This window comes from Genypterus blacodes, unplaced genomic scaffold (assembly GCF_046128005.1).
Source record: "Genypterus blacodes isolate CSIRO-AG114 ecotype Tasmania unplaced genomic scaffold, CSIRO-AGI_Gbla_v1 ptg000058l_1, whole genome shotgun sequence".
Lineage (NCBI taxonomy): Eukaryota > Metazoa > Chordata > Actinopteri > Ophidiiformes > Ophidiidae > Genypterus > Genypterus blacodes.
This window is the reverse complement of record NW_027466870.1, coordinates 3,615,710-3,747,500: the sequence shown is the minus strand read 5'-3', so window position 1 is coordinate 3,747,500 and position 131,791 is coordinate 3,615,710. Positions and strand designations below refer to the sequence as shown.

Sequence of the window (131,791 nt, the reverse complement as noted above, 5' to 3'; positions counted from 1 at the left end):
GAAGTGACAGAGGAACCAAAACAAAGCGTTCAGCAGCTGAACTGATTCAAATGTTTACTCTTCCTAAGCATGACTCTCTGTAACAGTTATTACTTTGGAGTGAAAAGGAGTTTAAAGGGAGGAATGAGCCAGAATGCAATGGCTTCTGTCTGTAACAGCTGGATCTGCAGGCAGCAGAGCGGAGTGCAGGCTGGATCTGGCAGAGATCCGCTCGACTGTCCACCGCTCCAGCTCCTGCCATGCAAACAACTCCACACAGACAAAGGTACACAGAGTTCACAAAGCAGAGCTACGGACATGAGAGAAAACCACACAAGTTCCAAGGGAGCTGATCAGAGTTTGAAATCCAATTGGGGAAAGAAAAGCGCAATGGGATCAAGAAGACAAAGCTGACTTACTTCTCAGATGTTTCTCCTTTCAAACCATTTGTTCAGGGATCGTCAGGGATTATTCCAGATTCAGATGGCTGGATGTTACAATCCGAGCCCTTCTCTCTCTCTTTCTCTCTCTCTCTCTCTCTTCCTCGCTTGCTGTCTGTCCGTCAGTCGCTTTCGGCAGGTCTCACTAGGCTGATGTAAGACACTCCTGCAAATAGGAAAGGAGGGGATGGAGGAGCGGGGAAGAGAGGAGAGAGAGAGCGAGCGAGTGAGCGAGTGAGTGAGCGAGAGAGGCAGAAAAAAAAACCTTTAACATTCTGTGGATTCTTGGGAGCGTGCCAAAGTCCCAGAATTCCACATGCCACACATAAGGTTTCAATTAAGGCAGAACCCAATGCCCAATCAGAAAGCTTTATTCCTCCTGAAAAGAGCCTTTCTTTTGACAGCTCCGGCCTAAAGCGACTATAACTCAAGGGAATGTTTGTGCTGCTGTCTGCTGGGTTTGTAGGCTGTCATTTCTGTCATTTTGAAACAAAGTTATCAAATTCAAACTGTTTGTCGTTGTCACATCAAGCATGAACGAGTATTAAACGCACTTAGGAGAATATGCAAATCTGCAAATACATGATGAACAAACCAAGAGACTGACAGACAAAAGGCCAGAAAGCATCTTTTTTATTCTATGGGGTAATTCTTGCCCTGACTGACTGGAATTTAGGGGCATTTTAAACACACATATTGGGGCAATTTGTGAAATATTAAACTGAAGAAACCTCCACCTGTGATTCTTACAGTCGCTCCTTTGCGTTGCACCCGACTGGAAACTTCTACAGAGAATCAAAGAAACTGAAATCATATAGAAACTATTATTATTGTTATTTTGGCAAAATATTCACAAATAAATCTTCAAATTAATCATTTTAGTAATTTAATGAAGTCTTGGTTGTACGATCAAATTCGGTTTATTATTTTTATTATTCAGTTTGTGTTTGACACTTCTGAAGTCTTCCAGAGGGGGCGCTGTTCAGCACGTGTGAACAATTATTTTAATTTAGCGGCTCTTACAATATCTCAAGTGTTGCGTCTTTGGGTGTCTTTGACAGCAAATGATTGTGCTCGACTACAAATTTGAAAACTTAAGTCTCTCCTTGACCTTAAAGAGTTCAGCATGAAGTCGTGGCTTAAGTTTTCAAGCGAAAATAGCCTCGGTCACAGACGTATGAATTTGCACATTTCTCTTTAAAGCAATAAAATACTTAGAAGTTCTTTTCACATGCAAGACCAATAAACAGAATTGTGCTGGAGTTCCTGTGTGCTGGAGATTTCTGCGGTTGAAAGCGGCCGAAAACGACGTAGAATAGATGTAAAATATCTCTCTCAATATCAGCCAAGCTCACACACGCACGCCTGAGGGTTTGGGTGAACTCTGGTGGTTTGCTGATGAGGTGTTGCTTAGATGTTCTGGTACTAAAATGTAGACAACCACTGTGCTAATGAGTGTTTCTCTGTCTGATCTGCTGCCTGTTTTGTGTTTAACCAGACAAAAGAAATCCAATGAATGTTTGGAGATGTGGATTGAATTGCAGAAGACCAGTGTGATCTCTGGGTTGAGTTTCTTCCTCTTGTGATGTGGAAAAGCAACTTGATGAGGAAGCCATGAGACCGCTGCAGCTCAGAGTGATGGACGGGTTCCTGCAGTCAAACGCATCAACCAATTTTATCCCAATTTAATGGAGAATTTGATCGATTTCCTCATCTACTCGCGTGGAAACATCATCCTCAGAGATGTGGAGGATCTGGGTAGAAAACTCAAAATTGTTTTAACGATATCACACATCTTTTCCAGAGAATATAAAATCTGCATGGAGGATTATGTGTGTGTGTGTGTGTGTGTACTAAATGAACCACAGACACGTCTTTCATTCACGCCGTAATGTAGTTATGGAGTCGGAGAGTGAGACAGAGAAGGAAAGTGAGTCAGAGGAAGACTGAGCGGAGCCACAGAGCGTACTGCAGCGGTGTAGGATGCTCTGGCCCATCTTAAACATAAACCATGTGCTGGAAACTCTGATTCACACCAGGAGCTATAATGCAAAAAACACACTCTGCACACACACACACACACACAGACCAGGGGGAGAGAGAAAGTCACACATTCAAATGCTCAACGCAGATTTGAACGCATTTGTAACATTTCTATTCATTCTATCCAGCTGATCACACACACACACACACACACACACACACTCACACTCACACACACACACACACACGACTCGTACAGAAGCGTTTTTTTTTCCCCCAAGTAGGAAATTAGTTTAATAATAAAAGAGGATAAAAATCACTGTTTCATTAAAGCTGATCAATATCTCATTTTCAAGCAGAAGCAGATATCATAAATACCCCCACAGCCCAGATCCTGTACCTCAATCACACCTCACACACATCCTTCTTCATCATTTCACCTCAGTCCTTTGTTGATACATTGTAGTGTCCATGTTTTAAAAAAAGAAAAGAAAAAGGAAAACGATCACACAGTAAAATGAGTGGATGTTGATTCTCCCCAGTACAGAATCATTCAGGACATATCAAAGTCTCAGCTAAATAAATAGAGCCTGCAGACCGCTTCAGTCAGTCGACCCAGCAGGGATTCCATCCTTCATCTCATGCTGTGTTCAAGTGCTCTTGGAAAACAAACGACGAAGCTGCTGCTGCTGCTACTTTGACGCGGACATAGAAAGCAAAAAGCAAAAAGCAAACACTACAGGACACACACACACAAACACACACTTCAGTTCGCTCGTCCCGTCCGCTCGGAGGAGGAAGACGCGGACACATTGTTATTGCACGGGCGATGACATCACAGTTTCTCCCTGCTAAAATTCAGAGACAAAGGCAGGTTGATCTTTGGGTTTGTCTCTCTCTCTCTCTCTCTCTCTCTCTCTCTCTCTCTCTCTCTCTCTGTCTCTGTCTCTACACTCCGTTCTTCACCAGCTCGTGGATTCCGTCCTGGTCGATGGTCAGGGTGGGATGAAACTCTTTGCCCTTCACGAGTTCTTCCAGGCCCTTAGAGAAGAAGAGAAGAAGCCATGTGACTCCATCAGGATGATACGGATCACAACAACACCTGGAGTTCCCATTGAACGCTTCAGGCCGCGGCCTCCTTACCTCTCCTCCATAGGACACCAGAGGGGAGATCTCACATTTGATTGGCAGGTCTGTCCCGTCCTTCAGGCTGCGTTGGAAGGGGGCGGGAGAAAAAAAAAAAAAAAGAAAAGAAGAAGCAACAGGATGAGTGATTGTGTGTTGGAGATGCAGAGGGACTTCAGCCTGGAGGAGCGGCTGCAGATCCTCAACACAGCTGTTCTCCTACTGTGGCTTGTGATTAGGGTTCAAAGGCAAAGCATTAGGGCTTCATCATTCCCATACATGACCAGTGATTAGTCCTCTGACCCGTAAGTCCCTTCCCCTAGAAGGAAACAGATGAACGAGTGGTAACATGGTTCCATCTCCGCCCTGTCAAGGGGGGGGAGGGAGGGAACTTTCCACCGTGTTGCCATCATTCATTCGTTTGTTTCTAGATAAAGAAGATCACTGACAATCACTTAATCAGAGAAGAGGCGCTCAGGATGAGGCTGCCCGTGACGACAGCACACTGCGCGCTAAACTGCATCGTGGGAAAGAGCTCGGAATGACAGAAAGGCTGAGTGATTAAAGGAAGACACACACACATCAGACACACAAACATGTAGGAGCTACGCAGCCTGAGCAGCATCCACGTGGGGCGCGAATGTTACCCAAGCACATGCTCAGGATGGGAATCTAACAATGAGGCAGGAGACGGATCTGGAAAAGGTGGAAGAGTCGGCCTCGTCTTCACACACAATGATCGACAGTTGCATCCTCTACTGCAGAATGGTCTCTGTTCTCCAAAAGAAGGGGAAAGGCAAGCCCATTACCCAGCATGCAACACATTCTGTCAATTAGTAGCAACAATCTGAGAGAGGGGGGGGAAACGACCCAGCACACAGGCCAATCACGCCTGTGCGTCGTCCGACCAGGAGTTCCCCCCTAAAAGAAGGATGAACCTGATCCACGCCGGCATTTTCTCTCACAGGCGGTGGAAGAAAACAGAGAAATGCCCGCCGACTGGCATTTGTCCAGGAAGACGGAAAGGGGACACCAAGGATCAGGAAGGTAATGATGAAGTGTTAACACGACTGAGCGAGAGGGAGAGAGAGAGAGAGAGAGAGAGAGAGAGAGAGAGAGAGAGAAAGCCAAAACCCCGTCACCATGCACTCAATACCGCAGGGGGATAATTACTTTCTGTTGCCATCAGCTGTGACACTGCCTGCTGCTCCGCCTCTGGAAACATTGCACGAGACACACAGGAGCAACACCAAGCATGAGAGACGTGTTGCTGAAAGAATACCATGTCTACAATACAAATGAAGGTGTGGAGGGAAGGGGAGGGGGTGTCTCTTTGTCTTCACGCATCCAACAAAGTGTTAAGTGTGTGTCCCGGCATGCATGCTGCGGTCACCTGGGTATGGCCGGCACGCGTGTGCCGTTCTCGTCGATGAAGTGTCCCCCGGCGTTGAGGACCCAGCGGTGGTGCAGGGACATGAGGGCGTGTCGGGCCATGGTGGGCGTGTCCTTTCCGTCCTGACTGTCGGCGTTCTTCAGCGGGGAGAACTCGTCCTCCCTCAGCACCTCGTACACAACAAAGTTCCTGTTGGGGAGACACACGGACAGAAGAGGATGATGAGGAAATCAGAACACACTTTTACAGACACATTAGATTACAGAAACCATAGCACAGATGTCAATATGGCCCCTGAACACAGACGTAGAGATAAATAAATGTTCTTAGCAGCAAACATAAGTGAGATACAAAGAGTTTGTGGCTTCAAAGTGGATCAGCACATCTGGACTCTGCTGCAAATCAGTTTCAGCTCATTACCAACAGCAACAATCACAGCTTCCTCATGTGTGAGCAGGAGGAGCTGCTCGGACATAACAGCTGTGTTTCCCCAGCAGTCAATCAGTGGAGGAATCCTTTCATTAAATGTAAACGTCTATTAGCAGCGGCGTGACTCAGAGCTGATGTCATCTAACCCTGAAGGAGGAGGAGGAGGGATGAAGGAACAGCTCATAAACCTCCATCCTCCTCCTGACAGCTTGGCGGCCCAGGTCTACTGGACCTCACAAAGCCCGGCTGGGCCCGGTGGACAGGGGGCAGAGGGAGGGGGAGGGGGAGGAGTCAGAACACAGGCGGGGGGGCGGCCAAGAGAACATATGTGATCCAGCCTTGGAACAAGAAGTTCTCTTTCCGCTCTTATTACTTTCACGGCTCTGTTTGAGGTGAGACAGCAAACACACCGGCGTCCTGCATGGAAACACTCACTTGGCAAACTGGAAGATGTCAAAGACAAACTTTTCCATTTTAATGCCGTTTGGTTTGTCTGGTTTGATGAGCTCTCCCTCCGTGTTCATGTATGGGATCTTCTTCTGGGCCACATGGTGCTGCAGCCTCGGCTCGTGCTTCCTGATCGGGAAGGAAACAAAACAAAGAAACGAGGGAATCGGTCAGGGCGACGTTGACAAAAGACAAATGGATGAATTCTTGACAGTTGATAGTTTTGCTCGGGGTCGACTCGTCTTACTGCACGATGTCCTTGAGGAAGGCGAAGCTGAAGAAGTGATTGGCTACGTTGGCGGCGTTGAACATGAGTCGGCCGTCGGCGCTGCGCATCTCGGCGGTTGCCAGGGTGATCTCGCTGTACTCCACCACCTGATAGTCCCCGTCCACCTTACACACCACGCCCACCGCCTCTGTGGGGTTGGTCTTCTCCACCACCTGAGAAGAAAAGAAAGTTCACATGAGTTTAACTGAGCTATTAAAGAGAGACTCCCTCTTCTCTCATCGTCTCTGCGGAATCTCTTATCGGGCATAATTACAAAACATCAGCTTCTAATATCACAGAAGCGACTCAGAAACAAAAGCTTCAGACGTTGATGAATGTATTCCATTTTAGAAAATCTGCACTGAATGAAAATCTCCATCTGTTGGATCCAAATAACAGAGTGGGAGTCCTGATGAAGGGGTTGGTGAGGTTAGTGGGATGGGGGAGGAAGAGGGGGAGGGGGAGGAGGGGTGAGGCCACATGAACTGTAGCGGAGCTTTGTAATTTACGACGGGGAGGGTGGGTCTCTGATCCAACCGTCGCCGCTCCACCGCACCGCCGAGTTGGTAATTTCAAACAGGAGTGGGATTCTGGATGACCTTCACTTCCCTCCACGCCGTCCAATGCTTCACTCCAACTCCTTATAAGATGGAAAATATAATAATGGCAAAGCATCGGCACGCTAAGATTTGTTTCAGTGTGGCGCTGCAGAGAGATGTGAAGTCCAGAAAGGGTCAGCCTGGGTTCACTTCCCCTTCAACTTCACTTCTAAATGCTGGTTTTGCCTCTTTTGTGTGGTTTTTAAACAGGATGTGCTCACAAAATCAACTGAGAATGTGAGATAATAAACCAGTATAAATAAATAAACAAAAGCAACCGTATCGTATGTGTATCACTCTCCTCTCTTCTCTATCTGACTCCATGAGGAATATTTGGTCAACATTCTCTGAGCGATTGTGGGCTCAACCCTCACATTTCCTAGAAAGCTGGAGACACAAACAAACCACCGAGCGGCAGAGAGGCTCCAAGGGGGAAACCTGGCCTCCGTCACCACCTAGTGGCGCCTTGTGGGAGGTACAGCTGCTCTGCTCACATTACATTACATTACATTACATTACATTACATTACGAGCATTTAGCATTTTTATCCAAAGCGACTTACATTACATTACCACCCAGTAAGTTACAGAGGGGGGAGAAATTGAGGGTTCGGTGCCTTGCTCAGGGGCACCTCGGGAGGGACTCGAACCAGCAACCCTCCGGTTTCAAAGCGGAAGCTCTACCACTGAGCCACTGCCATCGAAGCACCTGTCAGCCGATAAGAACTTCAGGAATTTAATCCTACTAGACTGGATCAGATATGGGCCCCCAAGGCTTGACTGGGGACTTGGTTTGTGTGTTTGTACGTCAGCAGGGCGATGACTCAGGAAGTTAGGAACCGATTTTAATGAAACTTAATGGGCAGCTTGGACATGGACCAAAGAGGAGTGTGTGCGTGTGTGTGGGTGGCTTTGTTCTCCTCCTCCAGGTGTGCCTTGGCAGAGGTATGCACTAATTAAAACTGTACTTCATACCTGCTGTGTTACTGTCTATAATAAGAAAGCTCACTATTTTTATGACATCAGGCAGTTTAAGATAGTGACTAATTGAAAAGAATACAATAAGAGAGAGAGAGAGAGAGAGAGAGAGAGAGAGAGAGAGAGAGAGAGAGAGAGAGAGAGAGAGAGAGAGAGAGAGAGAGAGAGAGAGAGAGAGAGAGAGAGAGAGAGAGAGAGAGAGTAACCTTAGCTCCACAGTCCGCTCCCTTCTTCACACAGAAACCAATAAAGCCGGGATCTGCAACTTTGACCAGGATGTTGTCGACGCAGTAGACGTGGATGAACTGGATCTCTCTCTGCTCCATGTCGTCGGTGATGCCCTGGTTTCCCAGCGCTCTGTAAAGTCCTCCGTTCCCGTCTGAGACACAGAAACACAAAGTGAGGTCAGGTGAGAAGCTCCCACAGAAGCAAACGGCCCACAGACGTCTAACTGAAGTCTAACGTACCAGGAGCCATGGAGGGCTTCCCTTTGCTCTCCAATATGATCTTGCCCTGGTAGTCGAGGGCCGGCAGCATTCCTTGCTGAAAGAAGATGACGTTCTTCTTCTCCAGACCGAAGTACTTGTTCTGTGCAAAGTATTCCTTGGTGGAGCTCATCGTCCTGCTGCTGGTCATGATGTACCTGAAGGGAACACATGGTGAGTTTGTTACTGAGGGAACCAGGACATGTACGCCAAATCAGATCAAGTAATGGAGTGTGCCAAATGTCAAACTAACAGACACACAGACACACTCATACACAGATACAATCTCAGATACAGCACTACTGTGCCATGATGACCTCATGCACCCTGCTGGTTTCTACATTCCTCTAAGTAACCTCGGCTCCATTCAAACAGGAACTTCAACGTTCCAGGAACAGAAATTCCCTTGATAAGATTTGTCCGATGCTGACAGTGAACAAGTTCATCACCACGCAGCCAAAACGCGTGAGCTGGTTAGAACACGGAGCCGTTCACACGTCTTACCAAGGGATACAGCACTTCACGTTGTGCTTCTGCTCAGCCAGCTGTTGCAGCCTCACGATGCGCTCGGCCTGGATCTGAAAGAGGGTTTTGTGGGAGGGCAGCCCGACGTCGTACATGCCTTTAGGGTAGGAGCTCCCCAGCCTGGTTCCCTGCCCCCCGGCCAGCAACAGAACGGCTACTTTGCTCTGAGAGATGCAGCTCAGGCCTGAAGGAGGACACAGAGGAAGAAGAGGGTGAAGGGTGGCACCTAGAGGCGGACATATTGATCTGATGGGACAGAATGTAGCACAATATCTAATCTGTGATAGGCCAGAGTGCATTTCTTATTACCTTTGGACAAACACCTGAGATAACAACAATTATAAGCAGTTAAGTGTTGATGAAGCGTATTAAGCCTGAAGGACTTTGGTAACGTGATATCAGACATTTCTACAGGATTTGCTTTTATTGCAGTTCCTTGGTTTATTGGTTTATAATGTTTATCTTACATAAACAGCTGCTACGTGACATCGATACGCAACTGACATTCTACTTACAGAGCGCAACGACAGTATATTACATTGGAGGGGGAGGGGGGAGGCCTGCTGGGCTGTAATCAGGCGGTCCTAGTCCTGTCAGGCTAGTATGACCTAATGTATGAGGTCAGGCAGCAGCAGCGTTAACGTCAGACCCTAAACCAAAACCAGATGTTCTCTGTTGGCCAACTCCACCATTGTCCTCATTCGGGGTAAACCCCACTAAACGCTCAGACTCCATCATCACCCCAGAGAGGAGAGATTGCGCAAAAGCATAATGAGCAACACAAGCTGGCTGGTCCCTCTGTGGGAGCTTTGCAGGAGGGAACGGTTTGTGAGTTTACAGAACCACACGGCAGGCAAACAGGGAGTTCCTGACAGCACAGAGCTCAAATAGGAATTCTGAAGACGCCATCACACAAGGCTGAGGCAGAAGGACTCCTTTGTGTTCCTCTGAGTGTGTTAAACCATCTTAAAACAAACACAACACAACAACCAAAGACACTTCTCCTATCTCACCATCGACACATGTGGGTTCACTTGTATAAACACTGTTGCTGGGCTTCTTTCGTGACATCATACTTTCGGTAAAATGGCCTGTGCTGTTCCCAGACGTGCTGTAGGCTATAAATCAATTCCCTCCTTGTTGCTTTATAGCATGTTGTATTCTGGTAATAAAGGTGTAAGTTTTAGGGCCGTCTCCATAACAACACTGTGCTGCCGCTCACCTTCTAGCTCCCAGTCTTTGACGCTGTCCCTGTCCCTGGTCACGCTCCCCAGCACGTCCCGGGGCACCGCCTCCATGCGGGTGTCCATCTTCTCCTTGATGCTGGCGGACGTCTCCATGGCCTTCTTGAAGAATGTGTTAATCTCCCCGAAGTCCATCAGCTCCAGACTGCGGGTCAAGCTGATCTGATCATCAGGGCTCAGCTTGTCCCAGAAGTGCAGGAGGTGAGACTGACCTGCTTCAGACAACTTCTGGACGAGTATGCTGCTGCTGCTGTTTGTGTCCATGGCGACCGGTGCTTCAGATCAGCTGTGACACACAACACAGAAACAGATGAAACTGTGTGATGAGAAAGTCTCTGTTTGGGCCGGAACAACTAGTATGCTTATTAAACCTGGACTCCTTCTAACAACACTCAATGATACAGTTTATTACAGTAAGTGTGTGTGTTTCAGGTCACACCCAGGCTGCTGGACCAGAAAATCACACCAGGCAAAGAATGCAAAGTATTTGAAAAGCACGCCCACTAATTAGACTGACACTGATGAAGGTCTAATATGCGGATGACAGATGATTTTAAACTACATTAACTATATCAAACATCTAACGTTAACATTGTGTAACGTCTCCAGCCTCATGTCTTCATCGGCAGCTCTCGCCTACCGCACAGAAATGTCCTGCACGAACACAATGTGATGAAACATGGTTAGTTTGTTTCATTTAACTGCTGGCATCGGGGCGATCACTGAGTAAAAGTATGTCCGTGTGTGTGGAGTGTGTGTGTGGGGGGGGATAAGCTGCCGTGTTTCACAAGCACACGCGAGTGACAAGCAGCAACTACCGGCCACACACACAGACAGAGAGAGAGAAACACACACAAACGTTCAAGCATTTCAGTTTCGCACAGCCAGTTATCAGTGCGCATAAAAAAAATCAAAGAATATGGATGAAATAGTCCAAACTCACCTTTGGCTCCTGCTTGTTTGCTCTTTCGGATCATTAATAGGCGCCGATCCTGTGCGGGTCTCGTATCTCTGAGCTGCGGCGCCTCCTCCCGGACTACACCTCCGGCTACGTCACGCCCTGACGTGGCAGTAGGGCTGCCTTCGCGTGCTGCTCGTAAATGTCAGTACTCCTCCCTGTCTCTTGGGAGCACAGCGGAATGGGGCTCTTGGCGGGGTGGAACGCCGGGTGTCCCAGCTGGCTGGGCCCGAACCGAGCACACCGCGTCACAACTTGGAAGTTCTTGATTCGTAATGTTGTGCTCACTTCTTTTTTGATCAGTCAGTAGCTCATTTTTCCTTTTTGTGGTGATGATGATGATGGTTCCTGCCGACATTAAACATATCTTTACTACCACAGACCGACTACGTATTGATGAGTAATTGTGACTAACAAATTTCACTGTGATGAGATTTATTTTTATTTATTTATTTATTTTAGAATTCATTTTATGACTTAAATGTACAAAATTACATTGTACAGTACAAACGATAAACTCCACAATCAACCAACTATATGCACTAAAATCACTCATCATTGGGTGTGCATGTGTGTGTGTGTGTGTGTGTGTGTCTACGAACCTGTATTGATTGATTATTTTCCCTCAACTTCTTCGCCTCCTAGCTCACTGAAATGACGTGAATAGGACTGGATCATTGACCACCACTACATTCCACCATACATTACATTACATTACATTACGATCATTTGGCAGACGCTTTTATCCAAAGCGACTTACATTACATTTCATTACCACCAGAGGGGGGAGCAATTAAGGTTTCGGTGCCTTGCTCAGGGGCACCTCGGCAATTAAGGTTTCGGTGCCTTGCTCAGGGGCACCTCGGCAGGGGCTCGAACCGGCGACCCTCCGGTTCCAAAGCGGAAGCACTACCCACTGAGCCACTGCCTACCGACCGAGAACCGGCACTTGGTGACGTCATAGTTAGCTGTCAGTTCTGTATCCACCACAGGGAGGCGACGTAACCCTCCCTGAAGCGGAAGCGCCCTGTCAGCTGAAGTGGTTTTGTTTTGGTCCTCCCTCCTAGCTAACGGTAGCTACATGCTCTTCATCTATCTGCCTTGCCTTTGACAGCGAAAAGAAATGAAGAAGTTTTTCGATGACATTAAGAAGGACATGAAATTTAAAACAGCGGGACCTGGGAAGAAACTTACGGAAGAAGCCAGGTTAATTACAAACTTTTTCTCAGCTGCAGAAAAGCTAGTTAGCATTTACAAATGATGGCTGATAGCTAACAATTAACAAACCATATGTTTACTACGTGATCGTATCATGGCAGTTCGATGAGAAAGCTCAGGACAACATTACTGGGTTTATTTTAACATTAGTGAGCATTTGTGCTCGTTAACAACAGCGTTACATAAGAAGTAGCGGAGTTAATTTTGGTGTAGCTAATCCTTCGGGAAGCTAAGTCGCTGAGTAACTGGAGATCAGCTGTTCTCTCACTTACGTTTTGTCAGTCTAAGTCCGGCTCAGGTTGCCGTCATCTTTGTTGTCTGTCAGCGAGCTCCACGTGTCTCCTCTGTGATGATCGATCAGCTGATGCTTCCTCTCTGTTCGTTGTAGCGCGAAGGCCGCGGCGGTGCAGAGCGGCTCCAGCTCCAAGCATCACCGCCATGCTCCCACCGAGGGGGCGCAGCGGGCAGGGGCCGCGGCCCTGGCCAGGATTGAGCAACACCCACGACCCAAAGTGCACACGTCCCAGGACGCCATCAGGAACCAGGGTGAGTTTTTGCTGAGGGGCTAGACTGAGGATCAGATGAACAGGTTTATACAGTCAGATGTAGTGTTACTGTTATACCGTATATAGGCTTTGTGTTACAGAGGCATTAAATATACAGCTGCACATCATTTCTTCTTCATTTCCCTGTAGTAAAGAGAGAGCTGCAGGCTGAAGCTGCTGCGCTGGGGGAGAAGGAGAACGCAGACCTGGCAGAGGTCAGTATGAGAGGTGATGTAAGCCAGGCGGACTCCCAGCTGCCTCACACACACATTGTTGCTCTGGTGTGTGTGTGTAAAGTTACCTCTGTATGCTGGTTGCCTGTATGACTGAGCCGTGTTTCCCCAGGGATCCAAAGTCCCAGTGAAAGATCCGTCCTGCCTCTCAGTGTCAGGTGTGTACTTCACCTGTCCGCTCACTGGAGCCACTTTAACTAAGAGTGAGAGAGAGGCACACATTAAGGAGGCCATCTTCATGGTACGTTTCACGCTTCCACAGCTCAAATCACTCTCCTCTTCATCAGTTCTCAGTCGTATTTTCTAAACTGTAACGTGTTCCTCCTCCTCCTTGTTGTTGTCAGCGGTTTGAGGAGGATGAAGTGGAGGCTTCTGTAATGATGACGCAAACATTCACCAAAGACAGAGAGAAGGTGAAGGCTGCTGTGGATATCATCAGCAAGTAAGGAACTTCATGATGAAGACGATTAGAAGACAAATGCAAAGTCATCCTGCTTACTTAGACTGATTTTGAAATGTCATCTGCTTCCAACAGATACGTGGAAAATATCTGCAAGAATCCCACAGAGGAGAAATACAGGAAGATTAAACTCAGCAACAGAGTGTACCAGGTGTGTGTGTGTGTGTGTTGTGTCATAAACGTTGAACTTCCCCCCCTTGGTTGCTCACATGTCTCTAGTTTCTGTGGTGCCCAGTTTGAGGAGAAATGAAAGGACGTCTTCTGTTTGATTCCAGGAGAAAGTGGCGAGTGTTGAGGGGAGCAGAGAGTTCCTGCAGGCCCTGGGCTTCATCAGCGTTATGCTCCCTGTGGAGGGTCAAGGTGAGTCTGGAAGCTTCTGAGATACATGGTGGGGTCACTTGTTGGGTTCAGTCGAGAGGATTTACCCGGAAAACACAATTTGCTCATTCACAATCTGGCCTTGCTCTACTCTCAGATGAGGAAGAGGAGTTCCTGGTGTTGCCGGAGCAGAGTGAGGACGCGTTGGAGCTGATGAAGGAGAGGAGAGACCGTCTCCAGAGGGGAGAACCCGTCAGAGCTCAGCTGGACAGACAGCCCCAAGCGTTCAGGCAGTCTCCTAACGCCACGCGGTTCGAGCTGCCGTCGGAGTTCTACAACCTGACGGCGGAGGAGCTGAAGAAGGAGCAGCTGCAGAAGTACACACACCAGCCACAAGGTCCAAATGGAAGGTACGGTTTCAACTGTAGTGCTCCAATAACAGGCTCTCTGCTCCTCTCAGGTCTGAACTGCTGGAGAAGAACGCGATGCTGCGCACAAAGGCCATGAGGGAGAAAGAGGAGCAGAGGGAGAGGAGGAAATACAACTACACTCTGCTGAGAGTCAGATTACCTGATGGGAACCTGCTGCAAGGTCAGAGTCTGTTCAGAAAGGAAAGCCTCTTCATTTGAATCTGATGGATATGGAGTCATGTGACCCAGTGTGATGTTGTGACCCCAGGGACCTTCTATGCTTGGGACCGGGTGCCCGTGCTGTTCCAGTTCATTCGGGACTCCCTGGTGGAATGCTGGCAGCCGTTTGAGCTCATTGCCCCCGGAGGCCAGAAACTCCAAGAGGCCCAAGACGTCGCTCTCGCCGAGTGCAACCTGGTGAGAACAAACAAGCAAACAACCGCAGCAAAAGTCCCAGGATGAAACATTTGATGACTCATTTCTCTTTAAGTTTCAAACCTGATCGCCTCTTTGTCCTTCAGGTCCCGGCTGCCCTGCTCACGTTCTCCTGGGATGCAGTTGTGCAGGCGGACATCGCAGCTGCAGGAGGGAGGAGCCCCGCACACCTGAAGCCCGAGCTGCTGGAAACCATTCAGACCCTGAGCTGAGCCTGAGTCCTCCCTGTCCCTGAGCTGTCCCTGCTGCCCCCACAACACTACAGGGACCAAATCTGGTCCCCCCACCATCGACTAGTGATCAGTAGATCTTAGCATACGAATGCTAAATCACAGCAGCATACACACTGAGAGAACCATCAGCCTAGTCCACTTGTTTTGCTGAGTCTCATCCATCCCTCCTGGCTGTGGGCACAGCGTCACTCCTGCAGACTAACTCACCAAAATGTTTGAAACACTACTAGCAGATGTAAAGAGGGGAAGCAAAGTGTAAGTGTTGTTTCTCCGTATTCGTTGCAATATGAATGTCCATGCTGTGTAGTAAACAGGTTGGGTCGGCGCTCGCTCAGGTATGAGGCAGGAGAGAGACCCGGTGTCAGCTGTGTCAGCACTTCCTCCCTTGTTCCAACATAACAATGCATTTGGCTTTATGCAAGTGTTTGATTAACAGATGTACGGTCGTATAAAAGCAGAAGACCGGTATGGTTGACCTGTGTTGAGTGTCAGATGTTTTTCGTTCATGTTTAAGGCTCAGTGTGAGTTCACTGTAACGCTTTAACTTTGGTTTGGCTGCGCTCAATGTTAAATCCGTTATCGTCCTGTTTGATTTTAGTGTGATTCGCTGTAGAGTTAAGCTTGTGCTGCCAGTTGGTCTTCTGGTCCTTGCTCTCCTCAGTGTCGATCCATTTGATCATTTAATCCGCTTGCGTCGGAGTAAACCAGTTTTATGGCTTTTTAACTCACCCGTCAATTGCACAAGCTCCATGTAAACACTGACTCCAGTACACAAACCATGAATTAACTATTTTGTTAAAATGGGCAGCATGGAAGCTTGTTGTGATGGTGTTGGTTGTGTTGTAGTTTCGAATATATTTCAATAAGTGAAATAGGGTTTATATTTGATATTCAGCATGAAAGGAATATACAAGTTATGCTTCGAGAAATCAAAGTGGTGGATCAGGCAACACATTTGTTGTTAAGTGAGCCTCGTGCAGAGATTGAAACATTTCTTAGTTTATTTTGTTGTAAATCTACCAGTTAAATCAGTAAACGTGATGCATTACACACATTTACAGACAAGGTGAAGGTCGGCCCTGTGTGGCCGATTCACACTGCAGACCTCATCACTTGTGTTCTACTCTTATACTAATGAGTTTCACCGCTCCTCATGAAGCAGTCACCTACGAAGTCCATATTTCAGCTCATCTCGTCTCGTCCAGCCTCAGTCACTGTGCTGAAGTACAAAGTGTATTTCAACTAATTTGTATTAAGATGTCAATCGCGGTTGTGATCTGTTCTAATGTTCCGTTCCAAGTTGTGTTTTGTTGGTTTTTAACCTACCTGTAATAAATACAGCTTCTGTTGCATCTCCACTTTTGGTCCCTGATCCTATTTAAGGTTCCTTACTGCTCAGACGACCTCGACTTCTAACACAGCTAAGAATAAGGGGAGAGAACATTTAGGATTACAAACGTCCTCGACTTCTATGCTCATTATATTTTAGTGCTGGACCTTTTCCTGTATGTAGCAACTCTTTAGTGAAGCCGACTCAAGACCTGAAACAAAAGAAACTAAGTAAAGCAAAGATAAGTGAAGTGAAATGAAATAGAAACATGCAGATTGAAACAGTGGGCAGATGTTTTACTTCACAGGAGCCTCAGCAACAACAGCATGCCTAGAAATCTCCAAAACAAAAACAAGTAATGCTGAAAATGACTGAGTAAATGATGTGGTTGTCATGGAGATAAGGGAATGAAAGAAATGTAAAAGTGCAATACTCTTATTAAGGTTTAATGAATTTTATCCTGTTCAAGTATTCTTGAAAAAATACAGAAAACAAATATTTATAAAACATTTTGACACAGGACCAAACTGTACAGAGTACAGAGCAACCAGCAACCAGCAACTACTCCAACCAGTGAGGCGTCAGAAGTAGAAGCTGCAGAACAAATGCGACCATTTAAGTCAAAGGGAAGCGGATGTACGGACTTTCAGCCTCGCTTTTTATTCCATGGAAACTATTTACATTTATACCAAGGTTCTGAGAAATCCAACAATGCTATGAATATTCCAACAACAGTTCAACAACCATAAGTAATGCTGTCCGAAGGCCAATTTGTTTAAATCTGGACGCCACTTCTGATACCACAACTGACCGTTTCTCTTTTTCTCCATCTGAGGAGCCAACGCAGGGCCAGAGGCTTCCACCCTCAGCAAAGACTCAAAACACAAATGTAGCGTACCGACAGTTATTGAATCCGAGACGGAACTTTATGTACAACTACATTTTACAGGCACGATGGCTCCTGATTTAAAGTTATGAGGCTTGGAGGAGGAGTGGACAATACTGAGCAGATTCTACCAGAGAGCAGTGCTTCGTCTTACATGAGGAACCGGTTCTGTCTTGGACTCAGTGGAGGTCAGACCCAGGGAGGGGGGGGAGGATATAGGGGGCACTCGGGAAGGTGCAGGGTCCCGGAGGTGACGGAGGAGAGGAGAGGGCCGGCGTCTTATTCCTGTCCTCCGGCAGTGGTGAGAGTCTGAGCAGCGCTGGCCAGAGGGAGAGCAGCCGTGTCTGAGGGCGTCGCTTCCATCAGGCCGTCTCCCGCACTCAGCTTCTTCCTGACTGAATCTACAGTTCAAATGTTTGATTTGAATTAGGCCTTCTTTAATATGCCACATCATCCATTAGTCTCACTTTGTTCTACATGTATGCACATAAAGTACGAGTTAAATGTGCCCAGACACATTTATTTTAGTAAAATCATGCCTTGCAAAATGTCAACCTTTGGCTCAACATTTCTTTGTGTCTTCTAACGCACCATTCTGTACAGAGACGACCACACAGTCTTCATCATCATCCTCAGTGTCAGCTTGAAAACCATCCACTTCCATCGGCTCCTTCTGTTGAACAGAGAAATAAAAAGGATTTGAGAAAACAATGGCCCACAAAGCAGAGCGCCTGACCTGACAAAGGCTGCAGACGTGTTAGATGAAGGGATGAGTTCGTGTTACATTACTGATCATTGGAATAAGAACCTTCCCCACCTGCTCGGTACACTTCTTCATAAATTTGGTGATTGACATGCTGCCCGTGCTCTTCCTCTTGTTGGAGGACGAGGAGGCGGTGGAGGAGGTCTGAGGCGTGGTGGGCGAGTTCCCCTGAGAGCCCGTGGCTGCCAGCGGCTCTTCACGGGACTCTTCTCGAGCGCCCGTGGTGAGGTAGGACCACTGGCAGGGCACAGACAGAGCCGCCTGGCCAAACCGGGAGAGGACATCCGTGTGCACGTACCAGCAGCAGCGTTTGTGGGTGGAGCGCTTCTCGTACACGGCGTGGCTCTTGATGAGGCGCTTCACATGCATCCTGATAAACGGGAGGAAAACGCTTAAGGTGTTGCAACAGGGAAGGAGGCCATGGATTAAACCTGGAGGATCGTTCTGGAGTGATTCACTTAACAAATGGTTCATACTCTAAATCATACATCTGTGCAGTCAAACAGTCAGACAGCACATAAACAGCACACACAGATAAACAGCATGTGTGCACTGCATATCAGGGAGAAACAAGAGAGTGTGTGGGTGTGAGGGTCCCTAATCTGTGTTTTTGTGTTTACAACAACACACTGAATAATTCAAAGCCGTATATTTCAATAACATTGAATTATTAAATTGGTGATGTCATAGTCCCAGAGCCTGGGCTCAGGTCATTACACTACAGTGTGTTAGTGTGTAAGTGTGTTACCTAGTGGGGATGTTTTCTGATGAGCTCGGAGGACTGGACAGCTCAGGAACTGATGATGATGACGATGTTGAAGCAGAGGAAGTCTGCTGGCGGCAGAACTCCTGGAACTCTGTGATGATGACTTTACTGCTGTTGCCGTTGCCGTGCAGCAGAGGCAGCAAGTGTCCGAGTACTGCAGGTGGGAAACAAGAGGCAGATAAAGGTGAGCAGCAGTATGTGTGTGCTGAAGGGGACAAAGGGACAAACCGGCTGTCCTATGTCCTCCCGCTTCGTCTCTCTACATCTTTCTGTTTCCACTAATTGCTTATTTTCATTTTGAAGCTTGTAAAGTCAGTGATTGAGTGTGGAGATGTCAGGAATAATGACTGACAGCACTTCCATCTGTCTCGGTCCCACAGCGCTCAGTAGAGTGTCACACTTACATCGTTCCTCTCTCTGGGTCTTGCGTGTCAGCTCCTCTGGGCTGGGGCTGTTGTCGGCCTTGGGTAGCGGCTCAACCAGACACACGGCGTAAGACTGGAACTGCTCCGCCGCTCGACCTTCGCCCTCCCAGACGCAGCCTCTCACCACGGGCTCCAGCACCTTCATCTTCTTTTTGGTGGACATCAGTTCGTCCCATTCCCTGGCTTTCATTGACTGGCGTAGTTTCTGCTTTTCCAAGTCGCCGCCCTCCTGAAAGGTTGCACATGAGTGAATACAGGAACAAACAGGAAACAGCTCACTCACACTCCCATTTCAAAGGTTTATGAGGTACGATCAGGCTCCTTCTTTACCTCGTCCTCCAGAGCGCCCTCTCCATCTGAGAGGTATCCATGTGGAACGAAGAATCCATCATCGTCCTCGTCGTCATTATCCGCATCCTCGCCTCCTTCCTCCTCGTCCTCCTGAAAGTTTGTATATTTATAGGTAAGAAAGCCAATAGTCACCTAATTTCACAAATAAGGCCCAAACTAATGTGAGCACCTTAGCTTGGGACTGATATATGAAAGGATGATGAAGGTTATGTGTTCATGTATGTGAAGGTGTATTAGTAAAGTTCAAATCGATACAAGCCATTTTTACAACACACCAGTCTGCCAAAACCTAATGGTTGTTCCACCTTTCAATGACACTTACCCCTTCACTATGTGACAGGGACTCTCCAGGCTCCTCTTCCTCCCATTCTTCATCGCTGTCCACCTCATAGTCCAACAGATCCTGTGATGAGGGAGCGGAGCATAAACAGTACAATCGTCTCTTCTGTACTTCATTTAAAAATGTAGAAAAGCCGTTTTCTTCCCCGTCTCTAAAAAGGTAATGTTTTCCTCACCTTGTCCCGTGTAAGGGGGCAGCGAGGGGAGATGTGTGAGCTCGTCTTACTCCACGTGCCCCAGTAGGCGGGACGGTAGTTTGCGTGAAACTGCAGCAGCTTCATGGGGCCGTAGCGTTTTCGGTCTGGGACACCGTCTGCTTTAGGCCCCTCCACCGCCATGATGCAGTCCCTGAGACATCAGCACACAGAGAGGACAGATGGTTAACACAGCACACCGGGGTTTAACTTTAGACAGAACGGTCCTTAAAGAATGGACCAACAGCTCTGTGTTCATCACACTGGAGCACCATCAGTCCACTCCCAAAACAGAGGAAATACTGTCAATTGCACAAAAGTACCAGGATGTTCATTGCATTTAAACTAACCTGAGCTCTGAGCAGAGGGCGACCACAGTGCAGAACCCAGCACCCAACTAAAGCTACACATCCTAGTGCTTAATTAATCAGTTAATGCTTCATTTTGATGGTATCAATTCATAAAAAATTATCTTAAATCCGTCTACAGCACATAGAACATTTTGTGTAGTGTAGCGTCACAAAACCCCCGTTTGACAAACAAGGAAGCCCCAAGCCGACTCATTCTGGTTTCAAAAACTGAAGGAGAATGAGCGAGCCCGTCAAAATAAGGCCACAAGAAAAACATGCAACTCAGCGGTAAAAGACTGCGGCAGCACAACGAGCCTGAGGAACTGACAGGGAACAACTCTGACACAGGAAACCAGGAACCACAGATTTTTTCTCTTAAACCTCATCCCTTTGTGTGTTAATGTGAAAGTGCAAATAAAAGATACGTCCTGTCTGTCTGTCTGTCTGGTGCCTACAGCAGACAGGCGTTTAGGTGCCAGACTCCCTATTCAGCTATAATATTAGCCGATACATGATTGATCATAACACAAAGCACATAACAGAAGTTTAGTTTAGTTTAGAGGACCTGAATAAAGAGAATACGCTTCTTGCTCTTTCCCATCCTGTCATTTGTAATACAGTAAATCTAGTCTTACAGCATCCTTGGACATTGTGTAAGGGTAATTCAAGCAGACTGAGTGGGACGCTGGTTGCAGCCGGTCTTACCTGAGCGGTTCCGTCTCTCTGAGCTTAGTCGGTCCTGAGCTGCGGGGCTTTTTCTCAATCCAGTCTTTCCTATTGAGGTTATCGGTGGGATTTAACAAATACTGGTCCAGCTCCTCCAAAACAGAGTCCTCACACTGAACCCGGCACAGCGGAGCCAGACACATGTTCCCTTTAATCTCAAAGGGAGCAAACTTTCCACAAGCAGCCGCAAGAGTCTGAGAGGGGAGAGAGAGGGGACGGTAAGGGTTATCATTTAAAAAGTCACAACACACATTCAGGTCACAGCTAAGATGATAAATGTGTCATCTGCTACCTTTGGCGCTTGCTGGGTCTTGGATTTCTGTAGAAACCTTGTGATCTCTGCTTTCTCTGCTTTGATTCGCTGTGAAGAGAACGAGTCAATCAGTGATCAATGATCCAGGCTGATTGTTTACAGCAAATGTGGAGGAAGAGATGCGACATCCTCACACTGCATACCAACACCTCTCTGTATGAACTCACCTCTTTCTCTTCTTTCACCCGTTTCTCCTCTTCTTTCGTTCGCTTCTCCTCTTCTTTCTTTCTCTTTTCTTCCAGTTTAGCTCTGAGGTTTGAACCCAATATTTATCGTCCATTATTACACATTCTATGAGAAACTCCGACTCTAAAGACGCACAAACTGAATGAGGTTCATGACAATAGAAAGGAAGAACACAACTCACTCCAGTTTGGATTTCCGTAGCTCCTCCTTCGCCTTTAACCTGTCTGCCTTCTCCTTCTCGTCCTTTTCCTTCTTCTCCCGTCTCTCCCTCTCGTCCTTTTCTTTTTTCTCCCGTTTCTCCTTTTCCCGCTCCTCTCTTTGTTTCCGGGCATCTTCTTTCTTTCTCTCTTTGGCAGCTTTGGCCTCTTCCCTCTGCCGTTCCTTCTCCTCACGCTGCCGAAGCCGCTCCTCCTGTTCTTGTAGGTTCTACAATGGCAAGAGCCGCGGTTTTAATAAACGATGATCAGGAAAAGAGAGATGGAGGATTAAGCATTCGATTTCTGAAAGAACAACTAAATTCTCACTATAACTGCATTGTGTACGTTGCACACACTCATCTCACCTTCAGCGAGCGTCTTTTAGCGGCCTTCTCGTCTGCTGGGATCCTGGGTGTGGTCTTTGGATCCTGGGAAAAAAAAGGAACAGGAATGTTTTAAGGAAAGTGTCAGGATGCTTCCAGTCTTATATTTGACTGATTCAAAACAAAACCAGGTAATTCCACTATAGTAATGGTTTAACACTTCTTCCCTCCGTCATTTCTGCGACTTGCGGGTTCAAGAATAAACCCTGATACAGCCTTTGTGTGTGTTGTACTCACTGCAGGTGTAGCGTTGGGTGTGTGGCCCTCAGATTGTTCTGGAGAGCCCTCAGACGCCGAGCTGGCTGATGAGGGCGACACTGTAGACCCGTTTGCAAGACTGGATATATTGGCCGACTCCTCCAGTTCCTCTGATTCGCTGTCAGAATCCTGCGTTAGATCTAATTGTGAGGTCGAATCGGCGTGCTTCCTATCCTCTGCCTCTTCCTCTTCATCTTCATCCTCGTCGCTATCGATAACTTCGCAGTCCGAAGCATGAGTTTCCTCAGTGTCACCTTTGCTGGATTTTCCAGATGGCCTTTTGTCTTTGCTTTGTTCTTTGTCTTTAACAGGGAGGCGAGGAGAGGCAGAGGCTGCAGAGAGTTTTACTGGAGACGAAGAGCTATCCTCAACCAGATCTATAACCATATTTTCATCCGATGCTTCTGGGCGGCTGCGGCTGACAAAGCCGTCGAGGGGCCCGCGGCCGTTAACCAGTGGCGGTCCGTTGCGCACAGGAAGGGGGGAGAGCTCCGTCTCATTCTCCCGGTCTGAGGCGGCCGGTTCAGTGCGAGGGGGAGCACGGGGTCGTTTAGGCGTCTGGTTCTCCTTAGGTTCAGGGTTCAATCGCTTGAATGGGAGGCGAGCTGAAGGAAAAGCACAGGAAAATGTTTTGTTATAATTTGTGCACAAACTATGCAACGAGGAATAGCAACATTACTCAGCAAAATAGCATTTGAAAACTAGTAAATTGTATTAAAGTTGAATAAAAATGTTTCAAGTCATTCACAGATTACAAAAACAGAGCCATAAAACAACAAACAACATCTGTTCAATCATATATCTGAATCTTTAATAGGGGTTTCAAAGGGTTCAGTAATGTTTTGGTGTCACTATAAAGCCAATAATACAATAACCCTCTATGTTAAATAAACACAAAGAGACTTGTTGTCATAGTAATTCTATCACAATATACCTTGAATAAGTTTCTTGTTGTTCCCTTGTTTACAATCCATGTCTGCAGGAGAGAGCACAGACATAACATTAATAAAGAAAGACAAACATAAATCAAAACAATGTGTATTGGCACACACTCAGTGTAGATCAGTCAGTGTACAGCGTCACAACAACCACAAGACCATTATAGCCTATATGTACATTAAGCCACAATAATACATTACTATATCTACTTCTTAAGATGTTAGAAGTGTTTGGAAGGATCAGCCAGCACCAACTGATTGAATTGAACTATAATGACTAAATATATAATACAATAAGTGTGTAACTCCGAGAACAGAACATTTGAAGACTCGACAGCTGGACATCGCCATTCCAGCGCCATTTGCTTGGGGTCATTGATTGAAACAAAACATGCAGGTTGAGTTTACACCGCTGCACCGTGGAGCTTCAGAGCCCCGTTTCACCGGCATGAACGCAACACTTTGAGTATTGAAACAGGAAATCGTCTTGTAAACATTGGTGATAGTTTGCTGCATGGGATGTCGCATATGTAAGAAAAGTTGTCTACCAAATATGGAAGTGTAATAAAGAAGCTAATGGATGAGTGCAGCTCGCTCTCCCGCCAACCGGCATCAGAGACGGTGAAGGAGGCCCGGTCAGGACGTCAAAGCAGGCACCGTGGGGCCGTGAGGAGAAGGATGTCTGTCCGATGCAGAAAGTGTGTATAGTGGGGAATGAAAATGGAACCTTTGCCCTGGAGAAAAGACTTCATAAGTGCAGCTAAAAGCTACTCTCTGTGCCCGTCGAGTTAGTTAGCTCGTAAGCTACACTAAGCAGGTGACGACAAACTGTTAGCTAGCAAGGTAGAAACAGCGACTAAACGTACCGGACCAACATGAATGCTACGTTAGCTTTCATTGATTTAGAAATGGCGTCAAATACTTGACACCGTCTAACAATACATATGTTAGGGTAACACACTTTCATTCAAAGTTAAAAGGCCAGAAGCTACGTTAGAAACAGGAATTGGCTTTCCAGTTAATGTTTTACCAAGGCCCGTAGCTTAACAAATAGCGTCCGCTACATTGGCGTCTGTTTGCTTAAGAAACTCACCAAAGGCTTGAGACGTGATTGAATCAACTATTAAAACTACAACTACTAATGTGAACCAACGACAACAACTATATGTTAACATGAAGCTTAAACAATTAGGTAAATCTAATTTGTAAACATCTAGCTACTAACATCAACTTTACTTCTTTTGTCAGTGTCCCAAACTCCTATAATTCTCCCGACATCCCACTCCGACCTCGGTGCGACAGTGGACATTTTGTCTCCCGAGTTATTTAAGTTCTCAATCAAACTTGCCGGTCGAGGCCGCGGCTGTACCTCTTGTTCTTGTGGGGGTAGAAGCTGCCAAGTGTCCGTCCACGGATGGGTTTTCCGCCGCCAACATCCCAACCACCAACCCGGTGCTCCTCTCGCGGCGATATTTCTCGCCAAAACAGCTTCCAGGCAGCAACACAGCTCGTGTAAATGGAGCTACCCCGACGATGAACCGAGAGCCGTCGTGTTATAATCTAGACGACATGAATGTATCGTTTATTCTAATAAAAACCAAACCTGTCCTCCCTTTGTATTTCCCTCATACGACCATAATTTACACCGACTGGATCCCTCGCGCTCCCCAGTCGGAATTGGCGGGAGTGTGTCACGTCCATCAGTAGTGGCTGGTGATTGGTCAGAGTAAAGTCGCGGGCTGGAGCTGAGGGCGTTTGTTTTGTGTACCTAGGTTGTCCGGTATATCGAGTCCAATATTGTCTCTTCGTAAAACAAAATAAATGTTTCTCTTATTAAATGAGCGCGTGTTCTGAAGTTATCTGTTCTAATTCTACGTCAAAATAAAGTACAATATTACATTATCATTCATTTAGTGGGCTAGGTAAATCAATGCACCACTCACCGGGGTCACCGGACCACCTTGCACAATAAACCGTGCAACACTAGAGTTTTCCTTCCGACCACGCCTCCTGGCTGATGTTTCGGACCTTATCATTGGCCGTAGCCTGTGTCCTTCAGGAGTCCAGGTTGCCACCAGGTTGCCACCAGGTTGCTAAGTTTTCTTCACAACCAATGGGGTTTAGTTTAGAGAGAATGCGCTATGACATTATGTATTTTGCAATAAGTTTACACATTCGTACATGAACTATTAAATTATGAACCATCACTGAATCCAACATTTGTTCCAGCTCAGGTTTACCGGGAAACTAGCCAACATTCAGTATAGCGGTTGTTCAGGTTGTGGGGTTAAGTTTAGACTGAAAACGAAAATGGATTCTGGACAGCGGGGTGTCTGCTGGATGTCCCCGGACATGTCCCCTGTTTTTATACGTATTTAAAACAGCTCACACAGTGAAATAAAGCCAATATCGCTAGAATCACTGAGCAACAGAGGCTAAATGTTGAGCTGTTCATGTTTGGCCACTAGAGGGTGCTTTTCGCAACAGCAGCCTCTTGTCTTATATTGTCACTCCACAGGTCGATTTCTTCTGGTGCTCAAATTACACTTGACACTTGAACGCATCTCACACCAAACTTTATCCGCGGCCGGTGCTGTGCGCAACTGCGTGACAGCATTGGACCACCACCATCATCATCATCATCATCATCATCATCATCATCATCATCCTCATCCTCATCACTCATGTCCGAATCAAATGTGCGTCGTTAACGTCTCAGCGCTGGAGCTCTGCACACAGGTCACGCTGAGCCATGGAGAAGTTTGCCATCCTGCTGATTTGCCTTTATGTTCTGGTGTGTTTAGGTACCGGGCAGCACAACTTGCGCGCACGTGTTGGACCGTGGAGACACCGCATCCAGTGGGAGAATAACGGTCAGGTCTACAGTTTACTGAGCACAGGGACTCAATATCGTCCCCCACACACGAAAAGGCGCAGTCAGTTCTTCAGCCTGACAAATAGAAACAACTTAAACCGAGCTAACCCGCCTGCTGTCCAAGAGAGACCCTCCAGCATCAGATCGGTGCAGGACCCTCAACAAAACGACCTCGGCCAGATGGATGCTTCGGTTCTTGGAGCCGACGCAGGACAGTATTTACTCACTTCGCGGCGATCCACTGCGGGGACCCGTAATCAGCCCGCACAGCCCAGCGTACCCATCAGACAGACCGAGGCTGCGGGACACCAAGCCCAGTTTAATGGCACCGCTCCCTCTCTCATCGCTGCCCAGGAGTTCTCTGGCAGCGGAGTCCCAAGAGGAGGTAGGAGTACGCATGGGGATGACGCAGGCCCGCCGGGTCCTTTACTACCAGCCACCGTGCCACCGGAGAGACCCCCGAACTTTACGCACAACCGAGGCGGTCACATAAGACCTGAGAGCCCAGAATCCCCGACCCTATCATCTGCTCCACCTGGGTTCCTCAGCATCACCGAGGATGATGGCCACAGAGCGCAGTCTATCAGCAGAGTCATGCTGGAGTCCAACGTTCCCCCCACAGCACTGTCCAGCAACGCCGTGGAGACACACTTCCCCCTTCCGAGACCAGAATCAGCACCGGCTACAAGCAGGGACGACCCCCGGGACCCGCACAGCATCTTCCACAGGAACTCCGTCCACTATAACCTCTATCCACCAGATGCAAGAAACAGGGCTCCTGCGCGCAATCAGCCTGCAACCGGCTATGGCACCAGGTTCTTCCACAACGGTACAGTGTGTGGACACATTAAGCACGAAGGACAGAGAAATATACTTATCGATCATGCATAAGTGTTAATCAACTTTCAATCAACTTAATGTATAGCCAATCAATATGTTTATCCAGCATTGGTGCACTAGAACCACATTAAGCATAAATATTTACCATTAAATGCCATTAAAGTCATTCAGTCATTAAACATAAACTTTGCAATACGTTTTTATTGTCTATGTTTTGTATAGAAGAGGTGGTAAAGCCCTTTACATGTATCCAATACACTCAGTTTGCTGCTGAGGCCAAATTAACCGAAGTGTATTCATTGTCTCTGCAGGTCTGCCAGATTTGGTTCCTGACCCATATTACATCCAAGCTGCCTCTTACATCCAGAGAGTGCAGATGTACGCACTGCGCTGTGCTGCGGAGGAGAACTGTCTGTCCAGGTGCACCTCTCTCTCTCTCTAGTATTCTTTTACACCTGTCATTTAAAGCAGGTGTGTGTGCTTTGCTGCACCTGCCTGTGTGGGACAATGTGCCACTGTATGTGTTTAAGAATTCCCAGCAAAAGTTTGTTTCCTCTAGCAAAGCTTGAACAGTTGAGGCTACAGTAGGATGCATTTTGGCCTCACACACTGGTTCAGTTTGGAAGCAACAGCTGGGTGACTGAGCGGCTGCACACACATCTGGCAAGGGAGCAAGATTCTCTCCTCAGATCTGAGCGGCTTCTCTGCCAAGTAAAATAAGCCCTGAAATGAAAGGCGAAGGATTCCTGAGGTGAATGTAAAAACAAGAGGCAAGACCAGAAACCACATCTGTCGCTTCCTCTGATTGACCCTCTGTTCTACACTTTGTCTTTATTGTAGATTAGTGTTGGTGTTATCAGACCTCAGGAGCCCCATTGCACAATCTAAGATACTTGGCTCATTCCTTTCTCTGTCCTCCAGGTCTGCGTACCAGTCGGGTGTGAGTGATCTCGACTACAGAGTGCTGCTGCGCTTCCCACAGCGCGTGAAGAACCAAGGAACGGCAGATTTCCTCCCCATGAAGCCCAGACATGAGTGGGAATGGCACAGCTGTCACCAGTATGTCCACAGTTCGGACCTCACACTATAGAGCTAAAGGATACAGCAGTAGAACAGTGTGGGGATTGATGTTTGGATGTAATCAGAGTATGTTACTGTGTCTCTCTACCCAGGCACTACCACAGCATGGAGGCCTTCAGCACATATGACCTGCTGGACATCTCCACTGGACGCAAGGTTGCTGAAGGACACAAGGCCAGTTTCTGCCTGGAGGACACTTCCTGTGACCCGGGAGTACGGCGGCGCTTTGCCTGCACTGCTCACACACAGGTAGGCCTGGTCTGAGATCAGTCATCTCTCTATCAGAAGACATAATAATAATAATAATAATAATCAGATGAGCCTAACGTCAGCTCTCACACTTCTCTCTCAGGGGCTCGGGCCTGGTTGCTATGATACGTATCACGCCAACATCGACTGCCAGTGGATCGACATCACCGATGTACCACCAGGAAACTACATTCTTAAGGTGGGGGCATACATCTGCTACATGAAGCCAGTGAAATGCAGTGGGCAGTGTTGGATTTTCCATGTTTACATTGCGTGTCTCAAACATGTGTCTCAGGTGACAGTGAACCCCTCTCAGCTGGTCCAGGAGTCCAACTTCTCCAACAATGAGGTGCGATGTGACATCAGGTACACAGGAAGCTACGTCCAGGCGAGGAACTGCAGGATCACTGTGTGAGTCACGTACATGGGTTCAAACTTAGACATGTAATCAGTTCAGCAGTTTAGAAGGAAACTAGTTGACTTAATGGACGTAATTCCCAAGTTGATATGCATGAAGTTTTAAGTTAACAGACCCTCGCTGATATCTGAGGACTTTCTTGTTAATCCTACATTACTTCATTAACATACTGTAACATACAGCTACAGCCAGACTACATGTTAAGTTATTCTTATTATTTTTATTTGCATAATTGTTATATTTTATTTGCCACTGACATTTTTGTTAACCCTTTGAGCGTGATGAACAAATGTGGAGACAACAAGTGACTGTCTGTAGTGTTAAAATGTATTCAGTCATAATGTTGGACTGAAGAGGTGCTGAGTTTGAAAAAGGTCAACCATGCTCTTCAAATATAAGTTATTGTTATCATTATCATTATCATTATCATTATTATTATTATTATTATTATTATTATTATTATTATTATTGTTATTTTCCATATTGGTCTTATCTTTGCCACATAGGTGATGATCTCTAGTGATGATGGATGTTGTATGAAAACACACTTGGCACTGCTGGTGTGTATCATTTGTGCGATTTTGTGTAGATTTGTTAAACCTAGTGCCATTGTGTATTATGCTCCTTTGCATACCCTTGAATGTTTGGAGGGTAGTCTTGATTTTATATCGTTTTATTTTATTTTATTTTATTAATAAATTGCCATAATTTCTGGAAACCAAAGCATCATTGCAGACCTAAGCCTTGTTTTTTCTGTTGACTCTCTGCTGAGTTAAATTATCATCACTGACAGGATCATTTGAAGTCATATTAAACAATATGATGTCATTCCACAGCTCACTTACACCTTAAACTACTGTATGTCTCAGAGTGACCCTGAGGTGTAATGTGGTGCAGCCTTTAGGATTGACACGTCACGCTCTGAGGACATTATATAACCTTAGGAAATGGAGCAGAGACTCTACATTATGGGCCGGATCCTGTGTGAGTTCATTGTGCAGAAATGTCCCCTTTCTCTCTTTTTGCACTGGATTCATTTAAGTTGTAAAGGAGCATTGCTGTTTCCTGTCCAGCACAAAGATTTACATCATAGTCCTGTAATGTCAAACATGAACAAAAGCTTAAGGTTTCCCTGTTTGTATGGAAGATGAGGATGAATGGTGGTCAAATACATCAAAAGAAATTTTGCAGAGTACATTCAACATAAAACTCTCTGGGCTGTTTATGAGAGGAACATGCAGGCAGGTGGGTACTGAGGTCAGGGAGTACATCTTCTCTACAGGAGCTCTTCACAGCATCTGTCACTGACTCATACAGTCTGGTTTATGACTCTGACTTCAGACATGTAGGCTTGTGCTCATCAATTCTTCCTCTCCCTTATCATGGTTCTATTTAGCTTTCTCAGTTGTTTGTTTGTTTTATGCTCTTGATGAAGCCATAAGCTAGAAGCCATCTGGACTAGAGACATTCACACAACTGTACATACATTTCTGAAATGAACTGACAGAAACAGTGGATTTCAGGAATAGAATGTGGACACATACATATTCACATCACGCACTGGCCCAATCTCAGAAACCCCTACATTTCCCTTATCCCTTTATCCAAACACTGCCTTTCTGTCAAAACAACACCATCTTCGGTCAGAAAGCCCTCAAGGTGAGCCGCTGATGTGAGTCTGAGTGTGACAGCGGGTCAGGGCAGAGCCTCCGACGCTGCTGCTGCCCCGGCTGCTGTTTGCTCAGGGCAGGCCGACGTGCTAAGCTTGCTGGGTGTGCAGAGCTGCGGCTCGCCCCAGCCCAAGATGTCAAGGAGGAGAGAAATTCCACAGATCCACAGACAGCCAGGAAAACCTGACAGCAGACTGCTGACATCAGCAGCACCAGGGCTAAACCTTATTGTGGACTGACTACGATGCCCGGCCAGAGGTCTGACTGTCTGCGACTCCCAGTCAACAAGCGTCAGAGCCAACAGGCGAGACCACAGTGATACAAGATGGTCAGTCTGTTGGTTGTAAAAACAAACATTACTAAAGAAGAATATAATTAAAAGATTGAACCTTAAATCTAATATACTCCTTATATTTGCCTTGAGGTTCACACAGTTTATTCATATATTACATAAACACATTAATACCATATTGCACATATTGCAGAATCTGTATTTGTTTATTCAAGAAGATTAAAGACATTCAGAACACTCAAAATCTAACTTTCTACTGCTTGCACCATATCATCAAATATGATTTCCCACAGCATTGTGTACTTATTTCCAATTTCCTATATTAATGTTTGAAACTCAGTGACTTCAAATCAGACTAAAGCTTTCTGGGGGCTTATTCAGTCTGAAATAAAGAGTAATAAAACTGCTCTGCTGTGACCTGTATAATACACACTCTGCATGTGTGCACCAGCAATCATTTTCCAAATGATGTGAAATCATAATAGTAATCAACCAAACATTCAGGTTCACAGCAACGTTTCAAGAGAAAGAAAAACATTTTGGTGGTCTTGGATTATACGGATCGAGTCAAAGTGAATCATGAAACGGTTTGTGTCAACATAACCTTTATACCTCTCTAACTGTAATGTGTGTGTAGAGTCTGGAACATACGCTTCCATTTGTAGCTAATTTTGTACATTTTTTCAAAACTTCACTGTCTGGAAATGTGGTTTGTATTTGCTTTTATCCTGAGCTGTTTGTTTACAGTAAAGAGAAGCACCTTTTGAATAAAGCCATACTGGAAATAAGAGACTATTTGTCTCTGCCCTCTCAGTGTCTGGCCTCCTGAAAGAGGAATCAATATTGACACGAGCAGGACCCGGAGTTCCCATTCTGCTCATTTACACATCATTACAGATTTAACCGGTTTCCTTGTTTGAATGAGAAGAATGTGTGCTTAATGGTTCCTGAACATTTCCCCTCAGAGATGCTGTGCAAATATTGAAATGCCCACAAGTCTGTCTGAGTGAACGCATGCTGCTATTAATCCTGTTATTCTTATTATTTTTGGGGCTGGGAGGTCATGAGGAGAAGGAGGAGGAGGAGGAAGAAGTGATGGAGGGCAGATTGAGGGCGAGGAGCTGGGACAGTTTAGCTGAACACATGCAGTTACATTTGGTCTGGTCTAAATGCTAGTATTGTTTTGACAGGTTTTACACATGAGTGTCTGCCAAGCTTTAGGTGCCTGCTGTCATACTGTACATCTGTTCTTCTGTCACGCTCTATGTACAAGGAGATTTATAGCTCTGCAGACATGTACATACAGAATAAAAACACATGCAGACAGACAGGCCCCCCGCCATGAGACATGTCTCCTGTAATGCCACATGTTGTTCTACTGTGAAAGTGAGAAGAATGTACATGGATTTGTTATTGAGAATGAGCAAACATGACACTGGTTTGTACAAATAATGTCCAGACTGACCAGCACAAGCGATCAGAGCGGTTTGATTCTTCACTTCATGACCTGTAAGCAGTTATTATTTGTCATAGAAAAGTTTTTTTTTTTTTTAATAAATAAGACTTTGAAAACTGAAAATGCAACACTTTGACAAATAAATCTAACTGTGTGTTTAAAGGGACATTTTTCTATCTCGCCGCATTTATTTATACTGTGAGGTCTTTGCTGAATATTAATATATGTAAATTAATATCTGTATGTTATATAAAAGAAAGATGGGGCGTTGTGCTGTGCAGTGAATAATAACAAAGAGATACAATGAGATCTTATAATATATGAGTCCGTGAAATGTTATGCACGTCATACATTTGTGGAAAAAAGTGCACAGGGTCAAAAGAAGGTTTTATTTGGTCAGGAGACTCTGCCCTCTCCCCTTGGTGTATGTGCATGTGCGTTTGTGTGAGCGAGTGAGTGAAGGAAATGGTGTTCTATAGGTCTTCTGACACACTTTCTGCCAATGGAGGGAGGTACAAGAATAAACACAGACATACATACACCCTGGACACACAGATGAGCACATAAGTAGCACCATTGTTATGTCCCTCTCAGACTGAGCGTGTAAAAGCATCTTCATTCATTTGGCTATGCAAATAAAAAAAAGAAATGATGTCAATGAAAAGATGTCAATAATGTCAATGATAAGATACTAAAAATGTAAATGATATCAAAATGATCCTATGCAAATGCAAGAGCCCCTGTCAATGTGTATGGTAGGTTATTTTGATGTAGATATATATGATGGCCAAGAAGATAAAGTATTTCTAAGCTTTCTTTGTTTGGATGCGTTTATTCCAAAGCATCACTCATCAGTTTCAACAATGTGTACTAAATATAGCTGTTTATTGAATGTACAGAGTTTTGATCAAACCAAACAACTCAATCTTATGGAAAAACTATCATCTATGATTTTTAATAATCTGATATAACAGCCTCTCCTCATTCCTGGACACAGATTTCCCCCTAGTGGCTGACCGAGCAACTGCACCTTGCCTACACGTTCACTCATTATGACTCAAAAAAATAACTTCATTTTGTCAATCTGTTAAATTAAATCACATATAACTATAATATATTAGTATCTTTTATGTATCTTTGGCTCGGTGTATTTTTTGGGGGGAAAGAGTGGACGCTACGTTTTCCTAATTTCCTGGTGTGACGTCACTCTCCGTTGTCACCGTCTTCGCCAAACCGGCAGGCAGTAAAAGCAGCAGCGCGACTCGTCCATCAGGGGAGATAAGATGGCCTTTAAAACGACACTTAACGTTGTTGCTCTGTTTGTAGTTGCGTCTGTTTCTACTTTTGGCCTGACCGATGCGTCTCCTGAGACAAAGACCGTAGAGTTCAACGTCAAACCGGGAGGAGTGGTGCACACTTTCACCGAGGGGGTTGTAAGTTACCACAAGAGCTTTATGTTTACTTCACACAGCGGCTTGCATCGGTAATATAAACCCGAAACAAAGCACTGTAGACACACCTTTACCTCAGCTATTTACTCTGCTAGTATAAATGTTATCCATCGTGTAGCTTCATGGAAGTCGCTACAATGTTGACTATGAATCATTACTTCACTGAATGAACAGAAACGACCACTTTACGTCTTTTTCTCGTTTGTAAAAGCGACGTGTCTCTGCCTTCACACCGTCCATCCTGATATATTTAGTCTTTGTACGCACGCAAGCGAACAAACTACTTTGTGTTCTGGTCAGCGCTCGTCGCAGCGTGATGACGTAGCAGCCTGTGAGAGGCCGACACGTCGCTGCCTCGGTGCCACAGAGTCGCTGTTGATTGGGTGAAAGAGTGAACGCTCTAAACAAATAAGACGAAGATGATAAAAATGCCTTTCCAATAGAACTAATGTCACTGGTTTGTTAGCCAATCGATCACCATCATCGAACTGATAATCGATCGTTGATAAATTGACAAAAATAATAAATAGTAGCAATTTATTGAGATTACCAGCATCCAAAACAAATCAAAGTATTCGATTTTTACTGATTCAAAGGAGTAGGAAGCAAGCTGCTGGAGGTATTGATTAACTTCCATCAATCTAATCAATGTATGTTATATAGTCTATTTTCTGCTGTGTCTTTGTCAGAAAAAGGGGTCACCTCAGGTTTTTGTAGGCGTCAGGTTTCTTTGCTTGTGTGCAGATGTTTTGTTTGTATTTTATATGTTTGTATTTGCACTTCAAAAAGGATGAAACAACAATAGAGGACAATGAATCATCCAGAGAGTGTAGGAGAGATTAGAATCCCTACGGCTCATATTTTGGGCGTCTCTCCCAGTAGGATGTAAAGATAAGACTGCTTCAGCTATTCTGCTTGCTCAGCCATTCGCACAGTAGATGAAACAAGAGAATAGTAAAAAAAAACGTACATATAAAAGTGGAAATAAGATCTGTGCCATGAATCAAAGGCACAAAGGCGCAAATCAACACAATAAAGCACGACACATAGGGTGAAAGTGAATATTGGGTTAATAAACCATGAGAAACACAGGGAATGGTTACAGAGAGAGAGCCTTTTTCTCTCCAACTAGGTCACCATATTCACCGCAGTGCATTTATTATGGGGTGAATAATGGAAATAATAATTAAAGAGTGCTGCATTAATGTGTGAACGCTTCCTTTATTACAGAGGGACTATGAGTGCTCATTCACTTACGCCTCACAAGGGGGAACCCACGAGGTGAGTGTCTCTCTCTCTCTCTCTCTCTCTCTCTCTCTCTCTTTCTCTCCCCCTTCCCTCCTCTCTCTCTCTCTTTCTCTCTCATGTTATTTAAATGTAAATACAGCAGGTGACATGCATAAATATTCTGCTGCACTCCTGTCTAACAGAATTGGTTGATGAGTGTTGGCTTGAGTGATGACGACAGGCTGTTTTCCTGCTCTGTTTGGAGGTAAGCCTTTGTCTGGTATTAAGGACACACACACAAGCACACACACACTCAAGTTCTGCTGCTGCTGCTGCTTGGACCCCTCAGTGAATTCTTTTCCTTTTCCATGGAGTCACTATGTGATTAAGAGCGGCAGTTTCTAACATGTGTGCATATTTCCGAGGTCCCCGCACGCCCACACAGGTGTTGTTTAGTTATTCTGGCTGATTGGGCCTCTTCTCATGTCGGAGCTGAGGGAGCTGAGAGTCTGCTGATGTCACCAAATCGAACACTTAAAAGCCCGGGACACAAAGACAACAGGCACACAGGTGTTTACGCCGTCGTTTCCTGCTGGTCGCCACTCTGGCTCCTCTGATGGGTTTGTTTGTTTGCACCTGCGAGGGGCCGAACTCCGACCTGTCAAGTCCCGACATGCAGTAGCTCCATCCAAGCTTCAACTCTAATGAGCCCCAACCTATGAAACATCACCTACGTGGACGGCCAGAGCTTTTATATGCGAAAATCTTTACTTAACAAGTTCCTGTCAGCGTGTGGAAATGAGAGTTTGACTTCATATTGATAAGAATTGTGTGTTTTTCTTTTTGTTCCAGGCCCCAGGGGAAGTCATACCTGTTCTTCACTCAGTTCAAAGCTGAATTGAAAGGAACCAAGATTGAATACGCCAATGCATATGTAAGTTACCAGGATGACACACTTTGTACACACACACACAATGAGTTCACACCCCCCTTTTCTCTTAATCTGTAGTCAGATTCTCCTTGTTATTGCTCAAAAGACCTCAGCCTGTGTTCTGATTAAAGCCTACAGTGCAAACTCGCCTCTGCAGCCAAAATACACTCACAGGGCGGAACTTGTGTTGCCTGCAGAAATGTCCGGAAATCAAAGAGAACCGCTTTTGACGAGCAGTTTTGCGTCGCAGACAAATATTAATAATAAACCATCCCCTTCTTCACACACAACACACACACACACACACACACACACACACACACACACACACACACACACACACACACACACACACACACACACACACACACACACACACACACACACACACACACACACACACACACACACTCTGCAGTTTCTTGTGTCCTGCAGTAGCTTGACTTTGCCTTTCGTCGGCTCAGTGGAAGCAGCTGTCAACGCGCTCACGTTTGATCTCGGCCTCAGAGACTTAAAAGAAGGGGAGAGAGCGGAGGAATATGAATAGTGACACCAGCGATCGGTCGGTTCTGGGTTTCGTGTCAACAAAGAGCGAGTTTTATATCTGAGAACCAAACTGTGAAGGATAGAGAAAAGAAGTTTAATGAGTCGTTTACAGAGTTGCGCAGAGCCAGACTTCTGTTTTTGGGAAAGAAAATCAAAGCAAAAAATCGTGATTCCTCAAACAAAATCCAGTTTTCAGTCAATCAAGTGTCTGCTGCAGGATTTCTAAAGCTCTCGTTATCCCAAATTCTTTACTTTTTCACCCGAAATCTTAATCCACCATCACGTCACCCGGGACAACAAGCGTCCCAGAGCTCATAGATGAGATAAGACTAGATTTAAAGAACCACAACACTTTCCTTTAGGACTGGCCTTTACTTTACAGAATCCTCCCTCCACCAAAACCTATGTCTCCATGGAAACCTGTAATGGGTTCCATCCACGTGTCCCCGTACATTCTTCAGCTCCATTGTCCTCTTAATGACGGCCTGAGCTTCGCAGAATCGCATCTGGAGACGTCAAAGTCGTTTATGGCGTTCAGCGTCTCATGGACGCGTAGAGTCCAGTTTTCTCTCCTAAGATCCTTCGCCCGGGCGCACAGTGGAGCTCCATTGTCCGCCTCGATGTTCCTCCCTCCCCGTTGGAGGAACATTCCAGACACTCTGTAGTTATCCAAATCAAATGTCTCCTCCTCTTCCTCTCCTCCTCTCCTCCACCTGCTCCCACTCGGTGTCCTGCAAGACAAAAACACACAGAAAATAAATTCACTTAACGACGAGGCGGTAATAACGCCGACTCGCACACAGGAGAGACAAAGGCACCTGTCACCTCCCCACACACAGCATCTCCCTGACCATTATCTTGTTTTGCTTATTTTTCTTGTCCCCCCCCCTTCTATGCCGGCTCCTTCCTCCTCCTCCTCCTCCTCCTCACGGCTCCTGCTGCGTGCGTCTCCAGTCACAGACGGCGGCAGGTGGACAAAGCGACGTCCCTTTGAAACAGGAGGAATTTATTGTCGGCGACTCAACAGGTGAGCGATTGACGGTACACGCTTGTATTCAATCAAAGTGTGTGTTTATCATGTCAACTTCTCTCTCTCACCCCCCCTCTCTCTCCTTCACGCTCCTTCCATCATGCCTCTTGTCCCCCCCCCTGCTGGTTCCCCTCTTAAAGCATATGCTCCAGCTGTGAGTGGGATGACATTTCCCCCCCCTGAAGCATTATTTGTTGTTATTCCGCTCCTGTATATATTCCCACTGTGGCCACAGTTCCGGATCCCTGATCTGCAAGAATTCACTCACGGATGCCATTTGCGTCAGATTACAGGCTTTGTAGTGCAGAGGCATGTCGAGTGACGAACCAGAGGGGAGCTCACACCTCCTCCAAGGCCAAACAAGCCCAGATACAACAGCTGTCTTGTTCTAATTATAGCGTAGCCTGAAGAGAAAGAAACAACTATAATAATGATAATCATCATCATCATCTTGCAAGGAGTAACAAGACTTTAGAGACTATTAGAGATTGAGAAATAAGCGAATCTCTGCACTGAACTGTATGTATTGTATAGATGTGTGTTGTGTGTTATTGATGATCTCTCCTCTTCCCTTCTGTCTCCCAGTGACCCACAAAGATGGAAAGTTCAACGCTCAGCTCTCCAAGCTGACCGCCATTGGCCGGACCAGACATGACGAGTTGTAACCGGCCCCAAACCAAATCATGTGTTGACCAATCGGATCTAAAGCTCTGAGGCGCCTGCATCAGCCGCCTCAGTCGTCAAGCGGAGGGTGAAAGCGCTCTGGGCGAATAACAACCAAATAGTGCAGCGAGGTGATGATGCGTTCAGCGCGTCAGTAAAGTAATTACAGCCCGGAAAATTGGTCTAAAACATTAGAGCTCATTCTGTTTGGCCACATAATGATCTAGTTGAAGCCTTTTCCACAAGGTAAAGAGCTTCTATAGCTGTTTTTTTTTTTTTTTTAGTTACTGAGGCGAGATGAATTTAATCCCTCTGTGATTTAGTGTCTGGGGGCTTTTAGAGTATAGATCAATATGAAGAATAAGGAAGGATTCATCCATCTTTAGTTAATCCGTCTCTGTGTTAAGTCTCACTTGACCCGGTCACCAGTCGGTACAACTTAAGATTTAAATGACGATTGTGTCTCGAAGGCAAATTTTCCAATCAATGTGAATGTAAAAGTATTGTAGAAACGCTCAATTTCACTTTGATAAAGCAAATGGGAGGGAAATGGAAATGGTTTAGGCGGTGATAACGGCAATCACTAGCATTTTTTATGGTTATTTTCCAGGGCTTTTATCTTTAACTTCTCTGTATTAGTTCAGGTTTGACAAAAACACACGCGCTCACACACACACCTTTGGCTGTCTGTGTGTACGTGCAAACATTCCTGAGCTCCGGTTGAAGGATTTGCTTTCATCTCTCAGCGCCACATGTGTGGATCAGCGAGGATATTGGACAGATTTCTGAAGTGCGTCAGTATCGCACTCCCTTCCTCCCCTCCACGCTCGCTTTGATACCAGGTGGGATTGCCTTTATCTTATTGATCCAATCAGCTCGGATCCACACAAGTGTCCTGGGGAAACGTCCGGGGGATTGATCTTAGATTGGCAGGGGGGGATTTCACTGATCTGATGCTGCCGATGGATTGTGGGTAACATACATACCGCGTTTTGTCTTGGTTTTGGAACTTCTTTTGTCTTCAGGCGATCCTCCGGGTTGTCCCTTTGTCACCGTCTCGGCTCTCTCTCTCTCTCTCTCTCTGGGCTGGCAGCAGGGACGACCTACCTACAAACAGATGCGATCAAAAACAAGATGTTACTTATTTTGTATATTTCCTTCATCTGTTTGTTTGTTTTGATTGCGTTTGATCTACAATGATGTGTGATGGAGGCGTTAATAAAGGCGACACTTTTCCAGAGATAACCCGGCCTGTCTGTCTGTCTGTCATTTTGTCAGGAATGATCTGATTGAACCTCCCACAGCCTTGTTAGAGGGTAAACACGCAACGAGGAGAAATGCGAGAATCTGCATTAAATATTCTGCTCACTGCAGTGCAGCTGGGTCAGATTGAACCTGGGAGCTTCATTTTTATACCCTTTCAAATCTGTCCAAAATTATTTTAGTACCAACACTAATGCATGCATAATTTAAAGTGACATCTGGATTTAAAATATCTGCCTGAGTTTTGTACCAGCACATAAAAAAAACCTAATTTCCTCTCTCACACAACCGGGGACTTAATATTAAAATAAATGTTACAAGGAATTTGTGTCAAAGTCTACACTGCCAGTTTACTCAGTTAACATCTATTGTCCTGCTCTAAATGTTTCTACCAGATAAAGAGCTTCTGGTGTTTCTTCTTCCTCATTTCAGGGGAAAAAGGCTTTGCAAAGAGTGAAATCTGCTAAATCCAGGGGTGCATATGGGAATGTATAGAGAGCGCTGATCTTTGTGGGCTTATAGAGTCAGAGGGGATTTATTCATTTTATGTTAAGCCAGAGGGAAAAATCAGTAATCTTGATTATCCTCAAATTAGAATCACTTGTTTTGAAATCTATGATGCAACCGCTTAATCCTACACTGCAATGCACAATCTGCCAGCACGTATTGTATCTTAATGTAGAATATCATCGTAAGTATAACTGTGCATGCCCTCATTCATCGACATCACTGGATAGGGGAGACAGAATGCTCATCTACCTAAAGGTGCCAAGGCCTCCATAGGTAAATGTTACTTTACTGCTCAGCGCTGACTCAGAGCTGAAGCCTGTGTTACTTTAAAGCGATACTCTTCCTCTTCCATTTAGTTTGAACTAGGTCATTGAAGCCTTCCTCACTTTATAGGGCAGCATTGTCCAAGCAGCAAAGTGGTACTGCAGATAACAACACAGACACAAATGCAGACATTTATGGTTAAATTGTCAGTGGGAAAACACTTTCTGAGGCAGTAGTAAACATATGAGTATCTAGCAAAACTGATTCTGTTCCATATGGATCCATCCTACACAGCAAAAACCAGCAAAAATTTCCCAACTTACAACAAAAGACACTGTCGGTGACCTATTTTCGGATGTAATTTCCCAGAGAAACCGTCAGACTAACACTCTAAACGACCTTCACGTAACCCCCATATGACCCAAAGAGTCACCTGTCCCACGGTGTGAATGAGTCTCAGAGGAGAGATGCAGCTTCACGCCTGTCACTCACTCAGAACTGCAGGAGCGAATACATTACATTACATATTACATTACGGTCATTTAGCAGACGCTTTTATCCAAAGCGACTTACAATAAGTGTGTTCAACAAAGGTAGATAAAAGAACTTCAGAATAAGTGGCGAAATGTCTTCAGGACGAGTTGATCAGCTGCCTCGAACTACGACTGCGACCATAAACTGTAAACCTTCTCTGTTTCCATGTAGAGGAACTCCATGGTTTAGTTAGTAGATCATTAATGCACCAAACATCACATGGCCCCAAACTGTTCCAAGGAACTCCCACTGAGAAGCTTATTTGTAATTAAAGCCTCTTATCAAGAAGTCCAGATCTGTGGCATTCAGGTCCCTGTAGTGCAACTCGTTGTTTCCAACTGCTGGAAAAATGCTGATTGTTTTCTCGAGATGGTTTGCCTAAGACATTTTCCCCTATTAGTTGAGTCACCGTTTCAGAGTCAAATCAGCCATCCAATCAGACTAAGCCCGGTAATGTCGGACAAATAAGGAATTGTCAACGCCGCTGAGCGCTAACTTACATTGGCGCGCGTTGACGAGCTATTTTGTGCGTTTGAGGTATAACAAGAAACTAGATGGCATTTGAATTAAGAGGTGTAATGTGCACATTTTGCGGCGGTGATTGTGATAAATCTGTTTCCGGGAGAACGATGTCAGATGACCTAAACCAATGAATCATTGATTTGCTACAGTAAAACTTTGTAATCAATTGGGTTGGCATTTCAACGTCTCTCTCTCTCTTCCTCTCCCTCTCTCCCGCTCTCTCTCTCTTACACACACACCTGCCCTCCCTCCCCCCTCTCACTTTCTCTTTCTGCATCTCCTGACATTTGGAGGGGAACAGATGGAGATTGTGGCTGGGTGGGTCAAGCTCAAGGCAGCAAAGGAGATGGGATTTTTGTAACACCAGGGCCCCCGTGAAGGGTACAATGAGTGGCCAGCTGCCCCCCTGTCTCCCCTGATACGCACGCAGGCGCCGGGGCGGATGACCCAGTCAGCTCAGAGCCACAGAGCCTTTCCCTTATTATCTGGCCTTGCTAAGTTCCACATATTACGTGACCTTTTCTATCTCCACATCTATCACAGAGCCTCTCTCTCTCTCTCTTTCTCTCTCTCGCTCTCTCTCTCCCGCCCACCCGCCCGCCCCTTGTGCTGTTCATACAGCTGAGCCAAAACTCAGTGTGAGCAGAGCTGTCGTATGGCGCCTCGTCCCGGTTGTAACGCTTGTAACGCGGGTCTGACTGCACAGATTGGCGTGTGCTTGTAATCCCTTCTTGCTTTATTGCTTCATTACAGTTTGTGTTTCAAGAGCGGTGATCTAATTAGTCCCTTTCCTTTGCCCTTTAACCGTGCAGTCTGTGGGAGTGTGTGAGCTTGGGTGCAGAGTGAGCATCTGTACAGGGGCTCCTCTTACCCAAGTAGTAACTCAGGCAGCTGCTGTGACGCCCTGTGTGTGTATGTGTGTGTTCAGTGTGTGTGCGCACTCAAGAGATTTACTATCGGAGGAGAGCGATAGAAAGAGAAGGACATCAGCGTAGCCAAGCTGTTCCTCCTGACATTCTCACCCCAAGTTGCGTCTTCGTCCCATCACCTTGGAAACTTGGTCTGTGCTCAGCCCGGCGAGCCTTAAATCACTTTCCGGTCTCGCGGACTCGCCGCCTGTGCTGTGAATATGGCTCAGTTCGATCAGCCTCCCCCTCTCGCTGCATCGCCTCACACTGTGGTCGAGAGCAGCCTTCGTTTCTCGGGGTATGGAGGAGCTTTGCGGGGCTCCCTGACTTTCTTTGTCTGATCAGAGAGTCTGTGGTGCGGGTAAGGTGGAGGCCTGCGGCCCCTGCGGATGGTTTTGGTTTTGTCTGCCTGCTTCTCTCTGTCAGTTATGGACACAGTTTGAGTTTGTGAGTCAGTGGGTGGGCGGCTGACAGATGGAGGCTGAGTTGATAATGAGGAGAGAGGGTCAGCAGATGGGTGGTCGCCTTGTGAGGTCTGATAAGATCCGACTTTGGTGTCTGCCATGACAGAAGGTTTAAGGAGGCCAAGGGTTGTGTGAGACCTTGGGGTTGCAGGAGAGGGAGGGGAGATGGAGGACTGAAGCTGAGACCCAGGGCTGACCTCTGGCGTGGTGCAGGGGGGCTGATGGAAGTTCACTGTCAGAGGAGAGAGACCAGGAGTGGGCGGACGGACGGGGAGGAAACTGCATCTCTGGGGAGAGGAGGCAAGACCATTGGAGGTGAGGCTTTGAAGGTGAGGTCTGCTCTCTGCGTTGGTTGATGAAGAGAGATTCTGGCTGTACGGCGGCGGTCCGGCTCGTCTCGGCGAAGAACCGAGACCGCCTGTGTATCCGCGCCCTGCAGCCAGCGTGCAAAGGGGCACGGCAGGTGGAGATTGGCTCCTGGTGTGATGATCTCTCCTGAGGGTGCCAGGCCCATTATGGTTGCTGGCCACCGTGACCTCGCTGGAAGTGGAGCTGGGGCTGCTGTCCCTGGGAGGCTTTACACCATCATCTCCTCCCCCTCCTCCTCCTCCTTCTCCTCCTTCCTCCTGCTCCTCCTCATTCAGATTAATGGCAGCGGTCAGATAGTCAATCTGCTCCACCACCTACAAAGTACACAAAGTAACAGATGGTGAGAAATAAAAAGTTTGGTCTGGAAATAAAGTTTGGTTGTTTTTAATGCAAAGAGTTGTTGTTGTGAAGAATACATACATCCACAAAATCACTAATAACACAGAAAAACGAGGTGGGGAATATTTAGAATTTTCTATATTTACTGTACAAACATTTACTTCAGCCTAGAAAGATGACAACTGCTTTAGAAAAATGTGCATCGTGAATTTAGGCGAGTTTCCCAGAGACAGAGATAGTATAGAGGACATAGAGGCCCATCATACATCACACACACAGGGAGACACATGCAGATGCACACATTTACATGAGAGCGCAGTGTGTACGTAATTCACAGGTGCATCATCCACACACACACACACACACAGAGGCACACACACACACGTCGATGGGGGCTGGTGAGATTGGAGAAAATTACACTGGGGAAAATGTTTGACCCATCTCTCCACCTGCTCTATGTGCGCAGATAAATCCTGGCTCCCTGCTGGAACAGATGAATTATTGTTTTGTTCTCTGTGTGCAACAACATCCTTGCTGATGTCAAAAGATGACCTGGTTTGTCTTTTTTGTGTTATTTGTTGCTTTAGCTTGCGTGGCTGAGGCATTACATATTACTTTGAAGTGCGGCGCATATGCACATCAAGTGGGTGTGTGTGTGTGTGTGTGTGTGTGTGTGTGTAGGTGCTGCTTGTTAATGTCAGAAATCACAGAGAGATAAAAGAGCAGAGGACCCCTGCTTTTCAACTGCGATCTCCCAGGAGTGTTTATTAAAGAAGAATGTTTTTGGACCCCTCAGGTTTGCGCACCATCCTAAGGCACCGTGGAAAAGAGACGAGCCACTCAGTTATGTTCCTTTATCTCTGCTGAGTTAAGTTTTATGCTCTGATTCACTGTGAAACTGTTGGCAAGAATCAATCTGACATTCATGTGTGGGCTTCATTAAAGCTTATTCACTGATGTCTTGGCGACTGTAGCTTGAGTTAGACATTTAGTATGAGTACATATTATACATTATAACATATACATAGTCTCTAAGTGACTCACAGCTTCTCTCTCTTCCTAACAGTGATTGATTATTTAATGTGTAAAGAGCTTGCTGCTCTTGCAACAGAATGGTAAAACAAGGCAGCTTTGAAATAAACATACAGTCAAAATCTCCTCTAGTGCTTTATCCCTCTTTGATCTGTGCTTTCTGTTGTGAACATGTCTATTACTATATCCCCCACCCCTCCCTGTGCCCCCCACTGCCCCCTCTCTTTAGCTTATATGCTTTTTATTCAGTTTTACATTAATGTTGCCACAAAACCCTGCACACGCCCTTCAGCTGGCACGATGAGATGATGAGGTTACAGTCTCAGGCTTAACTCGGGCCCGCAGATGCAGATCAAATGCTGAGCGGGTGAGGTGGGGTGTGTGTGTGTGTGTGTGTGCTCAGAGCCGAGATTTACATGTCACCGTTACTGGATGAGGAATACGCGGCAGAGATACTTAACCATAAATGGATTACAAGAAGCTTCTGAGCTATCCAGCTGTGCCTGGAGCAGCATCTGTCCATAAGCAGGGAGAGTGAAAGGGAAAGTGATGATGAGAGTGTGGAGGGGAGGAGGAAAGAAAGGAAGAAAGAGAGAGAGAAAGAAAGAAAGAAAGAAAGAAAGAAAGAAAGAAAGAAAGAAAGAAAGAAAGAAAGAGGGGGGGAGCTGCTGCTGCTTCGCCTAATCTGACAAAGCGTCGTGGCAACAAGCACTAAATGCATTAGGCAAATGGAGCATAACTGTTATGTCCACCTCTAAGAAAATAAAAATCAATTTTGCCAACAATGGAGTATGAGCGGCACCCTGGGCACAGACTCAGAGGAAGAGGAAGGAGTTTTTGCAGTTTGTGCTGGTTTAGATTTGGAGCAGTGATACCCAGCGAGCACACTGCTGACTTTAATGCATGTTAGATTCTGCTGAGGACGTGTATTTCCTACCAGCATTGTTTCATCAAAGTGTGCAGGCCCCCAAGGTTCCTTCAAGGTTTTTCGTTTTTGTAAGCACAACTATGAACATTTCCTTCAGAGGGGAAATGAGGATGCAGTAACCGGGCCGTACAGTTCCTGAACAACAGCGAGGATTAGCAGATAAACTGGTTGGATGAACATGAAAGGAAATGACAAAAAGCTTCAAAATGCTTCAGTTGGTTGGGATTGAATCAAAACACATGTAATGTTTACCTCTTTCATTTCTTGGTGAACGTCCCTCAGCGCTGTCAGAACTTGCTGGAGGTTGCCCACCACTCGTTTAATCTGGGTTCTCACAGCCTTCCTGGTACAGCCCGTTTCCTTCCTCCGCGGCTGCCAATGACCGCTCAGCCCGGGCCGGACCCAAGTCTGGTTCTGGCCCAGGATCGCAATGTTCTCCGAGCTTGGCCTTGGTTTCCTGGGGCCTCGTAGAGTTTGGGTTCCTCTATGTGGCACCTCGGTGGAGAAGATGACCCCGTGGAGGGAACCGGGGCCGCTGAAGCCGTCTACCTTGGGCTCCTTCAGCGCCGTCAGGTCTCTGTAGCTCTGGGAGTTCCTGCTCTGATGTTTGATGTAGCTGAAGCTGGAGCTGAAGCCTTGCTGCCTCTCTGTTAGACCTGAGCTCACCCAGCTGGATGAATGAAGGTCTCTCTGATGGAAGCTGTGTCTAGCATAGTCCCACAGCTTCCCTCTCCCATCCTCCATGCACACTACACCAGGCACCTTACAGTTTGGCTCTTGACCAAGTGTTGGGGGAACAGGAACAGTAACGGGTGCCAGCAGTGGCCCATATTTCCTCACTGAGGGGCTTGTCCCATTATTCTGCGACTGCGAGTGAAGTAGGTTGAGGTTGCTGCTGCTGTTCCTAACGTAGGAGCATTCCGAGTAGAAGTCCTGAGCAGGAGCAGGAGCAACAACAACAGGAGCAGGAGCAGGAGTAGGAGTAGGAGCAGGACCAGGAGCAGGAGCAGGAACAGGAACAGGAACAGGAGCAGGAGCAGGAGCAGGAGTAGGAGCAGGAGCTGAGCTGTTCCCTGGACCCTGCTGCGTGTCCTCAGTGTCTGGCTGAACCTCTGGAGACTTTGGACCACGTTTGGCAGGACTTGCCTCCCTGTGCTTCCTCAGGCTCCCTGGCAGTATGTGGTGCCCCCTGAGGACCACTGGCAGCATCTTGGCCACACCATTGCAGCGATGGTCTCCCTTTTTTTCCCTGTCCTTCCCCTGGAGAAGCTCCTTGGAAAAGAACCCGATCCCTTTGGCTCTCTCCAGCGGGGACAGGTTGTTCCGGGCTTCTGAGCTGGACTTGTACGGTCCGTTGAGCCCCATGTCGCTGCTGCTGCCGTGGGGCTTCAGACTGTTGCGCAGCCAAGGTAGGAAGTGAGGGGTGTGTGACCTGAAGCCTTTCTGCTCCCCAGGCGCTGGAGCTCTGCTGTCAGAGAACATGGTGATGGATGACGTCCAGCAGCATCACAGAGAGACGAAGCGGCAGAGGAAGCGGAGGACTCCTGAGACAGAGAGATCTTCCTCCTCTTTTTCCATGAATCGCCTCCTACCTTTGCCATTAACATAGACTGAATTCACTCTATCAATCTTCCGCCTTTTTCCCTCCTTCTCTCTCTCTTTCCTACTCTCTCTCTCTCCAAAACTTTTATCTGCTTTTCCCCCTCTTAAGCTCTGATCCAGGTCCCACCCACTCGCTCATCCCCCCTTTTTGTCTGTCGATGCCTGTTTCTGATTTGATCCCTTTGGTTTTCCCCTCTTCTTTCCCCTCTGTCTCTCTCTCTCTGGCTCTCCTTCTACTCTTCACTCCGCTGTAGTGCTCTTGAGCCCCTCACCCCCTCATTTGGTCTCAGAGATGCGGAGGGCCTCTCTCAGTCTTCCCCTCTCTCTCTCTCGCCCTGCCTGCCTGTGTCTCACTGGATCAGTAGCAGTGGCAGGCTTCCTGTCTCTACATCTCTCCCTCCCTCCCTCTCTCTCTCCCTCTCTCTCTCTCTCTCTCTCTCTCTCTCACCGACTCTAGCTCTCTCCCTCCCTGTCTCTCTCTCTCTCTCCCCCTCCCGCACTGCGCTGTGCTACCTCCTCTTCTGGCGCTTTCTTCCTCCCACTCCCTCTCACTGCTGTAACTCCCTTTCTCTATTCCCCTTTTCTCTCCCCATCTCCGCTTCTCTCTTTTCCGTTTCTTTCCTTATCAATTGTCTTTTCAACTCCCCGTCTCTCTCTTTACCACCCCCCCCCCCCCCCTGCCCCCCTCTCTCGCCCCCTCTCTCTCTCTCTTTCTTCCCCTCCCGGCCTCTTGTCTTTATCCTGGGAGAACAGCTGAACTTCAATCAAGACACCAATGTTAATAATCCCTGTTAGCCAATGTATACCCACGTGAGTCCCCTGCCTCCGTTCTTATCTGATTACTCCTTCCGTGGCTCAGCCCTTTACAATTAAATGCTGCTTAGAGAACCGGAGGGTGTGTGTGTGTGTGTGAGAGAGCTGGTGAGGGTGGCAGCAGGGAGGGATGGAGGAGGAATAGAGGGCACATAATTGCGACCTATAAGATCACAGATCAGCTCCGGTTTGACAGAAGCCGTAAGCTGCCCAGCTACAAACAGCAGCCTGCCTGTGGCACTGTTTTCCCCAGTCGGTTGCAACTGTCAGCAAATAGTCTCACGTTACATCCCAGATGTTTTGTTGTTTTATTTTCCGCCGCATCTCCAACTTCCATTTGTTCCAATTACAGAGAGACAACTGCTATTTTTGGGTTTATTCAAATTCCAATTCTTGGCTGTCTGGATTGCATTTCTTGTGTCTGACAAGCCCCAAAATGCCTCCTAGGTGCCTTTTCACTCAACTGCGGGCTGGTTGGGTCCCTCCCTCACTGGCAGCCTCCGGAATGAAACAACGGCAGCACAGCCACACAAAAAGCCCTGACAGTTTGTGTCACTCAGCAGCCAGACACTCAAAGTGCCTGTCAGCACACCAATCTATTCCTCTCTGGTATTGCCCTGTTAAAATATGACTTCATTCAGTGACATACAGGTATACGGGAGCGGAGGAGAGAAACTCACAGCCGGCGTGAGTCCTGTCTGCACGTCGACAGGCTGCTGTCAGCTCATAATGACCGCTCTAGATTTGAAAAAACAGCCAAGAGCGGAAGTAATGAAGTGTATTAATCCCTCTAAGCTTCTTGCAAACATGCACACTGGCAAACAAACTCACACACATCACACAGAATCACTAACACGCATAAATATTTCAGTATTTTAATCAGATTAGGTTCTTTCAATAAAGGTAAATTATGGGCTACAATCCTTTATGGAGGCAGTGGCTCAGTGGGTAGTGCTTCTGCTTGGGAACCAGAGGGTCGCCGGTTCGAGCCCCTGCCTAGGTGCCCCTGAGCAAGGCACCGAACCCTCAATTGCTCCCCCCTCTGCAAAGGGTGGTAATGTAATGTAAGTCGCTTTGGATAAAAGCATCTGCCAAATTATCGTAATGTTTATGTGTGATGGATTCCAACTTGATAATAAGCTTCACAATGTAATGTTTTATTCTCGCGAGTGTGTCTGTGTGTGTTCCTGTGTGGGTTAGGACTTGGAGTTGTGCACCTCTTCAGAAAAAGCTGTAGTTTTCCCTCCAATCAGCCACCCACTTTGTGAGGTCCATAAATAACATGGCAGTGAAACGCACAATCATTGCTCATTTTAAAGTCAATGCGGAATAATAAGTACCTGTCACAGTTGCTGTCCATTTAACACTAGTGGAACAGCCTCTCAAGTCCGAGCAACGGCTGCGTTTACTCAATCCATTATATTAATGTGCTCTCTGTGTGTGTGTGTTTAAGTGTAGGTGTGCAAGCGAGCGAGTGAGTGGACTAAAAGATGAAAGGAAATAAGTCCTGGCTTGGATGAATTCTGGCTGAAACTTTTAACCTTGTACTTCTTTCTAAGCGTCTTTTCTCCTCCAAACCGCTCTTTCTAGCGGAGAAGGCGGACGTAAGAGGCGAACATATGGCCTCATCGTAACCTTGCCCCCTCGCCTTCTGTAGCACTTTGAGCCGCCTGCCCGTCCAGGAGCAGCAGAGCGTGTGCAGGGGGGCCACTTAACCAGCAAGCCGCCGCGTGTTGGCTGAACTTTACAACCACTGCGGATAAGAGTTTCCTGCCTGGATGTCTTCAAGCAGAGGAGGGAAAGAGAGAGGGAGAGAGAAAGAGAAGCACTGAAACACCTTCGATGCTATAATTTGGTGGAAAAGATGGAGGTGAGCACTGTTCCTTTGAAAGGTTAAGGGTTCCATGTCTGTCAGAGCTTCCTGTGCAGAGGGGCTTTTAGACACAGTGCCGACGCCTTCAGGGCAGCCGCTCGCTCTTTAGATCCACTATGACGGCAGAAATGTGAAGTCAAGGAATGACTGTGTGCACAGTTCTGCGTATTTACATAAAGTGAAAATCAGAAGGTTTCAAAGGACAGAATGTTCTTTTTACACCGTTAAATATGGAAGCGAGCAGATGCCGTCTCCCAGGAAGTGTCCGGTGCTGCTCTGGTGATCGTCCTCGGGGGTGTTCTGATGGTACAGCGGCGTCTTTGTGTCCTGTCATGTATATTTTTGTGTTGTTTGCTCCTCCATTCCCATCCGCCGCCGTGATTTTCATCCTTGAGCAACACATCAGTCAGGTGTTCTCCGAGGACCTGGGCGTGCGAGGAGGAAGACGAGGGGAGGGGGAAGCGTAGAGGAGATGATGGTAGACACGGGGGACAGCGGGAAAGAGTGTGAGACGGAGAGAAAGACAAGGGTTGGGAAAAAAGAGTTTTGAAAGACTTCGAACTTCCAAGCTGACTGTCATAACTGTGCTTGCCAGAGGGGGAGAGCACCTTTAAGCATACTGGATGAGAAACGATGTGGAGAGACTACAAAAGCAAAGTAATACATAATAAGCAGCACCGACTCTCCTCTGCTCGCACAGCTAAGTTACACGAGAGCGCCGTACAGACGTGATTTCAGAGCCCAGCACGGAAGGTCAGCGTGGAGAAACTTTTACTTCTCACTGAGCTCACATGATAATCAGATCCAGGAACGCACGGATGAAACTGTGACAGATTGGAATTTGGGACGCCAAAGTGGAATTTCCATAGAAATGAAAAACAACAACAGAATCACATCACGGCGCATCGTAATGTGGCAAAATGTTTTACATAGCACACGTAAGCTCGGCGTGCATCACTTATTCCCGCGCTGTAATTCAATATTCGCTGCTTTGGGTATCTGAGGCCGTTCCTGTTTTGCTGAGGATATGTAAACGTGTTTCCAGGTTGTGCTGCGGAATAAATCACAGCGTGAAAGTACAATAAAGCTCTCATTATGGCAGCGCTGAATCATTTTGTTCGCCTTTGTTGCCATTTTCTTCTTCGCTGCCACTCTGCTTTTGACTGCGATTGTTTCGTCTTTATCATTACGCGTGAAAGCTATTTTCTGGTGCAAAGCAAAAGGAGGACTATGACAGCCATGCAGAGCGTTCGCCTGCCTGCCTGTCTGTCTCCCTGCCTGCCGTCTCAACACGCTGCCCTGTGCTTTGTTTCCTCGCACCACCCAGAAGTCAAACATCCCGGTGTTTGAGGCTGTATTGACAGACTCGGCTGCGTTGATCCGATGCCAACCTCGTGTGTGTTTGCGAGGGATGGACCGCAGAAACGCGGCTCAGATTATCTATCGCAGCGGGACTCATGTAGACGTAGACGCGAGGAGATCATCCCTCTGTCGTCTAGCCGTACAGGCCTTTGTGGGTCTTAGGCCCTCAAGATCCAACATAGAACCGGAGCTGAGCCAGGTCCGTCTTATATACTGTCTGATCTCTGCTGCTCTGTGTTTCAAATGTCTTAAACCTGAGTGGACTTTCTATCAGCTCTGATCACTGTGGCGACTCTTGAGACATGAAGCAGTCAGAGTGTGAGCTGCTATCCTGCTATGCTGCCTCCACACACTCCTCCCACCTGAGAACAAGAGACATGATTGACAATTGGAGTAAGGAGCCCCCTTGTGGTAAATGTTGGTTTTCTTGGGGAGATCAAAGGTTTGGGTCAGATCAGCAGGACAGATTTGACTCGTCACAGGTCTCTACCCGAGTCTGTCCAGGTCTACCACGTGTTCAGAGCGACTGGATTTGTTTTGGTATTGAAGACGCTTTGCCTCTTACAGCACAGCTTTGATTGAGAATATGGATGAGTAAATATCAATGACAGGATGATTGATTTATAGGCACAATCTATCAGTTTTGATGCCAATATTGAATGGAAGGCATTTACACATCCGCAGATGCATTGCTTCTCCTGCACTCAGTCTTTGTTTCCTCCGGCTGCCTCCTCTTTAGGATGCAGGACAGCTCCTTTGTCGTCACTTCATTATGTGGAAACGATAATTATGCCCTAGTGGAAGCCAGCTTCACACCAAAATGTATTAGACGCCTCATTCACATGCACTGATAATCGAGTCGTGACTGTCACATAGAGATTATAATTTTGTTTTGTTTGAACAACACACACGCACCGGCGCACGCACACACACACACACTGGAAAGAAATACAATCAACCTACAAGTGTCCTCCAGCTTTTATTCCTTCCTAAACACTTCTTGGCTCTTAACTCTTGCTTTTTACAGCGGCCCCTAAAACAGATCTGGCAGGAGTGAATCATTAAACAGTGATGTCAGTGTATTTCTGCTTTATGTGACAGCGCCGTAAAGAGGACAACGTTCACAGAAAGACGATAAGATGTGATTTGTAAAATCTATTCAGAAGCCAATCCACTGCGCTTCAAGGGAGCATTCAAAAGAAGTGCATGCTGAGATTATCGCCATTACGGCATAATTGGCCACTTGGTAGAGAAGCAATCTTTCAAGTGGACCGCAAGGAGGACCTGGGAGTGTGTGACAGGGCAAATCATGGCGCCAGACTCTCTCAGAAGACCCATAATTGACTGGAATAAAGTCATTTTAAGTGATGCTCCGTCTACACCTGAAATAAAAGTTACGCAAATTTACGTTACTAAAACCGACACAAGAGGCCTTTACCTTTTATTAATGCTATCCGGTCTTTGACTGGGGGCGTCATTCACCATCGTTTAGTTTGGATAGTGGTGACATTAAAGGTCCCAGAATACTTCAAAGGCCTAAGAGGCCACTGGATGCTGATAGGAGGCGGAGAAGATGGAGGCTTACAAATGATGTGAATGAGAATGAATGAGATGTGATGACAGTGACTGGAGTTTGCGGAGTGAATGAAGGAGAGAAAGATGAGGGAGGAGGAGGAGGAGGAGGAGCTGGTCCAGTCGTGCTCCGAATGAGAGCAGCAGAGTAGATGGAGAATATCCCCAAAGCCCAAAACAGCGGAAGAACCTGAACATCTGGAATGGTAAATGATGTCATCTAGCAAACAGCAGTGATGTCATTTAACCGAACAGGATGACAGTTGTTTCTCTGCTAATTTGTTTCCCCAATTTCACCCATTTTAAATGCTTTTTCACCGCATGGAACAAAAAGCAGAGGAGGAAGTAAATGAACCAAAACAAAACTTGAGCTCTGTCCTCTGGTGATGCAACAGGATGTGATTTACAGATTACAGATGTGCAGATGTATTAAAAGGGTCCATGCACGCAGAAAACTGATATTACTGACTTCATCACTACATCTTCAGCATTGCAAGGCGTCTATTTCCACCCAAAGTTGGACTTCATATGAAACATATGGGAGCATTAAGGTTTCATAATAAGTGAGGAGGGACTGAATCCAAGCTCGCTGTGGGTTTCATGATTTCCTACCAGCGCTGGCAGCGAAACAGAGGGATTCGGCGGCTAAAATCCAGGTCAGACATAGATTACCAACTGATCTGTCCAGCAAATTCAAACATACCAACATACAGCAGAGAAAAGACACAAAAACACAAGAATTATAGTGTTTTAAAAAAGTAAATTGTATTATATTTGTGGTGTCTAGATACAATATGGAGACAACACAAAAAAAACACGGCTGTATGTACACAAGTGGAGATAAAAACAGGTTTCACAAAAGTAAAAATGAAACATTAAACGTTTGCTTCCTTTAGGAGTTAAAGTCAAATAAGTGGAGCTGTTGCAGAGTTTTTCCTAAATCCTTCCATCTATTCTGTTTCTTCTATTAAGTGTGTGTTGCAGATTTGAAATTGATGGGATTTAAACGAACCCTGAGATGTGAAGAGATTGGACAGAATGGCATCTGAAGATAATTACAATAAAGTGTTTTGGGGAGAAGATTCACACCAGAGCGTCAGGAAATGTTCACAATCAGACGGTTCCAAATGGGAATGAATTCAGGGAAATCAGCAAAAAATAAGTAAAAAACAAAAAGGAGAGTAAAGATTGAAAAACACGGAACAACAACAGTCACTTTGCCTTCATCAGCTTTGTCTTCATCATTACACCAAATTAGGATCACAATCATCAAGTGCATACCGACTTCTGAAACGCTGTGTTTTCGAGTCGCATCAGTTTTGTTTATCTTTGGCGAAACTGCTGTGGATGGAGTTAAAGTTTCAGCGAACCTATCTGGGAAAAAGCGCAGCGCTTATTACACGGCTCAATTTCCAATTCTCTCACAGGTACTCGCACACAAACACACACGCACGCAAACACACACACTCGGAATACGAAATGAGCCTCAGCAAGAAGCAATACCCAGACGGGCTCGGTGATAGAAAAGAGGGAAAAACAGCCATTATGTGAGGTCTGAGAGGGATACTAGTAACTACTCATACGCTCTTTAATAAAAGGAAGAAACGCAACATCCTTCACCCCATTTAAGGGCTTGCATCGTGCATAAAGAGACGGCTACATCCATCACGCTACATGAGGCCGGGCTGAGGTGATGATGGAGGCGCCAGGGCAGGCCGTCATGCCAACCTGGGCGGGGGTGGAGGGAGGCGGGGTGGGGGAGCTGTAATTGCAGTTGGAGAACACAATCAGGTTCTGTTTTTGTCTCTAATCTCCCAACACCCTTTTCCCTGGTCTTTCCTCTCAGGCACGACGCCGCAGTGCTGTGATCTGACCGAAAACAGAGCAATAAGCCCTCTCTCCTCCCTGCACCCCCTCTTCCCTCCTCGTCGTGGGGGTTTCGCCCCGTCCTTTCATCCAACCGCTCAAGGGGGGGTCATTTTGAGTTGAGATCTGTCAGAATTCTAACCTGGAATCGGAGCGCTTATGGGTAAACAACCTTAACCCCCCCCCCCACCCTCCCGGTGAGACAGATCAATTTAAAAACACATCTGACCCCAAACATAACCTGCTTATTATGATTAGTTTGTCTGTGCGCGCTCTCTATTCGCCGAGATAAAACGCCAGAGCAACATTTGGCTTCAACAACATTCTGCGCCCATGCTGCGCTTACGAGGCATTTATAGAAACAAAGTTGAGTTTTTTTCCCTCCTTCTCTCTGAGGCACCTTTCCCAGCGGCTCAGCCAGCGAGGCGTTTGAGTCAGCGGATCCACAATCATCGTATTCCTTCACGTTTATGTTTCCCCCTTGTGACCCAAATGCCCCGCCTTTGTCGTGGCGGCTATGGAACAAAAGATCATTAAAGCATAAGCAGGGTTTATAGGTGCGCTACCTTGGAAAAAGAAAAGCCCGACCTCTTACAATCTTTCTACGGTGGTTTGTTCAGTGCATGACGGAGGGATTTACAAAAGGCAAAGGCTAAGTAGGATTACGCCGCCGGCTCAACATGGTTTCATTATATAGGAAAGTAAAGAGTACAGCGCTTGTTTAGACTCAAGTGCATTAATAAGAGTCTTCATGTCTTTGGATATTTTGGAAGAGATAGAAAAACACTCTTTTTCTTTTTTTTTCCTCATGGTGCTTTCCAAAACTATTTCTGTCCCGTCTTAAAAAAGAGGTACGACTGGAAGGCCAAGTGCTCCCATCCAAGTCATTTTATCTAAGTAAGAGCAAGCATTGCGCCCTTGGAATTCGAGATAAAAACACAGTTTTAAGGCACAGTTGTGAAGGACTCCGACCCCAGAATGCACAGATAAGAGCCTGTAGTTTTACATTCATTTGGAACATCTGCTGGGCTCTGTTTGCTGTGGTATAACACACAAAGACGCAGGAGATGCAGACTTTGGACGAACTAGCCGAGAGAGTGTCAGTGTTACAGTAAGCGTCCCGTGTTGGTCAGTTACAAAAGGAAGAGGGTCGTGTGAGAAGCTACGGGACGGGCGGGTTAGAGCTAAAGGTCGAAAAAGGTCAAAGGTTCCCCTCGTCCAGCATCTTGTTAAGACCGTTACAGATCCGCTGCAGGTGGTCTCGGTAGACCTCCGACGGCCCGTAAAGAGTCGCCAAAAACTCGCAGTCGGCGAAGTGGTTGAAGACGTGGTTGACGCGGGAGTGGCTCTTGGCGGTCAGGTGGCGCTTGATGGCCTGGTGCAGCAGGTCGCGGCACTCGTTCAGGATGGCGCTCATGACGCGGCGGTCGAAGGTGAACTCGATCTGGTGGAAGCTGACCGCCGTCATGGCCAGGGTGTGGACTTTCTTCCTGCCAGATCAAAAAGGAGCAAGAGGAGATGTTTGTTTTCTCATTTCAAACTTCTGACGACAGGAAGTAAAAATAGAAACTGCTATCTTGTGATTTTCCTTTACATAAAAAACCTTTCACAACCCCCATATCAGTTATATTATTGTCCTTTGCTGCAATACATCTCCATGCTGATGTAATCACTATTCTCCATACTGTGCATTTATGTCAGTTTCATAAATTCCTATGCCTCCAAGCAGAGTTTTGCTTATTTAGTGGAAACTATATGAACTGATGCGAGTCAATTCTCCTAATTTGCTTCTGTCAGCATACAGAAGAAAAATGGACTTAAATTACATTTTCCACCACCTGCAGCTGAGCATCAAATTCCAACACTCGGCCAAAAGCGGTTAATCTCATCTGCATCGAAATGAAGATGCATACAAGGAGTAATGATGTCGTCTCATTTTCAATTTGTGTTTTTAAAAGATGAGCAGAGATTAATATCCGACGCCATTTAAACATTTGAGTGTAATTAAGCGATTCCAGCCCACCTGAAGTTCTCCACCAGGATGAGCTCCTCGCCGTTGAACTGGTTGTTCCTGTAGAGCACGCCCAGCTTCACCACCATCTTGATCAGGTTCTTGATGATCTTCTGGGACTCTTTGCGGTTGCGGGTGTACTCCTTGGTGACGCGGTAGAGCTCGTCCAGCACATCGCTGCTTGTGTCGTCGATGAAGAGGCTGGCCACGCTCTTGGTGGCCATCTTGCTCATCAGCTTCTTCTGCGCTTGCAGGGCCAAGCTCTTGGTGCTGAAGGAGTCCATGCTGACGTCTGGAGAGATAAAGACAAATAGGAGACTGAAGCTGGTTTCCTACATCTGATCCGACAGTAATGGAGAATAACTGCTGAGTCTAATATCAGCTTCCTCATCTTGACACCAAATTCAAGGCAGGCAAACAATGTGTGAGCTTATTGCCAATAACATCTGTAGTCATAATGTTTAAAGGACCGAGCCAAGAACTGACCCCTTTATCACATAATGAGGCATGGCAGCTGTCAAATTAGGCTCCAGAAACCCTCTGGCTTACAGCCTACAAGGTAGTTAGAGGGAAAATGTGTCATTATGCATGTAGGAGTGGAAGCAGCAACAGCACAACCACGCAAAACAGACAATGTAATTTGGACATCTCATCTACTGAATATATTTCCAGAACAAGGTGTGTGCGAGTGTGTTTCTCTCTCTGTGCGTGTGTGAGTGTGAGTGCTCAAGCCAGCGAGAGACGGGGCTAACTTGTTGATTTATGTATGGAGCCGATCGTTGTGCGTGTGTGTTTGCTGTGTACATGTTTGCCTACCAAAGCAGGGTGACTCAGTGAAAGGCTGCACCCGTGATGGCGACTCATAAAATCAAAAGGAGGGACACACACACACACACACACACACACACACACACACACACACACACACACACACACACTATTCTTCTGTATCTTTTTTTCTTAGTTTTTCCTCCTTTTGGCCAAAATTAAAGGAAGCAGCATTTTTCTGAAAGTGCCTCCCTAACCTCCACAGATGCAGTTATCCAGTAAAAAAAAACTAAATGTGCCTCTCAAATCTCTCAGCAGGGGAAAGAATCAGGCTGTAAATGAAGGATAAACTGGTTCTGATGGAAGCCATTAGTCTGAACGTCACCAGCTGGCAAAATACCTCCAACTTATGGTTCTCAAACTGTCTGATGTGTACCGCCTATAGTACTGATGCACTCTCTGGGATGGGGTTACAGGTGGGGGCAGAGTAACTAATGGAACACCACATATCTCCTCCTCCTCCCCTTCTTCCTCTTCCTCATAGTTAGTCGCATATCTATTTCCAACACGTTATGCAGATCCAGCCCCAGTCAGATCAGTGCAGGAGGACAAACACAGACACACATATGGATGGATGTGCGTGCCAGCATTAAGTGCCCGTTCTGCATTCGTTGTTGGAGCGATTCATCTCCTCCCTGCTCCCCGATTTAAATAAATATGAATTCCAACTCAGAGGCAGAGAGGACGATATAGGTCTGTCACGCACGAGTCAAAGAAATATACGGTCAAACTATTCAAATCCTGAAACTAAAACAGCCTCGTAACCACAAGCCACAAGAGAGGATTCATTTTTGTTCCGCAATATGAAATGTGTGTGATTGGCAGATTGCTAATCCACGTGACGAAGAGCAATAAAAAGCCACAAAGAAGAAGAAGAAGAAGAAGAAGAAGAACTGTCAGTGCGAATACAATTAACAATGACACATTCCTGCTGGGTGACTTGTGATTTTTGTCTGTTTGTGGGTAGTAGAAGGATGTGCATCTGCTGCTACTGTGTGTGACTTTCAGCCCATCTCTCTCTCTTTCTCTCACACACACTCTCTCTCTCCCCCTCCGCAACGCCTCTCCAGGAATATCAATAAGACTCCTTGGAGAGGGTGTCAGCAGGATGCTTCCCGGGGAGCAGACACACAAGGAGGAGAGGGGACAGGGAGCGAGCGAGATAGCAAGAGAGACAGAGAGAGACAGAGAGAGAGAGAGAGACAGAGACAGAGACAGAGAGACAGAGAGAGACAGAGAGAGAGACAGAGACAGAGACAGAGACAGAGACAGAGAGAGAGAGAGAGAGAGAAAGGGGGGTGTGTATTTTCCATCAATTCCGAGATGCCTGGGAAATGTGTGTGTTGAATGAGAGGTGATTTATATACTGTCTCCAACTGAATCCACTTTCCTCCTCCTCTCTTTGCCAAACCCGCACACACACTCCCGTTCTCCCTTTCCCCTCGCGGCCCGGATGAAGAATCACAGACGGCGGCCTCCTTCGTGACCGTTTTGACTTCTAACACTGCGCCGGCCCGACCTGCTCTGCCTACAGAGCAGAGACCTCGCCCATCCAATACCCGGCAGACAAAGCCAGATGAAAGCAGTGATTGGATTAAAAACAAACACAGAGGTGGCCGTCTTCATTTCTGTATCAGGCGGCGTTGGGCTGAAAACCACCAATTACGCCGCTGTCACCCCTGTAATCACTCAGGAGTGCACATCACAACATTCAGACTAAGTTTCTCCTCTTCATCGCCGCGTCCTCGCTGATGGATGTGTAAGAGTGTAGGGGGAAAGGGAAAAAAAACCGGAACGGCTACCGACGTATTACGAACCGCAACCTCTTTCTCGGACCAGTGAGTGGTTTCTGAGTGCTCATTAAATTCCCCTCTCGTCAGGGACCGAGCCACAGCGGCTGTCAACATTGTGTTGCCTACTGATGAACAAGAGAGCAAGAGAGGGGAGAAAGATGATGAGTGAGAGGAAGGAAGAAGTCTTTGTCGTTCCGCACCCATAAATCTAAACACTTTTAAAGCGTGACACCATGGGCACTTAGGAATGTCTGAGGTTTCACTCAGAGCTTAAATGTGATATAACATAGCAATGGTGTCCTCATTTTAAAGAAGGCGGGAGATCCTTCTCCTCCTCCTCCTCCTCCTCACTCACCTGCCCCCCTCCCTCTGCCCAAGGAGAGAAAAGTAAAGGCTTCATAAAAGGTTCTCATGGGATAAGTGCTTGGAATGATGAAAAGGTTTTCAATCAAGGATTCAGTGATTTTTTCTGTGTGTGTGAGTGTGAGTGTGTCTCTCTCTTTGCAGCATGAGAGTTGTTAGCAGTGCCAAGTCTAAAGGGCCTGTGATGTTTGATGCCCAGGGGTAGCCGGGCCAAACCTGACACCCCGTCTGTGCAGAATTTATGGAGGCAAAACTTTAATGGATTAAAGGGCGGACGAGACACGATGGAAACATCTCTGCTGCGTGTACTTTCAGAATACACACACCAATGTGCATTCACACCTATAACACATACAGGACTTGTGGGTCTGACTGGCTGAAATGAGAAACAGACAGGCTGTAGCGGGCAACAACTCCTCAGCGTAATGAGGTCCGTTACACCAAGCTACCAAAACACGCCGTCTCTCTCTGAGTGAGGTGTCGGCGTGCATTCACTCACAGAGACGTATGGAACAGAATTGATCCCGGACCCTACCTGGTGTAGAAAGGCCCAGTCAAGCCTAGGCTGAGGGGATGGAGGCAACAAAGGGGCTGTGAGGATGAGGCAACGTCCTTACTGTCCTCAGATAAAGACCTTCAATACCATCTGGGTTTAATTTGCTTTGCCTCCCAGTATCACGCCTTCAGGTATGCATGCTGATGTCTGCACCGAGGACACTGCGGCCTGGAGCGCGTGCCGCATTTGTGAGTGTTACCAAATGGACTGACAACTCCTAATGGCTGTCGCTTTCATTTAGTGTTTCCCGGTGACGTGGACATTGTGACGCCTCTCGGGACAGCAGCGTTGAATGACAGCTGGCGGAATGTTTGACTCTGCGACAACTTGGAAACAGCCACATGTAATCAGTCAGTGAGATGCCCGTCCGTTCATCCGTCTATTCTGTGCACCTGCTTATCCTGTGGAGGAGGCTGGAGTCTCTTAACTTGCCGGCACTAAACCCGACAACATGACCGATTATACGGATATTATCTTTGACTATCTATGTAGAAGTGGCCAATCCGAGGATACAATAAAAAGCTAAACCGCACGTATCTGTTTGACGTGACTGTTTCCCCCTGTTGGCAGTTCATATTAAGGGTAAACTCGACGACTGTGGCATCGGTTTGCAAAGTGAATCCAGGATGCAGCCTCTGCATCCACGCCGCGCTCACTTGTCAATCAAAGCAAAGCTGAGGTGTGACAGGTGAGAAAAGGCCAGAAAATTGGATACACCAGCAGCTTCCACCTACGCTAACCTCTTCCACGTCTCAGGAGGGGAGGGAAAGAGTCGGTACCGCCCGAAATATCACCACTCTAATACCTGCTGCCAATCTAGACAGCCGGAGCGGATACAGATAACAGCCAACCTAAAGGGAAAGCCTTGAAATAATGTTTGGCCACCGCGGGGTTACTTGGAAAAGCTTTGGCACGGACCGCAGAACTTTCTAGATGAGACACTCCATTGAGCATGATTTGCTGATGGAATCTGAGAGAACATTACGATTTCCTTGCTCCTCACTGATCATGAATTGGAACACGATGACAACACGAGTACGAGTAGGAAAAAGTGCTCCGGTGCTGCAGAATGGAACGGATCACCTCTAACAGCTCTGTATACAGTGGTCTGTTTGTACTAGTTTACTTTACAGAGCTAAAATCATACCAGACAAGCGCTGACGACAACACACACACACAACACAAAAAACCTTCAGAGGTTCTTCCAAATAGACAAGTTTATCCATTATTGTTTACATCTGCTAGCCGAGGGAAATCGTTCCAGGTTGACGCAATTCAAAACACAAATCAGTCTCGTGTCATGTTAGTGCTGCACTTCTTCACAAGATGTAAACCAGCAGACTGTCCTGGAGCATCATCCTCATTATCCACTGTCCCTCTTCAGTCGATGCAAAATACCAGAAATATAACCTTTAATAGTTTAAACTTGCATCCTCGTGCATATACAGTATTTCCATTACTGCCTTGGTTTGATATGATTGATCATTTGAATACTACAGAGTCTGCTAAACCTCTATTTCTACTATTATAATGCCACGTGACCTTTGAACAGATAAAGAGTGGAAAGGTTAGGAAGGAAAAAGGTTTTCTGTGACTTTGAAAACATGACAAAAAGCATCTGTGGCTGAATTAGTATTCATTCAGACGGGGAAAACGTGAATCAGAAAGCCAATTCATCCGCAGATCCTCCCGGCAGCTCTGTGTAATCCTTCCCCATTTTGAGAAACAATAGACAATCCGACTCGTTATATAAAGTACATCCCTGCTTTGTGTTTAGAGTGAAGTAACTCAATGAGCTCTATTAGTGAATCCACTCCAGCGTTAGGGAGTCAACAGCAGGATTTTAGGACGAGTGAATGCTGCGATATCCATCTTTCATTAAGTATTGTGCCGTTTCTATCTCTCTTCTCTTGAGACGTTGCGTAACAGCGGAGGTGCCGGCTGCTAATAAGGGAGATAGTGTTCCTTACAGTGTTTGTGTGTGTGTGTTTGTTACAGTATACAGCAGATGTGTGTGTTTACTTTATGGTTCCTCTACACTAAATGTACATTCAGTCCAGCAACTGCCACATTAATGACTTTGTAGCGAGAAATGTGTGACAAATTAAAGGAAAAACCAACAAACAGGTTATACAAGTCTCTGGAAGTGGAGTTTACATAAGAGGCCCCTCGTGCCCTATGGAGGAGGGGGATTTTCACCACTCCCATCCAGACAGATATGTTTCATCATAGAATAAAGATCAGCTCCTAGAATAACTCTATATTGATTTGCAGCGACCCTTTCCTTTCAAATGCCCCCACATCTGAACAGAGCCAACTGACCCCCTCACTTTAGAGGTTCCGGCTCCGGCCTTCAGCGTTCTTTTGGTATGTATGTCCAATACAAACGAGAGCATGAGGACGATGCAAACAGGCAAATACACTGAATTACCAGTTTTGTCAGCGTTCGCGTATATAAATGCTTTCCATTGCCTCTCAGAATATTTCAGTCTAATCACACCACCAACAGCCTCAAAGTGACCACAGAGTTAATCAACAGCCCTCTGACTGCACTATTAACAATAGCGACGCACATTATACGTTTCATAAAGGGAGGATTTATTGCAGGGATGTCAGGAGTTTAAAGGTAATAAACTGGTAATTCGCTGGGCCCATTTGGAAACGGCTGAGCATGTGCTGTGGCCTTCCTCATCTTCCCACGCCGTCACCATTTGTGCAGATTTGTGCAGATCAGCCCAGACCTCGGGGCCCCGTTCCAACCTGTTTGAACCGTTTTCTCAGATCTGCTCCAGCCCTCTGAACAATTAATAATTAACACATCAGCACATAATGGATCACGGATTAATAATTCATTTTGCCAGTTTGGACCAAAATAGACTGGAGGCTGAGAGGAGTCTGCTGCGATGCAACAGGTTTTTGCAGGGGTAATGGGGTCATACCTGGAGAGGACGCTGGCTGTGAGCTGACAGTGCTCATTTGGTGATATCAGTCAGCATAATGCATGTATAATAAAGCTGGAATACAATAGCTACCTAATCCCTGCGGTGCCTGAGGGCCAGCACAGCCCTCAAAACATTTGTTCTTGCATTAAAATTCAAAACTAGGTGGTGGTTTTATGACCACAAATGAGCTAATTGGGGTGGAAGTGGGGCACATTCGGTCGGTGAGGCTGCTTCACTCTCACATGAATCTATTTGACTGCAATGTAGAAATGATGTGACATGATATACACACTATAACTGAGATATCTTAAGAGTATTACAAATATGGCAAGACATTATTAAGGTCCTAACCGGTGCTTGAGCAATGAATGATGTCTGGGCCTTTGACATTTTTAATTAAGGCCACCACAAGTGCAGGGCACATAATGACTAATTTTCTCCACCTCCTGCCCAGGGAGCACAATTTGTTAACTTGGTATGTTAATGGGATGAAAATATCAATGCGGTTGGACTTGGCAGTGAGAATGCCAGAGACGGAGGCAGAGTGAGGAAGAGGAGGGAAAACAAATATGGCTCGACATTGACAAATAGATGGCTTAAGCGAGATGAATCCAGTGTATTCCCCATCTGCAGCAGAGGGGCTGACAGGCTGCTAGTTTGGTCTATTGGAGATAACAAGATGTCTCACTCTTTCCCTATCCGTGATATTTACAGGTTATGCCACTCTGCTTTTTCAGACAAGGTCACATGCTCAGGGTGTTATGGGTTACCAGGGAAACCAAATGCCACCTGTGAACCCAGTAAAAGCAGGTCGGGAACCTTTCTGGTCTCGTCAATGAGTTACCATGGAAGCTCCTGCCGTGCAGCTAATGTTACTACCTCAAGTTCAAGCTTGGCTCTTAATAATAATTATGAGGAATGTCTGGCTGCATGACTGTATTGTCCTCCGGTGGGAGGATCTGCAGTTACAGTTACACTGAAACTTTCATAGACAGGGCCTAACCCTAACAACCCTAACCTCAACATATCCCTGTTTCATAATGCCTCGCCCGTTTCATTGTATCACAAAAGAATCATTCTGTGTGGAAATAAATATGAAGTTATTATGAGGTAGTGAGATCAATGACAAACAGACTCATTCAAGTCATCTACAAACAAGAAGGGCATTCATTAGAGCACTGCAAAGGCTGAAGAAGCATAGATAAAGATAGTCTTTATTCCAATAATATACTGGCCTAAAGAGGAAGACATAACTTTTTTTAAATAGTCATGTTCTAGATGACTATGTGCCTTCTAAGATGCATAACAGCCTGTATGTTACTGAATGAGCTCAGCTTCACATGGTGGCTGTTGCATGTTTCAGTCCTGTTTGTGACGGCAAAGCAATTCCATTAATGTCTCTGGCAAAGCAGACAATAGCTCAGCCAGATCCAGATCCAAATTCCTTTTCCAAACTGCCCAAAAACAACCTATGCCACGATGTCAAGAGGTCTTTTTCTAAATTCCTTGATCGCCCCCCTTGATCCAGAATGATCTAAATCTACTGGGCCACCATTTCATCAAAAGGGATTGATCCTGGTATCCAACATACAAACAAACAAACCAAGAGATGCCAGTGCAAACATACTCAATACATAACATAACTCTTCAATCTTACCTTTATTGCACTTTGGTTTTAATGCAAAGAGAACAAATTTGACTAACGCATACTTTTGCATACTTAAGCACACACACCATTAAATTCCTTTGATTATTCAGTGATAGTTCATTTCAGCCTTTCCTCAGTTTGCGAGCCTGTCAGGCATTTCTCCCATCAACACATAGCAACTGCAAACACACTTCACCACTGCCACAACTAACGCAAGAAGAGGTGCAACTCCGACTTGTGATCCCGGCCCATAATTCATCTGACATGTGTGTTGAGGCTGTGCATGATAATGTGTGCTGCTACCTGCCAGAGCCCCTGCTGCACACTGGAGCTATTCATCCACACTGAGGACTCCAAGACTTTACAATGTCAACACAGTTATGTGTTACAAAACATATCACTGTTTGCAAAACATGCTTTAAGTATTTCAGTCTGTGTTTGGATATGCAGCGAATTAGCCTGAGAGTTAAAGTGATGAGGCTGATCTGGCCCGAACAACTGAACCACTATTGTTGTTTAGTTTCTTCTAGTTCCTTAATTTCCTGTACAGATGAAACCTTTTAACGCATCATGGCTGCTCTTGTTATTTTAAGGGAAGTGGGCAGGCTTTGCTACATCTCCACACTTCAACCATTCATTTCAGCCAAATCCATTTTGTAAAGACTCAGTTATCTGTGAAGTGCAGACTCATAATAATATTAATACTACAGAATCCATTAACCTCAGCTGCTGAGCTTCTCACGTTCTTGTTTTAAATGTATTCTTAAAACTTTTATAGTTTTTCCCCGTGTTTAACTGTGTTCTTCTGGCAAAAATGTAGTTTATTGTCATTATTTCTAATTAGCTGTCCACATGTTGAACCAATTAGGGACATGATTTTTGTTTGGTAATCTCCTATAGGGGGCTGTAAGAATGATAAACGGTACATAACGTTACTCCATCTAACTACACCTGTAGGAAGAAACAAACCAGAGCAGATACAGATTCTTCAAAGTGTCAGCTAGTCCTTTTGCACACTTCTTTGTTTGTTAGACTTACAATGGCTACACTAAGTCACACACACACAAAATTAGAGTCAGAAATCAAGTTTTTATACGAAAATCCTCCTACCTAGATGCATAATGTCCCTGGGTAAACCCCCTTCTTCTGAATCACTTCCTGGCGACACATATGCTTCTACACAAGTTTCTTACAATTTCGTCTTTGTTCGAATGTAAAAGAAAACTCATCTTACCACTAAAATCACACATGCAGTTAAGTTTTAGAGTTTTAGACAGGATTCAGCAGCGTTGTGTGACGTTTTTGTGTGTGGACACAGCTGAGAGGGTTTGATAACGCGGACCGCAGTTTTTGGTTAATGTTTGCTGTTGATAATGTTTGATTAATAACTGCTCAAGCGCTCATCAACGGGAGATGAACTCACCTTTCACAGGGGGATATGAGGGTCATAGAACAAGATGACAAGTTAATCTGCACCGACGCTCAAGTCTTCATCCTGGAGCACAAGCAGCTCTTCACTGCATGTTTTCAGCTGTTGGATCTCCGGTATAAATAAAAAAAAATAAAATAAAAAAAATGTCCCCTTGTTTCCTTTTCGATGTGTAACCGCGTATCAGGCACAGGCGTGTCAATTATTGAAAGAGTGTGTTCTTCTCTGCTGCGTGTCTGTGAGATCGGTTACAGGAGTTTGTCGTAACCTGACTCCTCTCGGCTCGTAAAAAAAAAAGTTTCAAACTTGAGGAGGACCTGGACAAGGAGCGGATTGATGTCGATCTGGACCAATGGAGGAGCAACGAGGGGACACAGCGGCCCAATCAGACCAGAAACAGACCCGTTTACGGCCCAGCACTCCCTGCCCCCATTAGGGTTTCCAGTAATTATCCGCGTCCCAAGGCTGAGAATTTCCCAGAGGAAACGGTGTGGAGGGAACAATGAGCAGGAACTGTGGAGAACAGCTTGTCACAGACTAAGTGATGAATTGGATTCTGAGGTTATTAATACATTAAATAGCTACGCCTTGAGATTTCTCGCATTGCGATCACAACGTCTCGACCTTTTAATTCAAAACACATGTAACTTGTAATTCGCTGAAATTGGTAAGAACCAGTAACATACTTTATTAACACATATCATAATAACAGTGGACATGTGTTTGATTTGTGTTTGCCAGCGGATGTTTGCAGGACAGAGGAAGTTTCTCTTCAGTCTAATGAACAGGAACTCCCGATGTGAAAATAGCTCAGTGCCATTGTAAAGTTCTATTTCGTTTGTTTTGTTTATGCTGCCTATCAATATAACAAAGTCTGACTTTGGGACATCTGCATGCCTCCCCCCTCAAAAGGGAACACAAACAACAGTACGCAGCCCCACAATGTCAAAACTGATCTCACTCACACTGACCTTGAATTATATCATAAATAATATAATCCTGTAATATTTAAACTGATGTATTGTTAAAGAAGTCTGTGTGTCATATTGGACACTTGTGGTGGGTGTATTGTTACAGTGCGACCTCTAGTGGTAAAATGCTCATTAGTGCAAAGAGTAACTAAAGTAAAACCTACAAAGAAAGATAGATAGATAGATAGATAGATAGATAGATAGATACTTTTTTTGATCTCAAACTGGGAACAAAAACAGAAATACACCTTCTATTAATCATTTGACCAGTCTGGCCGCAGCTACAGGGACAGTGATTCATCTTATCTGGACCTGAAACTAGATAAAGGAGATGAAACCAGACCATATAGATCCTCATCTTAACTTGAAGTTGCATAAAATGAAAAAAAGAAAGAAAAACAATGAATAAACAAATGCTAACCCAGGATTAGTAAACTATATTGTGAAGTTCACCTAAAGTCTAGTGCAACAAGTTACTATATATAAACAACAATAAACAAGGATGGATAGATTAGATTAAATTAATTGAAAACCCACCAAATATTAAATGAAATGGATTGATGAAGTCATGGGAGGATAAGTATCAGTGTCCATCATGGCCTTCCTTCCCTGGGTGCTGTGCTCCTGCTGCTCAGCTCTGTGGTTGCAACAGACTGCTTGATGACCTGCTGGACAGTTCTGATGTTATCTGTAGATGAAAGGGTGCGACCTTCTTTTCTGCCCAGCAGTCATTTTCCCTGTGTGGTCCATATCATAGATACTATCTGCAGTCTGTCTATTGGCAAAGGGATCCAACTCTTCAGCCAGCAGCCAGTAGAAGGTGGATATTATATTTCTCACATATATATATTTTGGTCTAGATTTGTATTTTTAAGTTCAACTGTAGCGTGTGTACAATTTGTCCACCAGATAGATCAAAGCAACAAGGAACAGAAACACACCTATTTTAAACTGGCGAAAAGGCTGTTTCTTTTCTTAGTCATAAAGTATAACGTAATAAAAAGCCGAAGAAATGTCATAGATGATACTGTTGTATGTAAATAAATGTATAAAAACACTGCAAGATGTTTTTGATGGTTTCCAATTTATTACAAGCCTTGTCCTCACAGCACAGGTGGAAATTCACATTATGTTTCTTCAAACTACATTTCCCACAATTCCCACAAGCGCAAATCAGGACAGTGACGTGTTTTTGCTACGTGTCAGGAAGCTGTCTAGTCAACATGGCGGCGCAGCAGGGCGATGTTGATGAACTCTTCGATGTTAAAAATGCTTATTACATCGGCAGTTATCAACAATGTATCAACGAGGCGCAGAAGGTGAAGGTGGGTATCGAAATGCGATACTCAGTGTATTTATAAATGTATTGTTTGGGTCATATTTCCGTTCCCGAACTCCAGCTAATAGGAGCTAGCAGCGCGAGCCAGCAACAACAACGCAATTTAAGTTGGCTAATGTTTCTCTCACTGATTTAAATGTCAACTTAACTACCTAACTTCGTTTTGTCTTTGCAGCCATCGTCACCAGAGAAGGAGGTAGAAAGGGACATGTTTTTGTACAGAGCATACATTGCCCAGGTAAGCACAGGCAGATAGTATATGTGTCACTTTGAGCACACTTTGTCACTGATGTACAATGTGTTCTTCATCATAATGGTGATGTTGGCGTGTTGTTTTTGTGTCTTCACAGAGGAAGTACGCTGTAGTCATGGATGACATCAAAGCAAGCTCTTCACCCGAGCTCCAGGCTGTCAAGATGTTTGCAGAGTACCTGTCCAGTACAAGCAAAAGGTCTGAACCTGCACCAGACTCAAGTCAAAAAAATTATAATGGTGTTTGTTGCAGGAGAGGAGAGGCGACGTCCTGCGTTAATGAAAATAAAGCGAGATGAGTCATGTCTGCAAGATAATGAAGTAGTGTCCATGCAGTAATAATGTGGTCTGGCACGGAGCTGGAATAGGATACTGGCTGCACCTGATCCCCGTGCAGGTTTACAGACTCTGCTGCTGTCTGTTACAGTAACAGAATCAATGAACTCCTCAGAGCAGCACCAAGATGTGACAGAACAGAATGAGCTGCAAATCCTCACCTGGAGAAGCTTGTTGTTTTGAATTTATTTATAAGTCTATAATAGTTAGTATAGTTAATGTATCATTCAAGTCATTTCTGGGTAATGTTTTGTCAATTGACTATTCAACAAATTGTTCAGCCACGACTAGTTGCTGTCTAAGTAGCAACAACAATCATATATTTGGTTTATTATCTCATACTCATCTTTCCAGGTTGATGCCTTTAGTTTAGCATGTAGCCATTTTCATATCAGTACAATTTAGAAATGTCACGCTAGAGATGCTGTCGGATGATAAAATGCATTAGTAGTCATTGTTTTACTTTTTTAAATCAGCTGGAGGGTTGTGAACCAGATCTCCACATTACAGTATTTTTTATTTTGAGGATAGCCACATGTAATGATACTTGGGTGTCATTTTAAATACATCCTAACTTCTCTACACCCTGTCTAAATTCAGCCCAATGTCTGTGTGTAAGGATCACTCATCGCTCTCTCCACTTTACACAAGGATGTGGTTCCAGGTTTCACTCTGCTCTTCTTTACGTAGGGACGCCATTGTGGCTGATCTAGATAAGAAGATGACAAAGAGTGTGGATGCTGCAAACACCACCTTCCTCCTCATGGCTGCCTCCATTTACTACCACGAGACGAACACCGATGCTGCTCTCAGGACTCTGCACCAAGGAGAAAGCCTGGAGTGGTAAGAAGTGACGAAGTTGTGTGACGGTGGGGTTGGGTGGGGTTTCCGGGTGGAATGTCCTTTCTTTGTTTCTCTCTTTCTCTCTATCACAACCTATGATGCGATTTGCACTAGCCTACATTGCTGTTTGACATCCTGTAAAAACTGTATTTACCCTCATCATCGTCACATCATTGCAATTCCAATCTACTTGTACTCTACCTCAGGGTCTACGTATAAAGTTTAACAACAACAATAGTACTGATAATACAACCTTCTTTCCTTCTCTCTATCTCTCTCTCTCTCCCCTCTTTCCCCTCTTTCTATATAAAAAGTGATCTCCAAAATATCCTACAACTGTATGCACAACGTCATGTACAATGTTTACTTCAATAAAAACAAATTGCAAAAAGAAAAGATGAAAAAAAAAAAGTGACAAAGTGAATTATCCTGGAAAAATGGTTTCCCTTCAACCAAAGTTATTGTCATTTTCTGCAGAGGTTGTAGAGAACCTTACTTTGCTTTGCAAATTCAAGTGCCTACTATTAAATCTGCTTAACACCACTTTTGACAGGTTGCTTTTTCCAATCAAGTTTTTGTTCATTGTGGCCTTAAACCAACTAATTTGACATCATCATCTGCTTGTATGTTTTAGCATGGCCATGACTATTCAGGTGTTGCTGAGTCTGGACCGTGTTGACCTGGCAAGGTACGGATTTCATGCGTTTCATGCAAATCGCATTTTGACGATTTGCATTCCAGCTCAAGGTCACCTGTGTTATTTAAACCTGCATGGAAAACTTCCCATTACTATTTGAATGCTTCCAGTCATGAAAGCTCACAGCTAAGATTCTCCTCATTTTACGTTTCATCACTGAAAGTCAAAATTGCTTTGCCTGCAGCCATGTTATAAAATAGAAGACTGTACATCCTGTAAAGGTTGGAGCAATTTTAATGGACATCATGATGTAATTCACAGGAAAGAGCTGAAGAAGATGCAGGAGCAGGATGAAGATGCCACTCTCACCCAACTGGCCACAGCCTGGGTTAATATTGCGGTGGTGAGGAGACCAGTATTTATTTTCTCTTGTGTAATGCCCACATTTTACAGTTGGCTTGTAAATAAATGCCGTGTCATGAATAATTTGTAAGCCACTCGGTACATAATGGAATGAATGGCAGCTGCATATTATGTGTTTGTGTGTACACCAAGGCAATTTAATTCCTGTTGACCACATTTTCCAGTGTCCAGATTATATAGTCAGCGTGTAAAGTTTCCATTGCGCTGGAAATACCGACACCATTACAAACATTTATTGGCTATTCAGCATCATTGCAGCCCAACACTCGGATTGCATTTCCTCTCGCCAATGTTTTGTTGTGCTCTTTCCGCTCAAGGGGGGAGAGAAGCTGCAGGATGCTTACTACATTTTCCAGGAGATGTCAGACAAGTACTCATCCACGCTGCTGCTTCTTAATGGGCAGGCGGCCTGTTACATGGCCCAGAATAAATGGGAGGAGGCTGAGGGAGTGCTGCAGGAGGCACTTGACAAGGTTGGGCTCATGTTATTTTCCTCTCTCTCTCTCTCTCTTTCTCTCTCTCTCTCTCTCTCTCCTTTCACTGATGAATTGTGAACTCATCCTTAGTGTGTAGACTCACATTTCATATATCGCTCATGTCATGTCCAATGAATCTTCGTGAGGTGAAACTTAACCCTTGTGAATAGAAGAATTAAAACCAATAACTTTGTAATTAAACTATGAATTCTATTACAAATCATGCATACAATTCAACATCACACACCTCAGAAATGAGTGTGTTGCCCGTTCTGTTGCTCCCCTCAACAGCAAAAGATAAACTTCAGTAATTCTCCGATGCCCATGTTCTAACAGCAGATGGCGCCACATATTTTGCGATCCATACTCCTCCAGCTCAGTGCTCAGGGTTTTCCCTGGGGACAAAAATTAAAGTTTCTTAATTGAAAACATTTGTAAAAATAATCAGACTTTGATCACTGTGCTGCATACGGGTGTGCTGTACATGTTGTTCTCTGTAACAGTGACATCCTCCAGCCACTTTGGTTAAACCAGGCTTATTCATGTTACATCTGCCAAGTTGATCACTGCTAATAAACATATAAAAACTATATAAACCTATAAAGGCCATAAATCCATGTATGACCTCCTTAGAGTCGAACACTTATGCTGTGAAATCATCTCTGGGGTGAAACAGGGAATACACAGAATAAAGCCACCTGTATGTAACCCAGGTCTGTTTGGGACACAGCTCCAATCCAACCCCACAACTGCAAACAAACATCCTCAGAAGAAGGGACTTTGTATTCTCCAACCTGTCCCAGATAAATATAAATAAAACATTCTACTCAGAATGGTGTTGTTGTTGTCAGTTTAACTTTTGCCCCACTAGAGGCAACCATCATCTCGTCAGTTGTGTGTTTGCTCAGACGGCGGTGATCCTAGCGTGGCCTGTGTGCTCAGACAGCTGATCACGGTGGTGTGTGTGTGTGGGCAGATGCAATCACTGAGTGCTTTTCGTAACGGCCTGAACTGCCCTTTTCCCGCTGGGCTTTTTCTTGTTGTTTTGCTTTACTTTGCCATTTTCTTGGCGCAAAGCAGAAACGCATAGTTGCAGAGCCTGAGACAACCCCAGTACTATTCATGTACTACTGCCTATGGATAAACCTTAACCAGTATACAATACTGATCTGCAGTACACAGTTAAATATTCTTCTGTCTCTCACTAACATGCACACAGGGGTTGATGATTTTGGTCAGTCCACCTTTAGACACAATCCTGAAATGAAGTCCAGTAAAAATCAGGGTGTATAGGACTGATTGCTGCCTCGGTTGTCTGTCTACAGTTGTTGTCTATTACATACCAATCATTTGTTATTAAAGATAGCAAATGTGCTTTACTACATGCAAATATACATTTTGAAACAATAGTTACATTTCCACACACAGTTGAAGATACTACTAGGTTATAAAACTACATAATATCCAATATAAATACACCGTTTTGTCTGTAATAACAATGATAAAGGGAATGAAGACGACATTCTTTAGTTTTACATCTCGGTAAGAAAGATGAAACAGTTTGAGGACAGAATACTGTTCTGTGTAACTCTCCTACCTCCTCTTTCAGTTTGCTTTGTCTAAATAACGCTTCTCTTTCTCTGTCTTTCTGTCTTCCCACTATCAGGACAGCGGCCATCCTGAGACATTGATCAACCTCGTGGTGCTGACACAGCACCTGGGCAAAGCTCCAGAGGTGAGACTTTGGACCCAAAGCTGTTAGCGAGGTTACTGCTTGGACAGCCACCAGGTTCTGCAGTTTCCTATAGACAACTCTGATACCTGCACAAAAAGAAAAGAATATGAAATCCCCGTCTGATAAGTGCAGGAGACACTTCTCAGCAATTTTATGATTTCCTTTACGCCAGACATTCAACCAATCAGTATCTTGATTGTGTTTGTCTTCTGTCATCAAAAGTATTTGAAGTGCATATGGATGTTTATCCATTAGCTGATGCACTCTCCCTCCAAGCATATCTGCTGTTTTAGTGCTGTGTGTGAGCAATACACCCTGGAAGTCATGGTTCAGAAGATAAGGACTCAGTTATCGCCGTTACATTTGGTGGACTCGGTAGTAAAGTGATACAATTTTGACTTACTTCAAGTGATCATTGGAGATTTCAGCTGTGATAGGCGCTGATAAGCACATCAAACAAAAGGTTAAGCAGAGTTATGTCCATGTGTTTGGAGAGTTGTGACTTTGTTCTGTGAGTTAACACAGAAGTGTGTTTCTCTTGACTTAACCTCACTTCATGATTTTGGTCTAAAATATCACACTGCAGTGGTTCGGCCTGTTAATGTGTAAATTCTTAGTCGATGTTCTAGTGAGAAAATTAAAAACTTTCCGCTGTTTGGCACTCATCAGGCACAATGACATCTAATAAAGATAAAGGACAATATTTTATCATTACTTCTTGTGGTTCAACCAAAGTTCAACCTTTTGGTATTTTGCCACTTTGTTTATCATTTACTCTTGTTACTTGTCTAACGCATGTGTTGCCTCTCTGTCATCAGGTAACCAACCGGTACCTCTCTCAGCTGAAGGACGCACACAAAGCCCATCCATTCCTCAGAGACTATTTAGCAAAGGTAATATGCTCTTTTCTAGATGTAATTTTCACTGCTCTTCCTCACAAAACAATCTTAGGAGGCATGGTTTGCTTTAAATCGCTGCTCACTCATTAGAAATGAAACTTAAGAAACCACAAGCCAGATATCCCCAAAAGATGAAAGTCTATGAAGCCTCAAATATGTGGCAAAGGTGATTAAGGTTATTAAAGTTCACTCACCGTGGTTGCCAGGTCTGCACAACCTTTACTCTGTTATTATTTAATTGCTCTACTCGCTTGTTTTGATGATTGTAGAACAGGTGTTCTTGGAGCAAAGCCAACAAGGGCATTCAACTTTGAATCCTTAGCCTGCGTCACTTGTTGTAGTAACACACAAAAGTGCAAATGTACATAAACATGGCAAAAACTATGCAGTGCTCAGCTGTTTCCATGGTGAGAAATGTAACCGTTTCCTCTTCTTTGTTTTTCTGTAGGAGAATGAATTTGACAGACTAGGGATGCAGTACACTCCCACTGCCACAGCCTAAAACAGCTGTGTTTGTTTGGGACTCCAAAACTACAGGCTTCATTTTAACACCATGAAGAAAACTCACACACACACACACACACACACACACACACACACACACACACACACACACACACACCTGTATTTGTTTTGATACTAAGATTTGTTAGAGAACCTGTATTATTTAAACCATGTGTCCTAAATTCCCCCCATTCTTCATATATGTCCATTTCTCTCATTAAAATCAACCCAATCTGTCTCTTGTAAACATTCCTCTGAAATGATAATAAATGTTTAATCCCCTCTTGTCTGCCGGTTGTGTAGTTTTGTGTAGTGATCCTGACCGTATGTGGAATGGACATAGCTGTATGGTTGACCCCTGAGTGTCTGCCAATGATTTCCAGCCAGGCCAGTTTTAAAGGGCGCTGCAGCTTTACATATCAAAGCCAGTGTGTATTGATCTCAGTGCGCACATGCAAACGTCGCATGAAAGTTAATATGGCTGTACAGGGGGATGATGTGTCAACTGAGCACGGTGACATCACACATTTGCCTTCCGAAGACGCTGAACTACGTGTTGGAAAGTTTTTCAAAGACGTTCTTAAAGTCTCTAAAAAAGGTTTAAACTAACTAACTAACTAAACAGACCATAACTAAATGTGGAAAAATAGCGCAGTCCCGGTTCACGTCGCTTGCGTTTTGGTGGCTTTACGCGAATTTGTCTGAGGGAATGACGCCGCCGCGCGTTACTGTCCCTTTAAGTCATCCTCCTTAATCCTCGGGCTTCAAACAAGAAGATAGCGGTCCTCATTACGTCACGCCCATCTGCCCTTTTCTCTCCGTTTCTCATAAACCTACGCTACTGTTGTGTCCAGGAACGTACGGTCGAGTCCCATTAAGAAGCCGAGCGCGGTGTCTGTGTCGTCCGTCCCCGCCTGTCAAACACGCAGCGCAGGGACCAGCACGACAGCGGCGACGGAGGCAGAGAGACCGAGAGACCGCAGCCTTCTGACGGGATAACATTCTCCTCTTTTATCCCCCTCCTTTTTTTTCTGCTCCGTGGTGGAATAACATTCTTGTGTCGTATGACGTTTTTCTCACTGGTGCCGGACCGGGTTCGAACTCATGAAACGGCACGCAGGCGTTATTTGAGGCGAGTTAAGACGGAGAGGAGAGCGTAGCGGCACAATAAGACTCATGTGGCGGACGGGCTTTGTACTGCAACGGCTCATTTGACGTTAGAACCCATGAAGTAAGTCCACTTGACAAATGTGCGTCTGCTAATTGATCTAGCTAGCTACCTGGAGGCTGCTGCTGCCCATGCGTGTCTATTCAGTATTGTGTGCGTTTGATTGAGCTTTAAGCTAGGCGGCTAACCCGGGTGATGCGCTGGTGCTGATGAGCCCCGTGTGTGTGTGCGTGTGTGTTGCGGAATGATGATTAGAAACCCTCACAAAGCTCATCGGTAGCTCTGATTTCATTGTAATAATAATATAATAATTAGGTTGTACAACAAAAAAAATATTTAAAAAGAAAACAGATCAAATCCCGCCTTATATCTGGTGTTTGTGCTCCGACACGAGCGGGGCCCTGCGAGCATTTATCAAACCGTCCCGAACGCCAAAGAATGGGCCCGCGTCTTCATTTGGAAAACAAAGAATTCGGCTACAGGAGAGGCTGAGCTGCTCAGGTACGCTTGTTTTATTGTTTTTAATTGAGGCACCTGATCAGATTAGTGAGGCGGTCTGCGTTGTGCGGACCCTGAACGCCGCCCCCCCCTTAGTGTCCCCCCTGAATCAGAGTCGTTTACCCTCAAATCCCCCCCACACACCTCCCTCCACCCCGGTTTTTTTCTTCTCCTTGTTACCGGATAACAATGGACGGTGGCGGCATGGATGTGGAGCCCATGCCGGGCTACGTGGAGCTCATCAGCCGAGCCTCCTCCGTGATGCTGGGCGCATGGAGGGACTGTCGGGGATGCGGTCTGCAGCTCTCCAGACAGACTCTCCTGGAGAACGCCTACATCACCTGGACCGAGATCTTCCTCTTCTTCTTCTGCGCCTTTTTGTTCACGCAGGTCAGACGGGGACTTACGGAATGTCTGTTTAAGGTAAGAATCTCCCCTAAGATGAGTTTATTTACCCCTTAATGCATTAGTTTGGGAGCTTATTGTTCTAATTAGGGCCGTTGTTCCTTCCCTAACCCCCGAGGGAGCTACCGTGGAAGGATGTCATTAAGACCGTGTGTGTGTGTGTGTGTGTGTGTGTGTGTGTTCGTTCTTTGACAGCCGCCTGATTAACAGGACGCTGATAGGAATGTCAGAGTGGAAAGCCTGGATAAACGTGTGTGTGTGTGTAGTGGGAGAGAGGAGAGGGTGTGTGTTCGATGTTACCGATCCACTTGTTGGTCTGAGGTAAATACACGTTAGGATCTAAGGTCACATGGTCACTTTGATGTATATGTATATGTTTTTATTGAAGAAAGCTTTTGGCATTACAATGAGCGTCCAGTTGTAGAACATTATTTAGATTATTTTATAGAGATAGAAGGGAAGAAGAGAAAAGAAGACACAAAATAAAAAGAAGAGAATGAAAATGTATTTTATGTATATTTATACATACACATGTGAAAAATCCAGGAAGATCAGTCATATTATTCTTGTAAAAGGATCTCTCCTGCATTCAAAGAGTCTTCAAAAAGACAGTAATGTAAAATTGCAAGACAAAGGCAAACCCATTTAAGAAAATCACATTTTCACCTTCTGAAGCGAGCCGGAAACATATACATCAACCTGTCTACCAGCAGCTCCATCACTAAATGGACATCATCTGGGCTCTTAAGAGGTCGGCACCGCGCTTGCCCCCATTTTCCCTCCACCCATCAAAGTCTCCACCCTGCTGTTCTTGCAAGTGGCCCTCTCTCCATGGACGTGGCCTCCACTTTGTTACTGTTGCATCATCTTGGTCGGGGGTTGGAGTATTCCTGCACAGCAGATGCAGGCGATGTTTATGCTCAGGGCCCCATGTGTGAGGGCCAGATGTGGCCTGGAAATGCAAAGAATGACGTCTGTTTTGCTCTCGCATGCGTGTTTGCCCGAGCAGTTTGCATGCCGTTCATTGCCTCCTATGGAACATGAGGAACCCCGAGGTCTGGAGAGTGTAAGGTCTGGGAAAGGAAAGGTGGGGAATTCCCGGTACGGTCAATCAGGATCGGGCGTGCCCTTGGTTATTTGGTGCATGATTAATCCCGCCTTTACGGTGTTTACATTAGAGACGTAGTGGATGGGTGCAGTGTGAGGTCAACTGTGCTCAGCTAATATCAAATAAGCATTGCTGTCATACGTCGCATGCATGTGAGCATAGCCACACTACATCAGCCTTTATGTGAGTGAAGCCTAGTACCGCTTAGTCCAACACAATGGGCCAATTTCTCATTTGTCAAGTCAGATCTTAAGTAAGTATAACAATACACCTCATAGCTTGTCAGTGATTGATTATTTGTTTTCACTGTATGGATGCAGGTTATGATTATGACTTTGTTGTTAAATTGTTTGGCTGTCGTGTAGCACAATAGACAATTATGAGTGCAAATATTTGATGAGGATTAGATGACATGAGGAAATGTTGGCTCTGGCAGAGGTGGACAAAGAGAGCAGAGGACGATGCGTTCACTGTGTGAGCACAGTGTGGTCTGAAGGTGTGTGTGAGGGTAGAAAATGATGGTTTCCTCTGTCAGACTATGAAAATGTCAGGTGACAGAGAAAAGAAATGCTATCCTATATGACTTGTATGCTGCATATGTAATTACATCGTTCACGTGGCTCTCAGCAGCAGCAGAGGAGGAGTTTTTGTTACTCAAATCATGGAAGCCTCCGCCATGGCTGAGTAACTATTACGACATCGCACCAGCCTCCTCAATCAGTCCTTCACACCGGCATATTCAGGGCTAAAGATGATGTTTGGTTTGAAGAAGGTGCTGATTAATTTTTGAAACCTGTCTACTTCTTTATAGATATCCAATCTTTTAGTTTTTGGCTCTCTTACTTTCTCCTCTTCTTCCAGGCACCTTTTCAAAGAAGGGAAGCTGACCTACTTAGTTTGCTCTTTGTTGTTTCTGTCCAGTTTCAAAGTAGTCTAAGTGTTACCGCACTCTTTAGCTGTGCTGGACTCGGCGTGCTCGGTCAGTAGGAGCAACCGTGGCAGCCCGACCTCATTCCGGGTAGAACCAGACTAGAACCCTCAACACCAGCACGAACGACTGAACGAAGGATTCAACAGTTTATCGGTTACCATGACAGTTATCCTGCGTTCAGACCCCGGTGTGCTTGAAAAGATGAAAGCACAGTCCAGTGAACGCCTCCTCCAGCATTGCATAGTGCTGAGGAAATATGTCAGTGTGTGTTAGCTGTTAGTGTGTTTGTGGTTACCATGGCAGGGAAACCAGGGTCTGCATGGTACCACCATTTCACATGTCAGTGAAGAGAGGCTGCTGGGTGAGATAACATCTGTATGTTGCGGGTGGGGGAGGTCCTCCTCTGTGTGTGTGTGTGTGTGGCTTTGATGAGATGCTGGAGTGTACACATTACAGCAGCCACTCATGTTCAAATGTGAACAATGGATTTAGCTTTTTTTGATGACATTAGCGATGAGCCACTTCAGCTCCATTGTTACGTAAAGACGATGTGGCGAATCGTGGGCAGGAACCAGTGACATTTAGGAATTTACATGAAGGCAAATGTAATGAAAGTGAAGAGTAGTGAAGCTTACATTCACTTCAGAGAAGCTGGATGAGAAATGCCCGAGCTTCATTTCCCTTCACTCCACACAAATGTATCGGTCAGAGTACCTGCATGTTTATGGCTCGGCTATGATCGTTGATTTGCATCTGGTAGTTTATCCATCTATTTAAGTTTTCCACGGCATCTGTGTGTGTTTGTGACAGACTGCGCATTTGTGTGTCTGTCTACTCTGCATGCACACATTTGTCAACCAAAACGTGTTTTGTACGTGCAGTTTGTGTGTGTGTGTGTGTGTGTGTGTGTGTGTGTGTGTGTGTGTGTGTGTGTGTGTGTGTGTGTGTGTGTGTGTGTGTGTGTGTGTGTGTGTGTGTGTGTGTGTGTGTGTGTGTGTGTGTGTGTGTGAGAGAGAGCGCTGTGTGTGTGTGTGTGTGTGTCTAGGAGAGGTTTACAAAGTAAGACAAAAGGATGAGCGGGGATGGATGAAGGAAGGAAGAAAAGGGAGAGAGGAAGTAAGGAATAGAAAGAAGTGGGCAGCACGGGTTGGGGAGCGTGGCTAGAGTGCTGACGGGCATGCTGCAGAAATGATACACACGCTCTGAAAACCTTAGACGTGTTGGCAGAAGCACGTATGTTCACAAACACGCAAACACATGCAAGATGCTCAGTCTAGAGAAACGAAACAGTTTTGTGGTCAGGCCTTGGCATCGGTAGTCTAGGTACCCCACATACACAAATGGACACACAGACACTCACACACACACACACACACACACACACACACACACACACACACACACACACACACACACACACACACACACACACACACACACACACACACACACACACACACACACACACACACACACACACACACTCCATGAAGTCATCAGCACAGACAGAGAGCAGTGTGTGTTCCAGCACCCGAGCTCATTTCCCTGCGTAGAGCCGAGCAGCACCTCCATAGTCTGCCGCCGTGCTAAATGTGAAAGCAGCCTGGGGTTTGACACACCCCACACACACACACACACACACACACAACCACACGTCTCAGGTTCCAATAAGCTGCTGCTCATTGTTGTACATTAGCGCCACAGAGGAAACTGGATACTGGGTTTGTGGTTGGTGAAAGTGATATCCTTTCCATCAAAAGTGCCCACTCAGGTGAAACTTGCTTGTAATTTTGACACTGAGTGTAAGCAATTGTTCTGAAGATTGGTTTATTCCTGGCGGTTGAGTGTTTTGGTGTCCTCCCCCTCCTCCCCGTCTTTTCCTCGCCTGCGTTCTTCATCATCACATGGCGTTTTAAGTGAGCAGCACTCAGGCCATCACCTGACGTGTGATGTATTGCTCTGTTTGAATACATCGCACTGTCCAAACACAGAGCCCTTCTGGTTTTGCATGGCCTGCGTTCACTGTTCAAAAGATTACCTCGCCTTTTCCCACACAGAGGTTGGAGCTGTAATTAGTCGCAGGCCAGTGATGGATGTTGTTGTCGTTGAAACGCATCCACGATCCACTTGTATTGATCCTATTTGTTTTTGTTTTCACCGAAACGTGGGGCTGCAGGATTTCGGGTTTGCTTTGTTTGCGTCTCCATCAGCAGGACGGCGGACAGGAAGCGGTTGTGTGCTCTTGATCTTTACTGCGAGAAAGTGAATCATTCCCACGGCAGCCATATATGCCACCGGCTACAATGCAGGCTCATGAATCAGCTCTGTTTGCTGACTACCACAGTCAGTCCAGGGCAACCCTTCTGCTCAGCTGGCTGGAATGCTTTCTGTAGCCTTGACCACTACTGCCAGTCTCCCTCTCGCTCTCTCTCTCCCTCCCTCCCTCGCCCTCTCTCCCTCCCTCCCTCCCTCGCCCTCTCTCCCTCCCTCCCTCCCTCCCTCGCCCTCTCGATGGGCTTTCGATGGACAAAAATACATTGTCGTCTTCACACTTGGCAGCTGCCTCTCCTCTAACAAGGCCTCGCTCTGTCACAGTGTGAGAGAGTGTGGCGGTCAGAGGAAATGTCGCTCAGTGTGTGTGTGAACTCCACAGTTAATAATGACTCGGGCACTCCTCTTCCCTTTTGGCTTCAGCAGGACCCCAGAGGCATTTGTTGTCATCGGCGAATCCACCCCGTCTACGATCTTTACATCTCTCTTTCCTCCCTCTTGCCCTTTCTTCTTCTCCCTCTCCCTCTGCTCGCCACTTCACATCTGGGCTTCTTTGGTTAGCACAGCCACAAAGCAGGTTAGCTCCGAGGGCATTGTCTCCGTGCCATCTGGCAACGGTTACCGAGGTGTGACTCAGAGGGCCCTCGGTCCACTCGGTGTAGTCACCCCTTCAAATCCCCTCATGTAGAGCGAGGGAATGACGGATGTGTTACTGTGCCAATGATTCATGTAGATGATTCAAGACAAAAGCCTCAACCTCATTAACTATGTCACAAGTGAAATTCTTTAAGGTTGACATGGTATTTTAATCTTTATAGGCGTTTCCTGTAGCTTCTTAGAATGTTCATTAGCTATGTTTACGGTCTTAAGTGTGTAACGTCTTACTACAGTGGAGATATTGGCTCATAAGCAAAGGACAACAGAGGAATCCACTCTAATTGGAACACATTATATTGTATATGGAATGTGGACATTAAAAAGAACATAGCGTAATATATGAACTATCACACAGTCTGGAGTGACGCCACAGTACTCCAGCTCTGTCTACACCACTCCATTCCAGCAACACACACACACACACACACACACACACACACATAGCTTATAAGATAATAGTGTCATGTGATGTAGTAAACAGGATTAATGTTATTAGCCAGCAGGGTCATCCTATAGCTCCTGTTCAATATGCAGTGGGATTCTTATCATCCTGCATTATTAATCAATACTATGATGTGTAGTGGTCACTGCTTTCACCGCAATAGCTTTACAACCTGAATTGAACCTTAATGCTGTCGCCTCATAAATCCCCCTGCCATACATCGGGCCCGTTGTGAATCTGAACACATCTACACACACACACACACATCCCCCTCCTCTTCCTGTCTTTGTGTGTTGCCGGTGGCAGAGTCGCTGCATTATGAATGACAGCCTTATGTCCTCATGCTGTGTGTTTGGACAGGGAGAGGCTTGCATGGACAAGCTGAGAGCTCGACGTGCGACGACTTCACATTGGTGCCCCCAGTTCTGCCTCTCTTCTCTCTGTAAATGAGTGGTTGAGTGAGCTTTGTTAGAATCGTAAACGCACTGCAGTACCAGTAATACTACACAGCCATGCTGGGGGTCTGATGAGGTCACCTAAAGAAGGATACAGTAAACCAGGAGAGTCTTGGAGATCTGACAAGAGGTCTGATCAGCTCTAATCCATCCTGTGTGGGTGTTAGGGGGGCACCAGGGGGTTTAAGACCCAAGACTCCCTTTGTAGATGTGTACACACCCCATCATTATACTGTATAGCCCTGGTGAATCCCCTATTGTCCTGTCAAGTCACAGCCTGCCCCAAGCATAGGGGTTGGACAATCCACAAGCGGCGGAAAGAATGTATGTATACATGCATGCATGTATGTGTATGTGGGTGCGTGTGTGTGTGTATGCTCCACTGTGTAGGCCCCGCGTTGGAAACTCAAGTGCAGCTTGATGGAAAGAACATTTCCAGTTGGTAGGATGGGCAAAGATACTCTTTCCTCCAGCTCTGTTTATACACACACTTAACCTTACAATACTCCTGTCTGCACTGTGATTAAAGCAAAGATGTGAGTAAGTCATACACACGCATGTAATTAATATATTCAGTGGCTTATTTAATGTACACACCAACCGTTGTATAAACAGGGGAGTCTGCCAGGTGAGGATGTGTGTGCTGAAGGGGCCAAGGGAGCAATCTGCTCATTTACTTTGATGCTGGAAGGTCACACAGTGTCAGGGAGACAAACTAACTAACTAAACTAACTAACATCTTAACAGGTGCACCTGCTCTCTTTCTCTTTCTCTCTCTCTCTCTCTCTCTCTCGCGCTCACACACACACACACACACACATGCAGACACAGGCATGCAGGAAGTTGACTCAACACACTCAACTCTTAAATATAATTGATGTATAAGGAACTGAAACTGTTTCAAAGTAGATTGTGACTTAAACTGAATATGTGGTGGCTTCCTTGGTGCACGATGCTCATGCTCCCATGCACGCTTGCCCCCTCCCCCCCACCCCTTCCCATCCTTTGCCTCCTCCACTCTGCTGATGGAGGTGAAGACAGATGCTCTATGTCACCTCCATGACACATGATGTCACCACTTGCCTCTTTTCACCTGCGGGAGTCTGGCTTCCACGGGAGGGCATAAGAGGCTCATACGATACACACTGCCCCCCCCCCCCCCCCAGGGCCTGCCCCCTTTGTGCAGGCGCCATGACCCACCTGTGGGATCCGACTAGGACTCGATCCCTCTGCCGGCTTCCCACCCGCGGACACAGGCAATTGTGCCCATAGGGATGCACGATCTTTGGTTACACTTGCCTACCGTCTCAGATACTTTCAACACAACAAGGTTCTCTGCTGGGAGCTTACAGGGAGCGACTGGTCTCTTCTGGGTTTTATCCAGAACTGTAAGATTATTAAAAGTCTCTTTCTAATGCCATGTTCAATAGACCAGAGAGACAGTATCCCATTATTAGTTTAAAAGTGCGTTGTAAGAGCTTTGTATCGGATCAAAATGTTTCACACAAACCACTCACAGGTGCAGAAGTGCAGTCGTCATCACAGAGCTCAACATCTTGTGAACTTGTGTTCAGTAGAAATGCATCTGCGGCTGGATTCATATGTTTTAGTATTCAGTTCTTCAGAGGAGAGGCTTGGGGAGGAAGAGAGATGTTAGATAAGCACTTTTCTTCAGCCTAGACTTGAGTCATTTCATGTTACATCTTTCTGCGATTGAGTCCAAACCTTGAACGCCAATGTGACGGCGCCGAGTCATCAGTTCTGCTCAGCTTCCTGCCCTCAGGCCGCACACCTGACCTCAGTCATGCCCAGTAGACCAACTGAGTGGCAAGAGCAATGGAAGCTAAGCTCAGAGGACTGATGCGGTGAGGCAGAGCTCTATTGAACAGGTCCACATGTGAACCAGAGTCCAAACTCACTGGCCTAGTTTGTTCCCTGGTGCAGCAGACCATTAGGGTCCATTCAGCCGCTCTCTCCTCGCTTCCTCCAGGAAGGGCAGAGGGGGGGAAATGGAGAAATATTTGAATGAGCGGAAGATGAAAGGGAGAGCGTTATGAGAGCTATGGAGTGCAGCTGCAGATGAACAGAGAGCAGGAGAATGGAGGAGGAGAGGAAGGCCGGCGTGGAGACGGACTGGAGAGAGCTTTGAGCCTCACTGTAAGAGCGTGGCAGCACCTCTGCTTCAGTGCTAAGGGAACCACTCGCTTGTGTGAAGTCTCTTTCACACCGACTCTTGTCTCCTCCCTCTCTAGTCGGAGCGTCTCCTCCATTTCCCTCTCTCCTCTTTTCGAGTTTCAGACCTTCCACTCCCCCTCTTTAGCAGGAGAGGACGGTGAAATGAGAGCCAGTGACGCCCCGGTGCTTAAAGTACAAGTTCAGCCTGTGTTCCAGAGAGGGCGAGAGCTGCCGGAGAGAGCCGCTGAATGGTCGCGGGTCCCAGCTGAGTGTAATTCAAGGCCCTGTCATTCATCCGACAGGGGACTAGTGGATTATCTCGCCGTCCTTGACCCAGTATGCTCCACTCTGTAGGCCTGCATTGAAAAGTAAAGTGCAGCTTGATTGAGAGTGGGCAGAGAGGACACAGTGACGTCGGCTTCACAGGCACAGAGGCAGAGAATGGGCCCACTGGAAGGATGTTTTATAATCCAGATTTGCATGGGAAGCAAAGACATTGTGCTCACAGGGATCAGCATGTAAAGGGACCATCCTTACTTAGACGCCACTAACAAATACCTTGATGAGGAGCTAATCCTTAATCCTGAATCTGCTATTGGCTGTGCTCTGGCACTAGGGGAGGCCACAGTCTGTGTGTAAAGACCAGCCACTATCAGACGGGCCATTCATGTCCACCTGCTGCTCTGAGGCTGGGGTCTGTGATCCATGAGGTACCTGAAGGGTCCCACCTAAAGAATCCAATGTAAAGGAAACCCCCAAATATCTATGATTGTTAGTTAATAGGTGAGATTGTTTAACGTTTATACACCTGTAGTTTACCACCTCACCTAATCCCTCAATGGGTGTAGGGACGACTCATTACTGTGAGTGCAGCTCTCACTTGGTCTGTTGTGGACAGCAGCAATTTATTTAATCAAACCACCATTTGCTTACAGTCAACTGCCACCCAACATGTCTTGAAGGGCTGGAAATTCCCTGTGAAACCAAACTATGCTAACTTCCTCATATAGAGCAAAAGATGGGTCCTTTCCAACCGCTCTGATAACTCCTTGGGTCTCCTCAGCGTGTTCTAAACGCGCACAATGCTGCCTAAATATGGCTAAATACACTCTTGTCTCCATGCGCTGCCAGTAATCCACCGCTCCCATCCTCATCCTCTGAAGATGTGCCACCAGCTGAGGAGTTTTGCATCGTCTCCTTTGCTTACTAAATGCAGCCGCCACTCACTTCCGCACCGAGTAAGGAAAAGGTGGATACAGGTTAAGCGTAGGGACAGAAAAGGTAGAAAGGAATGGATCCGGACTGTTGGGAGGAAGAGAAGTATCGGCGGGGAAACACTATGGGGGGGCGTCTGGGGGCGGTGAAAGAGTTTGGGAGCTTGGGGGGGGTGGGGGGGATTGTGTGCTGACAGCTGGCCTCTATAAATAAATGTCGCAGGCGGGGGGGACGGGGACACAGGGGAGAAAGGGAGAAGGAATGAGCGAGAGGAGAAGAAGAATGAGCGATGAGAAAGAGGGGAGGATGATGGAGCTGTACTGAGAGAGGGAGAGAGAGAGGAAGAGAGAGAGAGAGAGAGATGAGTATGCTGCAGTGCTCACCCAGTCATGACTTGCTAAACTTTCGCCACAGGTCACCTCGGTCTCGGCCAATCAGCGGTCCACATGCGATCAGGTGACCCAGCGTGCCTTCTGCTTTTTTTTTTCTTCTTTCCCACGTGCGATGGCAGAGGCCCTCAAAGTGTGTCAGGGCTTTTATCTCACATCGCTCTCTGCCGCCAGCTTCCTTCTCTATCTTGTTTTTTCTCTCTCTCAGTCAAAGCCAGAGGACCAAAGAAAAGAGACAGAGAGAGACAGAGAGAGACAGAGAGTAGTAGACAGAGAGAGAGACAGAACCGTACATGGACGTTGAGACGGAGACAGATGAATTACATTATGGTGTATTTAGGTTTCAGTTGCGAGCCTGGATGTCTGCCTGGTTTGACTTTCCCGTGCTGCCAGGTGTACATCCAGCTGTGTGCGATACTCTCTCCATTAAATTGTCATGTGATCAGTCACAGAGCCATGCCGTATAGATTTGGTGAGACGTATCACTGACCAGGAAACCCATCACTTTCTCTCTCCTGTTACAGTCTGATTGATAGATTGCCCCCGTGTGTGTGTATATGTGTGTGTATGTGTGTGCGTGTGTGTGTTGGTGTGTTGTCCACTTGTGTGCCTTTTGTCTCTGTTGTTAGGTAGGATCCTGTGTGCGATTTGGTTTCTGTTTTCCACAGGCCGCCCGTCTAATGTATGCATTTCCCTGATCTCACCTCGGCTCTCTCTCTCTTAGCTCGGCGCCGTGTGTCCACCTTTTGTGTTTCTTCATTTCGCCCGGGCTGGGAGTTCATGACACAGTATTTGTCAGTTCCCCCGCACGTTTTCTGAGCTCTACCTCACTTGTGGACCCCCGTAACGGCCCAGATGAAGGGCGATCGCAAACAGACAGGGGAGGGTTATCGCAACGGAGAGAGATGGAGAGAAGAGATAAACCCAGAGACAAAGGATGGGACTGACTGTTTCAGGGCGCAGTGTGACTAGAAAGGGGAAGGGGAGGTGCAGAAGGAGAGCATATCTGAGGGTGTGTGTGCGTGTTATCAGGCTAACTGAGGACCTCAGGAAACTTCTGTCTGACTTCCTCTTTTTCTGCCGCTATAGCAAAACCACAATGAGACTGATGAGAGTCACACTTCTGTGTTCAGTCACATGCAGACGATGTAGGTCAAGGATATTTTGGTGTGTTGTGTGCATTAAGAACGTGCTGACTCAACACAGCGTCCAAACGACATTCTAACGCTCTTGTCGTCACTTAAAGAAAGCTAAAGTCAATTTAAATAGGTAAAGTTTATTGTTTAGGCTATGAAGGTGTAACTTTTTAACTGTAGATTTATTAGAATTTGCCTCTAGGGGCCTCAGTTGTCAATCACGTCTCCATTTCCACCGCTCCACAACCTTACACACTGCTGCTGTAACGGCCTTCAATACACAGAAATCTCAAGTAAACCACTGCAGACATTGTTTGGGTAAACAAAATGGATTTAAAGGCTGGACTGAAGTGCTACAGTGTGATGGTGGCTTAGCTGGAGTATGCAAAGTGTTTCCAGATGCATCCAGCGCTTTATTCATTTGTTCCAGCTTTGTGTCTCAAACTTCGCTTATACTATCGCAGCGGCTGTCCTCGATTACACCCAGGCGTGTAAAGATACCGTCCACGTTCCATCTAACGTCCATCTGACTTCGTAGCTGTTGAAGTTGTTGTTTTCGTAGTTCAGAAACAATGTGCTTGGAAGTAGTTTCCATCCCTCTGATGAACATGTGCGGTCATGCTGCCGTTGGATCAAATCCCACACTCTCTCAGAAAATTCCTTTGACCGACATTCTTCACAAAATGACTTGTTGTTGACGTGGACCATCTTGAACACTGTTGGAAGTCGTGAGATATTGGAGGACTGTGGCGGCCAACAATGGCAACAACGCAAATGGTAGATCTGAAATGTTAGATTTGTCTTTTACTGACTTGTTGTTGTCTTTTCCTCCCTCCAGCCTCTCTCACAGTGGTGCAGGCTGCTGCCCAAAGATGCTGCCAAGATGCCCGAGAGCACGTGGAAGCTGGTCTTCTACTCCATGTCGTGGTCCTACAGCACCTACCTGCTCTTCTTCAGCTCCTACTCCTTTTTCCACGACCCACCTTCTGTCTTTTACAGTAAGCACCTCTTTAATTGTTGCTGAGAACGCACGCGTTTTACCTCAGAGTAAATAAGGATCTGAAGTGGGTTTTAATCTGATAAAACAACAGCCGGCACCGTCTAATCCCATAGATGGTGAAGGTAAATGTTACTCTGAGTGTTCAGATGGAGATATTGATACAGATTGTAGTGTGTGTGCAGGATAACAGTCTGCTGTAGCCTTTACTTTCTTTATTATTGATATTTTTGGTTCCATTTGACAGTGCAAAGTTGAAGTTATGCTCTGCTTTTTTTTTATAGTCATCAGAAGGCGCACAGGAATGATCTAACAAGATGATGGAGAGAGGTTTTACGAGAGAATCCAGTGCCTTCTGCCCGTTTGACAAACAAATTAGCCGCTTGAGGGAACCTAATGGAGAATAGATGCATGATGGGTAACATTCTGCCACGGCGATGGCTGCAGCGCTAATGGAGGAGAGATGCGGGTTGGAATCTCAATGGGGGATTCCTGTCATAAAGCAGCGTCGTCTTTATAGCCCATCGGAAGCCGAGGTGTCGGGGGCCGCGGTCCAAACCCTCACTCCCTCTGAGTGGCGCGAGCCGAGTCTCTGCTCGACAGCGCCAGGTCCATCTTTAATAGCTGCATTACCCCTAATAGCTGTCAGCCCGAGACGTGAGCGGGTCCTAATGTGGACTGTCAGGGAACGAGGGGCGAGAGGGAGAGAGAGAGAGAATACAAAGAGGAATGGAGAGGGCAGGAGTAGAGCGAGTGTATCCAGAGGAGAACAGTACGACAGCTCCAGTTCCTGTGTTGTCCATTGGCAGCTCTCCTGTGTAGCAGCTTTCTTCTCAATGTTTAATGACAGAAGGACCAATCAATAAACATCACACACGTAACCCCATCTCAGCAGAGACGACCGTTACTCCCAACAACCGGGGCAGAGTTTCCGACCATCCAGCCAGCCAGATAGGTTTCAGAGACATGAGCTCGCCAGGCCGTCTTCCTCCGGCACTTAGAAACACACACTGCTCTAAACGAACAGGAATTAATTTGGTTTAATGATTGAAATACTTTCATAGAGAATTCATTTGAATTAGCTGCGTTAGGGCCCAAACACCCCACCAGCACTAAGATGTCAAGCATTCCCTCAGTATGATGTTGGTAATGTGTGTGTGTGTGTGTGTGTGTGTGTGTGTGTGTGTGTGTGTGTGTGTGTGTGTGTGTATTCTCTAACAAAGCACAGAGCATGGCTCTATGAAAAGGAGACAGTGACCAATCTCACTAACTTTTTCTTCTTGAGCTCTAAACCTCATGTTGTTTGCAGGCTATAGGAAGGTGCAATCATACATCTATTTATTAAAGGAGCTGTGGCGAGGGCTCATTAAAGATGCGTAAAGCGGGCAGAGCCTCCCTTCACCCAATCACTGGTCGTGTTCAGCTCAGTGCTAATGAATATTCATGAGCCGGTCACGAACTGAGGCGCGTCTCTGCTGAGCCAATCGCAAAGTGGTGTTTGAATATTCATGACCCTGCCCTCGGCTTACCTACAGACCCCCCCCCACCCCACAAACACACACACACACACACACACACACCCCAGCTGTTGTGGACCGTCTGATACCGATGACGCACCGGCGTCCGCTGTGTGAAATGCTGCGTAATCGACCTCCGGTGGAGTCGTGATCAGATTACCAAACTAAACTCCAGCGCGGCTCAGAGAGCAGCAGGATTTAAGCGGCCCTAGTGTGCGTGTGTGTGTGTGTGTGTGTGTGTGTGTGTGTGTGTGTGTGTGTGTGTGTGTGTGTGGCCTGTGCACCATCCAACACCACAGCCTATAGTCTCATTTACTCTGTGATGACTAACAAATCTGTTTTGACAGAGTAGTGCAGTGAAATCCTGTATTTTCTTTCCCATATGTTGTGAAATATGTTTACTCTGCTGCTGATGCACCCGTCACCTTTTGTAATCTATTAAATCCTCACCCTCTGCTGCAACAACAAGAAGCTATTTCTCTACTACAGGCTCTTAAACACAACATCTGCTGTCGTATATCTCTGTGATCATCATCGGTTGACAACTCACGACTTGGGTGAGATCATTTATTGAGATTTACGGTCGCCCCCTCTTTGTGTTTCTCCAGACTGGAAGAGCGGCATGTCGGTGCCCACAGACATCGCCATCGCCTACCTGATCCAGGGTAGCTTCTACGGCCACTCCATCTACGCCACCGTCTACATGGACGCGTGGAGGAAAGACTCGGCCGTCATGGTGGTGCACCACATCATCACTCTGGCACTCATTATCTTCTCCTACGCCTTCAGGTACGCCTCCACCTTTAAACCGCCACAGGCTTCCATTAGGACAGCGTAGACGGCAAACTTCGTACTTTTGTCTGATAATCAAGATTGTGTTGCGTTCAGGTGTAGCTGTAGAATGTCCCACCTACACAGATCTGTGGCTTCCTGTCTATGAATAAACCGATTTCACAGAATCGAGCCCAAGGAGCGGCGGTTTGTCTCTGCTCAGCAAAAAACCCAGAGCGGGAACGAGTCACCCGATAACAACCGAGTCGGAAATGCTCCAGTTGGTTCATTTCCTGTAATTAAATAAAAAATGAGGAGCAGATTAGTCGCAGAAGGGCAAAGAAAGGTTGGAGGAAAGCTGGGAATTAACAGAGCCTTGAAATGCACTGCAGTGTATTATTTAATCAGGATTCTGCTGACTGTATGGACTGTAAAATATTTATGTACAGGTACATCATTTATAAACCCCGTACACTCACACACACACACACACACACACACACACACACACACACACACTCGCACTCACACTGGCTCCCTGCCTTCCTTTCAGATATCACAACGTGGGGATTCTGGTGTTGTTCCTCCACGACATCAACGACATCCAGCTGGAGTTCACCAAGCTCAACATCTACCTGAAGGCCAGAGGAGGAAGCTACTACCTCCTCAACGACGTGCTGTCCAACATGGGCTCCGTCAGCTTCAGCATCACCTGGTCAGCTCCACACACACACACACACACCCTTTAGTCTCTGTGGGTTGTCTGCAGTCCCTTGTATTCATGTCTCCCTCCCTCCCTCCTTCCCTGGCAGGTTTTGGTTCCGTCTCTACTGGTTCCCACTGAAAGTCCTCTACGCCACGTGCGTCTCCAGCCTCCAGTCGGTCCCCAGCATCCCCTTCTACTTCTTCTTCAACACTCTACTCCTCGCCCTGCTGCTCATGAACATCTACTGGTTCTTGGTGAGAACACGCAAACGCAGAGACGCTTACATCTCTGCTAGAATCCATCAGCGTCAAACACAACCACGAAGCATTGTTTTGTTTTGTTGACATTTCACTCCCCTCTCTTTTGCAGTTCATTGTGATTTTCGTGGTGAAGGTGCTAAAGATGAAGGAGGTGAACGATGTGAGGGAGTACGAGGACGAGGACGGGGCCAAAGCAGCAGCGGGCCTGCTCAAAAGACCCCAGGCGGAGAACGGCGGCGGCGGCGGTGATGATGATGACGATGATGATGCTGGACGTCACAACTCTGCACAGGGGTGAGCAGCACCTTCAAACGCTTTTAACCTCCTGAGGATGTTGGTTGAGAAATAGAGTAAAGTGGATCCTGCAGGTCGCTCACTCAACAAGTCAGGCTGACATCATTTTCTTTTTGTTTCCTCTGCATGTGTGTGTGTTGATTACACTTACACCTGCTGACTGCCATGTGGTTTTCATTGTAAAACTGTTGCGTTAAAAATGGCTGCACGCCGGCGGCGGCGGTGCCACCCACTAAACCTCGTCAAGTCAAGCTAATTAGCAGCGTCTCTATGTCCTGGCGGAGGGATTGTGTTTGGGTCGGCCCCGGGTTCCTTTGTGGCACGAAACGGGAAGAAAGCCAACTCCTCCCCCCCCAGGCAGGACAAACAAATGGTAGCGCCCTCGTCATGACAGGAAGCTGCAACCTTTTGATGTCAGCTTTGAGGCGCCAGTAGAATCCATCATCTCCACGGTGAACTGTGGCCCTAAAGTACACCACACACACACAGACAGACACACACACATACACACTAATACTATAGAGTATGCTCTGTGGTCTCGTCTCAAATGTGTGGTATTCTAAGAAGTCGTGAGTCAGGATGTTGGGAACTGACTATTATATTACTCTGATATACGGTACGCCAGTGGACAGTTTCGTACATTTGGGCCTTATTTCTAACTAGATTTGAGTTCTAAGTGAGTTTTTCTTGCTTAAGTCTTGGATCACAGTTGTGCTTGAACATTTATTCTTTCCTCACAGGTTTTTCAATTATTAAATTTGCACCTATAGAGGAAGCAATTTGCACGTTGGGCTCCTCTGGGCTTTTATCACACACTGACTCCCTCCCCAAAGGTCATTGAGTTGCGTAACACACTGGTCTCTTTGGGCTCCAGAAGTGCGAACACACACACACACACACACACACACACACACACACAAACACGCTGCACTTCATCTACCTTTTATCTAGCGTTATGGATTTATCAGCGGCCTCAGCCTTCAGCCTCATGTGTGTGACTAACATGTGCGCCTGTATCATCGTGGGCTGATTATCAGGTTAGCCTTTGACCACTGACACTCCTAAGACCCGCTACCCTGAACAAATCTCTATCTGCCGCCAGATTAAGACTGACAAACAGGAGAACAGGAGAACAGGAGTACAGGCGACTCTCCACACCGCGCAAAACAAACGCAAGCCGATTGATAACGGATGCAGGAGTTCTTGTTTGTGTGAAGTGTAGATGAAGCAGATCTGTGGCTCTTGTGCAACAGGCAGCTCTCTCTCTCTCTCTCTCTCTCTCTCTCTCTCTCTCTCTCTCTCTCTCTCTCTCTCTCTCTCTCTCTCTCTCTCTCTCTCTCTCTCTCTCTCACACACTCACACACTCACTCACACACACACTCACACACACACTCACACACACACAGGTAGATAGGATCAAAGCTCCCTGGGACCATATGGAGACGTGATTATGTGGCACGTCTCATCAACCTGACCTTGAACACTGGCGATATCCTCTCCGCCCGCTAATACACACACGCACACACACACACACACATCTGCTGATCACTCACTCACTCACTGTCTCTCTGCTCTCTCTCCTTTGATAGGAAACAAGTGCAGAATGGGATCACCAAGGACAAGCATCTATAATGGGGCTCTCTGTCGCCACCACCTGGCACCACGACAACGCTACAACCACGACAAGACCCCCCCCCCCCCCCTTGACTGGTACACGCTCGGAAAGGTGGAAACGGGAAGATTATGACAAAAAAAAGACAAAAGGAAACACCAAGTTAGGGTGCAAATGATTTTTATTCATTTTATTTGTTCTACGTCATCAGTCAGTTTGTTTTCGGTTAATTCTTTTTTTTTATTATTATTATTATTATTATTATTATTATTATTATTATTATTATTATTATAGCACTGTGAATGTTGTTTCAGGTGACAGTTTTAATGTTGACTTCATGTGTGATTTAGTAGAAACAAAGCGGTTTGAGTGAGAGCTGGGCTGTGGGTGCCTCCCCCCTCCCTCCCTCCCTCCCCCCGAGCAGAGCATCAGCACCCACACAGGGCAGGTTCAGACCCACACCTCACCATCAGTGGGTGTGGATCCGCTCTGGGTTTTGTCCCCTCTGCCCTGTCTGACTGCCGACGCTCGAGGTGAAAGGTTAAGAAGATGGCGGAGGAGTGAGGAGGAGTTTTGTGCGGTGAGAGAGCCCGGGGTCGGCTGCTGGGGCTGGATTCTGTCCCGATCATCACACAAGTCAGTGGCTGAGCTCGCACAGTCCCGGCTCCTGTGTTTGTGTGTCTGTGTGTGCGTGCGTGTGTGTGTGTGTGTGTGAATTGTGGAGGAACAGGCGCCACAGATATTCACTTGGCATTCCTGTACAAAGAAGCATTTTCACTTTTTCTTTCTTTTCGGTGTGTGTTGCACAGCATCTGTTGCTGAAATGAAGGCAGACAAGCTGATTGCTGGTTTGATGACAGCAAATAGCTGGACTTGATTGACTGGGTTTCATTTTAACGATCATCTTCATGAGTTCTTTTCTTTCAAAAAAAAAAAAAAAAGGGAATTTGAATCACATTGCTAACCAATCAGACGGTGGTGGCGGTGAGAAATCGGAGCCACAGCCCAGAACAACTTGTGTAAAGAAGAAAAGATAAACATTACGATACAAACATATGTATGCACACATTATGGTATTCTGGAATGCATGACATTGGAATGGTTTTGGAAAAATATGCTACGAAGTTGTCTTTAAAAACAAATGATGAAGAAAAGATCCACTAGTTATGTAATCACAATGTCAAGACGGTAATCTTTATAAATGTGAAACACTGAGCAGGAACCACTGAACACACACACATAAACCACAGAGCAGGAGGGGTTAGATTGGTCTCAGGATGCCCACATGGGGGGAAACCGACATGTGAGGAGTCAAAACGACTGAGCAATCACAGAATTCTGCGACCTAATCTTCAATCAGGCCTCACTGCCTCCTCCTCCTCCTCCTCCTCCTCCTCCTCCACTTGGCTGAGGAGCGGCTGACCTTTCTCTCCTCCCGAGCCTGTGGTTTCCGTATGTGTGTCAGTGGACCGACGCTGCCCCTTTGTCGTAAATAAGGAGTGTGTCCATCCTTCTCGATCAAATCCGAGCTCTTGTTTGAATGAACGGCACGCTTGTGCAGCTGGAGCAGGCCGCAGATGTTTCTGTCCACGGACGCATTTTTAGTCGATGGGTTCGTCTTCCTCTGTCCCCCGCTAAAAAGTTGACTTGATTTCAACACCACCATTGTTGCTCTAAGTGTAGCTATTGATTGACTGTATTTGGAATTGCTGCTGTTTTTCATTTCCTCTGAGAGCACTGTTTGTATTCCAGATGTTTTCTGCTGCGCATGAGTCCGATCAGATTTCCAGGGACCAGGGAGTTATCGCCCTCGACTACAGTCATCTGTATTTAGCCTCCGATCTCTTCCCTTTTAATCTGAACGCCGGCTCACACTCATTTTACTCCAGACTGTAAGGAACACGGTATCTCACATGTTGGTGTTCTGGCCTCTGGGCAACAGGAAGTGGTGAGCTCTGCTGGATTCACTTGCTTTTGCAGATGTTTTACCTGCTCAACTGTGAAACTATTTTATCCATTATTTGCTGTTAATTTCTGTTAGATGATTACAGAAGTGAGGTAGTGATATCTGAACCGGGGGAGAGGAGATCCCTGAGCTCTGCTGTGATTCTGTGTGTGAACGGTGCGTCTTCTCTCCACGTCTCTCTCCCAGTGAGCTGAACTACACACAGGGCCGCGCTGTGCAATGTGAACGAGAAGACCACTTTTATCTCTAATTGATAAATGTGTCACAGGGTTGTGGAGCCGTGAAGGCGGAGACGCTTCGGCTCAGTCGGTCCACTTTGCTTTTTAAAACTCATTTGGTCGATTCTGAAGCAGCGCAGGCTCACAGCCCGGAGCCTCTGGGTGCAGGTTGTGGGGAAGACGTGAAGCTCCATTCAGTCGTCCAACTCGCACATTTATGATATGGACGCACATTATGAGCCTCCAGTGAGGTTGAGCAACAGCAAACAGGAAGGCAACACTTTCTGATTCAATCTTTGTCCCTACTGAAGGAAAACCCTCTCTTCAAACATTTACTCCACTCTACTGATTTGTCCTAACAAGTTATTCAGTCAGAAAACCGAGCTGCATGGTTGAACATTAAGAAAACTATGACGGCTTATTAGAACAACTAAAGCGGACCGCTTTAACACAATGGTTTCTAATTTAAGTGTAAAGCAGGAGAAAGCACCAGGGGAGTGAGATCAGTTTATTTCAAACAGGTCTCATTACAAATCAACTTTATTGCTGAGATTAAGTATGTTGGGAACAAGACGGACTAGAGCAGATTGCTGCTTTAGAATCAGGAAGAGTATTCTTAGACTGTCATGTGACCCGTTTGTCCTTCATACATCATTTGTTTACAGGCAGGGCTAAAACGGAACTTCCTATATCAGCATTCTTTGCCGTTGAACTCTGCAAATGAGTGAAGGCAACATTCAGCGTGATCCGTCTAGTTTCAGTTCATACTGTGAGGGGAAATTGGCTTAAATCAAATTCTGTGTTGATTTTAAGGTCAGATAGTGTTTTGCCATGGTTGAATCGTTTTTTTCCTCTCCTTTAGCAGAAAATGTCACTCAATGACAGAGTAGTTGACCCGTTTCTCATAGATGTGTGCAGTGCAGTGGTGTTGACAGCGATGTTCCCAAACAGATCACGTCTCCTTCAATAGAGATGACTCATGAGAGTTCATTGTGTGAGTTGGTGCGACTGAAGCGGCTCCCAGGCTTTATTGCGAGGCCGCACTTATACCGCCTCGCAATAAAGTACTCACAAATACTCTTAATTGTGCCAAAATGCTCAAATTGTGAAGCAAGTGTTTGTGGGAGCTGGTGAGGAGGAGGAGGAGGAGTAGTAGAGCTCACAGAGGAACGAGGGGCAGAAGCCCTTCAGGTATTTCTTAAATTGCACTGTAATTTATTAGTATTATTTTATTATTCTTTACTAGATGAACATTAGAAAAGGGGAAAGGGAAGAATTAGGGAATTTTTATGAATTTCTGGAAAAATCATAAAGTCTCAACTGAAAATGTATTTTAATAAAAACTTGTTTTTGGACCATTGATACACACTGTTAATCAATTGCCCCCATTTTCTCCCCTCGACTGTTGAAATCTGACCACTTTCTAAATTTTACCACTTGATGGACATGTACTTGCTCTTTTGTAATACAATTTTAATACCATTCTGACAGTGTTATGTTTCATTTCCCCCCCCCATTCAAATAAAAACATGTCTGTAAATGAGAAACGTTTTTTTTTGCTTAAGATTCTTTTAACAAACTCATTTATTCATAATCACACATTTTTTTTCTTTTTATTTCTTAAATCATTTCTCAAAGCAAAGATCAAGTGTTGTGGATGAGGTGAAACAGCTCCGAGTTTAATTCAGTGCACAGATGAAAAGTGCTTCAATAAATTAAAATACATGTACCACAGTTTTTCCCCCTTGTGTTGGTAATAAGTCCTGTAAGAGTTACTGTGGGGGAAGGAGGGAGGGGAGGAGGAGGAGGGGGTCAAAGGTCATGCAATAACACACGGGATACACACAAACTGTTCAAACTCGCCGGCGGCAGAAGGTCAAGGCTTCACTGCAGTATGCGGAGAACTGAGTGTGTTACAGTTTTTAGGTGTGAATACTGCAGTGCTGCTGCTCGGCCACAAAACTGCCACCGAGTCCAGAAGGTAGAAAGTAGAATCACATTCGTTTTTTTTTTGCTACCGTCAGCAAAAGGTCACATTCTTTACAAACGCGGCCGTGATCTCTAATCCGGCCCCTGTCGATAAGAGGAAGGGGGAGGTGAAGGGGGTGTTATCATGTCTTACACAAAACACACACACACACACCCCTCGCCCCGATTAGACAAGGAGCCGCGTTTGTGGAATCTGAACTGTTGCGACACTGGAACCGTAGATTTCTAGGCGTTTTCATTAATTCAGGATTTTTGTTTGTTGTTTAAAAGACTGAGTGGTACAAATAAAGACATCATCAGGTCACACAGGAAAACAGGAAAGGCTACAAAAACAAGAAAGCTTGACTTCACTAAAAAAAAAAAGAAGGTGCCAAAGCTGGAAGGAAAATTTTCAAGGTAAGATCGGTTTAGATTTCTACTGCCTTAGCTGGAGGAAAGGGTTAATAGAGGAGGATTTTTTTTGTTTGGCAATGATTCCTCCTCTCTCAACGCCCCGATCCGTTTAATTTCATCTCGCTAAACGAGGCAAAAGACACTTCACATTTCATTGTAACGGCTTGTCTCTTTTGTAAACGCTTCTTCGGTTAGCCGTCGTGTTTCTCTCCAAATTCTGGGACTAACTAAGTGAATTTTCTCCCTACAGCTGCCCGATTCAACACACACCACTTACACAGCATACTGACAAAGATGAACGAGTGGCACAGGAACGTCAGATTCTCTCATACTGGGATCTCGGAGGCGGAGCTATAACGTTTTGAGATCCGTGGCGAGGGGCCAGATAATGTAATATGTCCCACGTAACTGTTTAGTGACAAGATAGATTTGAAGACTGGGGGAGAGACTACAAATGATTCCTGACAACTCCAGTCATTAAGAACAAATGGACAAAAAATTGGCAGCAAGACAGGATCTGACATCATAGTTTGTGTTCAGGATGAAGGAAGGGGAAGTTAAAAACCGGGTAGACTGCATCTGCTGCGTTCTTATTGGCTGAATTTGAGGAAACGGGAGGGGGGCGGAGTCCGACAGAGTAGGGGGGGAGGGGAGCGTCGGGTGCCTCAGTGGGCCTTCGTCTTGGGTTGGGTGATTCTACGGACGACGCTGTACAGGGCGCCGAAGTTCTGTGAGAGGGGGAGGGAGAGGGAGAGAGAGAGGAGGAGTGAGTGGATCTGCTCACTGCGACAAGACTGAATCATCCTCACGTGGCTGTTCCTAAAAATACTGTGACTTACCTGGATAGCCAGATACATCATCCCCAAGTAGGCTGCAATGCAGACAGCCAGCAGCAGGTCAAAAATAGCAGGCTTCACTCTGATACACACACAGAGGGAGGGAGAGGGAGAGAGAGAGAGAGATGTGGGTGAGTGAGCAGGACAAAAATATAAGGAGACTTTCTGTTTATATCCTTGGATTATACTGCGATTGAGGCAATAAATCTCTTTTGTGTGACTGAAATCTGCATAAACTGAAGTCTGGTCAGAGCACACACACACACACACACACACACACACACACACACACACACACACACACACACACACACACACACACACACACACACACACACACACACACACACACACACACACACACACACACACACACACACACACACACACACACACACACACACACACACACACACACACACACACACACACACACAGCCAAGACACTCTTAGTCCACAATGTCCTACCTGTATGCGTTCATCGTCTGCTTCAGCTGGTCGTAGAATACAAACTCTGGATCTCTGTGGAGGCAAAAGTACAATAAAGAATTCCTTCCCATTCTGACCATCATGTCTCAAATCTTGTAGACTTGTAGTGTGGATGAAACAATAGTCTCATATTGTAGAATAAGGACACATGAGGGGAGGACGAGTTGCTGTTGTGTCTCTGTTTCCTGTTTTACCTTTTGTCTGCTTTGACATAGTGTCTCTTGACGTCCTTGAGGTAGCGTCCTAGGTGATACTCCAGAGTGGACACCACGCTGCTGTCTTTGTCCACCAGCTGGGCGGCTCGGGGCTGCGCCGTGAGCCAGTCCACCACCGCAGACAGGTGCTCCTCCTGAACCTGCTAACGTGACAGCAGGCACATGCATGTAACAACCGCGGGCGTCCGTGCAGCACGGGGTTAACGGGGCAGGTGAATTCGATGACATACCATTTGTTCTGTGAAGATCTGTAAATCTCCCGGGGCCCCCTGTGCAGCAAACACACACACACACACCGTTAGTTCACACTATGAAGTATAATAGCCAGCTAATTAATGGCCGATGTTTCCAAGGAGACACACAACCGAAGCTCATTTCCTGTGTACCTTCTCTGTCAGGTTGTAAATGACTCTGGCCAAGGCCTCTGCTACCACTTTGGTGTTTCTGCCCAGCTTCTTCACGTCCACATGAGGCCTGCAGACACAAGACAAGGCAGATCATCAGACTCTAAAGCACAGGAGCAGGAACGCTCACCACGAGAAAGAGAAACCGATTACACAGCCTCAATCTAGAGTGCAACACAATGCATACCTAACAGGCTACACACTGATTTAGATAGCTGAAACACATAAAGGTTATCATGGAAAAGAAGCGTGAACATTGATCTAATCACCTCTGACACTCTGATAACATGGGTGATGAAAGCACAGACAAGAGGAGACCAGACAAGACCAGACAGACAGACAGACAGAGAGAGACACAGACAGGATAGTGGTACTGGAGGGAGGAGAGGAGACGGTGTGTTTACTACCACACTGGGGAGGCGTCACATCCCACCGCTCTGAGTCATGGGTGGGGGGCAATTGAGCTGGAGTGACGGTGTTAAAGGGGATTTGACATGATGTGCCGAGGCACACTGGGGAGAGATGGAGAAGCGAGGGGACATGAACCATGAAGCGACGGCGACACGTCAAACTGTTGTTGTTTTTGGAGATTTGGTAGACTTGCAGTAATGAACCCACCCAGCAGGGGGCTCTCCCGCTCCGTGGCGAGAGGGGGGGGACACTGACCGCACGTCCATGATGCTGGAGCGCTCCGCCAGGCGGTGGGAGGACAGGTGGGACAGAGTGAAGGCCGGCAGCCGTCGGATGCCGAAGCGCTCGTGCTCCCACGCCAGCATGTCGTCTGCCAGGTTGATTTTCTTATGGACCATGGAGAACTTCAGCTCTGGGTACTGACTGGAGACCACCTGAGGGAACGGGGAAGAAGAGGAAGCCTTTGGTGTGCAGGTTCTACACAGCTGGTAAATACTACAAACCCCAGTATACTTCAAAGACAGAAGATGAAACCACGTTCTATAACACCACAGGCAGTCGTCTGTCTCTGTACTACTATTCTACACTGGGTCAGGAGAGTGAGAGCAGAGACTGTGCCGCTTACCATCTCCAGCTCTTTAAGCAGTGTGTGCTGAGGCGTGCCCTCTTTAGGAGGTTTGGACACATGGAGGTGCATGGTGTCTCCGTTACCCAGAGTATCCAGACACAGCACAAAGGCCACGTTATCCTGGAGCAGACTGGAGTCTACAGGAGGAAACCAAACCAAACGTGACACCAGTGAGACAAGGACGCCATCAAGCACCAACGCCTCTCTGACACACACACCCTACATGGCTGAGGAGTGTGAGCTGGACTGGTTTGTGTAGATGTTTTGTACCTGTGTGATCCAGATTGTCCTCCAGCCATCGTTTTGTCCCCTGGTAGTTAAATTTTCCTCCTCCGGATACAAAGAACAGTAAGTTGTACCTGAACACAGCATGAGTCACAAAATAATGAAGTCTGCAGTCCTCCAAAGACATAAAAACAATAACCTGGACATTATACTGGATAATATGAAGACAGCTGATGTTAATGAAAAGCATGAATGAATTAAATATATTTTATACAATCATAAAATACCTACTTAGGTTTAATGAAGTACCAGATTTCATTTTGCTCTTACAGTCAGAGAGCTACTCCACTTTCAAATAAGTGATTCCTTCTATTGAGCTAATTAAGTACCGTTTCTCAACATAAGGTACCCGGAGCATAATATTGATCACTATTGGTGCTTAAACATTTAGAGCCGTACTTTAACAAAAGTGTTGGATATTAAACTTATGTGCAGACGGCTCGGACCATAAAATATAATCAACATGAACAAAAATGTGTAACAGCAGCAGGGAATGATCGGTTGTTTCAGTGCAGTGAAGAAGTCGTGGGTCTGAGCTTCATGACGTCATCAAACGTGTGTGTGCTTCTCACCCAGCGTGTGTTCTCTTGTATGTGTATAATCTGGAGAAGAGACGCGCCAGCTCTAACAACATGGACACACCGCTGCCGTTTGAGTCCGCTCCATACGACAGCCACTAGGGACAGGGACACACACACACACAAGTTAAACCCTGAACAATGAGGAGACACCAATCCACAGTTCACAACAATTTCAAAAGTATAAGAGGCAAGAGGCAGTGGACGTACCGGAGCCACGCCAAAGGAGTCGTAGTGCGCTACCACGACGATGGTGGGCAAATCTTCTCCTCCCACTCCAGCCAGGCGACCCTGATAGGTTACACACACACTCATTACACAAGTGACAAATACTTCAGTAAAACAGGGATAGCACCAAATGTGGATATCAGGGCGTTCTGCTAGACTGAGGGCAGAGTGGGGTCATCACAGCCCGACTGAGCTCTGTCACTGTGGGATACAGTTACAGTTTGTTACCCTCTCTTACATGATTCAGCGTTATTCAAGGTATCTGTCTCTCCAGCAGCTGATTCAGATGCAGATTCTCACCTCTAGACTGGTGATGGCCCAGTCGCTGACCGCTTTGCTCTGAGCCCCACTGGTGACCATCTGGAAACCGTTGGCTGTGGCTGTATGGACGAGCACTACAGGAAACAACAACAACAACACGCCACACAAGCAATTACACACACAGAGAGATTCACGTTCCACTCCAACATGTCACATCTGTCCGTTCCGTTCCGTGCTCCTTGTTTATAATTGTGTAATTAATGCAGATGCAGTCCCATTCTACCTTCAGCTGCTGATAAGGCTCCCTGCGAGGAGGAGGAGGTCAGGGTCTGGGTGTAGATGGACATCAGCTCATCGTCCTCCATGGCAAAGTAGACGGGGACGATGGTCTCGATGGCCAACATCTCTGGCTCCAGCTCCATGAACTGCTAAATGAGGGACACACACGCGCGCGCGCGCACACAAAAACACACACACACACACACACACACACACAGTTGCATAACTAAATGAGTAACTAATCAAACGCCTCTTTTTGCTTCCCACAAACACTAATCATCCCACACACACACACAAGTGGAATGTTTAATTAGTTACCATTTGTTCAGTGTGCAGTAATGAAATAACCCTCTAGCAAATGATGTGTTGCTGTGATACAAAATAATAATAAATACACTAATAAAAACTGTGAAAATCTATAAATTAGGGCTTGTGCCATGTCAGCAGAGAACAGGGAGTGTACCTGCACGATGTCCTGGGGCATGGCCGACATGTTCTTGGGCAGGATGATGACCACCGCCCCCGCTGACTGCTTCAGAGCTTTCTGGTACTTATCATACGAGAAGTCCGCCAGTCGCATGATGACACAGCGGCGACTTAGTACCTCCGCCTCCACAGTACGAGCCTCCGTGTTTAAGATGGCATTCCTGGTACCTGCAGATCACACACACACACACACACACACACACACACACACACACACACACACACACACACACACACACACACACACACACACACACAAACAGTTTGTCAGCTCCAATTATCAGTGTAGCCTGAGGATGCACGAAGGATGCAACCAGAGCACTCAGGGTGTAAATAAGAGACCTTATAATAAATCAAACGATACAAACAGATGTTGTTGTGTCAAATGTGGGGAATTACAGCCTAAAAGTGTGCTGGACATTGAGAAATATCCCCATGGTTACTGGACAGGAACATGTTTTGACACTCTTATCACAAATCCGAACCTAATCTGATTCGTTCATGTTTTCTGCTTGATTCATTCATTCCTTCATCGTAGTTCAGACTGGGGGGAGGAATTATCCCAGAGCAGTGTGTACTAGAACGTAGACTTAGTGCCAATACATAGGTTGATAACTTAATTAATTAGGGAAAGGTATTTAGTCCGGAGTAAACAGTGCGCGGCAGGAATAACCTCCTACAAAATAAAGAAATTGCCACCGAGTCGAGCTAACCCAGCGTTTGTTTAGCATAAAGCTAACTAGCCAGTGTTACCGTGCTGTCATTGATGCTACTGCTAAAGCTAAATGGCAGGTAGCCGCAGCGATGCCTGGCTGCTAAGTGACATTTGTTTAACACATTTATAATTCTCTGATAAGTATAATACTCTCTACTGTAATGCTTTATTCACGTCTCCACCCATTCCGTATAAAAGTAGCGTCCCCTACCGTAAGGCTGTCCCTGCAGGTCGTATTGCTGCATGCGGTACACCGTGAACTCATGCGCCGCCTCGGCCGGCAGCGGCGACACCAGAATAAGCACCGCGGGGATAAATACAATGAAAGTCAGAGGGAAGGAAGATTTAAACATGTTATCGAACACTTCACTAGCCTCCTCGAACATCGTGCCGATTTTGATAAGCACTCAGCTAAAGAGAAATAAATATTGTTCAGCTGTCACTGCCCCTAGTAACTGACAGGCGGTGTGGTTTAGCTAACCAGGCGGCTACCGAGCGTTTGATTAATGGCTTTTGATCAGGCAAGTGGCCGGACGGCTATATTTTCCAGGTCAGTACGCTGAGATTGCAATTACCCACAGCAGCTGAAAATTTAATGAAATTCAGTTTTTTACTACAAAATATATGTTTCATACGGGTTGTTTATGATTATTTGAGACCGAATTGAATCGCTGGTCCTTCGGGGATCTATTAAGACGGCTATTGTGTCAGGACGGCGTTGATATTTGGGGCCAACAGGTGGCGCTGTACACCAAGGTAAGCAGCAGTGATATTTACTGACAGCGCACATGAAAAGGTCAAATTAAGCGTTTCATGCTTAATGAACTGAAGAAAATATGTTTTAAATTGCCTCTTTGTAGTACCTGATGTGTTCTGACAGTTAGAACGGTAACGTAGCAGAGGTTAAATTATTAAAAGCCTTCACATTATCACCATTTCTAACACGACGCACAGGTTCAGAGCTCTCATCATTACAGTCAAGGTCAATATACACCAAAGAGCCTCCAGGGGTCGCCAGAGGCATGGAAAAGAACAAGTGTCTCACAGTTGGTAGTATAAACATGAATCGCAAACAGTGAGCTTTCTGCCTAACAGGTTAAAGATTTGAATAAAAAGGAGAGATGTGCTGGAGGGTTTCATTGAGATTTTAAAAAAGAAAGAAAGAAAGAGGTGATAATCCATAATAATGATAATCAATTTTTAATCAATCAAAACAATAATCAATGCGCAGAGGAATGTGAGCAATGTTTAATTTCACGTAAAGAAGAGAAATAACAGAAGAATTGCTTGTGTCTTTAAGATGTGAAATGCAGAAAATATCTTTTCGCTCTCTCTCTCTGTGTGTGTGTGTGTGTGTGCTTCTCTCATGGGGCTGCTCTGCTAAGTGGGAGATTAATGCTGATATGATGTCCTGCCATCCCACTTAATGGACCCTGGCGTCATTATTTCCTGTTGTATGAGTAATCCATGCCTAGGATGGTGAGAGGGCAAGCAGCAAACAAAGCACAAAACCAATTTAGCTTAGACGTACAAACTCGTGGTAATGACTTCACATTATTGGAAAATTAGTGTTTGGAGATCTGCTTAGATAACCCAGTGTCTGGTTGAAGCAAAGAATAATTCTCAGCATATGTCATGGCATTGGAAGAAATAAATAATTGTTTAAAGGAAAAATATCTGTTTGCATGATGTTTAAGTGACACAGGTTAACCGCAATGTCACTCGAATTGCGCAATAATCAACATCCTGTTATTATACATTGAGCCACAGTGTTATAATTCAACACAGTGGCTCAGCAAAAACACACACAGGTCACATTTTTGCTTCATGTCAGACTGTTCAGCACGATTATATTATAACAAAGTGTATTTTTTTGTAAACTTAACTGCGATGTAAAAACAATCAAATGCACACAGACACAATGCAGGAGCTGTTCACTGGCCTGGTTCTTTCCACTGCTCCTGGGAATGTCCTGAATAAGAGCAGCCTTTGCTCCTGACCCCCGTCCACAGAAAAACACTCTGTGTGACCACACAAAAGATGCAGTCAGTGTGTTTGTGTGTGTGCGTTTGTGTGCCCGCGTGTGTGTGTGGGTAAATACCACGGATTAACTAGAGATTAGCTACCTAGCAGTAAGTAAGCAATTTTTGTGTAGCGTTCCTGTAAGTAAACCCCCTCCTCAACATTTAATTGCTCCTTCCCATTCTCAGAGGATGCCATCATTTTCTCACGATGCTGGCAGGTTGCGCCACCACTGACCACACCGAAGTGCTTCAACCACTCAAAGACATGGTCAGAATCAGGGAATACCAAAGATATACTGTAACACAGAGTGCTTTCCCAACTGTGGATTAGGGTTTGGCCTGAGAGCTGTGCTGAACTCTCCACACAGACACCACTATAAACACACAATGGTGGTCTTTCTAACCAAGACCTATGTAGCAGGTCTTCTAGGTAGCTCACTTCACAAGATGCCACCTAAAAGTGCCTATAATCCCCTAGTTAAAGAGCAGAAATGAGGACAACAACATGTGACCGTACACCACAAAGGTCTGTTTGAAGGATGGAGAACGATTGTGGGGGTGTCAGAGCATGAACAGTCTTCTACAGAGTTCCCTTTTTCTTAAAATCCCGATTAAATTGTCCCTATAACACCATATTCAAATCATTAATGATGGTTTACATCTACAGACAGCTTGCAGATTCATCAGGATGTATTTTAAGTCCCCGTCATCATTAGAATGTAAAGCAAAGTTATGTGCTCAGGTAGCTCCCGCATCTCAATACCAACTGTTATGATCCTTTCCATCCCTGCCCTCTTGATTTGCGATCATTAGTGCCCACGGGCCCCAATGGAGGCAATATTGCCCTGGCTTCTTTATGTACTCTGCAATTGATTTGCCCATCATTGTCATTAAGGCCACTGAAAATAAGACAAAGGGAAGGAGAGAACACAGTGTATGACAGCTGAGCCGCAGCCAGTGAGACTGTGAGCCTATTTTGTTGCGCGGGGCAACAGTCAGATAATGGATGACGAGGCCTCTTGGAGCCAGCCGTTCCATTAGGTTTTGTTAATGCGGTCAGAGGAGGTTGGCGTGGCTCATCCGCCTTCATATCCACTTTCAGAGCCTCTCACTCATTCTGGCCAGTGGATTGGTCCTATCTCTCTCTCTCTCTCTGTCTCTGTCTCTTTCTCTCTCTCTCTCTCTCGCTCACTCCATCTGTCTTCTTTCTTTCTAATGTCCCACAGTTTTCACTTTCCTTTTCCTCTCCTCGTCTCCTGCTCTTCATCCTCCCCTTTCCCGTGATTCCTGAGAGAGCTGAAGCTGACCCATCTTGTCACACTGTTTTAGATTAGTGCTACAGAGTCAACACTCGGTCATTGCTCAAGACTAAAAAGGTACAAGTTGTCTCTGAGTAACTTTGCGGTGGGATTTGCTGTGGGTTGACACTTTTGCAATACAGGAATCCTCACCTTAAGAACTTTCAGACTGCCTTCTTTTTTTAGTTTAAAGGCCTTCAAGTATGTCCCTGGAGTGTGTAAGTGTGATGAAGTAGGAACCGCAGGATTGTGAAATGCAGAGTTGCGTGTGTCATGGACGGGATTGTGTGTGTCTGTGTGTGTGTACTGTACATATTGTGGGCGGAACACAGAGAAATTCCTGAATGGAGCCACAGACAGGGGTGGGTTGGGTCAGCTGTGGTAACGGCCTTCCGCTCGGTGCTGGGAATGTAAGCAACGTGATGGGAAAGGATCTTGTCTAACGCTTCCCCTTTGTCCGTCCGTCTGCCCGTCTCTCTGTCTGTGTGTCTACGAGTCATTGCTGCTTCTCTTTTAATCACACTCGCTCCATTGAAGGTGACAGTAAATCTGTTTTTCTCCTTGATATTCAGGACATTTTGTCTGTCTCATTCAATAAACCATTCAAAGGCACCGGCTAATGAAGTTAGATGGCGGCTGATGGCGTATCAAGGCTGACTGTTTTGTGACGAAGGTTGAATAGCGACCAACCAATTTTTCTGCATTTTTATAAGTGGAGAAAATTCTTTATATAAGTTGTAAAGTGTGTGTGGATGGGCTCTGGGTTGCCAGAAACTGAATTTGCCGGCTGTGTAAGTTAAACTCCTGCATTCATGGGGAAGAATCCTCCTTTTCTTCTTGGAAAAAAACGTTTATATGTGCAGACTTAATGGTTTTGACCTCATGAAAGGGTCGTTTCAGAACCTGGCAACCTCAATATTTATCTTATTAATGACATATTACCGATCCAAAAAACATTAGTAAAACCCTCCAAAATGATGTTTAAAGTCTGGGCTGTGACCTTCATCCTGCCACACCGAGCTCCTCCGCCCCTCGGCTCCTCCGCCCCTCCGCTCCTCTAACAGTGTGACCCTGATTTCTCCTAGACTGAGGAGGCCTTGCGTTCCTCGCCTGTGCCTCCCTGTCATGTTTTCACCCGCCCGGCTGGTGGATCACAATGGGTGCCTGTGCCTGCCGAGCCTGCTTTGACCTTCTCCCTCACCCAGTCACACACACACACACACACACACACACACACACACACACACACACACACACACACACACACACACACACACACACACACACACACACACACACACACACACACACTCTCTCTCTCTCTCTTTCCCCTAACTGAGCGGGAAACTGCTTCTCTGACAGCCTAATAAATACAAAAACAAATTGCAGCAGGTTAGAAGTATGCAGCGTGGGCCGGAGCTGTTAATGTAATGAACTTGGCTTCATGGAAATACGAGGCAATTAAACTCCCACGGTGCCTCCCTCTTGCTCAGACAGACCGACCGAAGGGGTGGGGTGCTAGGGACCCTGGAGGGAGAGGAGGGAGAGGAGGAAGAGAGAGAGAGAGAGAGAGAGAGAATGGGGGGGTTGGAGGAGAGAATAGAGCCATTTAGCAGGCCCACAGGAGTAGGAAGTGTGCTGACTGTGATTGAGCTTAAACACCAATTAGTCATGAGGCCGACATGTCCTGAGGTCACGTCAGTCGTTTGGGGGAACTGCTGTCCGACCATCACTCACCCTCCCGCTGTTTGTTTTGGTTGTTTGCCTGCCTGATTGGCCTGATTGCTGACTGATTGCCAGCCGGGTTGATGTCGTTCAGATGGTGAGAGTGGAACAGCTGAATCAAGAAGGAGGTTCAGTGTTGAAGTGCGTGTGTTTATACATATTTAGAGCGCTGTGTCTGTTTATACTTTACACACCGCAGTAGACTGATGCTTCCTCACACTTCCACACTGAATGTCCTGCAGTGAAGCGTCGGCCCTGTCCACTCCCTGAACGTAAACACAGGCATTTCTGGGCATATTTTGTTATTTGGTAGCGGTGAGTTTGTTTTTCTCATCCAATCTTTTGCTCCGTTCCCTTCTGTTTGCTGAAAAATCAACAGTTTCAACGGCAGCTCCTCGGAATTAAAGAGCCAAGGCTTCTCCTCAGATTCACGTCTAACAAACATCAGATAGAGGTGAGAATGAAATGCACTTTCTCAATGGGAAGCTCGCATCCTCCTGTCCTTTTGATCAGATTGTATGTAGCGGGTGATATTGTACACCGAGGTTGCTGTTACACATTCATCTAATAAGTTTTGTCTTACACAGCAACCTAAACACAGATTTACTAAGTTATCCCTCTAGCACAGGCCTCGGATTCACTCAGCAGAACTCAAACCGAGAGGCGGAATCCAATTTGGGACACTGATCTGATCCAATCAGGAAGCCTGATCACAGGGCTTTTCCACATCTGGTTTGTAATTGGCTGGGCTGCTGTGAGGATGAGGCAGAGGGTTGAGGTCACAGAGACTTTGCTGCCCTCTAACCAGCCTTTAAATGGAGGCAAGGTAAGATGGCAGCTGTTGGCAGATGGTAGCTGTTGTGTTATTGTGCTCTGCTTCCTGGGCCAGAGTGTGTGAGTGAGTTATTCTGAGTTATTCTCCTCTAGTCTCTTGTGAATTCATTATTTGTTATGAATCTAAATATTGGCTGGAGTGTGCCAGAGTGCAGGAGAGTGAGGGAGGAAGACGGGCGGGACCTGAAATTCCCCTGAATGGTCAGGAAGTGATCTGGACGGGGGTTCACAGGAGAGAGAGAGGGAATGGTTTCCGTCTGCTTCTGTTTGCGCTCACACTGGGATGTGTGTGAAACGAGTGGTTCCCCGGCACACGGCTCGCACGCTCTCTCCCTGCATATCTCAGTCCTGACCCGCAGCTTATCGACCCGCCTCCTCGCTCTGTATCAAAACACAGGGCGTTAACCTGATCCCCCCGCACAAACACAAAACATCTGTCCTGCTCACTGAGCCACCTCAGCTAGAATCTTCTCCACCGCTCTCTGGGCTCAAGATGCTGGAGATGCTCTGAAGGTTTGAAGAGCTCCAAATCTCTCAGCTTTGAAGGTTCCAGGAATCCTTTCTCTCAAATTGGGTCGATCTCACACACACACACACACACACACACACACACACACACACACACACACACACACACACACGCACACACGCACACACGCGTGCACACATCCGCTTGCTGTGCACAGGAAATGAAGAAATCATGATGAAATGAGTGAAGGAAGTAGCACCACCAGGAAATATTCATGTGAAACTCGGGCAGGTTATATGTATTTATATCTTATTGAACACAATTATTATTTTAGTTTATTCCTTTTTCAGAGATTAATTAATGGGGTTTATATGGAAATCAGATTTTAAAAAATAGATGTGTTGTGACTTTTCAGGAACTTTGGAGGAATAATCTTTGCTTATTTAGATTTAGAGAGGTATTGATTGATTATCTACACCCCCATTAGAGCCCAACACCACCTGATGGGAGCCACTCTCACACACTGCAGCATCTCACCAATCACAGGAGTTTGTTTTTACACCACTTTCTGCCTGAGGGGATCTTGGTTTTATTCAAGAGAGAAACTTGGGGGGAGATGATGCAGCTTCTCTCTCTCTCTCTCTCTCTCCATATGTCTGAATCCCAGAATAGCCTGTGATGAGGATCAGACAGGATCCACTTCATCATCCCCACAGGTCATCCATCACCGGCGGCATGACTGAGGAGCAGCCATGCTTTGGCCGGGAGCCCGGGAGGTTTTCGGGGGAGAACTCTGCTCTGAGCTCCTTTACAGGGGGGTGAGTACACCGACATGTACTTCAGAGGACCTCTTGTAGTACTGGGATTAATCCAACCTGTCCAGTCTGCGCGTGTGTGTGTGTGTGTGTGTGTGTGTGTGTGTGTGCACGTGTGTGTTGCTGTGATGGATTGAGAAGAACAGAAACTCCAGGGTGGTAAGAGAAGCAAACTGTGTAAGAGAATGTGATCAGGCTGGAAGAAGACCTGAGCAATGTTTGGCACTGAAACACACAGCCTCTAGTTTTAAAGAGGTGCTTAGACTAGCTGAAGAGATCTGATAGAGCTGATTCACCTTCAGTCTGCACTCTGATTATCATTCAAATCTAAAAATGAAGCTTATGCAAAGAGTAAGAGTGAATTCTTGCAAAACCTTGGATAAGTGGGCGATAAAGCAGCTAGTTTAGACTGAGTTATTATCAAATGTGTTCAGTTATATTCAGTGGAGTCTGGGAGTGTGTGTGTGTGTGTGTGTGTGAGTGTGTGTGTGTTCCAGTCGTACTTGCCTGCCACTTGTCGCCAGCCCAGCCTTTAAAGGCCAGCGCTGGCGTCACGTGTCACCCAGATGTGGCAGCCAGCGAGAGTTCAGCGAGTCCTGCTCCTCTTCTCCCTCTGAGCCCCTCATCAGACTGAGCTACTGCAAAGAGAAGCATGTGTGTGTGTGTCTGCGTGTGTGTTTGTGTGTGTCTGTGTTTCTTTCTTTTCCTCTACTTGGCCGCCACTTTATTCCAGCTCTTCCTCCCCTCTCGATCCTCTCTCCTCTCTCTTTCTCTCTCCTCTCTCTCTCTATCTCTTCTTCCCCTTTATCTTACTTCCTGTCTTCTTCCTCGCCCTCCTCCTCCTCCTCCTCCTCTCTCCGGCCTCTGTCCTCTTGGAGCCCAGACTGCGGCTCACTTTCCACATCCTCACATATGGTTATCGAATTCATATCAACTGTGCTGTATTAGGAGCAACAGAATCTTTGGGAATCCTCTCCGGTGGTTCATTTCTTCTTCTTCTCTCTGTGTGTTTCTTCTTCTCTCTGTGTGTGTTTCTTCTTCTCTCTGCCTAGATTTATTGTTAAATTTGATATCTTCACGTGCTTGTGTGGTGATATTTTGCATTTAATTAATACCAGGATTGTGTTATCAAATCCAAAGTGGCTGTAATGGAGATGTGAGCAGAGTTAGAATGAAGCAACATGCTGCTGCTGTATGGTTCCCTGATGATCTTACTGTATACAGGAGCAGTATGGGGAAGAATAAAGGAGAGCGAGTGAGAAGTGTAATGGGGAGCTGTCTGAGCAAAGTGCTGCACCCCATCCTTCTCTTTAACAGCTTACAGGGAATATTCATGAGCTCTAGGAAACATAGAAGAGTGATCTACTGTACATGCTGCTGTAGGAAATTGAAAACTCTTCTACCGCCGGCGCAGGGAGTGGGGGGGGGGAGTAGCCACCAACCTCCACCATCTTAGTACCCTCACACACCGCCCTATTTGGGTTCAAGTTCTTCCTTTGAAGTGCCCTTGAGCAACGGACAAACTGAAGACAAGCTCCAAACGGGCAGCGAGCCAAGCATTTAATTCGCGGCTCGGGAGGCAAAAGCAAAAACAAAGAAAAAAATCCAAAAATTGGTTTAATCTGTTTATGTCTTGTTTGGAACAAGGAGGAGGCTGATACATGAAAAGAGGGATGCATGTGAATAACAAGGCAACCAGGAATAAACCAAAAGTGCATATTGGAAAAACAGAGATGATAAACATTAGAAAAAGCTCTTTCATCAGGATGGGTTTTCATCTGCGGCCGAGCTGCTGCTGCTGCTGCTGGCCTGTGTGAGGAGGCGAGCTCTGGTTTGGTCTGGAAACAGGATGTGGGCAGGAGAACTGGGCATCTGCCACATGCCATGGAACCTCTGGACCTCATTTGCATAGGTTATGTGTGCGTGTGTGTGTGTGTGTGTGTGTGTGTGTGTGTGTGTGTGTGTGTGTGTGTGTGTGTGTGTGTGTGTGTGTGTGTGTGTGTGTGTGTGTGTGTGTGTGTGTGTGTGTGTGTGTGTGTGTGTGTATGCGTGTGTGTGTTTATACAGGAGTTTTGGTCGTAGCTAGGTGTCCAATGAAATCCTTGTGTCCATGTGTGGCGGTCTGCACTTGTGCGTGTGTATGCTTGTAAATGTTTGGATCATGCTCTCTCTGGGTAGTGAGGAGTTTGTGTATGTCAGCGTGCGTGTGTGCGTACGCGTGTGTGCGCACAAATATGTGTGTGTTCCCTCTCCTGTTACTTGCGTAGGCCTCCATTCCCGGCACAGCACCATGCATGGCATCCCTGCTGGCACCGTCTGCAGCCCACCCTGGAACAGTCACAAACAGGCAGCCAGGCTGTCTGTCTCCCTCGGGCCTGTCGTCAGCTCGCCCTCCTGCCTCACCTCTCCACCTCTCTGCCCCGCCGCCGACGTGCTCCCAAATCAAAACACAAAGAATTGAATAATAATAAGGAGCTAAGTTAGAAAGCGTCCGCTCCTAAGGGAATCAATCTGACAGCCCTGTTTACTTCAACAAAAACACAACTCCAGCTGGAACTGGCCGCCGTTCAGTATTTAAGAAATAATAAAACAATCAAAATAAATGGCTCGTGTGACAGCGTGCAGATACTAACATACAAGCATTTCCTCCAAGACAACGAGGCCAGCTCATACAAATGATGCATGACACATGCGGAGCTATTCTGCTTGATTTGAGGGGGGAGTGGGAATGTTTGAGTGCGATCGCCCAAGGAGATGACTCAGTCCCACTCTGACCCTACAGAGTCTTCTAGAAAGTTCAGATGCGTCAGTAAGGTCGGGCAGTTGACTTGATCGGCAAAGTTGAAGTGTTGTTGTTGTTGTTATAGCGCCACCATCAGGTCAACAATGTAAACGGCAAGCAATTTAAAAATCAAAACAAAGTCAAATCAAATCAAATCAATCAAATCAAACTTTTGTCCAGCTTGATCTACACACAAAGAAGGACACAAAGGGGTTTGTCCTGTATGAATGGATGCTGATAGACTTCCAGTATGAGTTATAATTGGTTATTACAGGCTGACTGATACCAAACTATAATGATTCCATTGATTCCATGCAATCAAAGCAATCAGCCAACTTGAAGTTCTCATTGAAATCTGCCAATAACCATTTGGGATAGCAGACACACACACACACACACAGCCGTAAACATTACCTCCTTGGCAGAGCTAGCCAGCAAACAAAGCCAGAGGGGAAAATATGAGAATGGGAGGCAAACACGAGCGCCTGGGCTTGAGTAACGAGCCACCAGCACCTCCAACACCGCTGTGAACGATGGCTGGGTTTGTGCTGAGGAGGCATCATCTGCATGATCTGTGATTAATGTTGTCTTGACATGTGCTGTCTGCTTTTATCTCATAAAAGCTGATTAATTTTCAGAAGCTTTCACCGCGTGTCGTGACTTTTCCCGCTGATGCTTTTGTAGTTGAGTTTAGTTTGAAGTGTATCCTGAGTGTGATATTGTGTCAGGAAAACATCTCCATTAGCTCAGGAACCTAGAAAATCAGAGTCATTTAGAACGACTTTGGGATGAAATGATGTGCAGAGCGTTGATAGATGGCACCGATAGAGCAGCTGTGAGTTATGAGACGACTGGACAGATCCAAGAGGAACTTCTCAGGGACAGCAGTGCTTCTCCTCTGAAGTGTTCCCGTCAAAACAATACTTCAAAGAGAACACAGGAGTGTAGTAAACAAATGTTATATCTGGACGTGTAAAAGCTTCTGAAATACACTTCTGCTGCCCCACTGCTCATCACACAATGGGAGCAGTGGAAGGATTTGTCAAAACTTCAATGATGAAGTCAAACTATTGCTTGGTTGTGCGTTCCTATTGAGACAATTGTCCTTTTCCTTAGGTGGAAAGTCGGTGGGGCAGAGTAGTGACTCCTACTGGCCGGTCAGGGCACCTACAGGATCTCGGCGGAGGGACTAGAGTTGCTTACTGAACAATTTATGAAGCTTCCATGTCAAATTAAGGACATTTAAAGAAAACATCAAGCTGTTTGTGACACTTTGGCCGTCTCCCAATGATCTCTGCAGCCACACGGCAGCTTTCAGGCCAACTTTAAAACTGCTCTGTGGCGCCTGCTGATGAAACACTGTCACCATACACTGATTTACTGGTTTAAACACATTGATGTCTTTTAGAATTAGATCCTCATGTGGTTTTGTAACATTGGAAAATCTGCTTTTCACGTCTTTCAGTGCAACAGAACAGAAACAGAAACCTGTGTTGAGGTCTGTAGCTTTTTCCTCCCCCCCCCCACCCCCCATCATGATATATTGAGATAATATCCTTTTACTACTTTGTCATAAACTGAATGATTACACTGTGTTTTCTAGCTATTGTTTCATTGATCGCTCTTAGCCCCTGCAGTCGCACACAAGCCCATTAGTTCGATAACAGCGGGTAAACACCAGGCACACAGAAAAACACAATCGATGCCTCTCAGCCTCCAGAAATATGATCCTTCACCTGGACTCCTTCAAACTATCCCAGCACCTCCGTGAGAGAGCAAAAGAGAGACAGTGTCCCTTTAAGGGATAACTCGCAGGGGAAGGAGAAAAGCGGCAAAGAAGGAAGCAGAGGAGGTGTGTGTGTACGTGTACATGTCAAACTGACAGATACACAGACTTGGGAGAGAGAGAGAGAGAGAGAGGAAGAGAGCGAGAGAGAGGGAGAGGGAGAGGGAGAGAGAGAGAGACCATTGCATTAGGCACTAAGAGCTATTCCTTTCTCGCTAAAGGCTAATGCAATTGCCACAATAAGAGTGTCTCAACGGAGGCTGTAAAAAAATAAGAGGGGAATGAAAGAGGAGAGGCAGAGAGGGAGGGAAGAATGGAGGGAGGGAGGCAGAGAGAGAAAGAGAGAGAGGAAGGGAGGGAGGGAGAGAGAGATCGAGAGGGAGGGAGGGAAGAAGTGAAACTGGCAGCACTGCCTCCAGACTTTCATATGGACAGTGGATCTCATGGGGCAATTGGTTGAAAGTCTCTCTCTCTCTCTCTCTGTCTCTGTCTCTCTCTCCCCCACTCTCTCTCTCTCTCCCTCTCTGTCTCCAGAGTGATTTATCACATTTACAGGGAGGAGAGAGAGAGAGAGAGGGGGAGAGCAAGAGAGCGAGAGAGAGAGAGAGAGGGGGAGAGAAACTCCGGTAGCAGGCAGGCAGCAGTTACCAGCTGGGTGTGTTAACTCCACATCTGACCTCTATGGGAACAGAGCAGCCTCCTCTGCTCTCCTCCTGGCAGGCTGTGGGAACAGATCTTCGTTTTTCCTCCTCTCTCTCTCTCTCTCTCTCTCTCTCTCTCTCTGTGCTTCGGAGCTCTGGAAATGACCCTGGATGGAGCAGCACATGACCGGACAGGACATCAGCAGGCAGCAGCAGCACTTCCCGGCACTCTGGATTGCACTGCCGACCCTTTTTTCATTCCCGGATCCGGAGTGGCAAGGCGGGCACGGCCTGCTGCCCGTCACACTCCCACCACCAGCCTTCGTCAAAGTCACTTAATAGGCAATCGGGCGGTGGGTTAGTGAGCGGGGGAAGTCAGTTGGTCAGCGGGGTTCAGCCTATAGGGTCAACTCCACTTTCCACTCATATCCTCATCTGAACTCTGAGGTGACGCACACTTACTGAGCAGCAGCAGCAGCAGCAGCAGACCTGTGGGCTCGGTGAGTTACAACCCCCCTCTCTCTGTCTCACACACACATTTTCTCACTCACTTTAATCTCTCCTGACTCCTTCCCGACTCTGGGTGTAGTTTTCCCGTCTTTCACTTTGATTCATTTTGCCTCCTTTCCCCACTTTTCTCTCCATTTATCCCCGTGTTGTGTTTCTGTCTCTGCCAGGCGACTTCTCTCATAAATCTCACACGAGAAACGACACGTTCGCCGGCGTGGAGTTCATTCATTTGCCTCCGCCTGGAATCAAATGTCATATTTTCCCCTGTTTACTCGCGGCAAAGCAATATAGAGCAGACTATATTAAAAAGTCCTAATAATATAAACCGTGTGAAAGTTTGAATACAAAAGCTGTTCTGTGCTTTTAATCTGTTTACACCAGACGATAAGAAGCGGCTCTACACCTGCGCTGCTGTATCTTAAATGCATTTCTTCAGCAAACTCGTGGCCGTGGGGGGTCTGTGGAGCGCCGTAATCTGCACCAGTGTTTGGAAAAGGAGTATGATGCGATAAACTAACCCCAAAGTCAAGCGCACACACACATTTTTGGACAAATAGTTCAAATACTTGAGCCGGATCCAAGGCTTTATCTGGGTTTGCTAAATCAGTGGTTCAGGGCCGTTCCCACGTGTACCAGCAATGTGACTCAAGGGCGCGTTAATGGCTTAAAGTTTTATATTTAACCGTATACAATGTCTGCGTCAGCATAAACACACAGGGGACGCTGCTTCTGCTGGAGTCCAAACTTTAAAATAGGTCAAACGCTGCATATACCCGCTCTGTGGCAGATGTTGATATGGGGCGTTGTCACGAGAACAATGAACAGATGTTTGTTATTTGGGTTCGGCTGCTGGTGCCGTCGTCATCGATACCGTTTATGGTCGTTACACAGTCCTGCGTGTGAGTCATGCTGTGTGCGCTGCGTGTTCTCGTGCACCTGTGTGAGTCCACAGTATGTATATGTGTGTGTGTGTGTGTGTGTGTGTGTAGGCCATGTCTGTGCCCGTACCCGTGTCCTGCGCGCGCCCACACGGCCGTCTTTCTCCACTTTCTGTGGTGTTTTCACGGTTTTGCCTACACTTTGTGTGTTCCCAGGCTTGCGTCAGATCAGCTGCAGAGTGTTTAAGTGTTCAGGACAGCCTGGTTTCCTTTGGCTCTTTCAGCTCAGCCATGCGTCCACCACAGAGAACTTCTGTCTGAGCCCGGGCAATTAAAGCACACATCCAAACCATCCAAGCCATGAACCAAGAGAAGGAGCCTTTGATAGCCTGCGACTGATGCATATTTACTTTTTACGACCAACCAAGTAGTAAACAGCTTGGCCTTATTGGTTGCTGGAGTGAGTTTAAATACACGCCTGCTCTCACAGAAACAACACAAACGCACAAAGGCGCCACACACATAGGCATAAACACAAACGCAAACACGCAAAGCCTTTTACAACAAATCAGCAGAAGCGCGGCGTAATGCGCACGAGCTCCTCTCTTCTTCTTCTCTCACTGATTTCCCGAGGAGCAGAAAGGAAAGGCCACATAAGTCGGGTGTCCCCCTCCTGCCAGCTCGATCTGTTTGCCAGTCATTGATTTCATAATCAGGTTTGTCAAGCTATGCCTGGCTGGCTTTCTTTAGCTGCAGACACAGCAGCAGCGGCAGCAGCAGAAGGAGCAGAAGGAGCAGAAGGCTCCAATTGAAGCCATGTGTGGTGGAAAAACAGGCCTCAGTTTGTGGAGAGCTCGCATGCTTGCAGTGGGAGGGAGCCTGACAGTTACAGAGGTCACAATCTGAACGCTGCCATTCCTCCTCCCGGCTCCCTCACACGCCACGCCACGCTGACGGGTTGCATCCAAATAATCGGCCATGAGTCACAGACGCCTCCTCTTCCTCGCTCGTCTTCGTTACCTGGGAATGCTTAAGTCCAGTTCCCACCGCAGAGAAGTTTCTCCTCCCGTGTAAGGACTTCCGTGGAATAAATGCAGGAAGTTAATATCCTGAATTAATATTATTATACATAAGTAAATGAGAGTATTTGCAGTAAAATGTACCCCAGCATACAAAGTAAAGAGCTCTTTGTGAAGAAGGTACACAATCAGATAAACTGGAGACGGTGAATAAGGTTTCATCTTCAATTCTAAAGAGAAAACGAATACAAAACTTGGCTTATTTCCTATATGAGAAGTAGAAAGTGTCACAAAAATGCAAATATTCACATGGATGTGCTCGGTTACTTTCCACATCTGAGTAATGGAAACAACAAACAAGCCTTTATAGTGAGTCTGGGGCTGCCAGCTGGTCTTTGTTCTGGTAAGGTGGTGCGTTAGAACAGTTGGGATGTTGTGTACAGGGTGTGACACAAACAAAAGTGGTTGGTTTAGTTAAATCTGGTTGAGGACTTTTTCATTATCTGCACTAACAGATCCGTGCCGCTGTCCTCACGTGAACTGCAGTCCAACCTTGCGTCTGCTTGATGTCAGACACCCACCGCTAGTATCACCGCTAGTATCACCACTGTCTTCATCTTTGTTGTTTCTACTTTAGTTCCCTTTTCCTTTGTGTGTGTGCTTTGTGAGTCTTTCCCTTCTCTTCTCTTCTGTCTTCTGTTTCTTCTCCTCTGGTCCGACTGTTATCAGCGTCGCCGCAGCTATTAGCTAATAGCCCAGATAGGTAGGACTATCAGATTCAGAGATAGGCCATGCCAGGCTTTTATGCAGCCGTGCCATTTCCCCCCCTCGCCCATTACAATCGATCATGTTCCTGTCAGAGCAGAGGGCCAGATCATTTTTTTTTTATTCCTCCATTGTTCCAACAAAGAGGTGACTCAGTGCCTCCATGCAGATAACCTGACCACTCACCTCATTTGCCATCAAGTACTTTTAATATAAAATATCCCAAATCAGCCAAAATTGGTTTAGTCTCCGATGTCTAATTCTGCTTCTAAAAAGGTTTGCATTGATTGATCTGGCATGAAATTACATCCCGCAAAATTGTATTAACACTATGCAAAGTGGATTATCATTAATGGGGACATGTGAAAAAAAAAAGAAAAAGGCTGCTGCTCATTACCCGGAGCCTTCATCAGTCACATCTCAGGGCTGGTTTATCCAGACTGACTAATCTAATGAGCTGAATAATAAAACTCTCATCTACTCTCCGCACTGCAAACGACTTTTTAATGCCGGAGACGAGCGCAGAGGTGAGTCGCCTCTTGTTGTTGATCTCAGATCTGATCTAAGTCTGCCTCTGAGGGGGGAGGGGGTGAGGTGGGGTGGGGGGGAGGGAGGAGGAGGGAGGAGGGGGGCGGATGTATAGAGCAGGTAAATCTGTTCCTACTCAGAGCAACATCACAGTGAGTTTGGGATTTTCTGTCCATATGGGAATGCACGGCGCAGTTCGGAGTCTGCTGTCTGTGTGTCTGTGTGTCTATGTGTGTGTGTGTGTGTCTGTGTCTGTGTGTGTGATCCAGTGATCGAACCCACTTAGGTTTCCGACAGAGAAAGAGTGCTTTACATTTCAGAAGAGCTTTTTCCTCTGTAATGGATTTGCTTTGCACTGGAGCAGCGCGGTAGCATGGCATCCATAACCAACACTTTTCTAATGCAATTAGTTTGGATATTGCTCTCTCTCTCTCTCTCTCTCTCTCTCTCTCTCTCTCTCTCTCTCTCTCTCTCTCTCTCTCTCTCTCTCTCTCTCTCTCTCTCTCTCTCTCTCTCTCTCTCTCTCTCTCTCACACACACACACACAGACGCGCACACACACTCTCGCTCCTCTCTTTTGTTTCTCCCCTACAACAACTCGCAAGTATATTTTTCCGGTGTTTTGTGAGAACAGGGTGACGAATCACAGTGGCACTGGTGTGTGAGACGCAGAGTGACGTCAGCGCAGAATGGCTGAGTTCAGATGTGAATCTTACACCTGCAGTCATTATCTGCAGCACCACGTGTATGAAAACATCTCCTGCGTAAACACTGTAACCACCAAAAGGAGTAGAAGCTACGATTCAGCAAATGGCGTCGCTGCTGGAATGAAAATAAGAGATTAGCAGACCAAAGAACACATATATGAAATATTTACGTGTCAATATTTCACTTAATCCCCGTGCATCACTGGCCGCTTCTGTTCTTTTTTTAAGGTTTCCTCTGACTTTCCTTCGGCCTTCTGCCCAACAAGCACTTCCTCCGCCCTGTGAATGAGGTCATTTTGTTCAGCTGAGAGTGCAACGCCGGCGCTTTCTAAATGTGGCGGCGGCTGGCGTTCACACCTTCAGCCTGCTGTACAATAATACGTTCCATCAGCTCATAAATTATGTTTCGTTTCGGGGCCTCGCACAAACCAGAGACCTGACATCGGGCTCACACGGACCACAAACAAATAACGGCGTCCGGTGTTGTGTTCAGTTGCTACGGTAAATACGGATATCACGTCAAACGAAAGACTAATTTGTTTTCTGAAGATTGATCGCTGGGATTGATTGCTAAATGACTAATTAATATCAGGATTAATCACTGCACACCTCTGTGTGTCTCTAAATGTCAAAACGGGACAAATAACATCACAAATCAAATATTTCCTTCACACCCAGCAACACACACACACACTGACTCACACTCATGTCAGAGGGCAGGTCCACTCCCTTTGCTTCAATTCATCACCCTTTTCCTTTTTCTTTCACACACAGTAGTCACTCACACACATACAAACAGCCACAAGCTCATGCATGCAAATGAACAATGTACACACAGACATTCCACTCACACACATCCACATGCGATCCTTCATTCCGCTCCCCCCTACAACTGTTCACTGAAGCACAACTTTAAGGAAAGTGTCTCAAACCCTAGACAAACATATTTATTCATGATTCCGTCTCGGGGAGGGGCGGAAATGTTAACGGCGTTTGACAGGGCGGACATATTTCTCTGTCTGGGGAAGGATTCTGCACTGCTTTGTTAGGTTGCACACCGTGTTCCTGCAGGCTCCCTGCATGAAACGGCAACAACAGTCGTGATTCAGGGCTGTAAGATGCGGAGTTCCTGTGTAAAATGATGCATGTAGGTGCCATCGGGTTCCTGTCAGCCCAGCCTTTATGAACCCGGGAAGTGAAGACTGTTATTAAGATTTCAAAACCGCACTGATACTCCTTTCTTCTCTTTATTCCATTACCATGACCTTTATTTGATTGCTTGCATCCCCCGACGTCAGTGAATCAAAACGATCCCGAATGATCAAGGAGACGCTGTTCAGACTCAACCCCAACCTCCTCCTCACTGCTCAACAATCCTGTCATTATTCCTTTTCCACTAGGGTGGCCCTGGAATTTTCCTGCAAAAACAGCACACACAGACACACACACACACACACACAAACGCACACACACACACACACACAACAACATCAACAAAAGATAATAATGCACAGTGATCCTCTAATTTAGCGCAGGGGAAGTTTTAGAGGAGGGCTGCAGTTTGTTTTTGCGTGTTTCTCCTCGTGGACCCACCCAGTCACTTCAATGGGTTTGTGCACAACGCAGTAATCCGCCCATGAAGCCGCCTCTTCGCTCGTCTTCAGCTTTGTTCATTTATCACTCTTGGACGTCACACACACACGCTGATGTCCTGAAGTTTTGTTTTTCTGAGTTTGCTTTAGAGAGAGGGAAAGAGCAGGTAGCTGTCTCGGCATATTCCAACCAGACTCAACATCTGCTGCTTCCTGCTGATGTGAGCAGGAGAAAAAGCCTCGGCAGCCATTCCTCTCCAGCCGCAGATGAAATATTATGAGTTCTGGAAAGCAACTGAACGCGTCCTTACCGTCGCAATGCTACGAATTGCATCATTGATTATCTGATCAGTTGGAGTTCAGATGACTTACTGAAGCATTCAAACAGTTTAAGACACCGGTGTCCCAAGAGACTCAATTGGACTGTGTGACACTCTTATTAAAATCTGTGAAGGTAATGAATCTCTCTCTCTCTCTCTCTCTCTCTCTCTCTCTCTCTCTCTCTCTCTCTCTCTCTCTCTCTCTCTCTCTCTCGCCCTCTCTCTCGCCCTCTCTCTCTCTCTCTCTCTCTCTCAGGTCGCAGGTGCTGCACATGTGTGTAGAAATCAGGAATCTGGAGCGAGGGAGGATGAGGGAGATGAAGATACGGACCTGGAGCAGGCCAAGATGGCAGGGCCGATCCCGTCTCCATCCTGGCTGTGGTGGGGAGGGTTCCTGGCACCGTGATTTGATGCACAAAGAATAACAAAAATCACATTGCCAGGGATTTCCACTCCTTCACAGGTGACCCAGCCGCCGTCGGTATGTTGCCAGTGCCGGATGCGTTTCTGTTGCCTTCTGTTGTTCAGTTGATGTCTCCCTCTGGCTGTTGCTATGGAGTCAATGGAATAAATAATGGAGTCATTTGTCTCAGGAGATTGCGATGTTTAGAGGGATATCGGCTCTCACTGCAGACTGCAAGAATGTGGGATTTGTTTTAACACAGAGGACTGTAAAAGAACACACAGCTCTCTGAAATTCTTTCCTCGTGCCCATCCAGGTTTCAATGCGATATCAAAGTTTTGGGTGTAGATCAGGTTTCCTCTCTCGGTAAATCACGTATGTGAGGATCCTCCGCTGACAGCACTTTGAAATTGAATACGCATGATAACCATACAAGGGGAAGCAAACTTTGGATTCCCGAGCAGTCAGGGTTTCGGTAACCGCCGACACGTAGAAGTGCAGACGTCTGTGTGCGTCTCTGCTCCCTCCGCAGCCACACAACCACTTGCTAAAGGCACAGAGCTTAGCTAATTGGTGAGCATTGATCCCTGCTATGTGTTGTTCACAGTGGCTAAGTTCAGTGCCTGAGGTGAAATAGTTGATTCGATGGAGGGGATTTGTTCCGGTGAATGGAAAGAACTTGATGATCTTGGGTATGAAGAAAGGAGGGAGGGAGGGAGGGAGGGAGGAGTGACGAGAGATCAGGGGGAGAACGAGGGAGGGAGAGAGTGAGACGAGGGACGTGAGGAAGAGTTGAATGGCGGTCACACGCGGGAGCTATGTTGGGTTAGGGTGTGTGTGTTTGAGTGAGGACTCTGCAGGTCCTGACCCGGGTACAAACTGTACCAGAACACCTTTTATTCTTCACATCTGTGCTTAATTGTGGACACGACTTGTTTTTTTATCTGGCACGTGCATCTGAGTGATGATAAATATCAAATTACTTCACAATGTCTTCAGGGAGAGGCAGCTTGACCTTGGTTTCATTTGGATTTGAAAATGCCAAAGTTCTATTGCAATTTAAGGAATGCGGTGCTAAATGTCAGACCCGTCGGGGCTTGCCCAGTTTTTGTCCAACTGAGCTCAGCATCAATGTGCCAGCACTTTGGCACCAGGCAGCAGCACTGGAGCCCTGCTACACCTGATCCACAATCACACTCAAAGGTTTTCTTGCTTCTCAATCATTATGTTTACATGCAGGTTTGACTCTGATTCAGGCGATAAATCTGTTTTTTCTAGCGTCGTGTATAAACATGAATGCGACTGACCTAGATTATGCTTTTGTACACGTGTGAATGTCATTGTTGGACCGAAACGTGTGTGTGAGGAGATCAGAGAGACGTGACAAGAGATCCATGCAGACGTTTTACTCTCATTTTTGCTTTAATCGCTGTACGGACGAACGATGAGATCATTGAGGTTGAATGCGGGCGGCACCTCCCCTGTTGGAAGGCGGTCATGCTGGGGTTGAGCCCTCCCGTGCCTACTGAACTGGTATCAGTGTTTGATCTGAAAACTGGCTCAGTTCAGCAGGAACAGGAGTGGAGCCCACTAACACATCATGGACGTCTCCTCAGCTCATCAGGCGGCGTGCGGCCCAGCCCAGCTCCAGCATTTCAGTTGCTGTGCTCTGCTGGTTTAGCCACGCCCCCAGAGAGCAGCACGGGGTGTTTGGCTGCACCCATTGGCCCCGCCGCAATCAACCCAGAGCATTCCGACCTGTCACACAACTGCACAGAACCCTGAAGCGTATCCAAGGCGATGCTCGCTCCGGTTTGACGTCTACTCCATTGTAAGTTATAAAATATGAATGTTTCATAAGCAGATTTAGCATTTTTTGTTGCTTGATAGGTAGGCCTTGGTGTCGCAGCCCTTTGTGTGAATACTGTTCCATACTGATGCAGTCATTCTAGTTGCGCAGCTCAGCCTTCATGTTTATTTCAGTATCGCATTCCTGTCTTGACAAGGCTACAAACACGTCCCTCTGCCCCGACGCTCTCTCTTCTCTCTGTCTCTGCGAGCTGTCAAAGGCCAGACTGAGACTGGAGCTCATTGTGAGGTAATCTCAATGAAATGCCTGCTATGTCTGTGTAATTGATGTCACCCAGCAGCCCCATTATCAGTGATTGGAAATGTGTGCGATGCTGTTTCATCCCCTCACACGATAACTTATAAGCACCAAAGGAAAGCGCTTCATCTTGGAGACTTTAATACCTCTGGGAAAATGGAAAGTCATTAGCCAAGCATGATGGATCTGCTTTTATCCAGCAACCCCACTGACTGGTTGGCAGCATTATTCTGTAAGAGCTGGAGTTTCTGTGGATAGATGTTCGCCAGATTGCCCAAAGAAGGGCAAGAAAGTCCTTTTTCTCTTTGTGGGATTGTGTGTGTGTGTGTGTGTGTGTGTGTGTGTGTGTGTGTGTGTGTGTGTGTGTGTGTGTGTGTGTGTGTGTGTGTGTGTGTGCGGCGTGGTTCCATCCAGGTGGTACCAATGAAACATTAGGAGATGATTTGCAGCTATTGCTAACCGGATCTGGAACACACTGGCGAATGAATCCCATGAATCAAAATGTCGCCGAATATTTATCAGGCATCCGCAGCGCCGTTTCTTTTGATGTTACAGGTGCGACCATTGTTTCACGTCCTTTTCTATTCCGCCGATAATTAAAAGCAATTAAACCGAATTGTGCCTGAGAAGGAATTTCACAATAGGTTTCTTTATGCTCATTTAAAAAAGATCAAATCATTTTTTCCCTAAGGGGGAAAGCCGCTCCCACACGGGGAAGAACAGAGGTGGAGGCCGCGGACAAAGAACACAAAAAGGACTGAAGTAAGACTCTGATTACCTCATTGTTCTGTTCACACCTGTTCGCCAATCGGCACTTTGCTTGTGGGTAAAGTTATTATCAGAACTGTAGCAGAAAATTCCCAAAAAACCTCCCAGGGTCAAAGGTTCATCTTCTCTCTTTGCGTTCCCCTGGTAACGCCCACTTGGCTGCACTGCTGCATACATTGAGATCATAAACATGACAGTACACATTCTCCAGTCTTCGTCAAAACACACACATACAATTACACTTGCCACAAATGGTTTAGCCCGACTAAAGCCTCCAGCTTGGACCGCGTCTCATGTTCTGGTCTCCATAGCGACGTCAACCCTCCCTTTCATCTGCGGGCCTCAAAGGCTGACCAGATTTCACGATGCGGCGGCTTTATTGGGCCCGATCCGCTTTTTGCCGTCCCCTCCGCCGTACAATCAGAGTCCATGTGGTTCTGGTCCGTAGCTGTGAGCTGGGCTGGGTAATTTGGTTTAGGAGCTGAACGGGAACATCTGTTCCGCAAAGCCTCGGCCCCCTTCCGTTCCTCGGGCTTCGGGGAAAAACCAAAGCCGGTGGCGTGGAGGCTTGCTGCCGCCGGAGAACGGGAGCTCTGAAAGCTTTCATGTCTCCGTCCACACCCAGTCCGGAATAATCTCACATGATGAGAGCGGGAGAAGGTCAGATGTGCAGAGTCATGTTGAGATTAGAGCCGGACTGGATTTGATAAGAGGACCTTATTGAATCCATGTGTGCAGTGAAGTAAGGAGGAAGGAGGAAGGGTTACATTATGACATTATACTATTTCATTATTCAATTTATCTGAGTTAGCATTTGAATAACAATAAGGTATCTTTAGGTATATTTAGATCTGCGGTCTCGCTCGTCTATCACTGCTACGTTTCTACTTAGATCGATATTAAATCAATTCTAAATCCCAAGAAAGAGACAGAATCAAGACAAACGATGATTTTATAACAGCGACGTTGAAGCAAAACAAAAACCTGCGTCCTCCCGTTAGAAACTTTTGGAACCCAAACTTGCATCGTCGGCCTTGGAACATTTTTCACAACACAATTAGTTAAGTGGCCCTAGCGCTCAGCCAAACACGGGGAAAAATGAGCAAAGGGATTAAGGAAGGAGGGGAAACACGCTCACATACATTCCCAAGGTTAACAGCAAAGTCACTGCAGATGGAACAGAGCCAAACCTGGAGAAAACACATGTTGTCTTTGTTTGATTTTCATCTCTAAATAAAATGAACCAAGAATGAATCAAGCATGCGTGTGTCACCTTGCTGGAATGTTGTATTTTTTAGCTCAATAAAGCAAAAACTGATGTGCACACTGTGTCTGCCTGCAGCCTTTTTATTTCTCATAACCTCTGGCCTGCTTTCCTTTGACTCCTCAGTCCCGCTATCTGGGATCTGATAAAGAGGAAACAGCTGGGCCTAGAGATGCTGCTGCCGATTCAGCCCGTTCCTCTCCAATGCCTTGTCTATCGCATCTTTTCCCCCTCTGTGATCCAGACAGCAATGCAGCACGAAGGCACACTGGCAGCCCCCTCCGCCCCCTTGGTCTTCCTTTTCTGCTTCATCTTCAGTCTCAAACCCGGTGGGCAACAATAGACACGCTTGTGCTCACGCTGTTCACACGACAACATGAGAACAGAGACAACACAAATACTCAAATCGGAGGTAATGGCACCACAGAAGAAGAGTTCCTACGTCTCCAGGCCAGATTCCACAGCCAGGTGCAACTGAGTGAAAACACTCATGTTTGATTGGTTAGTGTGGAAGCAGCGAGTGTGGCCTTCCTTTCTTTTGATGCCAGCGGTCCAAAGGAAAATGATAAACACACTGATTGATTGATCTATTAATCAGGTAATCAAAACAGTGAGTGTTTGCACAGCCATTCCCAGTGTCAGGCTGCAGAATGGGACTGTGTATTGTAGCCAAACACTCCGGCTGTTTGTACTTTCTTGCAGAGGTTTTCCCAGGGAGTGAGACCGCTGGGTTAAATAAAGATTCCCTGATGATGCCAGTTTATGAAATCATCCTGCGAGTGTGTGAGTGTGTGTGTGTGTGTATGGGTCACTGTGTGTGTGAGAAAGACCAGATAACCACTGATCCACTGGACACCTGGCTGTGATCTGGCTCTCTCCATTACGTCACTGTGGGAACACGGTTTCACCTATGAATAGCTCACACACAGACACACGACGACAGGTTAGAGCACTTTACACACACACACACACACACACACACACACACACACACAGGTACACACACATTCATGCAGTCTCCAGTTTAAAGTGGACCCAGTGGCTCACGTGCAGGAGTCTCATGTAAGTGATGTTTTTTAGCTCCCAGCAGATCTTGTAAAAAGTTTTATGTCCCCAAATATTTAGACAGTGGCTCACATGGTCTACATGCCCGTCTGAAAATCATACAGTACGTTACGACGCCTCTCTGCTCTGAGCTACAGGTGGTGGTTACATGGTTAACAACGTACTTACTGCTACCAAGGGCTACCAAGACAAACGCTATAAAAAAATCGTGTTGTTTTGCTTCTATTTTGATTGATTAAAGATGTTTTTATGACCTGATGGAAGAGGGAGGTTTGAGCTACTATCACCCCTCCCTGTTTGTCTCTTCACACAGGCCAGACGATGATGTCACAGACTTTTTTTTTTACTCTTTTCCAAGTCCACGTGAGCTGCGTGACAACACACACACACACACACACACAGCATGTAGTTAGACAGGAATGACAATCACAGGCGTTCATCTGAGTCATTTTGTACCCATGCTGGGATTCCAGCGCTCTGATCATCGTGATGGATTGACTTTGGCATTCAGAAAGGAGACTCTGTTATGCAATTGCCAGTTTAGTCAAATACCAATTGTGTTTTTGCTGTACTGCAGTTTAAAACATCCTGAGGAGCTGCTGGTCTCATTATATAACCCATCTCACCTCTTATAATCTACTATTTACTATACGAGTGAACATATATTGATCTGTCAGTCTCGTGGCTTGGTTTTATCAGAACATACCCAAGGGCACCGACCTTCTCACGCACTCCACTTAAGCACTTCAACCTGCTGCATCTTGTAACAGGAATGAGCCCTAAAGTGATGTGAATGTGCTGCTGCTGCTGCTTTAAATATACGTTATGTCCCCAAGGGTAGCTAGCTAAGTAATGGGGACACTTTTTATTACGGCTGTTCTCAGAGGACTTGATGTCTTTTAGAGCTCGTCAAGTATAGAGCTTGTCGTCAGTTTGCTGTGTGTGTGTGTTCAACATCGTCATCGTCGCCATTTTGTAGTGTCAAATTGCAATTTCATGCTCTAATACCCAGTAGGAACTAAAGATACATGGAAATCTGCCAGAATTCATCAATTGCTCATAGAGTATTGATGATAAAGGTTTGAGTTTTAGATGATCAAAGTCAGGGAACAATCTGGTAATGATTTTGTTCTGTTCCGTCAGTGTTGGGCCTTCAGTTCTGTTCTGCTACCCCCCTCCTCCACTTCTCCATCACCCCGGTTACCAGCGGTGGCTCCATCCATCTGTTTACATCTCTCCCTGCGTCCCTGCACATGTGGGCCGCTAATGCCAACAGCAATATTTTCTAGCTGTTTGTGGGATTTCACGGGATATTTATGGTGCGGGGCTGTTTTTAGCAGCTTTTGTCAAACTTGCGGGGAAGGCACTGAGAAGAGAAAAACAGCAGCCTCACCTTCCTTCCTTTCTTCTTAAAATAACCTGAAAATGTTACATTGAGAGAACAGTGTGAAGATATGCTGTGAAGTTGGAGATGTTCAGTCAGATGTGACTTTTCTATACGTTACATTTCACCAATGTACATGTTTCAGAGCTGTAAACAGAACAAATACAGTAAAACAACTATGTAAGATGTACAAATCCTATCTTAAGTGTATATTTATCCTGATGTGTTCCATATTAAACTGTAAACCCAAGTGTTCTTCTCATCTGCACAGAGAGATATTTGACTTTAACCAATTGGTAGTGAGTCAGAATAAATAAATACGATGATAAACAACAAATGCTGCAGTAGAAGTGAAGGCCCGACACCAATTAAAAACTCCAGCTTCAGCCCAGTGTCACTCAGCATATTCCTCTTCCATTAAAAAAGGTAATGGAACCCAAATCCACGTGACAGTGAGTTCCATCCCTCAAACGTCTCTGACAGCTGACGGAGGACGAGGGGAGGGAGAGAGTTAAGTCGACTTCATTTCCCTTTTAACAGGTGACACGTTGTCACAACTGATGGAGTTTGTCATCAGCCTGGGAACAAAAACAATACACGCATGATGGTTGATTTAAGATTTTTAACATTTCTGTCACTCAAGCGTTCCTGTTTGTATTCAGGGGAACATGTGAAGTGAATGGTTTGCCCCCCTCCCCTCCTCCGCCCAAGGCAATGCATCACGCTCTCCCCCGGTGCAGCTTCTCTGCGCCTCACTCACTGCCTCCCACTCCTCACACACTACATCATTAGCTGTCTGCGGAACACCTGGAGGCAAAGCCAGCGAGGTAATTATTGTGGGCATAGCCGCGTCTGCACGCAACAATCATTAACCCATCGTACCTCATTTAGACTCGTGAAAAGGCCTTGTTGTTATAAGGAACGTGAGACACGGTGAGAGACGGGGGGGGGGGGAGGAGGAGGAAGGAGGAAGGAGGAAGGAGGGAGAGCAGTGAGGATTGCTGATCAGCCCCCGACATGTCAAATATGATACAACAAATGTCTCAGAGCCCAGAGGTAATAAAGGCTGGAATTTTGCTGTTGCTTTTTCATCAGACGATTGACTTGGAGCTGTGCCAGGACCAGAGATGATGGAAGCTCATCGCCCACTCCTAACTGTGAAGATGCAGGGGTGGCTGGACAGAACAGAGAGGTCCGAACTCATTCTAGACACCGGAGTTTAATGCTTATGTGAGTTTCTTTACACTAAGTTACCAGTTAGTTATGTGCTCTTTCACAGTTGTGTTACAAGAGCCCTATTATAAATATCATTATGTTCAATGAGTCAGGGAGGTGTGACTGTAATTCTGCCCTGTGGTTGCGTTTGAGGTTGTGATTAGTGTGTTGGCTCAGCAAACCTCCTGCTCAGTTTCTGCACCACACGATGAGAAACACAGTGTGTCGCAAAAAGGAGGAGGAAGAACTTGCCCACGGAGTTGAGAAACGTCGACAATTATACGATGAAGAATGTCACAGCGATCCAGTTTGGATACGAAAACAATTAGAGTTGTTATTTAATATCACTTTGAGTCACGTTGTTGTTGCTAAGGCGCACCACAATCACCTGAGCCGTGACGTGGGAGGCTATTTCAGGTAAATGGAGAAAAGATTTGTTATTTTCTCACCTTCATGCCTCATTTCCTGCTGCAATCGTCAGTGGCGAGCCCATGCAGCTCTCACATACGCAGCTCTCTCACACACACACACACACACACACACACACACACACACACACACACACACACACACACACACACACACACGCCACGTACAGGAATGTCTGCATGACAGGCTGCCAGGAGAGGAGAACATCCCAAAAGTCGTTATGAGCAGTTAAGCAAAGTTAAACCGAGGACTTGTTGAACTTACTGTCAACTCTCCCAGTTCCTCCAGTTTTTAAGAACCTCCTTAGAGATCCATACACACATATCATAAAGGTATATCATTACTGTTTCAACACACACACATGCATACACGGTACAAACAAACACACATGCTCTTATCTGATGTCATCCATTTCCTGCCTGTTGTAATTTTTCTTTCTTTCCACCTCAGTAGCATAAACACTTCCATAGGTTCATCTGATAAAGATAGGTTCTTATTTACAATACCTTTGATGATTTTTACCTAATTCCTGTAAGTTATCCGATACCGAAGAGGAAGTACTGCAGCCGCACAGGAAATGGGATCTCTGACTTTTACGTGACATTTTAGGTTATTGCAGTAAATTCTAAACTATTGAAATTTTCAGCTTTGGAAAGTTGCTGCTCTGTCTGTTCTCTCGACGCTTATTAGACTTTGTAGGAGTGATTTTTTGAAAGTGACTCTCTTTAATGAAATAAAATTTGAAGCCGTCAGCGAAAACAACAAGTAAACATCTTACACTCTGCCCTGGAGTGAACCCAGTATGTAGATGCTGTACAGCACAGCAGCCCATAGAAGGGGAAGGTATAGACTGTCTGCTGCAGCTTATCTATCTACCTCGGCAGACAGTCATAACAAATTTATCAATATCCCAGGCTGTGTATGGCCCCGGGCCCTGTGGTCCAGCCTTCACCTCCTCTGCTCTGCTCTGCACCACCATCAGTCATTCTGCTGGAAAACAGGGCAGAGCAGCTAAGAAAGGAGGAGAGTCCA

The 131,791-nt window shown here is 46.2% G+C and overlaps 11 protein-coding genes across 18 annotated transcripts in view; 5 read left to right on the top strand and 6 right to left on the bottom strand.

The window, feature by feature from the left end:
* ddr2a (discoidin domain receptor tyrosine kinase 2a) overlaps nucleotides 1-615 on the bottom strand; it is a 23,380-nt gene extending 22,765 nt beyond the window's left edge. Inside the window, exon 1 of one of the 2 annotated variants that reach the window (XM_076153236.1) lies at nucleotides 399-615. The gene's annotated coding sequence lies outside the window, so the exon portion shown is untranslated. The remainder of the gene's footprint in view (nucleotides 1-398) is intronic. The other variant, XM_076153235.1, reaches the window with a different exon arrangement.
* Nucleotides 616-2,784: 2,169 nt separating this feature from the next.
* Nucleotides 2,785-10,991, bottom strand: uap1 (UDP-N-acetylglucosamine pyrophosphorylase 1). 2 transcript variants are annotated; one of them, XM_076153237.1, is made up of 11 exons: nucleotides 10,838-10,991; nucleotides 9,873-10,180; nucleotides 8,630-8,834; nucleotides 8,108-8,283; nucleotides 7,847-8,019; nucleotides 6,044-6,237; nucleotides 5,785-5,925; nucleotides 4,921-5,109; nucleotides 4,701-4,742; nucleotides 3,546-3,612; nucleotides 2,785-3,443 (listed from the first exon to the last, which is right to left on the bottom strand). In XM_076153237.1, exons 2-11 carry the CDS (start codon nucleotides 10,156-10,158, stop codon nucleotides 3,351-3,353), a joined length of 1,566 nt encoding a protein of 521 aa, XP_076009352.1. In that variant the 5' UTR covers nucleotides 10,159-10,180; nucleotides 10,838-10,991; the 3' UTR covers nucleotides 2,785-3,350. The 2 variants fall into 2 exon arrangements, with proteins under 2 accessions (XP_076009352.1, XP_076009353.1); XM_076153238.1 differs by lacking the exon at nucleotides 4,701-4,742.
* An 883-nt stretch (nucleotides 10,992-11,874) lies between these two features.
* ubxn6 (UBX domain protein 6) lies at nucleotides 11,875-16,062 on the top strand. Its single transcript, XM_076153239.1, has 11 exons — nucleotides 11,875-12,058; nucleotides 12,459-12,616; nucleotides 12,766-12,830; nucleotides 12,961-13,089; nucleotides 13,193-13,290; nucleotides 13,384-13,459; nucleotides 13,584-13,668; nucleotides 13,784-14,003; nucleotides 14,087-14,217; nucleotides 14,305-14,453; nucleotides 14,558-16,062. The coding sequence occupies exons 1-11, from the start codon at nucleotides 11,976-11,978 to the stop codon at nucleotides 14,681-14,683; spliced, it is 1,320 nt and encodes a 439-aa protein (XP_076009354.1). The 5' UTR covers nucleotides 11,875-11,975; the 3' UTR covers nucleotides 14,684-16,062.
* A 400-nt stretch (nucleotides 16,063-16,462) lies between these two features.
* On the bottom strand, nucleotides 16,463-24,799 carry chaf1a (chromatin assembly factor 1, subunit A (p150)). The gene is made up of 16 exons (XM_076153621.1): nucleotides 24,479-24,799; nucleotides 23,106-23,147; nucleotides 22,151-22,776; nucleotides 21,896-21,958; nucleotides 21,515-21,759; nucleotides 21,315-21,396; nucleotides 21,127-21,195; nucleotides 20,814-21,028; nucleotides 19,741-19,912; nucleotides 19,548-19,628; nucleotides 19,205-19,315; nucleotides 18,854-19,103; nucleotides 18,432-18,603; nucleotides 17,738-18,053; nucleotides 17,512-17,593; nucleotides 16,463-17,321 (listed from the first exon to the last, which is right to left on the bottom strand). Exons 1-16 carry the CDS (start codon nucleotides 24,543-24,545, stop codon nucleotides 17,200-17,202), a joined length of 2,715 nt encoding a protein of 904 aa, XP_076009736.1. The 5' UTR covers nucleotides 24,546-24,799; the 3' UTR covers nucleotides 16,463-17,199.
* Nucleotides 24,800-25,861: 1,062 nt separating this feature from the next.
* On the top strand, nucleotides 25,862-28,929 carry loxl5a (lysyl oxidase-like 5a). Of its 2 annotated transcripts, none has more exons than XM_076153377.1 (6): nucleotides 25,862-26,813; nucleotides 27,136-27,244; nucleotides 27,746-27,883; nucleotides 27,997-28,153; nucleotides 28,257-28,352; nucleotides 28,449-28,929. In XM_076153377.1, the coding sequence occupies exons 1-6, from the start codon at nucleotides 25,862-25,864 to the stop codon at nucleotides 28,566-28,568; spliced, it is 1,572 nt and encodes a 523-aa protein (XP_076009492.1). In that variant the 3' UTR covers nucleotides 28,569-28,929. The 2 variants fall into 2 exon arrangements, with proteins under 2 accessions (XP_076009492.1, XP_076009493.1); XM_076153378.1 differs by having other exon boundaries at nucleotides 26,489-26,813; nucleotides 27,136-27,238.
* A 4,257-nt stretch (nucleotides 28,930-33,186) lies between these two features.
* mydgf (myeloid-derived growth factor) lies at nucleotides 33,187-38,478 on the top strand. Its single transcript, XM_076153393.1, has 6 exons — nucleotides 33,187-33,422; nucleotides 34,671-34,721; nucleotides 34,871-34,932; nucleotides 35,520-35,601; nucleotides 37,099-37,171; nucleotides 37,760-38,478. Exons 1-6 carry the CDS (start codon nucleotides 33,273-33,275, stop codon nucleotides 37,837-37,839), a joined length of 498 nt encoding a protein of 165 aa, XP_076009508.1. The 5' UTR covers nucleotides 33,187-33,272; the 3' UTR covers nucleotides 37,840-38,478.
* A 3,622-nt stretch (nucleotides 38,479-42,100) lies between these two features.
* Nucleotides 42,101-46,898, bottom strand: LOC143002767 (uncharacterized). Its single transcript, XM_076153112.1, has 3 exons — nucleotides 45,223-46,898; nucleotides 42,441-42,985; nucleotides 42,101-42,257 (listed from the first exon to the last, which is right to left on the bottom strand). Exons 1-3 carry the CDS (start codon nucleotides 46,450-46,452, stop codon nucleotides 42,101-42,103), a joined length of 1,932 nt encoding a protein of 643 aa, XP_076009227.1. The 5' UTR covers nucleotides 46,453-46,898.
* A 6,430-nt stretch (nucleotides 46,899-53,328) lies between these two features.
* Nucleotides 53,329-65,926, bottom strand: tnfaip8l1 (tumor necrosis factor, alpha-induced protein 8-like 1). The gene is made up of 3 exons (XM_076153520.1): nucleotides 65,623-65,926; nucleotides 56,082-56,361; nucleotides 53,329-55,548 (listed from the first exon to the last, which is right to left on the bottom strand). The coding sequence occupies exons 2-3, from the start codon at nucleotides 56,351-56,353 to the stop codon at nucleotides 55,260-55,262; spliced, it is 561 nt and encodes a 186-aa protein (XP_076009635.1). The 5' UTR covers nucleotides 56,354-56,361; nucleotides 65,623-65,926; the 3' UTR covers nucleotides 53,329-55,259.
* A 1,848-nt stretch (nucleotides 65,927-67,774) lies between these two features.
* On the top strand, nucleotides 67,775-74,161 carry cope (COPI coat complex subunit epsilon). The gene is made up of 10 exons (XM_076153469.1): nucleotides 67,775-67,924; nucleotides 68,114-68,176; nucleotides 68,289-68,389; nucleotides 69,217-69,369; nucleotides 70,004-70,057; nucleotides 70,328-70,409; nucleotides 70,747-70,902; nucleotides 72,572-72,640; nucleotides 73,459-73,533; nucleotides 73,988-74,161. Exons 1-10 carry the CDS (start codon nucleotides 67,823-67,825, stop codon nucleotides 74,039-74,041), a joined length of 909 nt encoding a protein of 302 aa, XP_076009584.1. The 5' UTR covers nucleotides 67,775-67,822; the 3' UTR covers nucleotides 74,042-74,161.
* Nucleotides 74,162-74,878: 717 nt separating this feature from the next.
* cers1 (ceramide synthase 1) lies at nucleotides 74,879-95,501 on the top strand. Its single transcript, XM_076153583.1, has 7 exons — nucleotides 74,879-76,132; nucleotides 87,732-87,891; nucleotides 90,016-90,196; nucleotides 90,732-90,893; nucleotides 90,991-91,138; nucleotides 91,254-91,438; nucleotides 93,028-95,501. The coding sequence occupies exons 1-7, from the start codon at nucleotides 75,899-75,901 to the stop codon at nucleotides 93,068-93,070; spliced, it is 1,113 nt and encodes a 370-aa protein (XP_076009698.1). The 5' UTR covers nucleotides 74,879-75,898; the 3' UTR covers nucleotides 93,071-95,501.
* Nucleotides 95,502-96,596: 1,095 nt separating this feature from the next.
* ncln (nicalin) lies at nucleotides 96,597-103,938 on the bottom strand. 5 transcript variants are annotated; one of them, XM_076153577.1, is made up of 15 exons: nucleotides 103,643-103,938; nucleotides 102,694-102,884; nucleotides 102,235-102,379; nucleotides 101,991-102,085; nucleotides 101,673-101,753; nucleotides 101,457-101,560; nucleotides 100,870-100,958; nucleotides 100,597-100,736; nucleotides 100,179-100,405; nucleotides 99,543-99,630; nucleotides 99,387-99,425; nucleotides 99,136-99,299; nucleotides 98,921-98,974; nucleotides 98,456-98,534; nucleotides 96,597-98,344 (listed from the first exon to the last, which is right to left on the bottom strand). In XM_076153577.1, exons 1-15 carry the CDS (start codon nucleotides 103,815-103,817, stop codon nucleotides 98,282-98,284), a joined length of 1,734 nt encoding a protein of 577 aa, XP_076009692.1. In that variant the 5' UTR covers nucleotides 103,818-103,938; the 3' UTR covers nucleotides 96,597-98,281. The 5 variants fall into 5 exon arrangements, with proteins under 5 accessions (XP_076009692.1, XP_076009693.1, XP_076009696.1 ...); XM_076153578.1 differs by having other exon boundaries at nucleotides 99,136-99,296; XM_076153581.1 differs by having other exon boundaries at nucleotides 100,227-100,405.
* Nucleotides 103,939-131,791: the final 27,853 nt, after the last annotated feature.

Excerpts from the sequence above, each read along its gene's own strand:
- uap1 (XM_076153237.1), bottom strand. The coding sequence starts at position 10,158 with ATGGACACAAACAGCAGCAGCAGCATACTCGTCCAGAAGTTGTCTGAA. Across the intron at positions 8,020-8,107 it reads GAAGCCCTCCATGGCTCCTG|ACGGGAACGGAGGACTTTAC; the intron begins GTACGTTAGACT and ends TCTGTGTCTCAG. Across the intron at positions 3,444-3,545 it reads TGGTGTCCTATGGAGGAGAG|GGCCTGGAAGAACTCGTGAA; the intron begins GTAAGGAGGCCG and ends TTCTTCTCTAAG.
- ubxn6 (XM_076153239.1), top strand. The coding sequence starts at position 11,976 with ATGAAGAAGTTTTTCGATGACATTAAGAAGGACATGAAATTTAAAACA. Across the intron at positions 12,617-12,765 it reads GGACGCCATCAGGAACCAGG|TAAAGAGAGAGCTGCAGGCT; the intron begins GTGAGTTTTTGC and ends ATTTCCCTGTAG. Across the intron at positions 14,218-14,304 it reads TGATGGGAACCTGCTGCAAG|GGACCTTCTATGCTTGGGAC; the intron begins GTCAGAGTCTGT and ends TTGTGACCCCAG.
- chaf1a (XM_076153621.1), bottom strand. The coding sequence starts at position 24,545 with ATGTTGGCGGCGGAAAACCCATCCGTGGACGGACACTTGGCAGCTTCT. Across the intron at positions 23,148-24,478 it reads TACCCCCACAAGAACAAGAG|ACATGGATTGTAAACAAGGG; the intron begins GTACAGCCGCGG and ends TCTCTCCTGCAG. Across the intron at positions 21,397-21,514 it reads CTACGGAAATCCAAACTGGA|AGCTAAACTGGAAGAAAAGA; the intron begins GTGAGTTGTGTT and ends TTCAAACCTCAG.
- loxl5a (XM_076153377.1), top strand. The coding sequence starts at position 25,862 with ATGGAGAAGTTTGCCATCCTGCTGATTTGCCTTTATGTTCTGGTGTGT. Across the intron at positions 27,884-27,996 it reads GAATGGCACAGCTGTCACCA|GCACTACCACAGCATGGAGG; the intron begins GTATGTCCACAG and ends CTCTCTACCCAG. Across the intron at positions 28,154-28,256 it reads CCTGCACTGCTCACACACAG|GGGCTCGGGCCTGGTTGCTA; the intron begins GTAGGCCTGGTC and ends CTTCTCTCTCAG.
- mydgf (XM_076153393.1), top strand. The coding sequence starts at position 33,273 with ATGGCCTTTAAAACGACACTTAACGTTGTTGCTCTGTTTGTAGTTGCG. Across the intron at positions 33,423-34,670 it reads ACACTTTCACCGAGGGGGTT|AGGGACTATGAGTGCTCATT; the intron begins GTAAGTTACCAC and ends CCTTTATTACAG. Across the intron at positions 34,933-35,519 it reads TTTTCCTGCTCTGTTTGGAG|GCCCCAGGGGAAGTCATACC; the intron begins GTAAGCCTTTGT and ends TTTTTGTTCCAG.
- LOC143002767 (XM_076153112.1), bottom strand. The coding sequence starts at position 46,452 with ATGTTCTCTGACAGCAGAGCTCCAGCGCCTGGGGAGCAGAAAGGCTTC. Across the intron at positions 42,986-45,222 it reads TTCACCAAGAAATGAAAGAG|GTGGTGGAGCAGATTGACTA; the intron begins GTAAACATTACA and ends TGTACTTTGTAG. Across the intron at positions 42,258-42,440 it reads CCCTCTCCTGCAACCCCAAG|AGAGAAGCAGGCAGACAAAA; the intron begins GTCTCACACAAC and ends CATAACTGACAG.
- tnfaip8l1 (XM_076153520.1), bottom strand. The coding sequence starts at position 56,353 with ATGGACTCCTTCAGCACCAAGAGCTTGGCCCTGCAAGCGCAGAAGAAG. Across the intron at positions 55,549-56,081 it reads ATCCTGGTGGAGAACTTCAG|GAAGAAAGTCCACACCCTGG; the intron begins GTGGGCTGGAAT and ends TTGATCTGGCAG.
- cope (XM_076153469.1), top strand. The coding sequence starts at position 67,823 with ATGGCGGCGCAGCAGGGCGATGTTGATGAACTCTTCGATGTTAAAAAT. Across the intron at positions 69,370-70,003 it reads CAAGGAGAAAGCCTGGAGTG|CATGGCCATGACTATTCAGG; the intron begins GTAAGAAGTGAC and ends TGTATGTTTTAG. Across the intron at positions 70,058-70,327 it reads GACCGTGTTGACCTGGCAAG|GAAAGAGCTGAAGAAGATGC; the intron begins GTACGGATTTCA and ends TGTAATTCACAG.
- cers1 (XM_076153583.1), top strand. The coding sequence starts at position 75,899 with ATGGACGGTGGCGGCATGGATGTGGAGCCCATGCCGGGCTACGTGGAG. Across the intron at positions 76,133-87,731 it reads TTACGGAATGTCTGTTTAAG|CCTCTCTCACAGTGGTGCAG; the intron begins GTAAGAATCTCC and ends TCCTCCCTCCAG. Across the intron at positions 91,439-93,027 it reads CGTCACAACTCTGCACAGGG|GAAACAAGTGCAGAATGGGA; the intron begins GTGAGCAGCACC and ends CTCCTTTGATAG.
- ncln (XM_076153577.1), bottom strand. The coding sequence starts at position 103,817 with ATGTTCGAGGAGGCTAGTGAAGTGTTCGATAACATGTTTAAATCTTCC. Across the intron at positions 99,300-99,386 it reads AGATCTTCACAGAACAAATG|CAGGTTCAGGAGGAGCACCT; the intron begins GTATGTCATCGA and ends CTGTCACGTTAG. Across the intron at positions 98,535-98,920 it reads CAGACGATGAACGCATACAG|AGTGAAGCCTGCTATTTTTG; the intron begins GTAGGACATTGT and ends TGTGTGTATCAG.